The sequence below is a fragment of the Falco rusticolus genome, chromosome 6 (genome assembly GCF_015220075.1).
Source record: "Falco rusticolus isolate bFalRus1 chromosome 6, bFalRus1.pri, whole genome shotgun sequence".
Lineage (NCBI taxonomy): Eukaryota > Metazoa > Chordata > Aves > Falconiformes > Falconidae > Falco > Falco rusticolus.
This window is the reverse complement of record NC_051192.1, coordinates 72,924,944-73,055,462: the sequence shown is the minus strand read 5'-3', so window position 1 is coordinate 73,055,462 and position 130,519 is coordinate 72,924,944. Positions and strand designations below refer to the sequence as shown.

General features: G+C 38.5%; 1 protein-coding gene across 2 annotated transcripts; it reads left to right on the top strand.

Annotated features, from left to right (window-relative positions):
- Positions 1 to 58,964: 58,964 nt before the first annotated feature.
- Positions 58,965 to 120,981, top strand: BMP5 (bone morphogenetic protein 5). 2 transcript variants are annotated; one of them, XM_037392629.1, is made up of 8 exons: positions 58,965 to 59,182; positions 59,786 to 60,153; positions 86,952 to 87,144; positions 93,154 to 93,302; positions 103,713 to 103,910; positions 113,016 to 113,092; positions 114,911 to 115,021; positions 118,648 to 120,981. In XM_037392629.1, exons 2-8 carry the CDS (start codon positions 59,904 to 59,906, stop codon positions 118,795 to 118,797), a joined length of 1,128 nt encoding a protein of 375 aa, XP_037248526.1. In that variant the 5' UTR covers positions 58,965 to 59,182; positions 59,786 to 59,903; the 3' UTR covers positions 118,798 to 120,981. The 2 variants fall into 2 exon arrangements, with proteins under 2 accessions (XP_037248526.1, XP_037248525.1); XM_037392628.1 differs by having other exon boundaries at positions 58,965 to 60,153.
- The last annotated feature ends 9,538 nt before the right edge of the window (positions 120,982 to 130,519 follow it).

The window sequence follows — 130,519 nt, the reverse complement described above, 5'->3', positions numbered from 1 at the left end:
CTGCACATGGTGAGAATCGTGAGAGATCAGTTCCCAGCAGATTGAGGGGTGTTGCTGTCGAATGTAATGCAGCTGAACTAAGTTCACAGCTATGGTGGAAAAAGGGAGAAAGCAGTAAACTGGTAAATAGGTGTCAGAACAAAGCATTTCAGGATGTTAAAAGCTTATGAAAACAAAGAACGACTCTGAGACAAGACTACGCATGGAGAATTTTGATGCATACTTGGCTTATGACAGGTTTGTCTTCAACAAGTGTTCTCTTTGTGGAAGAGTTAGTTTTCACTGGAGTTGTTAGAAAACTACTTGACCTTACAGACTAATAAACGGTCTGTAATAAATATACATATTTAGACCTTACAGCTAATAAATGGTGGCTGTCTTTCTGCCTGCCTGTGGACTTTGTATAGAGTATTTTATGTATACATGCAGCTGGAACAGTATAGGCTGTCTATCTGTGGGAGTGCTGTGCAGCCATCTAGCCAGGAAAAAATATCTTGTGTATGTCCTGCTGACCAGAATCAACTGGAGAAAGAAATAAGCAAAGCCTTCTCCTCTCCTCTCCTCGTTACATGTGGCATAGGAATATGATTAGAGAAGAAGCATTGTGATATAAAAGAACTGATACCTAGATCATCTCTTTCAGAGATTAACTCAGCTTTTAAGCAGAGTAGAAGGCAGTAGGGACAATGTTAAAATGAGAGGCAAACTCCACTTAAATTATAAATTTTATACAGTTAATACTGTTACAGTGTGATGTCTAAGAAAATGGAGATACAGTTTGCATTTGGGGTTGGGGTTTTTTTTGCTTTTTACAATTTGAAAACCAGATGGTATCTGTATGGTGATCTCCTGCAAAGCGTAATCCATAGAATTTTCATTATTTTTATCGGCTTTCTCTCTCTTCCCTTCTGTTCTCCTCCCCCAGGTCACATCCATGGCCTATCTACTTTGGCACACATATAATTTGCCCATTCATGGGATCCCTACAATATATTTTTTCATTAATGTGATAGGTACTTCTACTTGTTCTGGTTTTTTCCTATATCTGCAAATGAGTTTTTTTTAATCTCACTTTCTTTAAGCTGTGTATTGTCTGTGTCTTTACCCATGTTTTCCTTCCCTTTCAGTCTGCCGCTGTGCTTGCAATGCTCCTGTGAATAGGAGGTACAACAGCCAAGTATCTCCTTGGGCCTTGAGGTATGAATGAGTTACTTGAAGATGCGCAGGCTGTGGCATGGCTGTTGAGATCTGCGTGCATATACCATTACTGCTACTGATCGTTCTCCCTGTGACTCATCGGGTTGCTGAGTTGCGTGAGAGGGAGAGGACTACTTGGAAGAGGTGACAGGTGCTGAACTTATCTGCTAGCAAGAAGCACTCACACGTCCAGTGTTGTAGGGGATCTTTAACTGTGTGGTGGGAAGGAACTCTGAGGTATTGACAGGGGAAATCACCTTTCTGGGAGCACTGCTCCTTTCCACTTTGCAGCTGTTACCAGAGCTGGAAAAATCTGGTAGTAAAAATAGTTACTCTCAGGAATAAAATTCTTGCCTGTCTTCCTAGATTGTGCATACAGAAGCAGCTCAAAACCTTTACTGTGTATCCCTTCCTTTACTGCTTAAAAATTGAGGCTGTTTCTTTTATTAAACAGGTTAGTTGGCTAAAGAGGTAACTAGGTGCCATTTAATGGATTGTGATGTATAAAACGTCTCTTTATCCCTTCACATCTAAAGACTTTGACTTGCCTATCTAGTGTAACAAAACAGATTGTGCAAAGGGCTGTAGTTGCCCTCTATAAATATGATGGGGTAAACAATAGGGAGGGGAAAAAATATTTACATCAAAGGGCAACGTTACCATACAAGCAGTTGGGTATAATCTGACCACAGGTAATTGCAATGGAAAGTAAATGGAGAATGACAACAGCTTTTCATCTGTGAGGCAGAAAACCCTATGGCAGCCACCAGCTCCACATATACAACTGTTCTTGTGATAACACTGCTTATGGATCCACAAATGCCTGCAACAAACCCAGGACTGTATGTCATGTTCCTACTAATTCCTTGTAGCTCTTTGAATAAGTCCTGTGGTTACATATACAAATACTTCTACTGCTTTTCTCCAGAACTTGCACATTTTGTTCTGTATGTGTAGAATTTCTTCTACTAATATTTGTTAACCCAGCTGTACCAAAGTGAACACCCAACAGAGGTAGGCAAATATTTTTGAGTGAAACATTTTTTTTTTGGTTTGTTCAAATAAGATCTGTTGTCAAAATGGAAACTGAATGGGAAGGTCTTCACCAGTTGAATGAAGAGCGGTGGTGTTCCTTTGTGTGTGTGTGAGTGCCAGCAACTCCCAGCTGTGTGGGAACTGAGTTCTCATGTAAGTTGTTGAAATGGCTGGTGATATTCAGCTGGTGCAAGGTCTTCTCTGCTTCTCCATGCCAGTTCCTGTAGCACTGATGAGGCTGCAGTAGAAAAAGGTTGGTGCTTTCAACTTGTGAACATGTCATCCTGAAAATGAAACGATTTGGTTTTGAAATATTACATCTCTGTGAAATTAAAAACATTTTCCACACAATTCTATTCTTAAGTTCTGCTGCTTTTAAAAAAAATCTTTAGGAGTATAATCCTAAAATGCTGTTATTTCTGGTTATGCAGATGCCTTGCATATGATATGGATTATCTAAGAGACAGTGGGGTGGTGGTTCCTTTTCTTATCCTCAAATTAAAAAGTCACTGTGTCAAGCTACTCAAAAGGAGAGGTTATTACCATGGGAATGATAGATAACCTGAGTGGAGGTTCCAGGTTAGAGAATTCTATAGGTCAAGCTTAGTAGTTTGTTCTAATTCTGAAATGCCTTGGAAGGAGAAACTTTCATTCTGTCTGGAGAGTGCTCTGTTATACATCGATGGAGGTGATATGAACATCTATTTCTTGCAAGATTATGCAATGTATGCATTAGCGGTATTTACAAACCATTGACTTAAGGAAGTCAAGCAGGAAAATCTTAACATCAGTTCCAAACTCTTCAAAATTGAGAAGAACATTTTCTCAGTGTTATAGCAATTCCTTATATTTACTCTATCTGGTGTGCCCATAAGCCAAGTAAAGAAACACTGTGTTTGGAAGAAGTAAAATTTTAATTTCCAGTAAAAAAATTGGATTCTGCAGAACTTTATACATACATAACAAAATGTTCCTCCATCTAAATGCTTAAAACAAATGTTTAAACAAACTTTCATCTGGTAAAGTGCCCTGAGAGCCCTGGGCACTAGGTGTTGGCAAGTGGAAATTCATTTTTATAGCAAATATACTAATGGAATTATTTTATAGCTATAGGAGGTGTACCAGCATATCACTGATGGTCAGTAATCTCGTTTGCCATTGTGGATCATCAAAAGACAGACATGTGCTTGTGCACTTTGGCATATTGATTTCAGACAACCTTTTCTGCTAATTTGCCTTGTACATATAATAGCAAGGGGATATTTCCTTCACTTTCCCCCTGCCCCAGTTCTTCAGGGTCTTTCTGGAGTCACTTGCCTTAAGACTGTGGCAGAAATTCCAAGTTAAATGAAGGATTTCTCTACTTTCACATCTGCATTACAAGTAGGGTTGGTGGATCTCTCTTCTCTGTCAGCCTTAACTTCGGTTTTGCAATTCTTGTGTGTGTGGAGCACACCAGCCCGGCCTCCAGGATGTCTTTCACATCCATTTAGATTCAGAAAGCCATGTAAACCATGACCCACCTGAGGCTCAATTCACTTACCCACATACAATGCCTATATGGGTGTGGTATATGGCTGGCGTGCCGATACCTGAATCTTGGCCAGTGTGCAGCTTGTGCGAGAAGCTGGAATAAGGTCTTCTGTCACTGAGATATTTCAGATATGTGAGCCCTCAGAAGTTACTTCTGTTGTGGTTTAACCCTGGCTGGCGCCTAAGCACCATGCAGCTGCTCACTCACTCTCCCCACAGTGGGGTAGCCGAGATGATCAGAAGAGTAAAAGTGAGAAAACTCATGAGTTGGAATAAAGACAGTTTAATAGGTAAAGCAAAAGCCACACACGCAAGCAAAGCAAACCAAGGAATTCATTCACCGCTTCCCACTGGCCGGCAGGTGTTCAGCCAGCCCCAGGAAAGCCGGGCTCCAGCACATGTAGCGGTTACTGGGGAAGACAAATGACATCACTTCGAATGTTTCCCCCTTCCTTCTTTTTCCCCCAGCTTATATACTCAGCATGACATCATTTGATATGGCATACCCCTTCGGCTCATTCAGGTCACCTGTCCTGGCTGTGTCCCCTCCCCATTCCCGTGCCCCTCCAGCCCTCTCGCTGGCAGGGCCTGAGAAACTGAAAAGCCCTTGACTTAGTATAAACATCACCCAGCAACACCCAAAACCATCAGTGTGCTGTCAGCATTGCTCTCTCACCAAATCCAAACCACAGCACTGCACCAGCTGCTAAGAGGAAAATTAACTCTGTCCCAGCTGAAACCAGGACAGCTCCCTTTCCTTATTTTCATTATTGCTTACCAGTCAGACCACTGAGTTGGTGAACCACATGTGTACAGGCAAGTAGATGAGTAAACTCCTAGGGACTATTAGACCTGGAAGTACTTGTAGGCTTCAAACTAGACGTAAGTGCTTTACTTATTTGTGGCTTTCTAAGTAGCAGAATAAATATTGCCAAGAGCTGTACATAGGAAGCAGTGTTTAATAACAGCTTTGTCAAACTTACAAACTTCTGTGCTGGGGTAAAATTAATGTAGTCTTCACTAACAAATTATATCCTACCCATATATAGGCCTTTCTTTATGTAAAAATGTTTAATTACAGATATAGCTGAGATATCATATTTTGCATGAAAAGATATTTGTTTTCAAAATATCAATTTAGACAGTGCAGCTCAGTCCAAGGTCCTTTTCTAAAGGGAAAGAAAGAAAAACCAACAAACCTAACATCCTGAACTTCTGGTCAATATGGAGGTTACTTAGATTAGTAACAGAAAAATAAATAATTCTGAAAATGAAGCATTTTCAAATGCTTCCAACTTTTACAGAGGTAATAATTGTGACCTAGGACATGAGGAGCTGATCTCATATACTCATTTGTTAACTGTTAATGTAAACTTTTACTGGTTTGTTTGTTTGGTTTTTTTTTTTTTATTGGTTGGTTTTGTTTGGGTTTTTTTTCCCAAATTTTGCTTTGAAACAACAACTGGGACAAAATTATTCAAACTTTTATGAGGAAAAAGCAGTCACTGTCATATTCCTAGTGAACCAAACCACATGGTGCTTAATAACAGGATTTCAGTGGTAAAGAACTATAAATTCATCAGACCTCGGTGGGGTTCCAGACAAGGTTTCTGAAACAAGTATTGAATTGGGGAATACAAAAGAAACAAACAATTTTGGGAATGCCTCCACCTTTAACCATCTTTTACTTCTTACCATACTTACGTGCTAACTTTTAAAGAAAAATAACATCTTGTACGTTAGAATGAAGAATCAAAAAAATAATTGAAAAAAAGAACTTAGAAAATTGGAAATACATTTTCTGCTGGAAGCACTGGTTTTGGGATTTTGTGAAGAATTTTGTTCATAAACTGCTGACATTGTGTTTGACAAGTTACTCAAAACTAAAGGACTGAATTTGCTTTACCACAACATTTCTAAAACAAAGGAAAACATTCCAATGCAGCCATTAGTACTACATTTTAATGCCATCTTTTTTTACTTTCTCATTCTGCCTTAGCCTTAATGTTGCAGACCAATAGTCACAGCAAAAGAAAAAAAATGGGATGGTTAAGTAAGTGTGATTAGTGATTTAGTTGTCTGAAGGAGCTGCAAATTTGTTTGATGACATTACTACATAAAGCTAGGAACAACTTTCTAAAGAACCATTTTCCATGCAAGACAGAGGTGAGATCTTTCCCCTTCTCCCAACAGTGCTCACAATCTGATTGTGGGAGAAATTTCTTCATAATCTAACACGTGATATTCTGTTCTACAATATGTTCAGAAAACATTTAATTCAAGAGACTTTGGTACCATGAAGAGCACTTGTACACACTGCCTAAAAATGTTATTTGACAAGATGGACCTCATGTCTGTCTCCTCTTTACTGTGCTTGAGGTAGTGAACGAATAGCTCAGCTTCAACTCTATTAAAAGTTCACCTTTTTGTGAATATTCAGTGAACTATGTGCTTTGCTGTGAAATTTACTTCTCAAACTCTTTATGATAATCGAAGTTCAGTCCTGCACAGAAGTCAAAGACAGTATTTTGTGTTTGTGCTTTATCTAAGTGTTCATTTCATTCAGGAGAGAAACCACATGCAGCTCATTAATTTAAAGTGCAAACATTTCTGAGCGGTTCAGCAATGTTCATTCAGATCTAAAAAGTATATATTCAGTGCTGGTATGAATGACCAAGTTCTCTCGGCAGTTCTCTCTGCAGTATCTTTCTCATTTGAAACCTTCTTTAACACAAGATGATGATCCAATCAATGCACGCAAAATCATGTGAGCTGAAACACAGTAGCAATTTATCATTCCGTGTTGTTTAGGAGGTCTGAGTGTATCCTTTCATATTAAAAAATAAACCAGAATTTGGAGAGGAAAAGCATAGGCTAAAAGCTATTCAGAAGCAGCAGAGCTCCAAGTGTTTCCAGAGTTACAGCTAGAGGAATACTGCAGGCATAGTTCCCGTGTTCCTCATTAGAACAAGTGTCTGTTCATTAAGGAAAGAGTAAGTTCAGGTCTGTAAGGATACTTGCCTTTCTGGATGAAGCTGTTGTGCTGGTTTTCTAACTGTTTTTTCTTCAAATTAGGGGAGGGCACAAATCAATAACCAGGTATTTCCTAATTCTTTAGAATAAGAATCGATCTTTTCATGCTGAGAGCAAATGTACAAATCTCAGTCCTTAATTAGTGAATCAGATGCTTTAACTAAAACAAAGCAGGGGTTGGCTTTAATTTTGGAGACAGACTTCTTCCAGACTGACTGAAGACAAGGCTGGAACTTCCTCTCATCATGATACTGAGCACTCAGGAAAACAGCAGCACCGAAAATTCTCTGGACTCACTGACCACGCCGTTCTGAGAGTGCGTATAATTGCTCAGGGAGCTGACATGAAGTGGTTTAAGGGGTGGAAGGGAACTGAGCCAGATCCAGAATAGCCAGTGGCCTCTACAGCTGCCTTCAGAGCCCTGGGTGAGGTACCTGAATTTCCTGAACTAGTAAATATCTGTTGAGAATGAGCTGAGAAGGATAGGTTTAGGAAGGCATCAGCCTTGGATTCTGCCCTGGAGGCATCTCACTCAGTGCTGAGGAGAGGAACAAAGCATCCATCCTGTTAGCCACATCTGAAGTTAGGCATGTGAAGATTTTCTCTTCGTGCATACCAATGTGATTGTGATTTCCCTTTCCTATAAAGTGGGCTAGCTTTGAAATCATTCATCCAAAATATCGGTGAGATAATATGGTTCCTGCTTGAGACTGAAGGGTTCAATTGGGTTGCAAGGAGCAGAAGGGAGAGCGTTACCGTCCAGCCCAGGCTATGGGCTGCCCAGAGCTGTGTGTGGGAAAGTGGAAAGCATACTCTTGCTCCCAGAGAAGTTTACACACGTTTGAATGTTCATTGTGTACAGAAATGGGTTTTGAAAAAAGACCTGATGGCAGTAGTTGCTGAGTTTCTCTGCTTTGCCGGTGCGAGAGGGCTCCTGACATGTCCTCTGCCGCTACTGCCCTGCTCCCTGGAGCCTGCTGAGTCCTTCTGGGCTGAGCCTGCTACCTTCTTATCCCCACACACAACCAGAATCTGACCTGAGAGCACATGTCGTCAAGGCAGGGAGTTTCTGTCCCCATCCTGGGGCAGAGTGGGGAGCTGTGGGGGCATGTGCTCTCACAGAGGCACCAGAGGTGCTTGGAGGCAGCTGGGCCAGGCACTGATGCTGCTGCAGGGCCAACAAGGCAGTTTTGTGTCAAAACCTTCTTCTTGGTATGCCCACACAAGGACGGTGAAGGTAGGGCTTGAACTTGAGCAGCAGACCAGCTTCACATCTGCTTTTAAGAAGCAGTATCACCACTGTCCAAATGCCTGGGTAACTTCAAGGGAGAAGGTGCGGCAGCGCCGGGGCTGGGCTGCTCCTGTGGCAGGCAGGGGCTGGCTAAGGGGGATTTCAGGATTGTGGGCTTCAGCTGAAACATTCAATTAGTTTTGTGGGTTTGGCCAGTTCCAGCCCTGGGCCTGGGCCTCAATGAGCTGAAGTACTATACATATAAAAGACAAAAGCCTCCACCCAAAGTTTGTAACTGTCCTGCTATAAAATTCCTCCTATGGTTCCATCCTGAAGGACTATTAAATTGTTATGTTTCCTCTGGTTCACAACCTGGTATGTCTTTTCATTCCTGAAAAATCAAACAAAGCTTTTAAAAAAGATAAAGAAAAGGTGGAGGAAAAAAGCCAACAAGGCAGATAAACCCATTACAATCAAACAAATAAAATGCATATGTGTATTCAATCAGGAGATATTTAAAAAGGCAGTTAGAAGGCCCAAAGACCTATTTTCTGCTTCAGCAAAAATTTTTGTTAAATAAGATAGCACAAAAAACTGGCTGAGAAATTACATAGATAAATACTTAATTATTACTTATCATTTAATTATGAGACAATCTACAAGAAATCAATCTACAAAACAGTTGGGTTTAGTAGTTGGATGGGGTTGCTATTTTCTCTCTCTCCCTCCAACTCCCCCCCCCCTTTTTCTTCCCACTCCCCCTTTTTTTTGTCTTCCCCCCCCCCCCTTTTTTTTTTTGGCAAAACAGGAGACATATAATAATGAAACACATAATTTCTATGATGGAAACTGCAGAGTGTTTTACTTGTATCTGATTTCTCACTCAGCTGTTTCATTCCCTCATCCATCTTCCAGATTTCCTCCAGACTGGATATGGATTCCTCACTGAACTTATCTTTTCTAAAATCTGTGAGTTAAATTGCTCAACTTTTCCATAATCTTCATGATTTTGTAGATCATTACCACGTTCTTCCTCAGAGATCTCTTTTTCAGGTACTAATCTACTTAATGGTCTTTTGTACTGGAGTCTTTCCACATCATCCTTCTTGCCTTCCTCCCTGAGCTTTTCCTATTTGTGTGACATCCCAAAAGGCATGATGTCATAGCATGATCTAGTGTTTTATGTTTTCTGTATTATGTTTACCATTTTCTGATGTATTTTCTTCTTTTATTTTAGTAATTCCAAATTATATTTGACTTTTGACTGTGGCTGAGTGTGAATATATTTCGAATATATTCACAAATATATTCAAAATAACTCTGAGGTCTTTGAGAAGTAAGAAATTCACACACCTTCCTGTATCTGTGCTTAGAATCCCGCCCCCCCCCCCCCCCCCCCCCCCCCCCCCCCCCGCATACATTGTGTTTCACTTACTGGATAGTGGCTTTCATCTTCAGGCAATTTAATGATCAACCTTACCTGCATTCTTATTAATTTTTGATTGTCTTTCCCTGGTGTTATATTTACAGTTTTAATATTTTCCCATCTGGTTGAAAGTTGATTTAATGATTTAAACTGTTCTCTTACTTTAAGTATTTTTATTTTTTTCTGCTATTTTTCTATAAATATTTTTTTCTTTTGCTAAGATCTAACTTGGTGTTTGAAATGTCTCCATCATACCTGCAAACTTTTTTAAGCATTTATTTTATATTTTTTAATGAGTCCTCCTGTTTAATTGTTCTCCTTAAGAAAGTTAAAGTAGAAGGAGGTGTGGGGGAAGAAGAGAGGGATTTTTCCATTCTACAAGGATGCTGAATATACATTGTGCTTGTTACATTTTTCTGTAGCTGCATTTTTATTTTTGCCCTGTTAATTACCCAGGAAACTTCACAGTTATTTTTTATGGATTTTCTGATTTTGGCAGTCACATAGTCGTAACTTGTTTTGCTTGAAATTTCATATTTTTTCTATTTCCTCCCCAAAACATGCTTTAAGTCCTAGAAACTTGTTGAAAGCATGAAAATAGTAAACAAGATTTTCTCCTCGGAGTACTTTGAGACTTCTGGGTTACACAGTCCACATGTACAATAAAGTATTAATGTTAGCATCCAAGTCAAATGCATTGTGTCTCAGAGAACATCTTTAAACAATAAACCTTTCATATTTCTTCTGTATTTTAATGTGCAGCATGTAATACCTTAAATAATATATTTAAGGCATGTCAGTTTTATCTCTAAATATAAGCAGTTTTCTCTGGGCTTTGAAGATATGCCTAATAATATTCTGATGCAGGGGAAAAAGGGAAATACAGTAAGATACAAGAAATATAAAGTATTCTTCAATGACTTCAAAGTTGAAGGAATTCCACTGAAAGCAGCAGAAGATGTATTTCTATGCTCTAAAAAGGGTCATAAGTGTGAGATATGAGTGTGCATGTGTAAAATCAGAAAGGTGACGATTCAAATAGATTTAAAATTATTAAGAGACAAAAAAGAAAACTTAGGTTAATAGAAAGTTTGAGTAAAACTAGATGTTTTATTATGATTCTTATTACCATGAATGTTAATAAGAGTATGGGACATGAAAGGAGAAAGGTTGGCTAGTGAATATTTAGATAAATTAATATAGCATGATATGACACTATAGAGTTTACTTAGGGAACAAGGTGAAGCCATTTCTGAATCATTGCACTGTTCTTGGGGAACTCATGGAGGGCTAGGGAACCCTTGAGAAATGGCAAAAGGTAAAGAAATTACATTTAACATGGAAGGAAAAGTAGTTTTGTGGGGGACCTATTTTCTGAGAAAATAGTAAATTGATAAAAATGCAAATCATTGCTTGTCAAGAAAACGTCTTCTCAAACAATTTCAATATCCTTCCTTGATAGAGCAAGTACTCCAGGAAGCAGGAAACAGCATTTATGATGCAACTTGTCTTATGTAGGATTTTGGTCTGCCCCACAGCGGACTGTCACGAACAAGTATGCATTAGGAAGTATGGCTGGCTCTGGGGTGGATACAAAACTGTACAAAGACCTGTAGTCAAAATGTTTCTGGTAGCTGGATTTTAAGGTGGCATATCGGTGAGGTGAAACCAGCCTCCCCTGGGGACAGTGCCCTTCTAAATTTTCATGTGTGACCTGTACTTGGCACTGGAGGAAAACAAGATGTTTGCAGAAGGCAGCCAACTGGCACAGATTAAGGAAAACATGACTGCAATTCACGTTAGCATTGCTAAATTGCAAGAATAGTCTGAAAACAGTAGCACGAGTGATGACTTGGTAACTTCATGGTTGCTTTCTAGCTTCTTATCCTTGACTCGGTTCTGCCTGTTTTAGGAATCCGATATAAGAGATCAATCATTCTTTTTTGTATCCAAGAATTGCTCATTACACTTCAATCAATTCTCCTCTGTGTGAAATTCATCTGACCATATCTAGAAATAAACATTGCAGATATTTTTATCTGAACTTGTAATCCATGGTCAGGAGAGAAAAATAGGCTGTGATTTTTTTCTCTTTTTAAAGTAAATGTCCAAATTAGGCTTGATTAAATCCTTTCTAAAAGTTTATTTTCATTTACTGAATACTAAGGGTTACTATGTTGGGAACAGCATCTACATTGGAGGTATATTAAAAACAGGAGAGATGAATCCTTCTCTCTGGCTGAATCTGTACTAGAAAGAGAAGCTCTACCAGTGAATAATTTTGTGTCAGGGAATTTCTGGAAAACTCCCTGGCATGATGACTGATTTTCTCTCAAATAATTGCCAGGTACAGTTCAGAAGTGAAAACACTCAAGACTTTCTCACTAAGCCCTGAAGATGTAGGCACAATGGTTTAGATGCCAAGCGACTTTGTCAGATAGCCAACTCCATACCGGTTGACCTTGCTGCCTGGGGAATTTGCTAACTCGTTTGACTGTAAAAGTTAATAAATCATTAGTTTACTAGTACAGCAGTGTTAATATCCCCTTTCTGTTTTAGAGTTCCCATTAGTACCAGTTCTTGTGCTTTGAATACTTACACTGAATGCCCTCACAAAAGCTTTTTTCCACTTCTTACTCTTTTACGTGTCTATGGACAACCACTGTTATCCTTACCAAGAGTGTGGCCACTATTTCCCTCTACCCTAAATCCTACATATAGCCATGATTTACAGGTAACATCTAAATCTTCTCCTTACTGTATTTTAGTTCTGAACAGTGAAATCTTTGTGAAAGCTGTACCCAATAAATCTCTGTTATTCAGATCAGGTCATAACTTTGATGATATGAAGGTTTACAGGTTTTGCTAACACTTTTCTTTAGGATGAAGCCATGTAAGGTGTTTAGCAACTTGACAAGTGACTCTTTTGGCTTCTGAAAAGATACCTGGAATTTCAATGAAAGCCTCTCCAAAGACAGACATGTGAAAAGGTAGGTCTTTCTCTTTCAGTTTCAGCAGGACTTTAAAGAAAGTTTCAGGATCTTTGTCATGTTCCCACCTGTGAGGCCAGGCAATGTGTAAAGGTCTTTGCTGATCGTGTGGTCCACTCAGGATATTAGAGAGGTTAAAAGTCACATGTTGCTTATCTTCTTCTTGACAAGGATTTGCACTTTCTGATATGTCAGACATGTTCCATCTCTCTGGTGCTGTTAATGGGGAAGGCAGCCCCTTGTGCTGTGTGGTATAAAGTCCAGGCTGGGCTTCACAAAGTCCAGGCTCACGATGTGTGTTTCTGTTTTTCATTAAAGTACTTTTTTTTTTTTTTTTTTTCCTGGTTCTCATGCCACCTTAAACGATAATCCTCAATGACTCAAATTTCTTCAAGACTTTCAGATGACTGTATCCAAAAAGTTTCTTTCCTTTCTTTTTTGGGTGTCATGCCATCTCTATGCAGCAGTCTCTTTTCAGCATAGAAAAGGAAGACAAAGTGCTACCAGAATAGGTATGCACATAAACAGGGTATATTTTCTGTTTCCTTTGCTGTTTTTCTTTTGTCCTTCTATCCTGAAAGCATGTGTATACATCGTATTATCCAAAAGAGGTCAGTCATGTCTAGCTTTTTCATCCACATGAAAGAATTGAGCAGAATCTCATCTGAGCCTCTGACTCTAGTCCTTTCTGATCTGCTCACTTTTAGTCCCAAAGAAACCATCAGTGCACATGTGGGTTAGTAATGTGGTGTAGTCTGTGATTCAGATGAACCATGGCAGCTTTTCTGTAGCGGGTTTGGAGCCCTCTGCAGTGGCACTTTGATAACTCACAAGTCAGCAGATCCATTCTTCCAGCTTCCTCAGCACTGAGTCCCAGAAGAGCTGCTCTTTGAAATGTATAAGCAGCACTACAAAGAAGCAGCAGAGTCCTTAGGACATTTAGGACCAATATAGCAATCTGTTATTGGCCTTGGCTGCTGGGGCTAAGCAAGCAGCTCCTGTCCAAGGAGCAGCCACATTCTTTCTCTCTTGGTGAAGTAGCTTCAGAGTCCCTAGGTGACTTTGAGTTTTCATGCTTCTAGATCATCTTCTTCATGAAATATTTGTTTCTCATGTTTCAACCTTCCCACTTCCTTTTCAAACGTTCCTGCTCTTCTTGAGAGTGTCTACTAACAACAGCTCTTGTAATGGACTTTTTCATTTTCTTTTCCTTCCTGACTTTCAGTGAATGTAAGACCCAGTCTTTAAAAAAATCCTGATCAGTGCATGCTCATAATTATTTGAATCCCTGTTTGCACACAGCTTTCACAGAAGGAATGGAAGATCTGCCAAGGGCATGCCTGCTATGAAAGATTGAGGACGCATAATTTTTGTCCTTGCATATTATTGTGATTGTCATTTTCCTGTTCTGTGACTTTGCCAGGAAACTCCTCTGCAGCTACTTCTTCATGTTCCTTTGGAAAAAACATGGTGTTCTTTAGGTGGCTTAGAGAGGCAAATGCTCATTGGAGCCTAGAGTATGTTCCTACAAGACACTGATTATGGAAATGCATACAAATAACAGGTTGTTATAAAAGGATCTCTCCTTTGGAGTTTTAGTGAATGTTAGTAGCTAGGATCTCTTTGCAGAACAGAGAAATATAGAATAGTTCAGATTAGAAAGGACCTCTGGAAGTCATCTGCTCTCTCTACTCAAAAAAGGGCAAAGAAAGGCCAACTTTGAAGTAAAGATCAAGCTGCTAATCCAGAAGATCAGCACTTTTATTAGTGCCTAGTTACAGACAATGCCTCCTATTTCATGTGATGGCAGAAGTTATTACTTTCTATTAATCTTCTGTACCCAAAAAGTATATTTTTATGTATGTTTTATAGATCCAGATTCCTGTCATTTAATGGAGACTGCAATACTGGATATGTTAAAGGCATGATGTAGAAGGGACGAGAAACCAAAGCAGAGAAGATGCCCAGGAGCAACAGACAAGAGCAGGAACAGAAAAGCTGAGTTATTGTTATAAAACCACTCATCACCAGTGCACCAATCAAGGCAGAAGTCATGGAGACAATAGATTGGAAAAGGTTCCCTTTATTGACATTTTGCATTGTTACAGGGTGCACTTCCTTCATACAAATCTAATTTCCTAGCTGTGGTATTCTTGAGGCAGGGGAGAGAAGAGGATAATAGGAAGGGCTAGACGGAGCCTAGCCCTGGGCAAGTAGTAAATAAACTAGAATGATTCCATACACACCACACATTCCTGGACAAAATGTGCATCAAAACAGCCTTGGGGTATGCAATCCACCAGAAATGTACAATTTGTAAGCTTGTACAAACTCATTTGGAGCATGTTCATGTTTGATGCTGGTTGATCCAGTTATGCTTTTGGTTGCATTGAATTCTGTACAGTTAGTTCCCCTCTACCTTAGCTTTGTTGTTGTCAGATCAGGACACGAAATACATGAAAATATAGTGGATACTCAGCTTTACTTCTGAAACTAATAGCTACTGTTGTCCAAACCAATAGCTAGTTTCCTAATAGTAAAACTGTTTCCTGGTGACATGACAGCAAAAATTTTTGGGTTTCTTTTGATACCTTTAATTATTAACCAAAGTGAATCCTAACTATTTTGCAAGAATTTACATTGTAGTGTAGTTCCATCTTGGAAATTCCAAATGAACCATGAAGGAACAAGGCAATGTCATAAGTCTATGAAAATTAAAAGGACATCTCAGAACACCATTATATTCATCCAAGTCCTCAAAACTTGTAAATAACCTTACTCATCAGAATTGGTTTATTAGCTATCACATTGAAGATTATTTTATTGCCGTATTCTAATCTTTCCTACTTTTCCTCTTTTTTTTTTTTTTTCTTGTTCAAATAAGTTGGGGGCAAAACAAACTAGAAAGTTGCTTAGCATATGTTCTTCCAAGCACTTAGAATTGCCAGGAACTGTCTAATTTCTAGCCAAATTATTTGTAGTTTGCTGAGTTGGAAAAAAGTACATGTAGCTGACACAAAATTAAGCAGCTCCTGTGCACAGCTGATCTTTGGGGATCTGTACTTGAAAACTCTAAGCTAATAGAACTACCACATGTGCTGGCTACCAAAATGCATCTTGTTACTTGCTACGGTCATTGCCTATGGAAACTTACTTTTCTGCCTAATGTTAAAGCGTAACACTTCTTTCTGTAAACATGGTAAGGAGAACTGGAAATTTCCTTACTAAGGCACATAATTATAACCTTGGGCTGTATTTTGACATGATGTGCTCTAAGTTCACATACACGGTCTTTTTTAAACATGTAATTATAAATATACTAAATATAAATATAGTAGTTGAAATACTAGCAATACACAGCAAAGTCTGTTTCTTTGATTTTTTTGGTGGTCTCTAATGTGTCAGTATTTCATAAATGTCATCTTTGAGTAAAACTTGCTTTTAAAGAAAATTATTTGGATGATGCAATCCATAATGATATAGATAACTTGTCAGATCCTTACTACCAGAGAGAAAAATACAGACAATAATTTTGGAAGCTGATTATGTGGAATTAGGCAGAGAAGTACAAAGGTCATTACTGCTTTTGAGGAGCATTAAAGGAACATAGCTTTTTCCTCTTGAATTCTGAACTAACAGGAAAACTGGAACTAAGAGGAAAACTGGAACTCTTCACTATTCAAGTCATGGTGCTCCAGGGAACACATGATCATTACTATACATCTTGTATTGTCTTTTATCTAATTCAATTTATGTTTAACATTACCAAGTCAAAATGGCAGTCACTCAGTTTTTACTTTTCATTCATTTAAATAACAAGCAGACAAGAACATAAGTAATGCCATACTGAATCAGATAACTTGTCCATCATGCCTGCTATTTTGTGCCTTGCGGTGACCAGTAGCAGACACTTAATACAAATTTAAAAGAAACAGAGTATGCTTTACCTGTTCACTTCCCTGGAATGAGTTCTTCGTTTATGACAATCAGCAATTATAAACATTTTCTGAACTGTGGGTTCTCATCTGGACTGTCATGCTATGTAGTCTCTGATGGATCTATTCTCCATGATAATTTTTTAATGCCTTTTGGAACCTTTTGGACTTCTGACCTCTACAACATCCTGTGATAGTGAGTTCTCAATTTAATTTTGCATGAGATTTAATTCTGTGTGAAAAGTGACTTCCTTTGTTTGTTTTAAACTTTCTGCCTGCTAAATAAATTGGGTACTCGCTGATTATTATAGTAAGGAAAACAGTGAACTCTATTCAGTTTCTCCACATATTTCATATTTTTATAGACTTCTAGCACATCTCCCTTTTCTTTATCTCTGTGCAAACTGAAGACACTATGTCATCTCTTCTTGTGTTAAACTGACTTCCTATCTTTGTTCAAAGCTGTGCAACATGTCATGATGGGACGGTGAAGATGATGACGCCCTTTATGATAATAACACATGCTAAATGACTGTGACTCCACCCCTTTTCTAAATTAGTGGGACTTTTGGCCAGCCAGTCTTCTGACTACTGGGCTGTTTTAAAGTGAATCTCTGCTTACATATATATACTTTTCTCAAAATATCCCCACCCAGGCCATTTCCATTAGTGCATGACTTCAACTTCAGAGATTCTGGTTAGATTTCCACTCTGGAATTACTCTGTCATGTTTACTTTTCTCTCATCCATCTAAAATCGGTGTGCTCATCTATGATTCTTTTCTAATCTAAGAATTAAAAAATGCCGTTTAATTGCTAGATACTCTAGACACCATCTGACCCAGTCACTACTAAAGCTACACTATGTCTTCATGACCTGCTTAATAGGTTAGTAATGCAAGCACCTGATTAACACCTACATAAGATGTGATTTCCATGTCCAAGTCACCTGATTTGCAGCAGGCAGCTGCTTTGGGCTTTGCTGTCACTCAGAGGCATGTGCAGAAGTAGTTGTGGGAACTGACAGAACCAGAACTTCTATTAAAAGTGCTGTGCACAGAGAATTAACTCAGATTCCAGATGTGCTGTGTTTTCTTGTCATTCCAAAAATGGTACTTTCAATTGTAACCAAAATAATCACAACTGCAACAAACCCTATTTTTATCATATGAACGCTTTTACTCTGTTTTGAATAAACAATACATTTTATGATAACATTCAGCAATCCTTTTCCATTAATATTTTCCAGTTGTATACAAGTTACAGTCGGTTATAGAAAGCAAGTATGGTGCGGGGGCAGTCACTGTCTCGGTGGCATTAAAACACACTGACAACTTGTCAATGTGAACGTCTCTGGGCTTTGGCTTTTGTTACAGTCTCAGGCCAGGTTCCCTAGGTTTTGCCAATCTTTTGGTGATTCTTGGTCTTGTTCCGTCAAGCTGGGGCCAAGTTTTAAGTACTCTGGAAACTGGATTTGGTTCAAACCTTAGAATAATTTATAGTTTGGGACAATGTTTATTTAAGACTTATTTTGAGTCAGCCAAAATCTGGTGGATTTCTGTATTTTTCTGGTTTTATATCCTATTTGAATGGATCTATGTAACTGGAATCTGAAGCTGATAAATGCATATGCTTATGGGGAAAAAAAAAAGAAAAAGAATCTTAGGTTAAGTAAAAGTACTAGCTGGTTTTGCCTATTTCCATGAAGCAAAGAGTGAAATGAGTAATTTGCTTCCATTCTACACTGTAAAATTAACAAGGTTCACGGATCCATTGCAGTATAACTGTTTTCTGGCAAACTGAGATGAACTGATGTCCTAATAAGATCACACTGTGATCTTAAATTGTTCTGTGTCTATAGGGGCAAACATATGTATTGTACACCTACCCTGTCAGTATGAATCGCTCCATGATCCTCCTACTTTATCTAGAAATAATGTAGCACAGATGCTAGAAAACATCTGAGATCTATTTTGGAGTGGAACATGTAGTTCTCTCACACACAACATTTGGAATGGTTTACCTCTTGCATGTTAAAATGTTTTGCCCTCAGAGAGAGGTCACATAGACCAGCAAAAGAGAGTTTGACTGAAGGCCTATATCTGAGCAAGGGTCTGCAGTTGCAGAAGTTTGCAATATTGTCACCTATGAGTATGTTGCTGGGTGACTTTGCACTGGAGGTTTTCAGCTTGTCCTGAAAACAGTTTTCTGAAATAACAAACAGACCCCAGAAGTCTGAAATGTAGTCTGTGTAAAAGTCTGTGATGTGCCTTGTGGGAGATGGAGGGGCTGGGATGTGAGCAGGCACTAGGACCTTTGGAGCTGGGGCCAGCACACACTAAAGGGTGCTGCTAGTGTAAAGAGAAGACATCAGCTGGTCCAAAGGACACATGAAGAATCATGAAGATAGTATAGATGTAAGTGATAACTCAATTCTTGTCTGCCAGTTTAAGTCAGTTTGCAAAGATCAAAAAGACAGCACAGTTTAATTAGGAAACAGACCTAAGACAATGGGAATGTCTCAAGAATTTTTTTTATGCAAACTTTATCTCTCAGTTGGCTTTGTAAGTTGCGTGCAAAAGCGTTGTTTTCTGAGATGTAGATGCAATATTTATTTGGTGATATTGTAAAACTGATGTTGATCAGTGGCTTTTGCAAGAATCATTACAGCAGGGGTCCTCAAACCTTTTAAACAGGGGGCCGGCGCGCAGATAAAGTAGCAGGCAGTCATCTGCGGCTGCTTGGTTTCCCCCCCCAACCCCCGGCGGGGGGGGCGGGGGGTTCTGTCAATACTGGGGGCCACACTGAGGACCCTGGGGGGCCGTATCCAGCCTGTGGGCCGTAGTTCAAGGACCCCTGCATTACAGCGTGTGATACTAACAGCTGCTTTATTTTAAACAGATAATCACAGGTCTGTTTCTTTGAAAATATGTTATATAATGGGATTTTGAGGCTTTGGGATTATAATTAATAAATAATTTCAATCGATATTCTATAATATTTCTTTAAAGTCAATTTTTGAGATGAAAGCTAAAAAAAAGATAATTCAAGCACAGTTTAAATGAACTATTACAATATTTTAAAATAATGATTTCCTTATAAAAGGGACATAAACTTTTAGAAGCCTAAAATTCAATAGCATTTAAACTTATTAAGGCAAATTTTGAAAGAGGTTTACAGTTGCACACAGGGGCACATATAGATTTGAATATTTGTATGGCATCCCATCAGGCTGAAAAATTTTGTAATTTACATTTTTTCCCCATTAGTAGAGACGACTTTACCTTCTATTCACATATTGACACCCAAACTGTACATTAGATACCTTTTTCTTAACTGGGCCCTCAGTAATTACCTGAAGATTTCTTCAGGGTGCAACTAAAATGTACTGTAATCATTGAAGGCATTACTGCTGTTTTATGTGAGCATAGAGACTACTTGGGTAAAATTTAATATGTGGCTAGGTAAACCCAGCAATGAGAGAAGTTTTCTCTTCTCTAGAACACAGTTTACAAAATCAGCTCTGCTGAAATTATCTTTCAGGTTCAGCACTAATATGCTGGAAAGTACAGGTGGCTAGTGTTCCAGTTTTTCTCCAGCATGTGTCTCAGCAATGTCAGTATTAAATGAATGGTACTTATGATAAGATTACCTATTTATGATAATGTTACTTACTTAAACTTTACTTGACATTTGTTCTTTGTAATTCAGAATTCTTTAAATGCATTATTTATTCCGAAAGGAAGAGTAGTCCCTCTGTTTCCAAGACCATACAATGACTTTAGCATATCCTAAATGGCACTAGGTGACTATGTGAGGACAAGTGAATTGAACCATTTCTATTAGTGAAATGAATGAAAATGTTTTGCTTTATTTTAGAGATATGCCTTATTTGAGGAAAAGAATCCCATAAAATGTGATTAAACCTCATATTTTTTTGACTGAAATATTTTATTCCCGTGTCTTCATCTACAGTCTTAGCATAAGCCCCTGGAAAATAATTAAGCTGCTATCCTTCAAAGACTTATCAAAAGGAAGCCTTCAGCTCACAGTGTACACACAGTAGTCTCAGCCTTATTGCCTCATCCAAAGTCAGCAGAGTACAGTTGTTGCTATTTTCTAATCTGCTCTTTCCTAATCAGGAAGTTTCTTGGGGAGAAAAGCTGTGGGAAACTGATGGGAAGCTCATCTAGAGTCCTAGGCAATCTGCCCTAGTGTTACTACCTAGGCAGTTCAGTTGATATATTTCATCCCCAGGCATATTAAAGCAGCTGGAAAGATTCCAGTAGACTCCAATGGGCTTACATCGGGCTGTTATATGATTGCTGGAGAACTGGAAATTGATGGGCTTTTACTTTAAGTAAAAATTCTTTTGAAATGAATATAAAGTGATAGGGGAGTGTCTTTGCAGATACTCATCTTTGTGACATATGTGTGGTTTCCTCTAAGCCCTATCATTGCTGAATATTAAAGAGTGAATACACTTGAGGTTTAATCAAATATTTCCTTCTGAGTCTGGCAGGGATGTAAGTTTTGCAGTCTAAAAGTGCAAGGAAGCTGGTACTTGCATGAGATCGCAGCTGTCTGCTTTGTGCACATGCAGTGATACACTCACTGAGCCCTCCAGGCACTGGAAGGGTTATTTTCCTAAAATAGATTTAGTATTGCATTTTCACGAAAAGTGTTTCCTTTGTATTGACAAGTTGATTGTCTGACATAGACAACTGCAGATGTAATCGTTTACTTTGCAAAAAAACCCAAAAAACAACAACCAAAACCAAACCACCAACTCCCCAACCCCCCACCCCCCCTCCCAATTATCATCTCAAGCAAGTTTTAGCATTCTGTATTCCCTGAATGTCAGGTTTGTATCCAGACTCCTCACCTCTCTGTGTCTGAAGCCATGAACTAGTGCAGACTTCCCTGTGGCCAGCTGGGAATACCTCACAACATGTAAATGGTATGTGATAAACAATTATACACTCTTCATTTTCCCCAGGGTGTTCTGAGCCTTCGCAATTAAACATATAAACTCCCTTATTGAACTCAGTGAGACTACAAGCAAAAGCTTTAGGATTGAAAAATTTTTAGTAACTTTTGTCTTCCGGGCTTTCTCATTGATTTATTTCTGTTTATAAGGTACTGTAAGTTGGGTGGTATATAAAACACCTCTGATGTAGTATTAAAAGATGAAATTGTGGTTTTGGACTATTACTGGCTAGAAATTTTCGGATTCAGAAAATAAATACACTGAAGTCAGAGTCAATCCAAAAAGCAATCCTATAGGCATGCTTGTTTCCCAGCCAAGCATTGTAGGCTTTTTATACTGAAGTTTTGTGTTCGGGTTTAGAGTTTCCCCAATGGGCAATAACTCCTAACAAGACAGATTTTTATTCTATCTTTTATAGACTTCCTAGCTCTCTCAGGAATGCCATGAAGATGTTTTCTGGATAAAAGGTTAAGTCATGAACCAGTGTTGACTTTTTCAAATGGTTTTGTCTGTAGTGGTCTGCCATATATACTGTGTAACACACAAAGGGTTAATACAATTTTATATCATGTGTGCTGACTATAAGGAATCAGTATTGACATTCATACATGCTTATTTCTATCAGAAAGTACTTCAGTTATGGCCATTGTCTCCTATTAGTTTTCTTTCCTTTTTGCCAAGAAGCAAGATTTTTTCAAATTAATCACTAATTTTTTTTCCAACATTATTATTTTGTTTAGTTAAATTTTGAGGCCCTTTTAATAATCTGGAAGGAAATCTTGGCAAGAAACAACACAAATCTTGAATTAGTTGTCTGAGTCCATTTTTACACTCTTTTAAAAAGAACAAGGAAATATTCCCAAGGAGTTCAAAGAGAGGGAGTAGAACATTTGGGGCAGATGTGACTTTATGGCATGTGACTGCAAATGAATAGTAACACAAAATGTACATTTTGATTATCAAATGTAAACAATTTTGTTTCTTATTGTTTTTAAGGGTGTTTTTTCTCCTTGCTTTATTTCATGGCATGTGTTGATTGCATCGCAGCAGCTGGATTGACTCTGGGTTTTGGATTATTTAGGGTTATATGACCTTAAATCTGTGTTGACTGTTAAGTATTCATTACATGCTTCACTACAGCTTTCATTCAGTTGCAATTTTTTTAATAGGTTATACAGTATTTATAAATTATAATAGCACATAGCTTTGCAAACGGAGTTTTAATGCAATTGGATCTCCCATATATTTGTGTCTTGGGTAGATATTTAATAAAAGCTGAGCTGGTGCTGCAGCTTTGAGGCATTAAAAAAATCTGTCTTTTGTTGACCTGCCTATTTCCACCAACTTCATGAGTTCTTTGTCAAATTTCGTTAACTTTTGGTCACCTTGAGATCAAAAGTTTGTGGGTAGGACTGACAGTATATCATAGAAGATTGACTTCTCCCCTCAAAAATATATCCAGACAAAAGAATAACACAGTACTGAGCCTTATCTTGCTGTTATATGTCCCTTCCTTTCTCTTCAGTTTTTGGCAATCAATGGCTTAGGGATTTCCTGAGTTAGATGCAGCATCTGGACCATCATATTTTAATAGCCACTGGTGGACTCTTTCTTCATGAATTTGTCTAATCTCTTCTTTAACTCCATTTATGCTTTTGGCCTTTACAACATCCTGTGGCAATGAGTTCCAAAATGTAATTACGTGTTGTGTGAAAAAGTACTTCCTTTGGTTGGTTCTTAAATACTTGTTATGGGCAAAGTACATTCTCTGCTGAGTGATAACACTGATTTCTTCACTGCACTGGGAAGCAATCACACCCTGGACAATAGGTGTTCCCAGCAGTAGGCCAATGTGGTTATATGTGGACATCAGTGACAAGAGTGACAGGAGACAAGAGAAGTGTGTAGTGGCCCCTAGTTTATTTGACTTTGTTCTGTCGTGAGACTATATGTAAGAACATTATACCCTTAAATCGGAGCTGCACTGTTGGGTCATTTATTGATGATGTTTAACAAAGTGGACAAGTGTTTATTGTAGGCTCTTCCTCTTCCCTTACTTTGCAAAGGCACCGAAATATAAACTCTAATTTACCATACATGGTTAGATGCAAGTTTCCATTGCTCTGTTTAACAATGTACAGTTAATATATTATGCACTAAACACTTGTGCTTGCAACACAGAAACAACCCACATGGTGTACTTAATGTGTCACAGACTTCAGGGTCATTTTTTTTTCTGGCCAAGAGCTCAGAACTAGCAGCTGCATCTTGGGATGTCATTGTCAAACCATACCCCCAAGCATCAGGATCAATACTTCTGTTACTAACAATGTTTTATTTTGTAATAAAACTTTTCCTAGATAAGCTCATCTAATTGGAATTGCTGATTGCTTAGAACTTAGACTTTTTACTTATGCAGCAATATAAGGATATAGGGAAATGTAACCCAACATTAATAAACAAATCAGTGCCTGAAATGTAGGAAAAAATGTGACCAGCTAGATCCTCTTACTCATGTCAGCAATATCCCCCCCAAATTAGGACAAATACAGTTTTTCAGTGGTTTTTTTTCCTGTACCACCTTGAGATAATTGGATGATAACAAGTTTTTTGTTGTTTAAGCTTACATTTGCAGAGCAATTCTACACATATTTAAGAGAAAGATTCAAAACCTAATGTTATTGTGGCAGTAGATGAGGGTCACTCTTCTTACTTGTAAAGGAAAATGAGATATTGCTTTACGTGGTGGTGAAGAAGACTGTGATTGCTAACCAGTGAAAATATCTTGAGCCGAAGTCATGAAAATGCAATATAGTCTCTATTACTAGCATATGTTTTGAGGGGGGACATATGGCTCATTCTGTGATGTCAAATTGTAAGCATATCCCTAAGGCAGGGGTCAGTCTCTGTATTCCCACATATAGGAAACCATAAGAGAAAAAATATTCAAAGAGAAGCTTAAATTTGACTCCTATGCCAAAGGGAGACACTTTTTATAGGAGGTAATCCATTTTTTTCTATTCAGAATTACCCTTTGGAGGTTCCTGTTTCTCTCTGTTGGCTGTATACATATGTTAGCAAAACAAAGCTATTTGCTTGAAGTTTGGTAATGTGAATTTCCTCCCTGCAAGTCTCACTTCAGGGGAGTGTTGTGAACTCTTTTGCAGGTGCTAAGGGAACTCAGAATAGCATAGAAATGAAAGGGAGGGAAATTACAGCATTCACACGGATTGTGGGATTCAGTTAATGAGGAATTTCACTTCCTTCTAGATGTTTTTCAAGCACCTGAACCTATTGCCGTGATTTACGTAAACTTAGGAGGTCAGAGTGCAATAACTTCAGTCAGTACCATTTAACTCAAATTTCGCAAAATCATTTCCAGTGAAATGTTTTCTTCTTTTGCTTCAAAGGAGACTAGCAATTTACTTGTTGGTAAAACATTCAACAATAAAGTCAGTTGTTTACAGCCTGGCTTATACCAGGGGCTCTAGAACTGTGCTTACAAATCTTCTCCTTTAAAACACAGTGGCCAGAGGAATAAGAATAGATGAGCTACAGCTCATGGTGTGGTACAGTGTAGTCTTCAAATAATTTTCTAAAATTTACTGGGAAAGTAAAAGGCTTTTTCAGTGTTAAATATATAACATCATTTTTCTTGAATATCTGATTTCTGAAATAAATAAAACCTTGTTACTTGATTAGGAAATGTTACATTGTTCGATCTAAATGGAAGTTGCTGAGTGCCATTTTCCAGAATTGTCACTGCATTCATAGGTCTGTTCATTTACCTCATGGTAAAAAATTTCACTCTAGTATTAAAATAATGTATTTTAATAAACAGTGTTTTCTTTTTTTGCAGACTGTATCTGATTACTATAAGCTGCAGTAAATTGCAGATGATGGTGATTTCTTTGGTACAAAATAGTTACCCGATTACCATCTGCTATAAAATGAAGATATGGGCTGGTTCTACCTGTTCTACAGAGTTGCCATTTGGGAGGACCTGGTAAAAAAGGCCCATATTCTCAAGAGTGACTAATAACCTTTCATAACTGGTTTCAGATCCTTAAAAGGATCAACTTGCAGTGGGAGGAGTGGGTAACTGCCCAAAATTTCTGAAAATCAGGTTACTTTATGATTCTATGCATTGGTTATTCACAGAGTTTACCTGAGCCATGAGCCACTGTAATAATGGCAACCCACAAGTTTATTTGCCAGAGTATTTTGCTATTTTTGAAAAAGCCTACTCTCTGAGAAGAGTTAAATGGGGGAAGCCTGAGGGTAAAAAGTGAAATTCAAAAAGGAATAATGTTATAGCAAGTATAAACCTGTCAATCTTAGCTTTCTGAATGTCATTCAGCAATTTCTTCAGTTATTCCTCAGTACTTCAAAAGAGATGGTCAAACTATTAAAAATCCTCATGCAATTAAAATGTGACCCTATCTATGCAGGCACAGCTGAGCATTTTAATCAGCTGCCAGCATTTTAAAGCAGGTTCCCAGGCAGGTTTTGCTGTTGAAGTTAAGCTCTCTCCCTTCATGGTCAGACCGTTACAAGTATGCCAGTGGGTTAGATTAAGACTCAGGAATGCCCTACCAACAGCTGCAAAAGATAGGCGTAATCAAAATATACTGCATGCTATGCATTATTTTCATGTCAATATACTTGTAGCATTGGCTATACCTGTTAGGGCTAGATCAGGGGTCCTCAAACTATGGCCTGTGGGCCAGATACAGCCCCCCAGGGTCCTCAATCCGGCCCCCGGTATTTACAGAACCCCCCCGCCCCCCCGCCCCCGCCGCGGGTTGGGGGGGAAACCAAGCAGCCGCAGATGACTGCCTGCCACTTCATCCACATGTCGGCCCCCTGCTTAAAAAGTTTGAGGACCCCCAGGCTAGATCAAAAAAATTATCAGGTCAGAAATGTTGCAGAATTAGAGGAAAACATCATTGGTTTGGGCTCTGGCTCTTTTATGTAAGTGATCAAATGTTATTTTGGACTGCTACCAGTATATAAGGGCATAGGAGTTAGAGCTGGGTTAAAGATAAATAAATAAATGATGATAAATAAATATTACAATGCATATTGTCCCATTAAAATCAAATCAAATCTATGAACATTTTAACTTGTTATTTTGTGAAAACAGAAGCTGCACTTACCTTAAGACTTGGTAGATTTCTGATTGCACATCTAAAACCTATAATGTATCCAAAATCTCTTAAAAATTTTGCAGCATAGAAGGAAGGGTATGTATAGCTAACAACTTAAAAATATTTAGCTTTTAAATAAAAACCAAGAAATCCCAGTATGAGGAAGAGTAGAGAGGGTGAATAACACGGGGGGTTTCTTGGAAAATATTTGTAAGTGTTCAGGACGGGCTTAAAACTTCTAGCCATATCGACAACTATGTATATATTAGCTGCAAACAGTATCTAGTTTCCACTGTCCAGGTGCATAGGACTTATTTTGTAAATGCATTTTTAGGCCAATAATTGCAAGATATAATTTCTCATATCAATGAAACCCAAGATGATATTTTGAGAGAGAAAAATTAAGAAAAAACCAAATATCATATTTGTTAATATATGTTAAAAATTGAGGAAAAAGAACATGCTTTTGAAAATGTAAGATTTTGTTTGGGGGTTTGGGGTTTTTTTGTTTTGTTTTTAAATAGTGAATATATTTGTGTATAGCTTTTAATTTTAAAGGTATGTGTGTTGTTTTGTGGGGTTTTTTTGTTTGGTTTGGTTTGTTTTTTTGTAAATTGTTGCTCCTACAAATGTGTCATGACCTAAGATAAGTTCATCATGACCTTAACAGTAGTTCCTGGTATGGAATGGACCCTTGGAATGGGCTATTTTTGAAAGGAACATGAGTTTACAGACATAATCAATACTGACTTAGTTTAGTCTCAAAATACTTACATTTGAAGGGTACCTGATGTATTCTGAAAGGTACTTTTCATTCTTAGCAGATTTTTTTTGCCATTATTTTATTTGCTGTAGTTTAACGTGACCTAGAACTATTTCACATAGAGAGAAAGAACTGCTGAGATCCCACCCTTGCAACCTGTTGCAGCATCCCTCGACTGACTTGTACTCTGCCAAAAGGCTCCTGAGGAGTAAGGGGGTTTGGTTCAGCAGCACCTAAAGGCATGTCAGGAGCAAGACAGCTTGTAAACTGTGCGGGCACCCTGAAACAAAATAGGCAGTTAACCAAAACAGGTGGTGTACAGCTCCGTGTATGTACTGCTTTGGGAAGGAGATCAGCCACTGAATCAAAACCATCACTCATATAGCTTGTCTTTTCTATATTTAGACACTTTCAAACTAATTGTAAATAGCTAGGCACTTCAGTTGCTGGTGAGATTTTAATTTTCTGGACTTTTTGTGGTGCTAGCGGTGGTTCTTCATTATATGTTCTTCCAAGTGAGTGAAAGGTTCACAGTTCTCTGCAATGGATTTAACTACCTGATTTATTTATTTTTTCCTCTCTATAGCCATGACCATTTACTTTTGGGTTCTACATATTTCTTGGGGGTTTTGTGAAAGAGGTAAGTATACACTCTTAGATAAATAAGAGACACCGATTACAACTGAAGCAGTTTCAGAAGGAAATTCATATCACGTAAAATCTTCAGAGAGCTTCAGGAGGCCTTTCCTATCTTGTTCCATAGAGTACAGAGATACTCTGCTCCTAAATTCAAGCACACACTCATGATTTTGGTTTCAAAAGTTAAGACAAATAAATGAGGCCTACTGTTTTCCATTGCATTCTTAAGTAGATAAAGAATTTTTGGACACTGTGTCCTGCAAAGGCTTTCTTTGTAGAAAAGGTGTATTTTTAGGTGGACTTGAAATAACCAGAGAGCAATGCATCCTGCAGGAAGCAGATGTAGAAGTAAAACCAGTACTACTTCTGTATAAATTAGGAAGAAAATAAGACCTGCATTTCTTCAATGAAAGCGTGGAATGTGCTATGACTCAGGATGACACTTGGGACACAAGATGCACTGAGCAGTGATCCCCTAAGGAAAAAGCAGAAATTCTGTTTTCTTCTGGAATGGGACTCTGATATGGGGCAGGTTTCAAATCTGTGGCAAGTGGGGCTACAGTCTAGCTCTGTTTGGAGCTGATAAAAGGTGGCAGACAGGAACCTGCAATAGCACTGAGAGCTGTTGTGATAAGCAGAATTTTTACTGGCTTCCAGCTGTGTGACTAAGATGGAGCCTTTGGAGGAGACGTTAGGAAACTTCCCAGCTATCACTGTAGAAAGCTGAGATCTGATCAAAACCCTGGAAGAAAGTTTGGATCCATGCTGAATATGTGATGACACATATATCCCTGCTACTGAGAGACAAAGATCACATGAACTGTAAGGGAATGTCTGTGTCTGGAGATGGTGAAACTTCAGCTGCTGGAACAAACATTTGTTTGGATTTGTCTCTATGGGGAACAGTGTAGTTCTCATTACGATGATTGAAGCTGTGTTTCACTTTTCTTCTGCACTGGAAGAACAAGGCTAAAACAAGGCTGCATTGAGATGAAGAAAGGAATTTCTGTGAGAAACAGTTTTAGTTATATTGGAGGTATTATAAACACTTAGATTATTTTTAGGCTTAAGTTTCTATTTCTAGGATTGTAAAACACATGATCACCACACAAAGTTTATGTCAGTGTGGTTTAGCTGTTAGCTGTGTTACTGCTGAGAAGAAAAATTGAAGAAATACATTCAAGACTTTTTCTTTTTTTTACATAGAAGAAGATTTTTAGGGTTTCACATGTGCCTAGACTAATTCTTCTGTTGAATGTTGCTAGGCTCCTTTCTTTGACTTTTTAGAGATTACAGGGTTGACTGTTATTGGATGAACCGATGTAGACTTGCTGACTTGCAGCTGAACTTGCTTTTTTACTACATTTTTTTGTTCTGACCATCCTTTTCATTAGGCTGTTTTAGAGAGTCTGAAAAAAGTGCCCACAACACAACTACTCATATAAATCTGAAATTTTACGTAAGCAATGGGAGTATATAATACTGAAAATTGACCTTTAAAAATGGAAGTTGAAATCCTACCCTGTTGAAAAGAAGGTCTTTCAGAGTTTCAGGTGGAGAGCCAGATTGGTTCATCAGAGCAGTTGGATCAGTATCTTCTGGTTGGAAATGAGATCAGTTGGTCTCATTTCCAGTGACAGGTTCATCAGTACAGTACTCTGAAATAAACAGCAATGATCTCCATGAAACAGTTAATTCAGCCATTTTTAGGAATATATTGCCATCTGGTGTACAAAATTTTGAATCTCTGTCTTTACTATTTCAAGTCTAACAACCTTGAGCAGAAAATCTTCCATCATGTGACAGTAACTGCCAGGACTCAACCTATTGACCCCAATGAACTAAAACCTACTGTACCTTTCAATGCAAGTGTGTTGTAAAGGTTTTCTGAACATTTGTGAGTTCACACAATGGAAATAATAAATCTAAACTGTTACAGCGACTACTTACATTTAGGGGCTCTTGGTTCACTGTGTGACTGAAATATCTCATTTTATCTCTAAGCTAAGAGAGGAAAGTGAATGTAATGCTACAAAAATAAATTGTGCTTATATTAGTACGACAGGCATAGCAACTCTGTGTTTGTATTAGCTCTTTAGAATAGGTCTTTGGCCCTTTTGTAAGGGTTGATCAATGGTGATCATGGTATTATGAAAGCCTGTAAAACTGGCTCCTCAAATACTACATTTGTCATGTGGTAGGCATCATACAATGATTTTCCTGCTAAAAATACAGGCAACATAGGGGGGAAAAAAGATGGCTTGCTAAATGCATACATTTTTCTGAAGTGTAAACAAAAACCTAAAGTGTCTTAAAAGCAAACAAAAAAACCACACCACTGCCTGCAACCCAGTCTACACCCTACCCCCAATTACATTCAGTCTGATGAGAAATGGAGCAGTCCTTATTTCAAATTTAATTTTGGTTCTGAACTTCTGTGTAAAGAATTTTTGAAATTATTCTAATTAAGTTTTTCAAAGTTGCTTTTTTTTTTTTTTAATAGAGGATTTCTAGTTTGGATAAATTTTAGGTAAACTAGTAGAGTGACTTTCTGGCAATGGCAGTATACTTGCTGCTCTGTGCCTCTAAAATGTCTAGTACAATGGGATCTAAGTCGCCTTGGTCACAAAGGACTGCCATTCTAATAAACATGTTAAATACTAATCTTTCTTATCTTGGGTTTCTGAGAAACTCTTTTTCTCTTCTCATGGAATCTGAGGAACAAACACATGAGGTTACTGGGTTAGGCTCTAGTCCTTCTAACAATGAACTTTGATTTGTTTAATTCATCTGTCAGGATTTGTTTGGCTTTACATAATTACTTCCAGGCTTATCTGTGATAACTTAATGGCTTACTTTTGTTGTGACCTTTTTGGTAAGGTTGTATATATATAAAAAAATGCACTGATTGCTTAAGAGGATGTGGGCAGTATTATAAAAGACATTTGTTTGATTAAATGGCAATTAAAAAGAGAATGTAATTAAAAATACAGTTGTGACCAGCTCTTGTTCAGTATGACTTGTGGAGCTTAAAGGCCGGTCTATGCTACTGCTTATAGTGGTTATTACTATTTATTACATGTATGCTAGAGTAAGCACTGCACAAATAAAAACCCTACTAAATAGTTATTGCAATCCCTTTACAAAAAAAATTGTTGTCTAAAGTTAACTTCTAGTGAATTGCATTTTAAAACCCCTCCCATTTTTTGTCCTGAAGTTTTTTGCTGCAGTCAGGTTGAAACTCACAGTAGAAAGCTGACCCTTAAAAAAGACAGTAATTTTCATCACAGAGAAACATTTTGGTACAAGCTGCAGAAAGCTAGAGTCACTTTGATTTTTCTACATTCTGTTTTGGAATAATGAATACTTCAAGGGAAGCTATTGCCTGCTGTCTATGAGAATACAGAGATATGGTTGCACAAGTGTGGGAAGACAGTGAACATTCATGCCTCGTAATGAAAGAGGAAAAAATCCCTAGATCCCCATCTCACTGTGACAGCTTTATCTTATCCCTATTAAACTATGCTTTGCACCTGATTGATCGTGAGTCAGAAAAATAAGGAGAAAAAAAACCCCAAACATGCTACAAATTCTAGGGTTGTTTAATTATAAATGTAAGTAAGAACATGCTAAAGCTGTCTGATTAGGCAAAACAATCAAAAAAAACCCAAAGTCAGCTTCAAGATCAAGTGTAGACCTTTATTCCTGCTTCCTCATCAGGATGATTTGCAACATTATCTCTAGTTCTGTGATCACATTATAATTTTTAAACAAGACAGTAATCTGTGTTTTTCCAATATATCCATGCAATCATAGCAAGTTAATCAAGGGATAAACTGATGCATTTTGTTTTCGCACTGAACTGCCTTTTCATCTGTGACAGAGGCTAGGGCTGGAAGCCATGAAGTCTTGCTTTCTGTTTCTACCCTTTTCCGGTTGGTCAGTTGTAATAAATTTTAAAAATTATGTTATACATTTATAATTTATATTATGAAGTTTCACAGTGTATCAGACATGATTGCAACATTTATATATAACAATGGCCTCAGGGGCACAGAAAATTGAAATCACGCGTCCATCCAGAATTTGGTTGCATAAATCGAAAAAAATTCCAGATCTTGGAATAAACTAGTTGGTTTTATTCTTTTCAGTCTTTTTTTTTTTTTTTTTTTTTGGTAATTACTTTGCTCCTACATAGTTTCAAGGGGGAAAATGTTTTTAATCTACCCACATCATTACATTACCTGTGATTAATGGCTATTTCTGCTTCTCTGTCAAAGTTTCACAATCAGCCTTGAATGGCAAAGTAGTTCAGTTTATTTGTGTTTGGATTTTCATCCAAACAAAAGAATCTGAGTCAGATAATATTAAAAAGAAAATAATACGATTTTTTTCTGCAGACTTAATGCTAAACTTGGATTCCCTTTTGTGTTTTGCTAGTAGAGTTAGCTGTAAACTCATCTTGGTCTATGTTTTTAAAGAACTTTAATATTGCAGTGCTGTCCTAATCAGCTGTGCTTGTGCCAGACCTAGATCTCTCCTCATCTATATTTCTTCTTCTGGAGCTAAAATCCTAATTCAGGCCAGCTGCTTAGGTAGCTAATTTCTAGGTTTTTTTTTTCAGCCAGTGAAAAATAGCAAATAATAGTAAACACTCGCTGAGGTTGTGGAAGATTGGCAATTGAGTCTCTGCTCTAAATCAAGCGTGAGCTGTACCAGCTGTAGCAGGTATTCACACACCAGACGAATCTCCCAGATATTTCTGCGCTGACCTTTGGCTGCAAGTATGCTCTGAACAAGTCTGTAGGTTTGAGCTCCACTAACAAATTGGGTGTTTTCTATAATGTTACATCTGTAAATGACAGTAACTGTAAATTGCTTGAGAAGCTCCTTAGTGGAAAGCGTACCTTCCTGTGTGACTTGAGAGGACAGCAGCTTGGAGACCTAAGCTAATGCAACTTTGGCCGCCCCTTCCTTTTTCTCCTGCTCATTTTCTGTTAATAGAAATATATGATGTGAAGTTCAGATGTGAATATAGAACTCTCTTCTTTCCATTTGGCATGCGGGGCAGTTGACTAATCCTCATCCGAATGTTAACTGCTAGCTTTTGATGCTAACCAAAGCCATCTTCTGTGTGCATCCCGTGAATCCGCTTGCCCTCCAGCCCTACCTGGCCACCTGAAACAGGATTGCTCCTGGAGCATCTGTGGCATATACAGGAATGTAAAGACAGAAGTTCAGAAATGGGAGTTTCAGGAGTTTTTCTTGTGATGTTTCAGGATTAGAGAGTTCTCAAGATGGCCATGGGGGCGAGGGCTGGATACTGCTTTCACACTCAAGACAGATATTTTATCACCCACTTCAATGAGCATATTTGATTTTGTTGTTTTTTACATTTGTTTGCTAGATTTAGTGTAAATGTTTAGACCATTGTGTCACTTGATAAAAGGTGGGTTTGAGCCAGGCAGCAACAGTAAATAAATATTTCTCTGTTGCTTTTAGTTACTAGGGTTCCCGTGGAGGAAAAACAAATAATGCAACAAACACATGTGTGATTAACCTTACTCTAGTATGAATTTTATTTCTACTATTGTAAATAATCTTCCAGTGCAGGATGTAAGATTTCCTTTACTGTTGCTTCCAATATTATAAAAAACAACTCATTAAAACCTAGATTAATGTTAATCAGCTACTCTGGCCTCCAAGCTGTACAGGGTGCAGGCACCCTGTGCTGGCGGGGGCTGCAGGGCCCTGTGAGGGGCGGCCAGGGCTGCCCCGGGCCAGTTCCAGCCAGTTCCAGCCGGCTCCAGCCCACCCCCACAGGGCATGACCAGCCCCAGGGCTGTGGTGGGGCTTCAGGGAAAGCCTCTGTAAGAAAGGGCAAAACCACTGGGGGACACATAGTGGGAGAGGAGGAGGCAGAGGGAGCCAAGAAAGGAACAACAGAGGGAACATCAAGGTCAGAGAAATAGGAGGTGCCCCATGGCAGAGCAGGCACACCCCCAGAGGGGCTGCAGCCCATGGAGGACACAAGCTGGAGCACAGGAAAAGTGAGAGAAGGAAGGAGCAGCAGAGAGGAACCACTATGCACTGACGCCCGTCCCCTGTGCCACCTGTCACCTCACCAAGTGGGCTGAGCATGATCTGTGGCAAAAGCAAGGAGGGAAGTGACTGGAGGCAAGGAGAGAAGTAGAGACCAGATGTGGGGGCGGAGAAGTGTTGATTTTAATTGATAATATATCAAGTTCTTCAGGTTGAATCTGTTTTGCCCGTGACAGTGCCTGTTAAGTGATCTCCCCATTTTCATCTCAACCCATGAACTTTCTCTCTCCCATTTATCCCGTTTTCTCCCTGGTCCCACTGGTGAGAAGAGAATGAGCAAGTGGCTGTGTGAGAGCTTAGCTGACAGCCGGGCCAACCCACCACACAAACCCCTTCCTCATGGCTGTTACTGTGACACCAGGGTACGTTACACCTTGATCCTGAAGGTGAGTCCTTGTGGCCAGGATCTGGCCCACTTCGGATGTCAGTGAGGGCTTTCAGAGAAGTAACGCCTACCTAGTTGGTGGCTTGAGGGTAAAATGTCTGGTTTGGATAGGCCTGAACTGTGATTTTTTTTTCATATTCTGATGCAGATCAGAATGACCTCTTCTCTGCTGAATTGAGGGCTCCTGAATCTAGTGTTTGTTGGCCTTTCTCTGTGCCACAGTTGTGGATTTAAGCTGTAATTTCCTTTATTGATTGACTATGGGAATGTGGAAGACTGTTGCAGGAGCTCTCTTGGTTTCCTGTCACTTTCGTCCAACAAAAGTGCCCAGTACAGCTTTCCAAGGTGTACTTCAAGGTCACTATTGTGACTGCATCTGTAAATACAGTAATATATTGCATCTTAGGACTGATTTGTTTATGTGAGGTATTAAATTCCTTTGAAGCCCAGCTAAGAGGAAAACTAATGGTCAGCTATGGTACTATTATCATGTCTTCTGGCTTTGTTTGGACTAAGTGCTGTAAAATTCTCATCTCATTATGTACTGGAGTGAAATTTTTTAAGCTGGGAATCCTGAATGTAATAATCTACAAGTAAGTGGGAGGATTTGTGAAAGCACTGTACCATTGTTTAAAAGAGGTTTTAACCAGCGTATAGGTACACTGTCTTTTAGTCCTCTGCATTTTGCAAACCTTCTTAGGCTGTACCCTGAAACTGAAACATTGCTTTGGATTCCTCCTTCATATTTCCTGATATTATAGCATTTTGGTCTTTTGTATGTACCTGATATGCTTAACTTTAAATATACCCTGAAGTACCTCAAGAGATAAAGTTATGGTATTAAACACATCCAATGTTTAAACACTTCATTCATAGACTCCAATATGAACGAATTTTTTTCTAGATAAATACTTATATTAAAGAAGATTTCAGAAGGGAACCTGTTTTGTTGTTAACTACATAACAATTACAATTGTTTTTCCAATCAGTGCAAATATTTTTTATCTTTTCAGAGCAGTGGGGAAGAACCTTGCCCGAAGGCAGCCTATGAGACATTTTGCCCACTAGATGGCAGAAGATACTTTGGACCAGAATATTTACACAAAAATTACTATTACTGCGCCTAAATACTGGGGTTTGCCCACAACTGCAGAGATTTTATTTATTAGAAGTATATCTTGTCATACATTATCCAAAGTTCTTTGAATATATAGCCCCAGAGCCTCTGCAAATAAATGTTAAAATTAAATCACACAGGTTTGATTACAAAATTCTCATTAACTTATGTGGCATTGAAATCATATGTCAGTTATAAACATTTCTACATGAGGTTAATACATAGAAGAATCTACTTATCCAAAAGAAGCTGAAAAGGTGCAATGAAAGTGACTTAAATACTATAATTGTATTTCCATTATAATGTGTATCATGTTTTGAGACTATATATGTAATGTACTATATGCATTTTAAGTGCTTTATCTAAGGTAGCACATTGAGTTGCTATATGGCAAGCTTTTTTACCCAGTAACAGTTCTCACTAACATTTTCATGGCTGTTCATGTGGTTTTGGTACAACACTGTGACACAGCAGTAATTCATGTTTTGCCAGCTCCTCCTAGAGCATTCGCAATTCCAGAAGCTGGAATCTTCACTGAATAATGCAACAAGTATGTAGTGCACATAGGTAGAAGTCTCCCTCTCTCTAGCATATGCACATGTATGTAAATATGTATCTATGCTTTGACTTATTTTTCTCTAAGTGCTTCTCTGATCATCAGGCAAGTGCCACAGTTGCTAATGCCATTGTTTACTGTGACTGTTTTCCATACAAGTTTTGCTTCAATAACATCTGCAGGCTGGAAGCACTGAAAAAACCAGCTACCTCTCATGCTGAGAATGATAGAATATATTCTGAAACATTTAGTGGAAAGTAAAAGGGTGTCAAAGACCTTAACTGCAGCAAAACTTACTCTATTGTTTTATATGCACAGAACAAATGATCTGAGTATCAGCAGAAAGTTTCCAAACAGGAAAACACTTGGGCCTCAGTCAGTTTGCTTTAATTAGCTGACACTTAGTTAACTTGTCCTTGTAACTTAAAATATTTCCCTGCTATTATGTAAATTGCATGTTGTTGATACTAATAGAATCACCCGTACTTTTAATATTGCCAGATCTAACCCCCATTTTTCAGCTTCTTACAATTTTCTGAACTGTAACACTTCAGGGTAATATTTCATGTCCTGGCTGTGCCTCAGGCTGAACGTTTTGGAAAATTTTGGCTGAGAAGACTTAGCCTTTTCCAAGAAAGCCTAGGGAAAATGAGTTAGTTATTCCATGTTAAAAAAAAAAAACAAAAACATTCTGGGATCTTTTCTTTGAATGACTCTTGCTGTCTGGTGCTCTGAAGTTAGGATTTGAAATTACACTGAGGAGGAATGAGTAAGAAAAGGCAATTTAGTCAGAATATGACCTTTGTTACTCATGGGAAAATCGGTTACAGGCCTTTGCAAAATTGTTCCTTGCACGTAAGCAGTATAATCTCCCTTGGTTTTTGTGGTGAACGTCTCCAGAGAGCATACTTATGTACCACAGGTCTGCCAGAGCAGGCATGCAGCATCCCCACAGCATGAATGAGAATTCTGCCTTCTATCACTACTGCCATGTGCATCTGGTTGGTCCATGTGATGTTTCACAGGTGACTGAGCGTACACCAGTCCACGGGACTGTGACCTGAGATAGGAAAAGAGCAGGCTGGATTCATCACTGCCCATTTCAGATGTCTGCATCTATGTCAGCCACCGCATGCTGCTCCCTGTATAAGCTTTCTTAGGCAAAATATACATGTCTCTTTTAAACTGCTGCTGCCAGTGGATGAGGTAACCTAGGTCAGATAAATATAAATGTATTTTTATTATTATTACTATCATTATTATTATTGTTATTTTTTTCTAGTCTGGATGAATCTGATCTGATGACTCCAGTGAGAGAATTGGATATGCAGTTTTGGAGGAGGAAGCTGGGGCTGGCTGAGCATTAAGAAGGTGCATATTCTCAGCATAAATTAGTTTCATTTAGCTTGTTTTGCTTGACAAATGAGACTTCCTAACAGAACCCGAAGGCACCTCTGTACTTTTGACATCAGGCACGGTCCCCAGAGTACCTCCTGCAGCTTAGTGACAATCTTATCCCCCGGTTCCTCAAAAATGAATTTTGCTTGGACTATGCTGGTCCACCTTGAATAAGAATTAGCTGTTTAAGAACTCCTAAACTAACACAAATGTTTACGAATGGAAGTCTCTTTTCTTCTGTTAAGATAAAATGAAAGAAAACAGTTAACAAAAGACAGGACAGTGATATGCTATTGGAATTTAACTAAGCTGTTCTCTCTCCTTGTTGTGAGCCTTAGGAAGGAGAATGTGTTCTTGTGAGAACTGTCTCATGCAGAATGAAGCCTGAGAAAGCTACTCTAACACTACCACAAAATTGCTAGTTTTTTACCTTGCATAAGGAAGAACAAAACAAAATGTTTTTCCAAAGGACACCCTTCCCTCTATTGTATGGCTTGAAGTCCCTTGTATTACTTTATACTACTGAAACGATGTGCTGATACAAGCAAATTATTTTGCAACTTATTAGAAGTTGCCCTTCATTTTGGATTTTTTTTAACGCTCTCATTTCTTCAACCTTTTATTGGGCAGAAAATATAAACATTGTTAAACTTGTTTCCCTTGTTTTAAATGATGTCTCTTTTGTAGAAGCAATATGCCGTCAGTTAACAATATTTCTTGAGTTCAACCTTGCCTTCTCAGCTAGCATTTTCAGATCTACTATTTCACAAATCATATATCTAAAGAAACAATTATTATATCAATATCTTAATGGCACTGTAGAAATCAACTTGTCCACAACAGTTCATAGAGACCAATCAGGCTAAATAAACATATTTTATTCCAAAATTGGAAGGAGATTCTCCGGGCAGTATGAACTGCTTCCCTCTACACTGCTTTAGGGGACTGTTCCAGTGGGGTCTATCACACAAAATGGTATCATGGTCTAGAAATATCCTTTCTTGTACATGAGAAATTGTTTTTATATATATATATATATATATATATATATATATATATATATATATCTCCAAAAGAATTTTGTTGAAATGATTGCCTAGATGATTTTTTTCTACTTTTCTATTGCTTAACATAAAACAGAAGGAAAGTGTTAAACAAAGGGAAGTTCCTTCTGTGAAATAGCTGCTTCTGATGACATTTCCAACTGATCTGAGGCCTGCTAGAGTTTTGGGCAGGTTAGGGTAGCCAGTAATGCTGCTTTGAGGATGTGGTTCTAAACAGGTTTTAATGCTCTCACTGATACCATATAAATATTCCAAGAAGACTTACACTTGAAACCATTTAAAAAATCAACTATGTCATTTGGGGGTAGATTTGGGTCTATATTCCCTTTGTTGTTGCTGTAAAAGATAACACAGCACTCCTTTAAATATATGTTTCCTGTCTCCCATAAAAATCTTGGCTCTTAGTTTGCTTTCATGTTAGCAGAAGAGATTGGTTCCAAATGACATCAAGAAACAAAGAAGCTCAGTAAATTAAGGTGCCTAGAAAAATCAAATAAAATCAAATAAATCCAATATAATGGATTGTTTGGTCTTGATAGTGAAACAAAACAAACAAAAACAACATCTCATGTCTGCTAAAATTTCAGTAGAGTGTTGGAATGGAGGTCAGAGCTTCCTCGATATGAAAAGGAATCCTGTTACGGGGATAAGTAATCAACCACCTGGGAGAATATAAAACTAAAATGAGAGGTGTCCACGGAGACGCAGCAGTGCTGCCAAGTTAAAGATTTAAATCCAAATAAAATATTACAGTAGTCTCAGGTGATAGCATCCATAGAAGTTTGGACCTCATTAGGGGAATTGAAAAGCTTAGAGCTGTTTCCAGTAATAACACTCAATTTAGTTGGTTAAATTAAAGCCAAACTAATCTCCTTTCCATGAAGTGTTTGAGCAACTTGTAGAAAACTCCCCCATCAGTTTTCTTGTAGGAGAGAGAAGTCTCATATAAATAGCACTGCAAGACTGAGCTCAAACTCTTTGCACCAACCTGGCAATTCCCATTTACACTTTGGTCTAGTCATATCTCTTCATGTATTAAACAAATCTAAGACCTCGCTGTTTTATCCTTCATCAGATCCTATAAAATGAAACTTCTGGAGAGTGTTTGAGTTCATGAGTGTCAGCTTTACACTCATAAAGAAAGTGGTGAGTTCATGATTTCAACAGAAGTTGATGGAATTTGGTTTGAAGGAACTGCAGTTGAGTTTTCCTTTTCATGTGGAGTCCTCGGTGTTTTTTCATGTAGTCCTCAACTGCTTATAAAGATTCTTAGGAAACATTTAACTAGCCAGAGTTAAAATGAAAAGATGACTTCAAAGGAACTGTTGAAGTAAGGAACAAAACATGTTCCATATATTAGAAATCCGTATTACACTGAATATTAACCAAACTAAGCAAAATTATCCTTCTTCGTAGGAGGAAGGAATACCACATACAGAAAATGACTCTGTACAAGTGTATGTGAATATCCTCCAGCAAAGCCTTTTCAAAGAACCATGCTTACAACATGTCAGTTAAATTATAAAGTCCAGTGTTTATTGGTGATTAAACTTAATCAGTGTCCATCTCGGTCTTGGTCTAGCCAGCCTTGAACAGTACTATTTCCTCTCACCCTTTTGAGTTTTCCACAACACTTCTGAAACAAGTGTCAATGGTACAGCAAATTTGTTTTTCCAGTTCTTCTTGGCATTTTTGGATATATATACAGCCAGACTGAATAAATTGTCTGTGTTTAGATTTACCAAGTATTTTACTCTGACTAAAATTAGACAGATACAGCAAATGTGAGCTTGATATAATAAATTGAAAGTTGTGGACACCATGAGGGAAAAATTACTTTGTTTTTTATACAGAATTTTAGTAAATGCGTAGAAATAAATCTTGAGAAATATGACACGTCTGTTGGCTTTTGTTGTTACTTACTGTGTTCTACAACTTATCCTGGATCCAATAAAGTACTTAAGAGGAATTGGCCTCAGTGAATTTCAGCATGTGTTTAAAGGTTAGCATATGCTGGAGGGCTTTACTGAACTGGACATCTTGCTGTGTCTTGTGATTTATCACGCTTTTATTATACTGTCTAAGCTTCTCATGCTTGTCACCTTTGCTTTCACAGTTTAGATAATTTCTTACTTTAAAAATTCTCTTTGTTCTTGATAAGTAGTGTAATATTTCCCTTTTCAAAGCAAGAGATGTCCCATGGAAGCTGTGTGCAGCAGGGATGAGAAAAAAAAAAGATGAGAAGATCAATCAGAACTGTTGAGTCAACAGGACAAAAATCAAGAAACTCTTTATCTTCCAAGGTAAGAAGGTATTTTACTACAAACTGTCTCAAACCTTCAGTGTGCTGCCACTATCATGTGAAATACTGTCCAGTGTGGTCCATTTGAAACCTATTGGGTGGCTTTGGAAACGTGTAAAATGTGCTCAGGGATGAAAACAGAGTTCCACAAACATGCAGAAATTAAGACATTGCACATTAGGCATCCAGATCCCCACAGGACTCTTCTTGGGCAAGTTATGTCTGCTTTACATAGGAGGAATAGGTTACATGAACATAACATGGATACTTCAGACTGATCTGTCCAAGACACTGCTACTCTGCATTCCTCTACAGAATCCACACGTCACAAAGTTTAGCTAGACTATGGTTGTTAATGATGACAAAGATGTTGACTTTAGGTGGCAAAACTTCAGCTTCACGTGTCAGTCTTGCAGTTATGGTCATGTAGTCATGGAACTCATTACTGTGATTTCTGAAAAAAAGTTTCTACCTTAGTCATAGATGGTCAACTGAACTGTGAAATTGTGGAATATGGGTTGGACTTAGCATCCTGGGGTGTGACAGGAGCAGAAAGGCTCATTCCTGTGCCATGGATATTTCTTTGCTGACCTGCCCAGGTAGAGCATGACCAAGAAATTGCTAGTAATGCCAGAAGTCTTCAGTAACCTACACGTGTCTAAAATATATTATTAAAAATGTCTTAAAGCTTGAAAAATTGTAGAGAATAAATAGTCTCGTTTAAAAATAAAAATAGTAAAAAATTACGCTAGAAAGTTCAAAGGTTAAGCTGATATTTCATGTCAGCTATACCCTGCTTTTTGCAATAGGTGAGGTCATTTACCCTCTTTAAAGTACCTTGTGTTAATCTATGTTACATAACACAGTCTTAAAGACACAATGATGCTCACTTCATGCTGTGTTGTTGATTTAGTGGGATGTTGTTTAGTCAGTACTCTCTTCCTTCCCATGCCTTTTTCTTCTCCTTATTAAAAGTCCCTTTTTGCCCTTTGCTAAGTCCACTGATACACAAAGCATAGTACCATGAGGTAATTAAAAAAATCCTTTTTCTAAAAAGCAGTTGACCCAAAAGTCTTCCTCAACACTTTATTCTACATAATTAATATTACAATTAAGCTGTACTTATTTAAAAACCACCCTACAAAGAACCCAAGCTAGCACTTCTTGTTGAGACAAAATCCACTGGAAGTTGTGCTGTTGAAAGGAATGCACACTTGGACCCCAAATAATCACAGAATTATGTGATTTCATTTTATTCAGTGCTCCTGAAATTGCTAGTTGAAGAAATTAGATTATAGGAATGAATCATGTGCTTATTGAATACAGCACATTTGTGAAACTAATTTCTTATTTATGCTTTATTCCTATTGTATTGAGAGATTGAGAGTCTAGAGAGTTTTGGTGTGTTTTGTGTTTTTTTTTTTTTTTTTTTTTTAATAACCATGTATAGCTCTCTTAAACTGTGAGAGTCTCTTTGGAATATAAGCCTGTTTATTTTATTGTGCTCTGTTTAGTTATTCTAAAAAAAAAAAAAAAAGTTACAGACACATAATTGTAGCCATCTGTTGTGTTTTAAGTCCAATCTAGCCAAAAAGTCAAAAAAGTCATGGCAACAACTTATAAAAACAATGGCAATAATATGAACTCACTATGGTTACTGGTGAACCTTTATTTCTCCCCTCAAATGAAGTAAGTTTCCTCAGAGAATTATTTTAATGTTTGATTTATTTCTTTATTAAATTTGCCCACAGTATGACCAGCTTCTCTATCAAGATTGTCATATAGCTGTCTCCTTGATAGTAAATCTGTGTTTCTCTAAAAAGGTGAGTTCTGTTATCACACAAAACCAAGCTCTAAGGAAAACCCCAGTGCCTGCCATTACTCTAGCACAAACCAGCAAGCAGGATTAAGACTGTTTAAGAAAATTTATTAGTGGGGCTGAATAGTATTTATCATATATTATATTTAACCCATACTCTGACAGATTTTAAATTCATGATTTATAGATTTTAGATATTTGATGTATTTGGTTTAATAATTCTCTGAGATATTTTGTAAATAGTTTCCTTAATTAATTTCATCAAAATGTCAGTGACTTTTATGAGGGTGTTAATTTTCAGTATTATCCTGTCTTCTAGACATATCCAGTTTGTAAATGTACCACAGTTATTTTAACCAAGAGTGATGAATTGATACTTGTACTGTGAAGCAATAAATGGCACACATGTTGACAATGACTTCTAGATGTATTAGATAAAGTCAGATAGATGTTTTCTGCTACTGCAGATTGTTGACATGGTACATTTCATTAGTTCCCATCTCTCCGTATTTATGGAAGAATCACATGATAGAAAGCCATGCACGACTGTCATAATCATTCCCACACCTATCTCCTGTTAAACAGAAAAGCTGAAGAGAGTTCGGGGAGCACTGCTGTCCTTTCAGGAGAATTACAGAGCACAGAATTCTAGTGGCTTGTAATTTCTTGAGAAAGGTGAGGATGCCCGAGGCATGAAATGTATCACAGCTACACCGGTTTCTCTCTTTTGACTATGTAAAGCCTAGCCTTACGGCGATCGTAATTTGGAGCCTCATGCAGTGCTTGCCATTAGGCAGGATGGGTATGACCCCAGGCCACCTCTAAAGAGATAGCCGTCCAATGACAAGAATCACATTTCCCCCAGTTGGTGAAGCAATGGGCTTTGCTGTCTGTCCTACAAAGTTCTCTGATAGTCACCAACAGCAAACTGGGTTGTTTCTGTAAAGTCAGATTGGGCACTGACGTGGAGAAGTTAAGACAAAAAGTAACAGAGATCAGTGTCCAGTTGTTTAAGCCACCTCCATGAGAAATAAGAGGAGATGTAAGTAATGGGCAATGTTTGTAGATCGTTTTATCTAGCTAGTAATAATCTAAATGTAATGGCAGGTATTTCACACTGCTGTAAATGGGAGGTGAAATAAGAAAGGTGAATGATGGTGTCTGTAAATTTCATTCACAAGTATAAATGTAATGTAAAAGCCAACTGCAATTTTTTCCCTTCTCACTTGCTGGGTTAATTAAGATTGTGTGTGGAAGTCCTTGCTTTTACTCTTGGTTCTTTTGATCAGTATGTCTAGTGAGCGCGGGAGTGAACACACTTTCACTAGTATCTGCCTCATATTACCAGTAAAAGTGATGGTGGGGATTGCTTTTACAGGTTATTGCTAACTTTTTTTTCAATGGTGTACAAAAATTATCAGCTTGTACCCTAAAGATGACCTATTTACAGAGGGATAGTAACCAAAAAGCTTTGGGCCAAAATATCAACTGTGATATTTTCTTTTCTGAGAAACACTGAACAATTATTTACACAGTCAGACTTTCCCTGTATTTTCTTGATATATAATGAAATACCTTCTATACAATATCAGCTTCTCATGTAGGCATCCTTGGAGTTCCTCCCCTTTTTTGCTCTGCTACTTTTGCTTTTAACAGACTTCTGATTGTCTCCCATTTGAAGTAATTTTCCAAGTATTTATCATTATTTCTTGTTTGTGCATGCATTTGTGCAACTAGAAGTGTCTGTAGCCACTGTCTTTCGAGTCTTAATGCCTGAAGCTATCTGGTGTGATACATTCCTTTTATCAAACAACTCAGTAACTAAAAATCAACTTACTTTTGTATCATCCATACAAAGCACTTATTTCTTTAGTGTATCATTGTACAAATCTTTCTCAAGCTTCTTGTATTGTTTCATTAGAAGCAGATCAATGTGTAAAAGTAGGGTATACCCATGGTTCAGAAGGCAAAAGGTGTGTGTGGCTGTGAAAAAGAAGCTGTGCCAGACTGGAGGCTGATCAGTAGCGCTATCGGTAACCTCACTTGGTCATCACCCACCGGAGCTAGGACTGTGTTAGGCAACTGCAAGGGCTGCTGATTTTCTGGATACGGTGTCATCCACAGCAAGTAAGAGAAATAGTTTTAGAAAAAGGAAAGACTTCTGGACATTCTCAGTATGGAGCTCAAGAAGCTGAAATACTAATGACACCAATTTAAATGCAGGTGGGATGGTTTGGGATGACTTAAAACCAAGGTTATTATTTAAAAAAATGAGTACTCCTGAAGATCAGAAACTTAAGTTTCTAATCAGAGATCTCATCTGTTAAACAGGTGGTTGTAAAAACCATTTGAAAAGTATTAGCAGGATCAAAATATCGCAGTTGTTTGTTGCAGTGCTTGGAATGTCAGTTCGCTCTAAACCTCTCTCCCATTTAATCTCTTTCAGTCTCTGGTTCATATTAATCTGGGCTAATGGTGCAAACATTCTGGGTGTGATGCAACAAGGCATAAAAGCTTGTTCATAATTTGAAGTATCTGAGTCATCCTTTTAACTGATAAGGATATGATTAAGTGCTCTGCTGGAATGGGGCCAGAGTACATTTTACTGCTAGCTAGAATCGGTTTGCTCGCGCACTGTAACACACACACCTTTGAATCTTGCTCCATCCCTATGCAGGCTGGAGTTGGTACATTGTGGACCATGTAGATTGTGAGAGCATTAAACAGAAAGAGTTCAAATCATCCTCCAGTGCCACACACAAAAAAGAAAAAAAAAAGTCATGATATATGAGTGAATAAAGAAACCAGGCCCATTTCCACAGTTTGCATGAAGGGAAAATCTCCCACTGACTTAATTAGGTGCACTGCCTGTCTAAAGCCTGCATGATTTGGCCAATGTTTGCTGTCATTCCAGTGTTATGACAGAAGTCACCAGAACAATTCCAGCTGAGAAGTAGTCATGCTCCATACTTCATTTGGAGAACAAATGGAGGATGACTGCAAAACCTGCACACAGACTGATGATAGCTAATGATATCACATAACCCTGTTGCTCAGCTCCTGTTGAGCTCTCAGATTTAATGACCCTTCTATTTACACAATGACATGAGACAGAAAAGGTTTCCGGTCAGGTACACAAAATAAAGCTTTTGCTTTTAGCTCTCATACATTTTGTATAGGAAGTTCTGTTTTGACAAATCCCATAAAAATAGTATTTTATTTCCAATTAAAACCCTTAATCTTTTATTCTACTTATATTTTTCCTGTTATTGATATCTGGTGGCAGAGTTTTAGTTTCATTAGTTTCCTATTTGCATATTATTCTTGTGAAACTGACCTAATTGTGGTTTCTAGCAAACACTCCTCATAGCATTTTTGGTTATCGCTCTTTTCTTCTTGAGTAGCCTACATCTTGACTATAACTCAAGTTCATGTTACAAGACACTTCAAGAGGAAAAGCTCTTGGTTTTAAAGGACTTCTGTGTCTGTAGCTGTTCTCTTCTTGACTGTAGAAGCCAGAATTATCCTCTTTTATTTGTTTTATCTGCCACACCTTTTTTGTACATTTTATTTCTGAAATATACCTTCCTTTTCACATTTTTTTCTGTTTTTAGAAGGACTTATTAACTTCCTTTGTATATCACAAAATAACAAATTGCTGCAGTCAAATACATACTGCTAGGAGATGGACTCTACTGGTTTCTGCTTTCACCTTTGTAGGCATCCTTTTTTGGGAATTAGAAAAAGGCCCAAACCCCCCAAAACATGTGGAATTGATAAACTTGTTGTCAAGGCAATCAGTCTAGTCAGTTTGGATAAAGGACTCAGATGATGGGGCTAGTGTTTTCTTTCTTTTTCATTGTCACACACAGCCTGTTTGTTGGTCCCTCTCATTTCCTGTGTGATGAAATATTGCTTGAGCGCTTTGGAGGATCAGATAAAGAGGTGTTTCAGCATACAGCCAAGCAGAGAAAAATTGTGGAACTGAACCTACAGTGGCACTTACTGCAATAATTCTTCATTATCAGTCCTCAAATCTACTGGCTTTTCTAAATCTTCACAGTTACATCCCACCCTGCTTTCTTGCTTTCACCTCCGCAACCCTGCTCAGGCTGTGCTAGGTGCCTCTCCCTGAGGGTGCTCCTTCCCTTATGTAGCATCAGCTGACTGGAACTGGCTTGAAATCTCACCTTAAAAGTTTCTCTCTTTCTTGTGATTAAAAGCAGAATGCAAGTCAGCATTTAGAAAATTATCCACCACTGTGTCAATTGGATTTGGCTGTTCATAGGGACCTCCTTGGACCTTGGCTACATGTGGGCATCCTAGGCTCAGACTTCAGCCTTTCCAGTTGTCCCATAGGCTATTGCTTGTTCACCAGTTTTTCTGCCTGAGCATTGTCACTGAAGCATATTTTCCAGCCTTTTTTCCTCACAAATTTGAAATCAATATTACCTAATAAATAGCTGGTGAAGAGTAATATTTGAGATTTTCAAAACCTCAAATATAGATATTTGAAAAAGGTCTGTGATCCAATTTCTGTGCAATTTCTATCAATTTCCTTGCTGTGTATTTCTGCCTTAAATTCCTCTTCACTTTGCCTTTGTTCTCCAAAGACAGAAAATAAAAACAAATACTGTATTTCCATTTTCATTCAGCTGTTTGGTCATAATTACAGCTCTTTGGTAATGTTAATCTAATAGCGTTTCAGGACCCCCTCAAACAAATCAAAAATTTTTTTTTTTTTTTTCCCACCAAAAATCATGCAGCGGTAGATTATCTCCTGTGCTCTTTTCCCTGTCTCTATTTGGAAGATCCAAAGGCAGCAAAGACTTGTTGAAGGTCCTCCTGGCAGGAGGCAAACTCCTGTAGGAGGAAGCAGGGAGAAATCTGCTGGTAAGGTTGACTCCTTTATCTCTTTTCTTAGCCTGAGAGTATGTTGGAGGGAAGAAAGGAAGTGACATACTTAACTTCAATAGTCTCTCTGGTTGGTAGATATTCCTGGGGGAAAATGACTGAATAGTTTTTGTTAGAACAGCATCATTCTAAGGCCAGAGAGAAAGAAAGGGGCTGTGAGCAATGTTTTTAGCTGAGTCTTTACTGTACCCAGTGCCAGTCAGGCTCAGAAAAACAAAATAATTATGAGAAACATACTCTTCAATTCATCTTCTGTTTTTCAGTTAAAAATGTTAAACATTTCTATTGATCTTGTGTCTATGCCTGTGTGGTACTACTATTACAGCATGTTAAACTACACGTGCTGGTGTGACTTACTTAATTTAGTGCATTTCCAGGTCCTTCTCTGAATACCTGATTGCCACCAGAGTTTTCCTGTGAAAATTAGATACCCAGCACTTGGGGACTGTATATGTAACGAGCTGATATTGTTTGTCACTGTTGGCTGTGGGAGAAGACACACTGCAGCAACACAAAGAACATCTGAATCAAGAAGCAAAGGTAAACCCCAAAAACTGATGGAGGGTGTTTGTAGCAGCAACTGCTGTGGTGGGAAAGGGCAAGGGGGAGGTGGGTGGGCGGAGTGTGGCCAGCAGCAGGAAGGGTGGTGGCAGTGTCCCATGCAGCACTGTCCTGCATCTACCTGGCCCTTACCCCACCACTGGCAAGCAGCTGGAGGGTCTCGGGCTGCTGCCTGCCGTGGTTTTCATTGCAGTGACATATAACAAAAGGAACTTGTGTGCAAGCAGTTAATACGACTCCGTGTCCCGGTACTGAAATTCTGCATAGTGTCTCAGCAGAGATGCCATACCATGGGGGCTGTGGTGATGCCCTGGTCAGGGCAGCCTAGAGAAGATCTAAATGTTTCGGAGTCCCTGAGTAACAAGCACCTGCCTAGGGCATTAGGAGGGTATAGCCAAAGAATGTGCTTTATTATGGAAGGCCTGTGTGGTACAGATTAAGGCAGATGACACAGATGCTGTGGTATTATACTTCTCAGAGACCTAAACTATAAACCTTTTCTGGTCGCAGATGAGAGGAACAAAAGTCTCCTTTAAAAAACATAGAACAACTGAAGTCACCAAAAGACAGTTAATAATGACCTATAAAATGCATGCAATCTTCCAGTCAACAATATAAAAGGTATTTAAAATATTTAACAAAGAAAGACTACTAGAGGCAAGAGTCTCTTTTACAAGAGTGTCCTGGCAAGAGGGGCAGCATTACAGTCAATTATTACAAACAAAATCCAGGTTTCTTAATTAAAATACAAAATACTGGCTCTGCTGTTTAGCCTGTAATAAGTTATGTCTTGAGAAGACTATAATTACGCTGGCGCCTGCTAGTGCCTCCATAGTTAAGTCTGTCACCATTTCCATTATAAACCTCATTTTTAAGCAATTTATAATGTAGCCATAAAAAATAATTTTAGATTGAAACTTGGCAAAGAAATCCTTAGACCAAAAAGTTTTGTTTCTTATTTTTTAATACAAATAATCTGTTTGGTCATCTTTATGTTTTTTTAGAAGAGCACTAAACAAGCCAGAAATTTTATGGCTTTGAAGCTTTCTAGCCATCCTGCAGTATAAACATATTTTCTTTTTCTTTTTTTCATCTGCATCAAGAGGAACCTTCATTACTTGGAAGCAGAGGATTTTAGTTCTTCAAAGATCCATAAATACAGGAAAACAAACTTCATGATTCTTCACGAGAATACTGAAAACCGATTAACTTTGAATTACAATGAAGAAAGGAGAACAAATAGAAATGAGTTAACCTTGGGCCTCAGAATAAATCATCGCAAAATATTTCTGCCATGAGACTGACCTCAGCTTTTCATCCCCCTTCTCATGCCAGAGGAAGATGTGGCCAGGGCTGGAGGCAGGTGTCTCAAAGATGGATATCAAAGCTAAGGTGGAAGTTTTCCTGGCAGCCTATTACGTATGATTCTAGCAATTCTCACAGGAGCATACATAAAATACCTGCCTGAAAGTCATAGAAAATTGTCATTTACTTGTCCCAGTGCGCATTTTATCACCAAAGGGTGATAAAGGGGAGACAATGAGCAGAGAAAATATTGGGCATCTCCTCTGAGAAATCACTATGAGAAGGTACGCCTGCGTGCTTGGAGTAGGTGGAAATAAGGTACACCTATTGACCACTATTGATATAACAACTGACTAAACTAAAGAGGTTCCCTGAGTATCATCCCAACCTAAGCTATAATGAGCAAACTCCAGTTTATTTTTATGTTTTAATGCTGAGTTTCTAGAGAGGCAGATACTTTTTCATGAGTAGCACTGAACAACAAATAGTAAAACCTATGAAAATATCATTGTGAATCCTCTTCCCAAAGGAAAAGACTGTTCTGCAGTCCCAGTCTGCATCTGTAGCTGTCTTATAATTTACATGGCTTAGCTACAATTCCTCCAGGAAATACCATTTGTTCCAAATTACAGATCTGAATCCTAAGGAAGGAGCACTGAAGGTAGTAAAGCTAAAAAAGCAAAAATCAAGTACTGCTTATGTGTCTCTATCATGTTTAGATTACAGTGCAGTTTCAGATGCAAAGTAGATCATGCTCTTCTTGCCTAAACCTGCTTCACACGGGACATGGATTACTGTATTTAATATTATTCAGATCATATTTTCAGAGCTTTGGCTACTTAAAATAAAGTTTAGCAGCTGAAGTGATCTTTCAACGTACAGATTTTAGTGCAAAGTAGGTATATAACCTCCAATATTTCAGTTTTTCTCAACCACCTTAAAAAAGCTCTGAGGGAAACAAATAGGTTTTCTAGGCCAGCAGCATAAGCTGGTTTTCAGCTTTATTCCTTTGCTTTTCCAGCTTAACAAATTCTGGCTTGAACAGTCTGTTGTAGTAAATTTTGGAAACAATTACCCATTGTTGATTAAATAAATTTCATCAGCTGTGGCCAACTGTAATCATTTTGCAAGATAAAGGCATTACATGCTAGAAGGGAGCATGGTCTAATGCAAGAAATTCTGGAAACCAGTATTTTATTTCAAAGGCTTTTCTTAACTGTGTTATGGCCATTGCTACCACACTGCTACTGCGTGTTGGCTAATTGAATAGACCCAACTCTGCAGAGTTTAAATGGTTTCCCTGATGTGTTCACACACTTGCATGTCTCACTGAACTTGGTTGCTACCTTCTTTAGGGTTCTTACAATGATCATTTAGTACAAATACACAGGGTCTAAATAATGTCCTTTCTGACTGAGCTAGTGTGGGAACAGTGCCAGGAGAACACTGTTTCCTAATATTACGGACAATTCACAAAAACCCTGGTATTGTGCTGTTGATTGTTAGCTGCCTCTGATGTTGTCAGGTTTTCTAAAAATGCCATTTTAGTGAAAACCTTACAGCATTTTGCGGCTGGATTGTTGCCAGTTCCACAGTTGGGCCTAACGTTCCTCCCTGATGGATCCCCACACCTGAAAAAGTCTATGTCAGAGGGGTCAGCAGAACTTCTACCTTGGACTTCTGGAGAACAGACTTTGGCCTGTTTAGGAGCCTGGTTGACAGAGTCCCTTGGGAGACAGTCCTGAAGGGCAAAGAAGTCCAGGAAAGCAGGATATGATTTGAGAAGGAAATTTTAAAGGTGCAGGAGGAGGCCACCCTCATGTGACGAAAGACAAGCTGGCGCGGAAGAAGACTGGCCTGAACAGAGAGCTTTGGCTGGAACTCAGGGAAAAAAGGAGAGTCAATGAACTTTGGAAGAAGGGGCAGGCCACTCAGGAGGACCACAAGAATGCCATGAAGTTCTGCCGTGCTAAAATTAGAAGGGCCAAAGCCCAACTAGAATTTAATCTGGCTACCACTGTAAAAGACAAGAAAAAATGTTTCTAGAAATACATTGGCAACAGCAAGAGGGCTAAGGAGACTCTCCATCCTTTATTGGATGCAGGGGGAAACATAGAGACAAAGGACAAGGAAAAGGTTGAGGTACTTAATGCCTTCTTTGCCTCAGTCTCTAATAGCAAGACCAGTTGTCCCCCAGGTACCCAGCCCCCTGAGCTGGAAGACAGGGACAGGGAACAGAATGAAGCCCCCATAATCCAAGGGGAGATGGTCCGAAACCTGCTACACCACTTAGACACACACAAGTCCGTGGGGCTGGATGGGATCCACCCAAGGGTACCGAGGGAGCTGGCGGACGTGTTCACCGAGCCACTTGCGATCATTCATCAGCCGTCCTGGCTGACCGGGGAGGTCCCAGCTGAGTGGCAGTTAGCCAGCGTGATGCCCATTGACAAGAGGGGCCAGAAGGGGGATCCAGGGAACTACAGGCCTGTCGGCCTGAACTCAGTGCTGGGGAAGGTTACGGAGCAGATCATCCTGAGTGCCATCACACAGCACATGCAGGACAACCGGCAGGTAAGGCCCAGTCAGCATGGGTTTAGGAAAGGCAGGTCCTGCTTGACTAACCTGACCTCCTTGTATGACAAGGTGACCCACTTAGCAGATGAGGGAAAGACTGTGGATGTTGCCTACCTAGACTTTAGTAAAGCCTTTGACACCGTTTTCCACAGCGTTCTCCTGGAGAAACTGGCTGCTCACACTTGGGTGGACGTACTGTTTGCTGGGTAAAACATTGGCTGGATGGCCAAGCCCACGAATGGAGTGCTGGGGAATGGACTTACATCCAATTTGCCAGCTGGTCGCAAGTGGTGTTTGCCAGGGCTCAGCACTGGGACCAGTTCTGTTTAATATCTCTTTCAAAGATCTGGATGAGGGCATGGAGTGCACCCGCAGTAAGTCTGCAATGACACCAAGTTTGGGCAGGAGTGTTGATATCTTCTTGAGGGCAGGAAGGCTCTGCAGTGGCATCTGGACAAGCTGGACCGATGGGCAGAGGCCAGCTGTAGGAGGTTCAAGAAGGCTCAGTGCTGGGCCCTGCGCTTGGGTCACAATAAGCCCACACAGCGCTACAGGCCCAGGGAAGAGCGGCTGGGAAGCTGCCGGGTGGAAAAGGACATGGGGCTGTTTGTCAACAGCCAACTGAACGTGAGCCAGCAGTGTGCCCAGGTGGCCCAGGCAGCCAAGAGCACCCTGGCTGGTATCAGAAAGAGCGTGGGCAGCGCGACTAGGGAAGTGATCGTCCCCCTCTCCTCAGCACTGGTGGGGCTGCACCTCAAATCCTGTGTTCAGCTTTGGGCCCCTCACTACAAGAAAGACGTCAAGGTGCTGGAGGGTGTCCAGAGAAGGGCAGTGGAGCTGGTGAAGGGTCTGGAGCACAAGTCCTGTGAGGAACAGCTGAGGGAATGGGGGTTGTTTAGTCTGGAGAAAAGGAGGCTCAAGGAGGACCTTGTCACTCTCTACAACTGCCTGAAAGCACGAGGTGGGTGTTGGTCTCTTCTCCCAAGTAACAAGTGACAGGACAAGAGGAAACGACCTGGAATTGTGCCAGGGGAGGTTTAGACTGAATATTAAGAAGAATTTCTTCAGTGAAAGGGTGGTCAAGCATTGCAACAGGCTGCCCAGGGAAGTGGAGTCACCACTCCTGTAGCCATTTAAAAGACATGTAGATGTGGCACCGGACATGGTTTATTGGTGGACTGGCGGTGCTAGGTTCATGTTTGGACCTGATGATTTTAAAGGTCTTTCCCAACATAAATGATTCTATGATTCTATGTAGAAAGATCAGTTAGCATACGGTGATGATTTTCGGGTATGCATAGTCTAGCAGTGGTCCCATGCATATGTCTTTCACAATCCTCCTGCAACAGCAAGATCTGACTGGTCTCTCAAGGACTGAGTGATTCATGGAGCGCTCACTTAATTGCAAGTACTGGAGCAGCAGCTCCTCTGTTACTGCCTGACATGCCAGTTGATCACTTACAAAATGGGAAACTTTGCTAAGCAAAGGAATTAATTTTAAAAGAAGACAATAACATCTGTCCACAGATGTGTGCAAAAGGGAAAGAAGAAATGTGAAAAGAAAGATGATGGGGGAATAAGGTTTAAAGTTTAAAAAGCTGAAAAGAAAGTCCATGTGGGATCAGAGGCAGCACATTCAAGTGGTAGACTAAATATGGAGACATGTAAAGGGAGGAATATAATAAAGAAGGGGAGCATGCTTATAAAACAAAGCACAGGAAAAAGGTATGAAGTGCCCAAAACTAATTGTTACAGAGATTGAGAGACTGCTGCATCATCCAATTGCCAGTAGAGGTGCTAAAGCCAAGGCTATAGAGCAAAATGCTCAAAGGAAGAAATAATTTCTATATTTAGATGGGTAGAGTACTTCATGACATGAACAATATTGCAATGTAGCTACCTAGATGCATCCGTTTAGGAATGAATTTTATACGTATCTGTAGTTGAAAACAAAAAGACCACTAGCAAGAGGCAGAAAAGGTTTCCTGAAAAGTGTTGGGGCCAGCCTAGGAACACCACAAAACCCTTATGGCTGTGCTGCAGCGTAAGAACAAGGAAACCAGCAGGTACCAAGCTGCAGCTGGGGCACAATAAAACCCCTCTACAAGCTGAGCCAAGAATAATCTTCTTTAAAAGTGCTCTGCTTTGCTACTTAAAAATGTTGCTCTTGTCCAAGTGTTTTGTATTTGCCTCAGTGCAGTTTCTTTTTATTTTCTTTTTTTTTTGTTTTGTTTTGTTGCTGTTGGTTTTTAACTAATTAGAGGTTTATTGCAAACCAAAGGGGATTTCTGGGAGCTCTTTGGGTTTTTAAATTATGCAAATGACAGCACTCTGATGTTGGATCATATTCTTTGTATATTGTGTGGTTCACATATTCTGAAGGGGGTGTGTGGAACAGGTTTTTCTTTTTTTTTTTTTTTTTTTCCCCTAGTCCTTGAACACAGTAAGTGTAAAAAAAGTCTTCAGGTGGATTCTGAAATTATTTTACTTCATTTTCTTAATGTTAATGTTAAAGAAGAATATATTTTTAATGCTACAGACCATTTTGTGCTGATAGCTTTACAACTTTGTGCATGGAGTATGAATAGAACAAACTTCACAGATGATTATACTTAAAGCTGGAGGTCTTTCTGTAAATTTTAAACAAAGTGTTCTATTAAATGGCATCTATAAAATGCTTGATGACTTACCTCCTAGGCTGATTTGTGATTTTGCCTGAGCTTTTGAAATCTCGGATGAAAAACTTTTGCTACAGGAAACTGGTTGATAACTGAAGAAAGAGCACTATAACACAGAAGTATTGAACATTTCCACATAGTAAGTATTATTTTGCAATGCATTCCTCTGCCTGCAGCATAAAATGGAAGTATTCTCTCTATGTAATGCTTAATGATCCCCAGGGATATGTGTAAAGCATATAGATGTCAGGTAAAGCCCCAGTGGTTATCCTAAAATTCCTCCGTGTCTGAGGAGTACCCTTAACTTTGTAGCTCAGGACAGCTATCTTTCTGTCCTGTTATGAAGTTAAATAAAGTAATAACATTGAACAAATATTCCGTTCCAAAAAATGGTAGTGTTTCTGCCCCTGGAATGATTCCTGTCTGTCAATCAGCAAACACTATAAGATTATTTGGGATAAAAGGAGTTTATATCAATATGCAACATTTACAAATATCGTATTTGATTTATGTCTTAACTGCCATTTTCTGCAGGCAATTTACCAATTTTCACACTCTGTCCATTACAAATGGAATTCCCTTTGCATTAGTAGACATATCTTTCAATGATACAGAAAAGTATGTGTTTGTTTCTTATGTTTGCAGGGTAAGAATACAACTGTTACATAACATCCAACTTCATAAAATAAAAAAATCCAAGTGACAGATGTCATACATGTTTTGTTGATTGGACATTTGGAACACATGAATATATGCATACTTATGTCCAAAGGCTCAAATGTATACCTCATGCAATCCCATACAATTGTAAATCTGACTTGGATATAGGTAGTATAACAGGTACGCATAACTATGGTGTCTGTGTAATGTTTCTGACCCAGGAAGAGTCCAGATGACTTGCTTTCATTTTGCTGCAGAATCTGTAGCTTTAACCTCAAATGATTTTCCTTCTTTCATGAAATATTTTCATAAAAATTATTCTCCATGTACATTTTGCAGCAATAACCTCGCAGAGAGACAACAAGGACAGACTTAAACATTTTTAATGCTGGATCATTTGTTTATGCATAATATTGATCTGAATGCCAAATTTAGCTGGTCTTCAGGAGGGTAAGAGCCAGCAGGATTATTCAGCATGCATGTACAGGGTTCAGATTTAGACTGCAGGTATCTTGGAGACAGTCTGCACTTTATTTTGTCAGAGAATTACAGAGAACCATTGCGATGGGAAATAGTGCTCAGCTGATGCGATATTGAGAACGCAGAGGGATTCTGCATTCAGTAACTATCCACCGATTTTATGTATCTTTTTATGGGCATCGCACGCTCAATGATTGCAGTGACTCACTGGGTAGTTACAATGTTTTTCACCATTGCAGTGTTATGATCCATTGGAATCTGAGAGTGGCAAGACCTGGGTTCCTGGATTTCATTACTTCCATTATGATATTTACTCTAACATTATTTAGGTTAGTACAAATTTAATGAGCTCTGAATTCACTCATCATGTACATATATGCCACATTGTTTAAAGAAATTCATGAAACTGTTTCCTATCTCAAGCTGCCAGGGGTGCCTGGATGGTGCTTTGCTGCTATCCTGTCTCTGAGACCCTGCTCTCCAGGTGCTCCGCTGGTTACATGCTCCTCTGTCAGATACCTATCCCAAATGGGACCTCACTTCAGGAGTCATCTTAGTTTATCTTTTATTTTTAAAGGACTGGATAAAGGCTGGTCAGGTGTTTCCTTACGTTGCTTTCAGGCTCAGTGGGGAAGAAAGAAGGTCTATCTGTATGTAAGTTTTATATTTCAAGATTTCAGTTTTAGACTGAGGGTAAAACTGGAATCTCTGGGGCATCTTGTTCAAACCCCTGTTTTTGGTTTTCGGTCAATACTTTATATTGACCTCAACTGTTATTTAGATTTGAGTGCATCTAAAAATGGTGTTAACATGACATTTCCTATAAGTTTCAATATTATGCAACCAGCTAGGGATAATTTCTGTTGTAAAACTTGAAAACTAGAACTCAGCTGACTTGGAAACTTAACCCTAACCTAAACAACATCAGATATCTGTGCCAATGTATTTTTACATATTATCAAATAATGTATCTTGACATGATGAAATTGTATGTGTTATTTTTTCTTTACAAGTAAGTTGATCCATATTGGAAGTATGAAATGGGACCTTATAGCTATTACAGATCTCTTTCATTTATTTCACAAAGGCTTGCATATTATAGAGCTGGCTATCTCTCCCATGTGTGAGATATCCATGTTAACAATGTTTATGGAATACAGGTTTATTGCAAAATGACACTTTATTTTTACTTTTTTTTTATTCTAGTCAAGGACATTTGGTGCCTTAGTGGAAGGTAGGTTAATGTAAAATAAATCCTTTGTATTTAGGTTACATGTTTGGTTGTGGCTCCGTCCGAAAAGAACAGGACCTGTTTTCATTAAACGTACGATTACTAGTTTATGTATTTTCTTACTCAGTTTCTGTCTGGAAAAGTGTTCACTACATAAAAGCATCCTCAAACTTGAGGGCATTTTTGGCTTTTTGAATGGGAAAAAATTAACTAAATGTGGAACTCCAAACACTCTAGTGGGATAATATAGGAAGTTTCTTTTGCTGGACATACTGATGGGCTGAGGACTTAAATCCTCTGAGCAATCAATCCACTGGCTTTTATGAATGCTTAGGGAAAAAAAGGAAATATATTGCTGGAAAAGTCAAATAAACCTTGTTGCAGGATATGTGATGGCCAAATTAAAAAAAGACATATGTATGGTAAAGTCTTAGGTATCATTGCAACTGTTTGAGCAAGACAAGTGAAAGCAAAACAAAAGCAAGAAATAATACTTTTCTTGTAACATGGATTTTGAGGGCAAACCTCAATGACGAGAGAAAACGTATTCTGATTCTGACTGCTCTTCTGCTGAGAACAATAGGGTTTTTACTAAAGAGCTTCATAACTAATTTTAATGTTAATTCAGCAGGTCTATTATGAGATAAATCCTTCCTTGGGAGAAGCATTGCCCATTACGTGTGCTGATTTATGAGAGAGCATCAGCTATATTTTAATCATAGCTGGACTAGACTGTACAGACTAGGACTCACAATATATAAGAAAAGCTCATTTGTGCTTAATATGCTAGATAAATTGTTCCTGGCTTCTTAGGGTGTGACTATATTTGCTGTCACACTCCCAAGTTTACTCAAGAACTGTGTGATTTGCTGAGTAGGTGCTAGTCATGTAAAGGGAAAACCCAACGGGATGCATTTTATATACCTGGTTTTTTTTCTCAGTGTCATGTATTAACCTTTTTTGTCCTTTTCTTTTCCCCTTCATCAAAGGAAAGTCTCCTCAAGGCCAAATGCAAATTATAGGAGTGGGGAAAACGACCGCCAATAATCTGAGCAATATGAAATTTAACACTGTGATTTTGTTTTAGTGAGAGGAAAACACCAGTTGCTGGCTGTCAAAAAATTCTAAGCTGAACCTTAACTTCATGGGCAGCAGCTATAAAATCTATTTAATACTTCTTAATTCTTCAGTTAAGCTGTTTCTTTCTCCAGTTAATAATAGGCTGTGGGATTAAATCTTAGTTTTTGATATTTACTGGGAAATGTAGTATAGCGATTTGTGAGTCAAAATGTACTTTGAATAAATTACCATTGCAAATTACAGTTTATGAACGTTGTGATTATAACCATAATTACACCATTGGCTATGCATAACTTGAAATCTTGCTTGCTGAATAAATTTGTTTTCATTCAGACTGCATTCCCAACATTTTTAGAAAAGAGTGAATCAAGCCTTATTGACAAAATTTCCTATGGAGTTTATTAAAAAGGTCACCTTTGTTTGCTAAACTTACCTAAAATATAAACATTTCTTGAATTAATGAGATGCTATTTTAGTCTGTTAAGAGAGTTTCCTATCCAAGTTTACTAAACCATAGACTCGTAAGGAGACTCACAAGAGCTTCCACATTACGCCATGCCTTTAGCTATCTGCATATCCTAAAAACGTTAAAGTTAAAACTGATTCTGCAAGCTGTTAGGAAAAAACCACCCGATAGGCACAATTAGGTATATTACTGTAAACTGGGGGGGGGGGGGGGGGGGGGGAAGGTTTAAAGCTCTGTCTGGCAAGAGAAGGGTTAAGGACTTTTTTGCTATACCCGTTTCAAATTACAATGAGAAGCCTCTTCTTTCCCAGCAGGGTTGTGCTTACATTAGTCTTTAGATCTCTCTTGAAGAGAGCTGTTATATTTGTGCCTGCTAGAGTTGGAAATAACAGTTCAGAAGCTGAAAAGGGTTGAATGGATTTACAGAAGGGTTTTTTTGCGAGTAAATTCATGGCAACACATTAATTTGATTAGTACATGCTTTAGAATTACTTTACACTCAAGCGATTCAAAAGATGTTAAAGTTATCACCAGGCTGCTGGACAAATATGTGTTACACCACCAAGGTACAGATCAAGACAAATCTGTGACTCAGGATTTTATCTTGGGAAGAGCGCAAGGTGTACGAAGAACTCAGAATAACGAGGGAAGATAACTCTGGGAACTACAATGTGTCAGAAGAACAGCTCTTGCTAATACAGCTCCCCACCAAAGACCTGGTTATCTAAGGTTTATATAGGAATGCCTAGGTCAACTGACAAAATACTGGTCTTCTGCTCCATAAATGCAGAAAAAACGATAACAACAGTGGAAAATTGGAAATCTGAATTTCAGCTTTCTTAGAAATAACTGCAACCTGACACATTCCATAATATTTAAACAGGGTGGGGGGAGAGAAATCACCAAAGATGTTACGTTTAGAGATGACATTGACATGAAGAATAGGTAAATTTTGTTTTTCAGCCACTGGGAAAGCAGACCTCATAGGAACTCAGAACAAGTAGGAGAAAAGATTTTTTAGATTTTTTTTCCTTGTTCTTTTTCTTTTCAAAGATGAACCTAACTGCGCTCAAAGCTTTTGTGGGCTTGCTCTGGAATTGCTGGGTTCTGGTGGGTCACGCACAGGGAGGTTTAGGAGACAATCATGTCCATTCAAGTTTTATTTACAGGAGGCTGCGGAACCATGAGAGAAGGGAGATTCAGAGAGAGATTCTCTCTATCCTGGGTTTACCTCACAGACCCAGGCCATTTTCACCAGGAAAGCAGGCTTCTTCTGCACCCCTCTTCATGCTGGACCTGTATAATGCCATGACAAATGAAGAGGATACTGAGGAGCTGGAGTATTCACTAAAGGGATCAATGGCAGGGGAAAGCAGAGGGATACGGAAAGGATACCCTGCCTCTCCAAATGGATATTCACGGAGAATACAATTATCTCGCATGACCCCCCTGACTACACAGAATCCTCCCTTAGCCAGCCTGCACGACACCAACTTTCTGAATGATGCTGACATGGTCATGAGCTTTGTCAATTTAGGTACGTGGAAATTTTTTTTCGTTTTTGCTCTATTTGACAAACTGTTAACCTGATCTTGCAAGGGGCAAACCTTTCGGCCGGACCATAACCTGCTCTGAAATGGCAGGATTGGGCCCAGGCTGCTGTGCCACTGGTAAAAGAAAAGTTGTACTGATGGTAAATAGCTACGTTGTAGGTGGCCAAGGAAAAAGATTTTTCTCACTGTTTATATAAAGTCAGTTTCTATAACTCCCCTCTGCTGGCTTCTGTTTTCTTTCTTTCATTGATGTAATGAAAATTCTAGCCTTAGGCCAACTAACTCCTTTTTTTTTTTTTTTTTTTTTAAATCTTAAAAAATCAAACACTTATGCCTATTGCTTGGTTATTTCCCTCACTGTTTTGCTTAAAGCTCAGACATGAACAAATATCAGTTGTTAATATTTTAAAGCCTACAAAGTTATGAGAAGGGAAAAGTTAAGCAATTTCCACCCCCCTACCCCCCCAAAAAAAAATAAAAAATAAAAAATACTTCTTAGGTTATTTGTGGGGGGTTTTTTTCTGTTGGTAAGAGTCAGAGTTTTATTATCCTTACAGCTGGATGGCTGGATTTTAAATAATCTGTTGCTGTTTCTTTGTTATTTCTATTTAATAACCACAGACTGTGTTTTATTATACTGCCATGGTGCTCAGAGTCTGCACTGGTTCTTATTTTCTGTGTCATAAATAAATTAAATAACAAGTAGAGTATTAAACACCAGAAACATGCAAGCAAAGAATGCTTTTGAAAATGATATCAATTCAGACACAAAACCTGATAAAAATAAATTATATTGGCTTCTGAGTATAATAAACATTCTTACCAGTTACATTGTGGTTAAAAAAGCAGTTACAGATTTCTTTAATAGAAGGCAACTTAAATCTCATTAAGAAAGCTTCAAATAATTCATGAAATGTATTTACTATTTTTATAAGTATTTGAAATGTTGCAGGACTCATAAAGTTAGTTAAAAAAACCTGTCTTGTTTGATCTAAATAGCAAGAGATATAATTGAAAATTTGAACTTTCTCAATAAGCTAGTATGAAATCTGATGAACTCTTGCTTTTAAGGATAATACTTTCTGTAGAAACTTTTTAAACAACAGCACGCGTTCCAAAATACCTTCAGATTATCACATACGTTCTGTACCTTTTATGTCTACCAGGTCTTTAATCCTTTCTGCAGGATTAAATGTTTCCAAATGCTAAAATCCTCAACAACTTGAATTTCTAGGAAATGAAACCCTAGACTTTAGCTGTCATAATAATAAAATTATTTTTCATTAATTATGTGGCAGATAAGGAAGTGTTCAATTCTGAGATCTTTTTCCTTAAGAGTAACATATGTCCATAACTCTACAATACATTTGCCTGTTACTCTTGCCCCTGAAACAGCAGATTAGAAAAAACGGAAATCTCAGTTTTTTGAAAATGTGCTCTTCATCCCAAAGAAAGTGTCATATTATCTGGGTATTACTTTTAAGTTATCATCGCATGCCTCAATTTACCCAGAGTATCTGGAGTCAGCTGAATTTAAAATGGGAATGTTATAAAGGAAAATAAGAAATGCTCTGATCTCCTAAGTCAGTACCTTGATCCTGCAAAAATTTTCCTCGTGCGTCCTGAGAAATACCCTCAGTAAATATGTCGCAGACCATTTAATCAGTGACCCTGAGGACTATTTACATGGGACCTAGCCTTTGATTTCATGAAACATCTTTGATTTCAAAAGGACTTCTTGCAGTGCATGAGTAGAAGTCTTTGAAGGCTCAGTATCAGATATGTCCTAGCCTGATCCTGCTGCACTTCCCCGGACAAAAACCCTCTCTGGAAGAATGCAGGTTTCCACTGAGTGTCTTGTCTTGGCTGAGAAGTTTCTAATATTTGTCTCATTTTGTTGGGAAGCCTAAGAATGTAATTCTGAGAAGCTAAAGCATATCTTATGTTTCTAAACTGTGAGAACTGGGGATGAGATGCTTTATTTTTCTAGTGATTATGATTAATAGACACCATTAACTTCCAAAAAAATACTGTGTAAATACCAGGATTTTTTTTGCCTCTGTAAAACTAAAATGTGTCTCAGCACTAAGTGAGTCTAAATCCTAATTCACTTTAAATGCCCTTCCATACATGTTGGATATTGTGGTTTATCACACATTCCACCATGTAACATGTGTAAGAAATATTGATGACCAATATAGATTAGCTTCAACATTTTTATTAAACAATCCTATGTTTCAGTATAATTAACATAAAAATGAAATAAATCATGGAAATAGGTAACCATTTTATATGATTTATGCAGTATGAGATTGTGACAGATGAGGGCAAGCTCTTTTAATGTACAATGGGGAAAAATATGCAGTGATAAGTGAATGCTAACACTGTACCTTAAAATCAATAAATGCTGATGCAGCACAGTAATAACTCAACTGGTTTTAGATGTGAAGCCTCAGTCAACTTGCATCAAATTAATCTGCTCTGGAAATAGTAGTCACCGTGTTCATACTTGCACACCATTAATTACATAAGGTATAATTATAAAGCTTTATTAATCATCATGATATTTTAAATTGAAACTTCTGTATATAGATGTAGCCAGTTATAATAATTTAAGGCACATATATTAAAACAAGAAATATGTAGCTGAGTTGTTGGATAGGAATTATTAAGCATAAGAATGAGAAGACTGAATGAGATTAAAAAGGAAAGTTAAAAAAGATTCAAGGACGAATAATTTTACATCAAAGAATAAAAACTGAAATTTATATGCTAATTTAGATAAAAATCAACCTGTAAGAGTTGCAAATACCTCACTTTCAAAAACAAATTCAAAAAATAATCATCAAGAGAATGCCAACTGTAATTCTGTCAAGCAACCAGGGAGGAAAACAAGACTGAATTTACTTCTGAAGTTAAAATTGTAAACACCTGCTCTTTATACTGGAATTTATACCAGAATTTTCATCTCTTTCTTTCTTGAATGATACAACAAGACAGAGACTATGTCTTGTCCTGTATTTTATGTAAGACTGTGTGCATTGGCAGCTCTCCATAAATATCGATGAGTGTAACAGAAGAGTTAACTGGGGTTGGTCCGGCAGTCAAAGAATAAATCCTTCAATAAATACACTGAGGTTTTCAAAGATCTGCTTATACCACCTACAAGTTCAGGACTTTGTTTTCCTCACTGGGTGTTTTTTTTTTTTTATCCTGTTGTTATATTTTATTATATTGTTGCAAAGCCCTGGCTGTTTAGAGTTCTGGCATCTTCTTTTTGGCCAGTCTCCCAAAATGACATATATAGGATACCCTGTTCCTCAGAGAACAGACGAATAACACTCATATAGTCCCACTCACTTTTCTGCTCACTCAAAATTTGGTTAGGGAAGGACTTTGTTAAGATGAATGTTAGTGTTCCCACTCTTCACCTTTCACCAAAACAGAGGGATTGAACAAAAAATACGTACATGACTGAGGCTTGGAGAAACAGAAGCACTTTTATAAACTTCATTTAAACATTTCTAGGACTGAATTTTCCATTAGCACAAAAGTCATCATCAAATCCAGTACATTTAAGTGTTTCTTCTCATGCTATTCAAATGGCTTGTACTTTCATTTATTTACAACATACCTGTAAATTATTCTCTAAACAGATTACTGCATTTGCTAAGCAGTTCTGTTTTCTTTCTCAATATTTTCCTATGAATTGTTATGAACTTCCTATAACACAGGATAAATATATACAAGTTTTGTGGTTTTCTGTCATGTTTTCTTTCTTAACATATAAAATTAATTTCACTAACTCAAATGTGAAAATCACTAGTAAACTTGTGACCCTGACCTACACATTCTGATTTTTAAAAGGATTAAATATGACGGAGAATTTTAAAGTAACCAATATACCCCATAAGGACAACTTTTCTCTTTCACACACAATATGGTTCTGCAATTTAATTATAATAATCCTCAAACCACACATGCTGTGATCAGTTCTTAAATCAGACCTTTTGCTGGTTTGAGGCACAGACGACTGTTCATATTTCTCCAGCTTCTCTACACAAAGTTTGTACACTATCTTGAAGATTATGTTCTTCTTTAAAACCTGAATCACTAAGGAAATACATAAATTCACAAGATTTACAGCCCATTGTGTCCATCGGAGAATGCTAACATGGCAGAAACTTTAAGAAACCTACAGTACATCGATCCACACCGAATACCTGTACAAATATAGTTTTGTTACACACAAAAAAGAAAGAATTCCTAACTGCAATCAGACCTTGAGCGTATATAGTAGCTATTTTCTTAAATTAAAATAATTCAGTTTCTACAACTTTCCACTAACAGCTAACATATCATCAGTGAGGGATATGGAGTGCTAAGCTATAAAATGCCAGGAGCTGTGGAAGGGGAGCTAGGTTTGAAGGATACACACAGAAAGGCCTTAGGATCATTAACTTTTCTCCTCAAAGCTTAGGAATGAGTACACTTTCTTTCTTTTCCACTGAATTTCAGATGTTGCTGTCTTAATTTTAACCTTACATGAATTTCCTTGGCTGTGGTACAGTTTTAGTCTGTAAAATGCAGGCTTCTAATGAAAATATTGACACAGCCTTAACTGAAGTGCAGAAATAGTGCTATTATCTTGCCTTGAACAGGGGGATGCTATTACAGAGATAAAATGTGTTAAATAACAAATAGGCCTCATGCCTTTAATTGTGGAATTGGATCAATACTGAGAAAAAATGAGAAAATATTGGTGAAGATTTTTTGAATGGCAACCCAAAGTCAATAAGATGGATTTTTTCAGTCTTTTACATATAATTTAAAGCAAATTAGATCAAATGGTTCTTCTTTAATCTTCACCCAAAGTAGACCTCATTTGGCATCTTGAAATCCTAAGATTTTTTTCCCTTAATAAAATTTTCATCACCAAATCAGTAAGCTGAACTAACTTGTTGTGACCTAGGTACACAATCAGGCAATAGAAATAACTATTAATTATGAAATAATTTTCTATGATAAAATTAAATATTAAGACAGCTTTTTTGCAATATATGTTTATTTATTTCAAAAACAAAAGGACTTTACCCATGGGATGTCTTTCCGTAAAAATTCTCACCCATCCTTACGATTCATTAGGCAGTTTTAAACAATTTTTGTGCGATGACAGAGTGTGTTGTTAGGGATTGTTTTTGATTTTGAGCAAGAAATATTCTCCATATTCCGTTTTGGAATTACACTACATTTGTTGTTTTATATTGAAATATATTACATTTCCTTTGAAATCTCTCATGTTACATGAACCTTATGAACTGTGTAGCTCTACCTCAAAATAGGTTTGTGTGTGATCCATAAATATCATCTAACAAAATAATGTTTTTATAACTGTCAATTAATTTTTTTGCCAAAGTTAACACTTTAAATCCAAGTAAATTATTGTGTCTACCCAGCCAAAAAAATGTCAAGCTCTCCATTAACTGGGGTATAAAACTGTCTGACTTTCCTTGCCGACAGATTTGAAAGAAATTGCAGATAATTGAAGAGAAACTGATTTAGCAGATGGTTAGACGTGCATGGTGAAAAGCTATATATATATATGTGTGTGTGTATATGGATGGATATATAAAAATATATATTATTAATAATATTTTTCCCATTGGGAAGAACGGCTGACCGAGTTCCGCTTCTTCTTTAGAAAGTGCTCCTTTCCAGACTAAACACAGACTTTGGGTGGGGTTGTCGTGATTGTATGTATTGTACAGTGCATATTTTCCCAGGAAAACACAATCTTGAAGTAACTGGCTAGCCATGAAAAAGAAAGAGGGAGGCTTGTGGAGATGCCTTTGTGTGGAGGGTAGTAGGGGAGGAATCCGCCTGCCATGGAGTGGATGGAGAGCCTCTTGGTTCTTCTCTGAAACTCCGGTTTTTAGATAACAGGACAACTTTGGCACATACGTGATCTCCCACACTTATTGCTCCTGTTATTATTTTCTCTGAATGTTAAATTATGCAAAGAATGTTACCATGGCTACCTGCCTACTTACTGCCTGAGTTATGGAGGTAATTACAACATGGGCAGTTCCTTTCTCTTCTCTTTTTAGCCACGGTGGTTCCTTTCAGCTTGCTTTCATAGGCCCGCTAACTAATAGAGTTTTGCAGAAAATTGATTGATTACAGTCTGATCATTCTAGGTGTTGTCTGGTGTTTCTACATAGCTGAGAATGAACAGTTTATGAAGTGCCAATTGCAGCCTCCAGCTAAAGAAAGGCTCCCCAGGGCTTCAGGAGAGCTCTGGCTGCTACCAGACTTTATAATTATTTCCCACACTTTTCCCCATCCTCTCCTGTTTTTCCTTTTCCTTGTCTCTAACCCCCACCGCCTAGGCAAGGTCATTGAACTTTAGTTTTATGTCAGTGGCATTTGGCTGCAGAAGGGATTAAAGGCCAAGAAGTGGGGAGACTGGGAGACAGTGCAGGAGATGAGGAGGGAAGGAGTGAGAGCAGGCATGAGAGAAAAATGGCAAAGCACAGGCCAAAATTTACAGGGAGAACAGCCCTCTTCTTGGAAGGCAACGGCCAATGTGCAGGGCTGGACACAGATCTGCTGGGCATGGGAAAGGCTGACAACAGAGAAATAGCCTTTGCAGGAACTGGTATTACTGGGACAGTTAGTCCTGCTCCTTTGTGCCTCACATGGAACTTGATGTTGTAGCACTCGGAACATTTCCCATACCAGAGGAGTTACAAAAGTGGAGGGAAGTTCATCATGGTAGGGAGAAGAAGGTGCATGCCGACAGAAGAAAGGGCAAAAAAAATGCTAAAGTTAGATAATGTGCAAATGAAAGAGAAAGTGAGTCCACATACAAGTTTCTTCTCCAGTGAGCCTTGCAGGTGAAGGGAGCAGTTTTCTCCTCAATCCCTCATGGCACAGCAGCTACCTCAACCTCCCCAGGCACTTGGCTCCCCAGGCAAAATTTTTTGTCCTCACAAACTGAAATGCAGCTCTCCCCACCCTTCACTATGTGTGTGCAGGGAGTACACAGACGGGCTACTAACATTTGCAGCCATAAATAATGTAGAAGCTAGCTTTTAAAAACCGCAGGTTAAAGGATGAGGGTTGCCATGACGCACACAGAGAGGTTGAGATCAGAGGAGCAGCTAAAAGGGGTCGGGAGAAACAATGAATCCCCTTGTTCTGAGTCATATTTATGAGTGCTCCATTGCACCTAAAGTTCATATTTTATTGGCTAGGCCATGGGGTTTCCCCATTTGCTCATCTCTTAAAATAACACCCCTGGTTAAAATTTCCTATAAAACACAGAAATGCTACAGCAGGCAAAACTTGTCAACCCTGACAACTACATTATTTAAGATTGTGGGTGGGGTACACCAAGAAGGAGCTGGTTTGTGTTTTGTACCAAATATGAATTTGTTTCTATACAAATAAATGACTGTACAACAAGTAGAAAAGGAGAGTTTTACAGATCAGCTCTCCACTCAGAAACTTCCTGCTATTATTGAGAGATGCTGCAAAAGGTGAATCTAAACGTTTATTTCCCAACTCTTTTGGAGCAACTGATCCAGTGCAATAGATTGAGAACTTGGCTTTATCAACCACTATTATACAACTCAGCGGCATGTGCACCTTACCAGAATGTGGCTTGACTCTTTTTCCCACTGTAATTCAGGGCAAACAGACAATTATTAATGAGTCAGAGCCCAGAAAACTAATCAGGACAGCTAGTGCTGATACACAATATATAACCATAGCTGACAAACAGTGGCTAGGCAGAAGCAAATTTCCATCTAACTCTCCTTTTTGGAGAAGAATCAGAAGGAGGTAGGAATTTGAATAGCTGAAATTTCTTTTAGGTTTATCTTTATCTGACTTAGCAATATTACCCATTCAGACCCCATGACAACCTGACGATCTTTTCCAGATTCAGTGATTCTGTGATTCTATCCCGTTGTAGACAGTGTCTGTCAAATGAAATTATTGTTGCTCTCATTTCATGTATTTGACTGTAGTCAAATTAATGAAGCTATGTTCATATTATCTGGAAAAGCTGTACCCCTAATCCAGAGTAATTATTATAATTGAATAACAATTTGTTTAGGCATATCCATTTAAAACATCCCTTTTTGAAAAGTGAGGGGGAAATATAAGTAGGTATTCAACTATAAGGTACTGTAAAATCATTTCAGAAAGACACTGCTCTGGACTCATGATATGGATGGCATCAGTTTTGGAGGTAGAGGTGTTAAATTCTGTCCTGGCAAACCTAGACTACAGAATGGGAAAGAGCAAGGACACTGAATGGTTTGTGAGTCTGATTTTGGAGCTGCGGGAAGATGGCACCTGATGGCACCTGGTGCCTGTAGCCTTGGGATTCTAGTGGCAGGGTCTGCAAAATCTTTAGATGAGACAAAGAGTGGGAGAACAGTAGTGTGGATGATAAAGCCAGGGAAGCAAAAGCAAAGCCAGCATACAACCCCATGACAGCTGTAGTCTTTTGGTGATTTATGATGGCTGAGATTCAGCAGGAGCATAGCTTTGAGAAGGTTGTTCCCAAGGTTACCTCAGCTGGGGTATCTGTCAATAATGACAAGTCATAACATGCTAGTGATCCCAGAGGTTAATCTACTATTCCTGACCAGGTTACCTTGCTGCCTTGTACATAAAATGGATGCAAATATTTTGCAGTGGGTGTGTCCCTGCCCCAGCTTATTCCAAACCTGAAAGTCAGAGAGTGAAATCTCTGAGCAGCTGAATAGGAAAAACCTGAAAAACCTCAGCTAGAGAATGGGAACAGCGTGCTTCTGTTTTCCAGTCCATAGAGTGAGGATGGGCAAATAATTCTGTGTTCATTTTCACTTCTGTGTACTCTCGTTCATTGACCTTGCAGAGTTTTGGAATAGCTTTCATCTTGTGATGCCTCTTTTTACTCTGGCTGTGTGCTCTGTAAAAGACCTTGCTCCTTGCAACACCTTGCGTTTCCTCATGGTGATATCAAGCGTTATTTTAGAAAGCGCTAAAAAAAGCCCTTTTATAAGGGCAAAAAGTCTACTTACTGTTCTTAAAACAGTTTTACAGAATAATGAAAAAGAAACACTGGAATTAAAGCACCAAAACAGAGATTTCAGATCTAGTGCAATGGAGACATGATGTGTGGCTAATTTAGTTCTTAATCTCAGAATACAGATTTGTGCCCCTCTGAGGCATGTGTGCATGCCTATAAGTCTGTGTGCACGGCTTTGTGTATGTAATATAGAAAGCATGTAAATCTCTTCAGTTTTAGTCATTGGGATTTTTTCCCCCTTAAATCATAATATTCTTTCCCATCAACACTATGTGGCTTTAGCAGCACTGACCTTTCAAGCTGCCTGTTTGGGCCAGTGTTTATCAGATGACCGTTTGACCTCCTTGTTAATTGTACTTAATTACATCCTGTTGTAACGTTTTGAAATAAGGAGGAGAGTTTATGGATCTGCTCCAAAGAGCTGAAGACTAAAACGGCAGCAGAATTCAGTGGTATGAGGTGCTGAGTAATGTCGTAGCTAGGTCAATAAGAGCTGTGCCTTGTCTAATTGATTGTAAAATTGGATCCTTAAACTGTTCCTTATCCATTTAGGATCCTTGGTACTTCTGAGAATAAAATCACAAAATTTTCTTTGTGCTGAGAGGGCAGAATCCTCTCTGATTCTTGGCTTGGAGCTTTCTCCAAAAAGATCAAGGGAGGAGTGAGAGACCGATCAACAGTACTGCAAGGCTGAAGTTCACATATGATATAAAAAAGATAAGCCTCTGTTGCCACAAGTGATCTCTCTGTGGTTTTCCAAAACTTCAGAGGTCCTTACGCTTCCCTAGAACTGCCAGTTCCCATGAGCTTTTTGAGACTTGTGTAATGTTTGCTGTGAGATTTTTCCTGTGCATTGATGATTTATGGGCACATCTGAGGTTTCACTAAAGAGCAGCAATTATTCCCTGTAGTTGCAGAAAAACAAAACCAAAAACAAATCAACATCCAAAACCAGATGCTGTTCTTGAAAATAGGCATTCTAAAGACCCAGAAAGCAACTCTGAACACTTCTTATATAGCTGATGGCTTTTGAAACACATTGGGTTGACCATATTGCTTCTCCTCTCACTAAAGACAATATATATACACACATGCATATGCTTGCTCTACTGTTGTTGTTTCATAGCTCACTTTCCACAAACTTATAAACAAGTTTATAGTAAACTTGATTTCCAAAAATTAATGAAGAAATAAAGGAATAGAAGCTATAAAACAATTAATACCACGTGGACATCTAGTCCTAAGACTTTAAGGATCACAAGGCAAAAGAATATACTTTCAATTTTATTTTATTAAAACACTGTTAGTGTTTTAGACTTACTGGAGAATGAAGTGCCGTGAAGAATTAATTGTCTGTAGTAGTAAACTACACATAATTATTGCATTATTGTAAATGCTTTATCATCCAGCATGAGTCATATTCAAGTTACTTGTGCTGTGAGACTCTAGGCTGACACAGTACTGCCCATGATTATCACCATGAACTGAACGGTATTGTTGGTAAGGCTAAAAGTCTGTACTAAGTCTTTCAGGTAGCAAAGGTTAAACTTAAGAGTTCAACTACAAACAATTGCATTTGCATAGCTAAATGTTTTTTTAAATGTTGATTTAAGTTACAAGCTTATATGGTTAAAAAGAAAACAGAATTTGCTGAATATCGTCCTAATGTATTAAAAGATCATAAAGTTTAAATCATCTTTGGTGTAAAGCAATAGTAAGTGTAACTGAAATCATACAATTAAATATGATGACTTTCAGGGTGGGTTGGTTTACTTTTCAGAATTTTGAGGAATTCGTGTAATGTGACACAACATAGTATTGTTTATCAAAGTAGTTTAAAATTATGTATGATTTCAGAATAATGTTTTCTTTTCTTTGATTCCTTGGGGTGCTCCTTTATTAATGTCACCTTATAGCTATCAACTATCTGTCTTCAAAAAGTAATATTTTTTAATCACTTCTTAAACTATTAAATTAATAATCATGTTTATTGAGGCTGTATATTGTAATGAGAACACACTTATAAGGAGATTATATATATATTATAATATAGCATATATATTAAGTATATATAGTTTAAATAATATTTTATGAAATGTATATGTATGTGCGTATATATGTTTATACATATGGTAATGGAAAATCCAGAGGCGGTTTATGCTATGGACTGAATACCAAGTAGATCAAGTCCATGTCGCAATTCACTGGGTCAGAACAGAGGGAGTAATGCAATTAAAATTAACAATATATTGCCCTCGGTTTGCTTTCCCAGTAGTTGTGTTTTGCTTTCTCCATATTTGTATGTAGAGTGCTCTCATCAAAATGGGAATGCAAGCAAGCCCCCAAAAGAAGAGACTGTGATGCCTGCAGTTTTGGGGATGAGCAACAGGTGGTTCTAAATGGCTTGAAAAAGAAAAGCAGGCCTATCACCAAAGATTAGGGCAGTAGTCACTTCTAACCCTAGTAGAAACAAAGGTTTACTGCAAACATCTGCAAAGGTAAAGGCTGATCAGATGCTGTAAAATGCATGCCAAACATTGTTAATGGTGGTGTACCAAAAAGACTGCATTTGAAATAAAAGCACTATGTTAGTGGTCAGTTCCCACTCCCTGCTCGTTCTTACCCTCTGCTCAGAAATACACCCAAATTTTGTGTGAGACACATCAGCTTAGCTATTAGGAGTGGAGAGAAGCCAGTATTATAACATATAATCCAAGCTTCATGAGATCATCCTTGCTGTTCTCGAGTGTGTTACACCTATAGATACCTCTACAATGGTATTGTGTTTGTAAGTAACTTGGCGAGGAATATGAGAAATGCAGTCCCAGGTGGAACAACAGTGAAAATACAGGATCCTGGACAACCAGCTCTAGGTGGCCCTCCCTGAGCAGGCTGATTGGAGCAGATGACCTCCTGAGGTCCCGTCCAACCTCAGCCATTCTGTGACTCTGATAGAGTGGTTGCAGAGATGGGGGATGGGATCTTATTCTTATGCATTGACACCAATCATCAATCATTCTTAATTTTTTTTTGAGTGGAGTGGTGATCTTACTCAGACAATTGTTGGATGAACAATTCTGTATGCTCAAACTGTCATGCTTTTTCTTTCTACTTTGGAAATTATTTTCTTGCTTTTTATGTAATTTTGAAACTCCAGCATCTCTCTCCCTTGGGGTGTCTGAAGTAACCTACTCTGAGGGATCACCACCTATTGTCACGTTACCCAGAGATAATCTCAGCTTTTTCATGGCACAGATGTTTTCTGTGAAGATAGTTTTTCCTTTCCTCTGGCAGTGCAGGTATAATGCTGGATGGCCAACACAGAGGTCTTTTAATTCACTAACAGTCAGTGAGTTTCTCCCCTGAAAGAGGGTTGAAATGTTCATTAACTTTGGTAAGATTTAAGTTTCTTTCAGGAAAAAAAAAATAATCCCGGTGGTGTTTCCTTCTTGTTGAGGGCACTTATTCCATATGGGGGATTACATGTGGGTGAAATAATCTCTCACTGTGAGAATAAATCATGATCAGATTAGGTTACCAGAACTGCAGAAGAGAGGGTGCAGTCTGAATCAGTGTAACGAGCTATTAAAATCACAGCCAGCTCCCAAACTGGCTGTTAAACCTTCTGCCTGGAAGTGCCACTCCTCACCACTGCTGCCCAGTATCCTGGCTGCTCTTCCTCCTCATCTTCCTCCTGATTGCTCCTGGGTGTGATGTCTGGGAGGCCCAGTCCCTGCAGTGCTTCTGGCCCCATAACTGTTTCTCAGCACCACTGCTCGGGCTCTCTTAGGTGGGTCTTTGGTGTTGGCCAATAGCAAGCATGATCAGGGCAAGCCTTCAAAATGAGGGCTAACAATTTATTCAAGATGAAATTCCATTCTCTTTACATTCTTAATTTTTTAGGTCAGACTCAGTACAGCGATTAGTCCAGTATACATTTGTGCACGCAAAGTATAAATCTGAGGATCTGAATTCATTTGAGCCATGCTGCCATACCAGCTAAGTGCATGGCCTGTGATCAGCTATTTTTCTAAAAGTATTTAATATCCCATCTATAATACAGCATATAAACATAATTTTTAATTTATTAATATGTAATAAAGCATTTTTATACTCTCTAAATGAGATGTTCTTGAAGGTTTCCTTCTTCATCACCGTTACAGCTGGACGGTATTTTATGGAATGTTTGGTCAGTGTTAATGGGTATAGGTAACATTAAAATACGCAGATGTGAGGACATGGTAGGCAGAAAACAGTTCCTATCTAGTCATATCCAGTTTGGCACGCAGATACAACTTTCATAGAAGCTATTCCAAAAAATTTCACGGTGGAAAATGGGTAGCACTTATTAGACATCCATGTGTGAACGGTAAATGGTGGAGTGACTTGCCATCTCTGGGTGGAAGTGAGCAGAGGGTTAACATCAGCAGGAACTAAGGAGATGTGGGAAGATAGAGTGGGCTTTAATGTTTAGCTTTTACTCCCCTGCCAGTTGCCCTATGATGATATATGCCCTTTCACCCTCCTCAGAAGTTATGTTCCATCTGTATACTTTTACAGTGTCAAAACAGTTAGAGCTTACACCTATTTTCTGACCATTGGATCCCAGAGGTATAACTTTTGTTCCTGTTCAGTTGCAGCTGAACCCAAGAGGGATCTTTTTCTCTGTCATTTGTTAACCTTGAGGTTGTGTTGGTCTGACATCCTGACTTTCACACACAGTCAGAAACCTGGGAATAATTGTTAGTTTTCTTTGTGATGATCTGTGATTAGAGAAAAACAAAATTAAATATGAGAAAAAATGAAAGCCTATTGACAGATGGTATCAAAATGTACCGGCTTTGCCAAAGCCCAGGCAAAATAGACATCACTGAAAATGTAAACAAAATTAACAGCCTCAGGCATGGTGGTATAAGGATTAGCTAATTTATCTATGCATTAGCTCAGAACTACATAATACAGTGATCTTTTCTCTGATCTGTTCTATTCTTTCAAGTAAAGATTTATTTATCACTGATTAAAATTAACACAACCAAAAATCCAGTAGATACGTATTTTTAACATAGGTATGTGTGATTGGAGTGCCTTTGTAATACAGTGTGACTTAAAACAATTAAGAAATCACAGGGTCCTTACTACATTCAAAATAGGAAACTGAATGTGATTTTTCCTTCATCGCCTCCTCCCAGACCCTTGGCTGCCATGCTTCTCTCTTTTGGCATATGTTACTACTGACAGTACAAAATAGGTCCAAATAAGACGTATTACTGTTAATCCTAGAAGCTGTGACCAGCTGCACTTTCAACTGCAAAATTTATGGATGAAGATTCAGCTGAGATTCATTCTACCACTGTTAGTAGAATTAAAAAGCACATATATGCAGTGTACCTTTTGTTCTGCTTCATGGTACAGCTGAAAAACTGAAGTGAAAGGTTCCATTTGGGAGGCTGAAGTATACAGGGCACTATACTATCAAAATCAGAAGAAAAATTAGATTTCAAGGAATGACTTCGTCAACTTACTTTTATATTAGAATTATGATAATACCCAGACTTAGACTCTCATAATTCTGTCCACTTCCAAAACTCAATTTCTTTATTCTGGTTAGTCACTCCTCCTCTTGCATTGGTCAGGATCAAACTAGCATAAGACAAACAGGGTGTTGCTTTTCCGCTTATTCTGTATCCAACAACTGAAAGCCTTCCAGCATTTAAGTATTATTGGAGCAGCTGCAGCATAGAATCGTTTTGACTTGTTGGGCAAGTGCCTTTGACTTGGAAGAAGACTAAATTGATGAATAACGTATGTTTACCAATGAAATTTTCAACAAAACATTGGCTATTGAATGAAGATCAGCAATTCTATTAAACCACCTATTTTATCCCATATTTTAGTGTAAAGTAACAAGAAGGCATCATAGGTAACCTCACAGTGTACAGAACACCAGGGAGATTGTGTGTGAGAAAGCCAAGCACAGTTACGCCTTTTTGGTCAATGCATATCTTTAGGTCTGTGCATACAACAGCTGCTGGAAGGCACTGTTGCATGGTTCCCGGGAACTCTTTCCTGCTCAGGGTGAATGCTGGAAGCTTTTAATAACTAATTGAGCTCCAATTCTTAAAATAATTAATGAAAAAAATTATCTTTTAACATATTCACTTAGATACTGCCAGGTTTTTGTGACTTCTATTATTTGCCCAGTTGCTGCCTACCACTTACTAAAGTTGCATACACTGAATGTACATTTTGAGGGGATTATAAAGTGGAAATCATATAATTTCAAAGTGTACCATAAAAATAATTCCATGTTTCAAACTATTTTGACTTTTTCAAATGTAGGTACTGTTAATTGATAAGAATGTATCAGATCGTATTGACTACAAAAACAAACTTAAGAAATTAACATTTAAATAATAAAACAGTTCTTTCCTGGTCATTCTCAAATGATGTAATATTCAATTGTTGTGTAAGATACATGAATATTCTAACTTTTTTTTTTATAAAGTATGGGATATTGAAATATATTTCTTCTATGAAGGATAAAGAAAGAAAATGATATGTGCTTGAAAAAAGTCCAGACAATGTATTATTGTTTTTTTAATTTTTAGATATGGTTTTCCTTTTCATTCTTGCTTTAGATTCTGTTGCAGTTACTTAAGGGTTTTTTTCATTAACTGTATCTTGACTTGAATTACTTCACAATTCATACAGTTCAGTAAATCTGTGCAGTTATGGAAGGGATGTTCTACCATTAAAAGTCTGGATTCAATAAACAATAGGTGATTTTTTGTTTATTGAAACTGCCACTAACTGCACAGTATTTTATTAAACAATTTTCACTGCTCCTGATTTAGTTAAGCAACATAGCCAAATGCTGCTCATTGATGTCAGCAGCTGACCTGAAAATAGAGATTTTAGTGAAATAACTCTAAATTTACAGCTGTGTAACTTGCATCAGAACATGACCTATCAAGTTTCAGCTTTGGGTTCTAGTAAGTATATTTTATGTAAAAGCAATTTACATCATTCTTTCAAAACCACATCTGTTAATCTATAATTACTTTAAATATAACCAGTCTAATAATAATAAATACAGAGAAATTCAAATATATAGTAGTGCAATAAAGCAGTTATTAACAAACAGATCTGTTGCAATTAAGTTTCTGCAGATTTGCCCTCCCTAGTTAAGTAAAACTCCCATTGATTATGGAAATAGTTTTGCTGCAGGTGGAAGGGGATCAGAACTTGGATTAAGTTTCTAACAATTAGTTTCATATTTAAAATAGGATACATGTGGAATGTAACTTTTGGGACACCTATTTTCATTGTCATCCTACATCTTTGATTTAGGGAATCACAGAATGTTAGAATCATTTATGTTGGGAAAGACCTTTAAGATCATCAGGTCCAAACATGAACCTAGCACTAAACCATGTCCGGTGCCACATCTACATGTCTTTTAAATGGCTACAGGAGTGGTGACTCCACTTCCCTGGGCAGCCTGTTGCAATGCTTGACCACCCTTTCACTGAAGAAATTCTTCTTAATATTCAGTCTAAACCTCCCCTGGCACAATTCCAGGTCGTTTCCTCTTGTCCTGTCACTTGTTACTTGGGAGAAGAGACCAACACCCACCTCGTGCTTTCAGGCAGTTGTAGAGAGTGACAAGGTCCTCCTTGAGCCTCCTTTTCTCCAGACTAAACAACCCCCATTCCCTCAGCTGTTCCTCACAGGACTTGTGCTCCAGACCCTTCACCAGCTCCACTGCCCTTCTCTGGACACCCTCCAGCACCTTGACGTCTTTCTTGTACTGAGGGGCCCAAAGCTGAACACAGGATTTGAGGTGCAGCCCCACCAGTGCTGAGGAAAGGGGGACGATCACTTCCCTAGTCGCGCTGCCCACGCTCTTTCTGATACCAGCCAGGGTGCTCTTGGCTGCCTGGGCCACCTGGGCACACTGCTGGCTCACGTTCAGTTGGCTGTTGACAAACAGCCCCATGTCCTTTTCCACCCAGCAGCTTCCCAGCCGCTCTTCCCTGGGCCTGTAGCGCTGTGTGGGCTTATTGTGACCCAAGCGCAGGGCCCAGCACTGAGCCTTCTTGAACCTCCTACAGCTGGCCTCTGCCCATCGGTCCAGCTTGTCCAGATGCCACTGCAGAGCCTTCCTGCCCTCAAGAAGATATCAACACTCCTGCCCAAACTTGGTGTCATTGCAGACTTACTGCGGGTGCACTCCATGCCCTCATCCAGATCTTTGAAAGAGATATTAAACAGAACTGGTCCCAGTGCTGAGCCCTGGCAAACACCACTTGCGACCAGCTGGCAAACTGGATGTAAGTCCATTCCCCAGCACTCCATTCGTGGGCTCGGCCATCCAGTCAATGTTTTACCCAGCAAACAGTACGTCCACCCAAGTGTGAGCAGCCAGTTTCTCCAGGAGAACGCTGTGGAAAACGGTGTCAAAGGCTTTACTAAAGTCTAGGTAGGCAACATCCACAGTCTTTCCCTCATCTGCTAAGTGGGTCACCTTGTCATACAAGGAGGTCAGGTTAGTCAAGCAGGACCTGCCTTTCCTAAACCCATGCTGACTGGGCCTTACCTGCCGGTTGTCCTGCATGTGCTTTGTGATGGCACTCAGGATGATCTGCTCCGTAACCTTCCCCAGCACTGAGCTCAGGCCGACAGGCCTGTAGTTCCCTGGATCCCCCTTCTGGCCCCTCTTGTCAATGGGCATCACGCTGGCTAACTGCCACTCAGCTGGGACCTCCCCGGTCAGCCAGGACGGCTGATGAATGATCGCAAGTCGCTCGGTGAACACGTCCGCCAGCTCCCTCGGTACCCTTGGGTGGATCCCATCCAGCCCCATGGACTTGTGTGTGTCTAAGTGGTGTAGCAGGTTTCGGACCATCTCCCCTTGGATTATGGGGGCTTCATTCTGTTCCCTGTCCCTGTCTTCCAGCTCAGGGGGCTGGGTACCTGGAGGACAACTGGTCTTGCTATTAGAGACTGAGGCAAAGAAGGCATTAAGTACCTCAACCTTTTCCTTGTCCTTTGTCTCTATGTTTCCCCTGCATCCAATAAAGGATGGAGAGTCTCCTTAGCCCTCCTGCTGTTGCCAATGTATTTCTAGAAACATTTTTTCTTGTCTTTTACAGTGGTAGCCAGATTAAATTCTAGTTGGGCTTTGGCCCTTCTAATTTTAGCACGGCAGAACTTCATGGCATTCTTGTGGTCCTCCTGAGTGGCCTGCCCCTTCTTCCAAAGTTCATTGACTCTCCTTTTTTCCCTGAGTTCCAGCCAAAGCTCTCTGTTCAGGCCAGTCTTCTTCCGCGCCAGCTTGTCTTTCGTCACATGAGGGTGGCCTCCTCCTGCACCTTTAAAATTTCCTTCTCAAAGCATATCCAGCTTTCCTGGACTTCTTTGCCCTTCAGGACTGTCTCCCAAGGGACTCTGTCAACCAGGCTCCTAAACAGGCCAAAGTCTGTTCTCCAGAAGTCCAAGGTAGAACGCCTGCTGACCCCTCTTCTTACTTGTCCAGGAATCAAAAATTCTATCAATTTATGATCGCTCTGCTCAAGACAACCTCCAACCATCACATCATGCATAGGTACTTCTCTGTTCACAAACAACAGGTCCATCAGGGGGCCTTCCCAATTTGTCCCACTCATCAGCTGTGTCAGGAAGCTCCCTTCCACACACTGCAGGAACCTCCTAGACTGTTTCCCCTCTGCTGTATTGTATTTCCAGCATAGGTCTGGTAAGTTGAAGTTCCCTACAAGAAGAAAGGCTAATGATTATGAGATTTTTCCCATATCCTTATAGAGTATTTTATCTGCCTCTTCATTCTGGTTGTGTGGTCTGTAACAGTCTCCCACCATGATATCTGCATTGTTCTCCTTCCCCTTGATTCTCACCTATAAACAATTCACCCTACTGTCACCATAATTAAGTTCTAGACAATCAAAACTCTTCCTTACAGGGCTACCCCACCACCTCTCCTTCCTTGCCTTTTGAGGAGTTTATAACCATCCATTGCAGCACTTCAGTTGTGCCAGTCATCCCACCATGTTTCCATGATGGCAACTTTTTCACAGTCTTCCTGCTGCACAACGGCTTCCAGCTCCTCCTGTTTTCTACCCATGTTGCGTGTACTGGTGTAGGTGCACTTCACTTGGGTTATTGATTTCACCACCTTTTTGGGGGAGAAGCTCTAATTCCTATGTGACCATTCTTGGGTGCTTCTGTGGTTTCTGACACATTAGTAACATTTGTGTCTTTACTGCTGCATGGATCTGCTTCTCCTAGCACTGTTAAGACAGCAGACCGAAGGGCCTTGCCAGTACATTGTCCCTCAAACATTGGCATGCTGCTCCCAGGCTTATTTGTAGCAAGCCTGTTTTTCTCCCTTTCCCCCTTCAAATCTAGTTTAAAGCCCTTTCAATAAGCCCTGCTAACTCCTGTGCAAGACGCTTTTCCCCCTTTGAGGCAGGAGTACCCCATCTGTTGCCAGCAGGCCTGGTGTTGTGTAGACCAAGCCATGATAAAAAAACCCCAAAATTCTGCCATTGGCACCAGGCTCAGAGCCAGGTATCGATCTGCTGGCTCTTCCTGTTTCCTCCCTCATCATTCCCTGCAACTGGAAGGATAGAGGAGAACATCACTTGCGCTCCTGATCCTTTAACCAGCCATCTCAAGGCCTTGAAGACTCTTTGGAGTCTCTGCAGACTTCTTGTTGCACCTTCATTGCTGCCTACCTGAAAAATCAATGATGGACAATAACCTGAGGGCTGTAGGATGGTAGGAAGCCCCAGGGAGGCAGCAGACTGCCCTGAGAAGTGGGTCCAGCCTGCACACGGGGCCTTCTGTTCCCTTCAGCAGGAGTCTCCGATGGCAATGACCCGTCTTTTTTACCTCACGGAAGCAGTTTTGACCCAGGGCATTGGCCGACTTAGCCTGGGCGACACCTCCATGCTAGGTGAACCACCCTCCTTGTTACTGCTCGGTGCCACCTGCCAAGCTGTGCGAGGGGACCTGGGGCGGTGGGGTGGCCACAGAGGGGACACACTTGCTGTGCCAGTCAGGAACTTGTCCCCATTGCCCCCTGTCCCCTACGTCACTGCATTCAGCCAGGCAGAGAGAGGATAGGGAATCCCCCCCGTCACGCATCTGTCTGCCCATTGGGGCTGTCTCGGGAAGGCAGGGTGTGATCCCAGTAGTGTCTCTCTCTCTCTGGCTCCCTGACCCTGGTGCTCCCCAGCCCCCTCCCCCCTCCCCAGAGCGCTGCCACTGAGCAGAGCATCCCCTCTGCCCGGGTGCAGCTCCCACGGGAGCGCTCGCTGCCGCCGGTCGGCACTGGGGTCAGAGCAGGGCACCGCCTGCGGCCCTGCACCTGGGTGGCAGCGGGTTCCCACCGGAGCTCTGTCTGGCACCTGTGTCAGTCGTGGTGGGCACTGAGCTGAGAGAGGCCATGGCTTTCTGCCACATCCTTATACATCTGCTCTTGAGCTTTGAGTATGGGCTGATCCATTTTGATTGGAGACGAGTTCCCAAAAGATCTCAGTTCCAAAACTAAATTCTGAACATCCCCAAGACACGTGGACAGACATAACTGAGGCCTGTGCAATGTGTTTTCCTACCTCAGCATGGGAAGGGAGATGGAGAGGGAAATGAAGGGTTATTAAGCATCTATCAGCCACTTTCCCTTACTACTGCCTACAGAATATGCATGGGGGCACTGGCCTTCCCTCACTCTGCTGAAAATTGGTTAAAAGAAATGCAGAAGACTTAGTATTAAAAGGAGAACAAGCTGGTGGGCGTATAACTGAAGCTTTGTAGCTAAAACACTCAGATGAATGATTATCTAGTCCATGCCTAATGTCAAACAAATTAAAAAATCAGATGTGGGAGAAAAAACTTAATTCATTCTCATTTTGAGTCCCAACCTATGTATTTCTTCTGTGCAAGGGCCTGGGATGTCCCACATCTGGGCTGTTCAGCACCCTGGCTGTTAGGCTGAAAGCAGCTGATAGGGACTGAAATGCCCTTTGATGGACCAAGGGCTATCTCTTAGTCCTATTCTCTGGAGCTTCAGATGACTAAAGGGGAAATGTAGATAAACACCTCTGCTCTTCTTACTGGCTGGTGCAAGACAGTTGACCCTTAACAAACAGAAGTGTCTCTCCATTGACTATATCAGGCAGCTGTCTCTGGTGTCTGAAACAATCCTTTAAGGACAGATGACTATTTTTATCAATTTCAATGTTCAACTCAAAATAGATTTCCTGAGTCTAGACCAGGATTCCTACCATTCCATAGAACAGATTAAACCTATTAATGCAGTAGTGCTTAGACAAGTGTATAAATTGTCTATTTTTTTTTTTTTTTTAATAATCACTTTGGAAAAGTATTTTGGACTTTAAAAACCTGCCTGATTTAGAATCTTTTTTTTTTTTTAAAAGACTGTAGTCCTTATTCAAAGGCCAATGTGCAGAATGAAAAATCTGTAATTTATTTCAACAAACTTTGAATTAGCTTTTGATTTTTAGGACTTCCAGAGTAAAAAGATGAAAGATATACTTGCTGAGATAAGCTTAATCTAAGTTTCTAAAGTTAATATTAATTTCCTACCACGTAAAGGACTAAACAAAGCTACAAACTTTAAAATATATTTATTTAAATATGTTATCTGGTCTCCTCAGCTGAGAATGATGTTCTGATGGATGTCCTCCTTAACCTCTCTCTGCTGCATTTCATTAAAATATTTACAAATAGCATAGCTGTTTTGGTTGGGTTGGTTTTTTTTTTACCAAAAAAAAAAAAATATCCTGCATTCTTCCCTAGGATCACATCTTTTCTCCTCTCCACATGCCCTACAAAAATGCTTGTTGCCATATTTGTAAGAAGTGAGTCACTTTAAATAGCTTAATCTTGGAAGAGAGAACATGTTTCTAGAATTTGAATGCTGGAGAGAAGAGCAAGAATGAGGTAAACAGCTATTTGATGTCTGTCTTTTCACAGTAGCACAATAGCTAATTCCTAGGGCCTCTGACCTTTTAGTGTCCTGTAACAGAGTACTTGCATTAATCTGTTGCTTATCTGTCACCTACCACATTTGATATTTCCAGCCTCTGCTTTCAATTATCAGTCATTAGAGGCAGCACTGAGTAATTTCAGGAGAAAACGCCTGGAACCTTTGACCTGTTTTTGTCAGATAACCACAAGTGTTCACTGTAGATAAACTATCATTTCATTATATTCAAGATGTAAATGAGTGTCGTTTGTAGTGTATCAGCTTACTGTAACCTTTACCACCTTAAAATGATTAAAACTGACCAGTTTACTTAGTGCTTATACAAAGAATTCAGAGTCAAACAACGAAATTCAGTGAGATTAGTGTAAATGGCCCCTTATACTTACCAACTGTCTGTAAGACCCTCTGTTTTGCCTTGGCATGTATATCTAGTAGTTAAACAGTGACATTGACTAGTGAGGTTTCACTCTTTGTGAATCTAGTCGAGATCTTCCATTGAAAAATCAGCTTATTACAACATATCTTTGGTTTGTTCCGTGGTTTGCCAAAGAAGTTTTCACTTTCCCTATGTGTCACCACATACCAACCTCTTCAGGAAAAGTAAAGCACATGTCAGTGGGGAGCTAATCACTAATGAAAGAGCACGTCTCATAGTCCCTCATGCACTATGACCTAAACCCATTGCTAGCACTTTTTACATTTTTTAAGCTTAGTCAATGGTTAATCAGACATTTATAGCTGCATTGGTAAAATACCGATTACTTATTATACTGTCCATCCGTACATGTGCTTTGTGTGTTATTTTTTTCCCAGAAGGCAAATACTTTTGTTAATGAAAATTAATACATAGTATTTTCTCCTGATGTAAAAGATGACCCTTTTTCCCAAGTATCTTTTTGGTGTAAATTTGTCTTCTTGCTTCTTAGAGTTGGGCTTAGTGTTAATACAGTATGAATATTTCATCAGTTTGCCACATGGGTGGAAAATATCTTTCTTTCCCATCTTACACACAGGTGTTTGTGATATTCCCCTGAGCCATGATTTGTCTGATGTAATCGTAGTGGTACATCTATTAGTTTCAGGTGGTATAAAAAAAATATTTTTATAAGTCTATGCTAAGAATTCTGATCAATGAGAGCAAATGAAGAATTTTGTTGTAATCAGCATTGACCCTAACATTCTAGTTACTTTTACTTAGAAAGATTATATTCCTCCAATGGTTAAAAAAGGACTTCCTGATTTTCTGGTCAACTGGTTTTTAGATGCTGTGATCGGTCCCACGGAGATGCATTTTGGCAGATGAACCAAGCAGAGCTGGAATGACATGAGAACGCTCTGGAACAACTGCATGCTCAAAGATCTTAACCTGTACTTTTTGGGCTGCCAGTGTTGAAAAGCTTTCACATGTGAAATAAAAATATTTGAGACAAGGTGCCCCCCTGCACTCATGCCTTTTCAGCAGGACAAAGGAGCTGAGAGATACCCTACTGAGCATTCATGGTCTTCCCTGACAAGGCATTTATTAAATGCAGAAGGGATCAAGACTTGTGTATTATTTTCAGTATTAAAATACTCAATATCATTAAATAACATTTTGCTTTTATAACTTGGCTATCATTCTAGCCATTAGTCATTATTGCAACATCACCATCGCTACTTTTTTTTATGGTCTACTATATAATGCAAGATCTTAACTTGTCTAAATTTGTAAAATTTGTTTTTACATTTTGTACATTGGCCAACAGAAATTTGCAATTTGAGATTCTGGCTTCATTACGGAGAGTGAGACCTCCCTGGGCTGGGGTTTTTCAGTGTCCGGTGCCTGTTTCCTGCAACCCTTCATTTCTGCAGGCTGTTGCTACTCCCAAGTCCTGGCCTGTCTGTAAAAACTGTCTTTATCCAAGGAATTTTTGAACTTGTGTTCCGTTCAGATGGCGGTGCTGTCTTGTTGAGGTTTAACCTTGGATATACATGGAAACACAGATAAGTGCTATCTATGTGAGCTGTAAAATTAATTTCAGGCCCATCAGGAAGCTATCAGTATGCTTTTAGTAGTTGTGACTGGTTCTGAGAGAGCCCCACTGCTGGTATTGCAGACAGTTCTGACCAAACTATAATATATAGGGAGAAAACTGCTGTTTCCAAACTAATATTACTAATTAGAGGGTACTTGTAAGAAACTAGACAAAAGGAAACCTCAAATCCAAATAAAAATGAAACAAGCCAGGAGCACTGGCATTTAAACCTTTTATTTGACATCCATTTCTCCAATACTTACACATGGTGAGTAGGGCTTAGTTACCCATGCATGCTCGTAAATACCTGTTGAATAAATACTAACCAGAGATATCAGAAAGGATTGCTACATTATATGTCTGCCTTTAGTATATTTCTCATTTGAAGAGTATTGACGTATCTGCTCCATGTCAGTGTCAAAATGCTCAGTTATAACCTTGGAAACTTGCAGTGACTCTGTACTAGAAAAAGTCCTCCCCAGTTCAGTGCATTTGCATATGCTAATCTCTGCCAAGTTCTCTCTGAAATGAAAAGCTTTACATGGACATTAAAAAAAAATAAAAAACAACCCCCAAACCTCAAGTCAGATCTCTGTATATCTCTCACATTTTAGAACTGGGCAGTGAAGCTGCTAAATAGACTGTATCCTGTTTCTCTTCAGTAGCAGCCCATTCATCTTCAGGTTCAGACCAGCCAGGTTACATGTTTCTGCCTCTTTTCTGCTTTACTTTTTCTACATAGTGTATGACGGCAAACCCATGTAAGCTAAATACACGCTTGAGCCAAGTAAACCTCACAGTTAGCAGACAATTTTCCTTTTGTCAACCACGAGAAAGTTCATTTTCACTGAAGATAAAGTGTTCCTATAGCCTATATATTTTATTTTGGTAGATTTTAAGGCAACATAGATTTGTACATTTTTAAAAAATATATGCTAATGAAAATGATAGTTTACATTTTTGAAAGCATGAAAAGGGAAATACACTGTAAAGGGCTAGCTACAGGGCTACAGGTGACTTAACTAGTAACTACTGCTCTAAAAAGAATTTAAATACTTTTCCTTCAATGGCTCTAACTTTAATACGGCCATAACTGCACCTTTATAAGGCAAGCCCAAAGTGTATTTTTTTAATACATTTCTATTTTGTAAGACCACATATACATTATAATAATACACACGTGCAGGTTTATAGATAAATATATATATATATATTTAAACACAGATATGAACATATGCATGTTGTGTATGTAGACAAAATTGCTTGAGTGTACACACATACCTAAACATATAAGTGTAAATATATATTGGAATAACTTACACATTTTATTATTTATACATGTAACGGTGATCTAAATATGCACTTTTTCAGAACTGACATTGTTCTTCTCTCAGATCTGAGGACCGTTAATACTAAAATGTAATAAAAGAGTAGGAGTTACAGGAGGGGACATTCAGCATAGCTGGATGCAGTCATAAATGTTTAGCTGATTATCCAAACAGCATCCCAGTTCTGAGTGTTTTAGGCTTTACCACCATCAGTACAAACAAAGCACCTATCTCACAAAGAAGGTAAAACTTCTCCAGAAGTGAGACATTCTCTCTTCTCATAGAGCACAGTTTCTTCAGAGATCAATGACACATTGCACTTTGTGGCCATGGAAACCATGGATCATTTTGCTTTCCACATCCATAAAATTTGAAGTATTACTTCCATACAATGGTCATCAGCCAGTACTGTGGCCTGTAGGTTCCACTGCCATATCAAAACACATATTCCATTGCAAAAGTCACTCCTAACTTGGTCAGAACTGCAGCAGACAATGGAATTAACCCCAAATCAGTTGTAAAACTCAAATAAATTAAAATTGTCTGCTTACTGGCCCTTATAATTCTGTGTGATCCTGAATCAAGCAATTATGAGGTTAACTTTTTTATTTTAAATGGTGGCAGTATCAAAAGCAGTGGGAGCTGCACCTGCCCACCCCTGCAGGTCTGAGGAGACTTCTTCAAGCCAGGAGTGTGCTCCCTTTGCTGCTGGGGTGCCAGAACCACTCGGCCCTGATTCACAGCTCCTGCTTCTGACCACTGGCAAGATGACACTTATGCCATTAGAGTACAACATGTGTTAATTTATATGATGTAACTGCTTCTTAAATATATAGTTGTCACAGTGTACTTTAGTACCACTTCAGAATTTATTACATTGAGCGGAAATGAGCAGCATTCCTCTCACCTGCCTGGTTATTAGCTGCAATTAGTGTTTTCCAAAGGTATCTATGACTCTGACATACTACTGATGTGCTTATGGCTACGCTGAAGTCCTAAATCCTTTCGCAGCTTTTAGTTTGTCCATATTTCTTGCTACTTTACAACATGTCCCCTTTCAGCTTTTTTTGATATTCTTTCCACTCCAGCTTCTGGAATTTGTATAAAAGCCATCGAGTTTTTTTTTTTTTTTCTTTTGAACTGAAGACACTGGGCTGATGGAATTTCCTTTAACTGGAAGCATGTCTGGGCTTGTGGTTTTATTATTTGCACAGTTTTATATTGTCCTGTTTGTTTACTTCCAAGCACAGGGAACACTCTATTAATCATGGGAAATGGGCACTCATTTCGCCTCTCTATTTACATTCAACTCTTTTTCTTACAGTTGAAAGGGACAAGGACTTCTCCCACCAGCGAAGGCACTACAAAGAGTTTCGCTTTGACCTTACTCAGATCCCACATGGAGAGGCAGTGACAGCAGCTGAATTCCGGATATACAAAGATCGAAGCAACAGCCGCTTTGAGAATGAAACCATTCAGATTAGCATATATCAGATCATCAAGGAGTATCCAAACAGGTACCTTATTGGCATGAACGTATCACATGCCGAATACTGTCTCATGTTTCTGTCTTAAGTAGGGAGACAATAACCGATCATAAGCATACCCTCGGCAAGGCATCACTGCTATCACGGGGGCTTGTGCAATATTAATTCCTAGGCAATGACAACAAACACCGAGCAAGAATAAAACTTATCTTCAATGTAATTTATTCCAGGTTTATGGAGAGTTCCATGTCCAACCTCACCAAATGATCTGCCCATGCTCTGAGAGGGTGAGGGTTCATGTTCTCAGTGAGCAAATGGTGGAGTTGTATGCACTGTCTAAGCATCTGGATTTGGGGAATGCACCATTTGCTGACACTGAGGTACTACAAGCCAAGATTTGCTTAGCTCCTTAAAGGCAAATAGATTGTTCAACTTTGTTTATGTTTGAAGGAGCATGGATTTTTTTCATGTGTTTTAATATTCTGCAGAATGTAATTAAAAGATAAAATCATGCACTAACATTAAGATGACATATGCACACTTAAGACATGCTGATCATCATAGCTGAAAATTAAAACAAATCATAGAATCACAGAATCACTTAGGTTGGAAAAGATCTTTAAGATTGTTGAGTCCAACTGTAAAACTAACACTGCCAAGTCCACCACTAAACCATGTCCCTAAGTGCCACATATGATGTTACACATGAACAAATCTGTGTGTGACATACTTCCAAGACTACAAGACCTAAGTAAACAACAAGATTTCACCAGGCAAAGTAGGTGAATACCTGAAAATTCCCATTGAAATGGAAAAGTAGCAATTCCAAGATGCTTCTGAAAAAAGCTACATACACCCAAATTTGGTTAAAATTAAAATTAAATTAGTTTATGTCTTTGCTCAGAAAAGTGGGGGAAGAAAGTTTTGTTTTGAGATAAACAAAAACTCTTCCTCATCTTGGAACATTTCTATCCCGGGCATGTTTAGCAAAAGCAAAGAAAATGGCAACCTAAACCTGCAGAGTGTTCTGGAGGAAAAAAATGCCCCATCACCAGTTAGCTTGAAGGTTGAGATGGGATTCAAATATCTTTCCTGCCCACAGAAGCCTGAGCTTGTACCTTCCAGGTGAGATCTCTGAACATGAAGTTACAAAATATTTTTGGCTATAAACAGGCAGTCATTTTATATGAATGGAGCAGTATCAACAAGAGGGTGAGCACTTTCCAGGATACCTTCTGCATTCTTAGTAAATGTGGGGACAAACAAAGCAGTGCAGGATTTTTTTTTTTTGCCTCTATCGTCAGCATGCAAAAAATCTTTTGACATAGGTTCTAAAAGATAATTCTTGGAGGAAGGAACAAAACAAGAAGGAATAAAACATATCTTTGTAAAGAGGTCAAGGCTAGGGTGGTGAAAGCTCTTCACCTGAAAACTCAACAGAGGTGGTATTTTTTTGATAATTAATAGAGAAAGTTAGTTTTTCTAATCCATTGAATGTTTTATTTTGGGGTTTTTGTTTGTTTGGGTGTTTTAAATGTTTTGCCAGTAGGTAATTTCTATTCTATTTTAGAGAAAGCAAAACTATTTACTACTCTGAAGCAAGATTGCAATTTAATATGATCTGACTTGTTAAAATGACACTTGTCTCTGTGAAGCCATTAAAGAAAAATCTTGATTTCTTTCAATACATAAACATAAATCTATAAACATTTTATATTTCTATTTATAAACATAAAACCCCCATATCCTCTAATGAAAGCATGACGCCACAAAGGAGGTCATGCAACACTATGCCACCCATCTGATTTCACCAGTATAACTACAGAAACTTCAGATGCAGGCCAAGTGTTTCCCTTCTATTGTAGAATTTGCCAGTCTCTACTTACTTATGAAGCAAATAGCAGCAAATGCCTCAGCGGGACAGGATGGGAGAAGACCACAAGGTCTTCACTGTTCAAATTATAAACAAGGAACTTTTCCCACAAGCTTCCTGATACCTCTGATACCTCCAGACAAGCTTCTTGATACCTCTCTCCTTTTTTTTTTCTTCTATTTTTTTTTCTCTCTTTTTTTTTTTTTCAATAAAGCCACAACTTTTTCTTTGGAGCCCAGACTTCATTAGTGTTATTCTTGACTTTGTCAGCTCAGGTTTGTCCTGCGTACGTGAATGTGAGGGTGAGAGAAATGTGAGGGTGATGAGACATGGGAGCAGGTTCCCCAGAGAAATTGTGGCTGCCCCATCCCTGGAAGTGTTCAAGGCCAAGCTGGACAAGGCTTTGAGCAACTTGATCTAGTGGAAGGTGTCCCTGCCTTATGGCAGGGGAATCAGAACTAGATGGTCTTTAAGGTCCCTTCCAACCCAAACCATTCAATGATTCTAGGATTCTGTAGTGTTCCACACTCCTTACTAGTGCCTTCCCACAGCAAAATGACTGGGTTTGACCCTGATCTTTCACCCTTCCTTGCTTTAAACAGGAAACATGGATGTCTAACAGCGCTCTGCAATCCCAAATATAGTCCTGCTATGCTTTCAGGCAAGGAGTGGTCAGGGTTTAGGGTTTCTGAGCTGCAGGCTAAGGATTATGTTGTAGTCTTGGGCATTTTTCTGTCTCTGTGGCAGCGTGGCTGCTGAAGTGTGTGTGTATTGAAATCACTTCAAGTTTGCTGAAATTACAGTCTTTGGGACTGAAGTTTTCTACTTGTTCTAAGGAAGCACGTAAAACATAGCCCGTGGCAAGGCAAACTTTCCTACACAGCCCTGCCAATGTATTCCTACCTGGATCTTTTCTCATGATGGAAGTAATGTAGTGCAACAGGCTAAATCCTTGTTCATGATCTGCTGGCAGCTAGCCACTAATTTAACTAAACCCTAAGGATTCTTCCCGTATTAGGGAATCCTCAAGTGGCATTAAGATACTAAAGCAGCTTTCTGGAATGAGGCGAGAGGTGAAGCAGTGTTATGGGGATGGCCTATTACATAGTAATCGATTTGATCAGGTCGAAAACTTTGCTGGGTTTCAAGGAACATATAGATGTTTTATTCCACCTTTAGTTCCTTAAGTGACCCAGGAGATGTGGAGCTTCTTAGACATTCTGCCTGCAGCCTCTTTGTTGAAATTCTGGACTGTGGTAGCATTTCTGCTGTAGACAACTGGCCATTTGGGACCAGACTGAGATCACTAAACTTAAACAGCCTCCATAAAGGTAAAGCCAATCAGCTGTATTCTGCCTGAATGTTGCATTTCAGGCTATTTACGACATAATACCTTACTTTTTTATTATGTGTTGTGGACTATTTTTTAAATAGAAATATTTTTTAAAATTAAAGCCAAAATTTGCAGCTGTTTTTCATTTTAAGTGTGATCATTTTTTTTTCTTTTCACAGCATAAAAGAGAATTTTTAAATCAAAACTGTCACAAAATGTGATGAGAAGTTTGAATGAATGACACCAGCTAATGAGGGAATCCTACTGCTAAAGTTCTCACTGCCTTCTCAGGGGTCGGGTTTTTACCCTACATTTGTATCAACTGTGAAAAAAGTTGGATTTTTTTCTGATAAATACTTTGAATTTCTGTAGCAAATTTCTTTTATGTGGGCTAAATCATTAGCATTGGTCCAAGAGACATTTTCTTTATTCTGTTCTATGTTTTTAAGAATCAATTCTTGTTTTCTTTAGATACCCACAACTAATTATTATTTCATTTGCTGAGTTAATGTGTAGCAATCTGCCTCTTTGAGTCTATATACCTTAATCAGATCATTTTGCTTGTAGGAAGGTAAACAACAAGATTGATATATCAATGCCAAAGACATTTGGGTGTGAGTTTCTGCTGCAGTACAACTAATAAAGTCACACTGAGGAGAGATCCACAGGGGAAGTTTGTCCTTTATAGGAATTTCTGGACTGTACCGTTAGTAGTGCCCCATTCTAATTTGGCACGTCAAACTGTGCAACCTGAATTCTGAGTACATTTAGTATCAGTCCCAGCAAAGTTTGGAGCTGAAACAATCTATATGGGAAAACAATTATGTATTCTAGGGGGAGACAAGACAAATATGAAATTAGAGCACTGTGATATTGTAATATTCTATATTCCAAACAATTTTACATTTTTCTATTAAATGTACAGAATGATGCAACAAATATTTATAAATAATGATCTTCAAATCTGTCACATTCAGAATTAAATCTTCCAGCTTTAAAGTTCTGATAAAACTGCTTATTAGAGAAAGAAGTCGGCATTTAAGACTCCAGGGAGTACTATTTTTGAGCTTGTGGTACGTCATTGATTTGTTCAGTGCTAGTACAGTAGGTCAGGCTTTTTTGAATTGTAAGACTGTTTTCATGTTAGCTCCAGAAGGAGAACGTATGTTTTCTCCTTGTGCAGTCATTAGTACAGTTCTACTATAATGGAAGTAATAAGAGCCCAGCAAAAGATTATTCTTTAACAGAAGAAAAAAACGTAACTTGAAAGAAAGCACTTTCAAATTTCTTTAAAAAAAAACCACAAAAAACAAACAAACAAACAAAAACCACAAAACCCCAACAACCCTCCTTTATCATTTCTGAGCTCTTTAACTTGAATCTGCAGATATTTCTCACTTGTAAGTAAACACATGCTTGTCATAGCTCATTTGGTCTTAGTTTCCTGAGTGTTGAATGACCACATTTTCAAGAGCTACACAAGATGGTTTTTTTCAGTATAAGACCTTCTAGGTGTATTTACAGTGTTTTGTCTAGATAAGACAACAACTCACTATCATGTCATTGCAATTAAGCAACATAAGACTACACTGATGGGACCACTGTATTTTTAAATCAACATTTTATACACAAAGACTATTACTGCTGTCTGTCGTACCTCTTTAAGTATATATTCATGCTGTCTGTAAGGTAACAATAAGATTCCAAGGTTTGTGTAAGCCAAGCCTGTCATTAGTTGACTTGGACAGTCAAAATATAGAATAAAATATTTTTTCTTGTATATTATTGTTTTGATTACTATTTACGGCAGAAAAGAGATTTCTGTAACTATAGATTTAGGTTTAAAAGGCTAAATGGTGAAAACAATTTTTAGTAATTCATGCTGCTTTGTAGAAACATGTCAAATGAAACTGATGAGAGTTACTATTTACAGCAGAAAAGAGATTTCTGTAACTATAGATTTAGGTTTAAAAGGCTAAATGGTGAAAACAATTTTTAGTAATTCATGCTGCTTTGTAGAAACATGTCAAATGAAACTGATGAGATTTAAGTATCTTGGGTTTAGTCTGGTCATCATAGTAAGTTATTTGTAATACAGATGTGGTTCTGGAACCAATTGTGTCAGGAGATATGTGAAAACAGAACAAATACATGATCCATGCTAAACATTTAGTAACGTGATTATACTAACTCCCCTGAGCAGACCTTCTGAATTACTGGAAGATTTCATGGGAACAAATTTGAGAATATACCAGGGAACTGAGGGTTAAAATGTAATAATTACATTATTTAATCTTTATATAATTTCTACTTTGATATAGAGACTTATTTTCTAAACATCTGTACTAATATGAAAATGTTCAAACTGACATTCATGTTTTCTTATATGATATAGCTGCTGTCATATGTTATTAATAACAGATTTTTTTAGAAATGCTATGCCTTTGAATTTTGGTTGAAAATGGAACGTGATTTTGACATTTTTTTCTTTTACATTGAATGGTTTATAAAAGTTAATCTTCCCGAGACATTTTAGTGCTGAAAGATGAATTCTTTATTTTGTGCATTTTTATCAGGAAGCTGGATTTTTCAGATTTTCCAGAGCTGTAGTTTTTAGATGTTAAGACCATTTCAGAAAAGTCTCTTGGGAAATACCTGTATTATATTTAACAATTACATGTTGGCTACAGCACATGCTGTACTGTGTTGTGATCAGGATATGTCAAAGGATTATTCATCTGGACTCCAGGAAGTTATTGTCAGCAAGGAAATTAAGGGCAAAAAAATAAAAATAATATTTGAATGCCTTAACTCTCTATTTTCTTTAACTTAGGGATGCAGACTTGTTCCTGTTAGACACAAGAAAGGCTCAAGCATCTGATGTGGGCTGGTTTGTGTTTGACATTACTGTGACCAGCAATCACTGGGTGATTAATCCACAGAACAATCTGGGCTTGCAACTCTGCGCTGAAACTGGGGACGGTAAGATAATAACTGTAGATTAAAATTCATCTGTGCTCGTCAGCTCTTCCTAGGAATCTTTTCTGGACAGGTGTTTTTTTGACTTGACTTGTTGACAATTCTCTGAGAGTTTAGAAGCAAAGAATACAAGTCTTATCTTGCCACAGCTATAGTCTGTAAACTTTCTATTATTCTTAATTCTGTAGAATATGGCAATTATAAAGCCAACTGAATCAAATTAAACAAATTTGGGGATAAAAGCTTCTACATACAAAATGGAGTTCCATTTTAATGTTCTCCCACTGATGATTACATTCAGGAAACTCAAGCATATTTGCAGAATTTTTGTTTTAGAAAGTTTCTAAAGAACTTTATACCATGGAGGAAGGTATTAAAAAACCTCAGGACAGTTCAGGATGTGTCTCATAGCCTTTGGTACTGATGTTCAAGAAAACTTCACAAAAGGGTAATGTGGCAATTAGTTTTCTATATTTTTTTTAAAATATATTGAAATTGTTTAAAATTTTGCAATATTGAAAATTTTAATTAGTTGAAAATTAGAAAGAACAGTCAGAGCTGTGGGGGTTTTGGTATAAATTTACTGGGCCACTACATTATTCACAGCTATGCTTTTCATTAAAAAGTGAAAATGCATCTCAATGCAAAATAATATTTTTAGAAGAAATGTTCTTTACTTAGACTTCTTTAAAACTAATAAAAAGAGACTTATATACTGTTTTTTCTGTGATGGTTCACTTAATCCATCCTACTTTACAAGCAAACTTTCAGATTTAGCTCTTTCTTGTCAAAAAGCTTTTTATGTCAGAGGTCAAGGGTTCTATGATGCCAGTTAATCTAAACCTTAGCTGACATAATGTTAATGAGTAGCAGAAGAAACCCTGGTGTAAGGATTAATATTTTTTTCTCCTTTCTTTGTTCTGGCTAGATTTTCTCATTGTTTTTGATCTGAATTCTCCCTCAGGCTCAGCTGGGCTGTGAACAAAGCCTCTCATACTTTTTCACCAAGTGTTCTGGCTGCCAGAGAGTTATGCAAAAACTGTCCTCCTTTAGGCATGATGCTTGAAAAGGGAGTTGGCAGGCTGAACCAGAGCAGACGACTATTTCACCTAATATTGCCTATATGGTTGGAGTACAGTCAGTGGAAAAGGGAGGCAGCAATGCAAAGTAGACCACGTTTTTATTGCATTCAACCAGTCTTCAAAGGCACCACACCTGAACTCGGGCTGTATGAGGAGTGGCTCTTTTAGATGGCCTGGTTTTGTGAAGCCATTTTTAAGGCCTTAAAATTCTGGGGAGGTGACACCTCCGTCAGGCATCCAAATTAGGTGGACTGGCTTCTGGCCAGCTTTCCTGCTCCAGAATAAACTCCATCCTTGACTTTTTTTCCAGGAGTTTCAAATACAGAAATTCTTGAAAATTAAATATCCATGAAAGGCATTCATTAAGAAGCCCTGGAACCAGCAATTTGTTGGTTCTAGCCTCAAAATTTTATCTGTTCAGTAAACAGCAGGAAAGTTTGTATGGGTAAAAGGAAACCTTTAGGTTAATACACTGAAGAAATTGTAAAATAATAGTTTATGTAAATATTTCCCCTGTCATACTCCCAAGATCAGAAAGGTGATAGGTAATTTTCTATTTTCAATTCCAAAGCCACAAGCAGCTTTACCTTCTGCACCTCACTTATTTGAATTTCTCAACACAGCTGCTTGAGTGAGGAGGGAATTCCCCTCTTCTCTCACTTTCTGTTCCCTTTTCAGTTTATTCATGCAAAAAGAGTGCCCTTCTAGGGACTAAAGTTTTCAAAACTGTAGGGAAGACCTGTGCTACACCACTTCAGCTTAGTATAAGGAAAACCATCCTTTCATGCACTTACAATTTTGCTCTTAAGGCTTTGATTATTTTTATTGGGTTGCTGTTACTTCTGGAAGCTATTAGAAACACCAGCAGTTGAATGACACGTTTGTGTACAGATGGAACATGAATTTTTATACATGACTCAGTGTATAGTGGACTCAGTTTGTAACCCAGAGAACCCCACCCACCTTCCCTCCAACCAGTTTTCTATGAAACCTCAGAGACTGGTTTAAATCAACCAGAAAACCTTCTCCTGGCACAAGTGAACTTTAGGTTATACAGGTCTCCATGTCTCCAGCTGTCTATTGAGTTTACGGGAGGTAGAGGAGTTCTGTCCCATAACTGGAGAGACATTTATGATAAGACCTGATCCATTAACCTTTCTATTGCAACAGACCATTAAACTAAATGGGATTCTGTTAAATCAGAGGATCCCTGTTTGAGGTATTCAGGTGCTGCACTGGGGCCATGGATAATCACATCTGTAAATACACACTAATTTTTAGATTTATTCATACAGCACCTTTAAAATGGGATGCCAATAATTACTGAGACTCTGGAGTGCTACTATATTGTTATGATTAACATTAAGAGTAACCTTTCTTGCAGTTATCTTTCAGTGACTTTTTAGGCAATTACTTGTGTAGTTATATTTCTCTGGTGATCTCTGAAGATGGTGCATAAATAATAATAAAGTCTACATGAGGAATAAAAAAAATGTAACTATTTAATATAACAGTGTGATAAAAACAACTTTGGAAGAATGTCTGGTTGTTGTAATTCACATTTTTCTCCCTTTGAAAATTCTGAAAAAGTACAAAAAGCCACATGACATTGGAATGTTTTCTTTTTTTCTTTAAGACAGTATTTGGTATCATACATCTCATTTTAGCATGAAATGTGGACTTTTACTCTTAATGGGACATTTTATTTTGAACAGTAAGAATAAAGGTTTGCATGACACATATGGAAGCTGTCAACATATAATGCACTGTTTCCCTGGGGCTGTGGTAAATTAAGGATCAGGTTTTTTTGATTCTCTTTTTAAATGTCTCCTCAACATTCTGCAGCACCCCTTTTGGCTGATTCCCTCCTTCTGACACCAAAATTCTCTGTGGTGTTTAAAATGAGAGGTGATCATTTTCACACTGATGGTAGTGTAGGTGTTAGATGAATTGCAGCATAAAATTAATGTAGATGCAGAAACATTACAAAAAGCTCCATGCAATGTTTTTCCTGTATATATACCATATGTCTCCTTAAAATGTTCCAGTGAATCAGCACCTTTGTATTAACATATAATATTTATATAATTGCAAGTTAGCAACGGTTTGAACATCACTTTTACTAGAGGAGTATAAATAGCTGCAAGGGTATTCCTTTTTCTGTTTATATCATTGCTGAAGAGAATCTAGTGCTGTCTACAGTAAATGGGTGAGGGAGATAACATGTAATGATGACTATTGATCCACAGAATAAAACAGATTCCAAACATACAACTGTCAATACAACATCCTAGGTAGCCTCCACATCCATGTAGTTTTGTGCCTTTTCTTAGACTGCTGCAGCTCTCAGTTATTTTCCATCCACTTGCACATCAGAGTGGAAGAAACTGGTGGTAACTTTGAAAAGCCCAAGCTGATTAACGTGATTTCTGCTACCACACAGTCCTGTGGAAGGTGTTTTGGGGCTTTCCTGCTGTTTGAGGTGGGCAGGCAGTAGGAATTCTCAGATCCCCAGCTCTGACTCTTACTTCAGGTATTTTTTTTTCCTCAGAGCAAAGGGAAACTTGAAATAAATAGGTTCCTTGATCGAAGTGAACCCTGGGGAAGGCCAATTCACTCTCCAGCACATATTTGTGTACACTCTGACATGTGTGCTCTGGAAGGGGGTTTGGTGTTTCAAACCTACATGCTGCAGAAAAGATTGGTGAGGTCCTTCTCCATCAATGATTGGGGAAGCATTAAGAGAAACACTTTCTTTTTTAGTCTCTCCTCCTTTCAGCTTGGGCCTTACAAGGTCCCTTTTTCCTACAAAGCCTTCAGAGAGGTAGCATGGACACATTCTCTATGTTACATGGGGTGACTAGCTTGCTTTCAACCCCTAGCAACCTGACAGCATCCTGGCTTCTCCAGGGAGTTGGCTGCATACTTGACACTGGCCTTGGCCTCACCTTTAGAAAACTAAATGTTATCAATCTCATCCCAAGGTTGCCCTCCATCAACCTTGGCACCTAACTTACATGACGCTGGTAGCCATTAGGTACTCTGGAGGATGCTGCTGGCTTGTTACATTTAAGTCTCTTGGTGGATCTGGTATTTACAAGGCAAAGTATCAGAAGTGAGTTCACCTCCATTAGTGTCCTTACAGTGGGGGAATTTAGGATATATATATTTATATTGATGTATATATATGGACTTTGGCAGGCAATAGCTCTGCCTAAATTCTGAGCCATCTGGAAGCCATATAGCCATGTTAGCACAGCACTGAACCCGAGCTAATATATCCTGCCCCTCAGCAGGTTTTATTAGCTTGGGCTCAAGCACTGCCTAAGTACAGCTACATGAGTTCTGGTTCAGAGCTGACTTTGGCCAAAGTTACACTAGTAAATTAAATGTGCTCAGGAATACTGTGGTGTGAAATGAGCTGGAGGGATGACTTTCTCAGTCTCCAAAACAGGGTAACCCCATGGCAGCTGCCCCTCTGGGAGAGGTCCCTGCAGCACTGCCTTGGGTGCTGGGGACTCTGCGGTGGAGCTGGCATAGAGTGTAAGTTCATGAGGGGCACCCTCCCACCCTGAGCAGAGCAGATGATCCAGCTCCAGCATCTGGGAGTGCTCCTGGGCACTCTTTAATTTTCTCAGATAGGTGTAACCCCTGTTTCCAGCTGGGTCAGAAATACAGTCAGCGTTTTCTTGTGTCTGCTTGTAGCATGAACATACCCTTTGTTAGTAAGGGCACACTTACTTTAAGCAGGAGGGTTAAGGAGCTGAGATGGGCTCCTGCCCCTTCACCTGCCACCACTGCATACTGGTGCATACTTGTCCTAGCTATACAGCTATGCAACTCCCCCCGCATCCTGCTCCCCGATATAGACCGATATTTTAGAGATAATGGCATTTGTCTTCCATTTGATTCAGAAGGCTTTTATACATTTTATTCTTTGGTGGATGACCAATTAGTTTAATCTCTTCTTGTTTTACTGTCTTCCCAAATACATTTTAACTGTGCAGAAAAGCCCTAGGACTCCCACAGAACATTCACAGTTTAAGCACATTAAATTGAAAGGATAAATTAAGTACTTAGCAAGCATATTTGTGTATGATTACAACTAATTTTCTGTGTAAGCACACACGGTACTGCCACACTATACAGCATACCATGCTTCCTAACATGTTCCCAAGTGCTTTCTTCAAGAGTTTTATGAATACTAAAATCACCACAAAAAGATACTCAAAGTGCCTTCAACTAAACTGATTAAAAGCAACGAAATGTAAGATTTTAAAAACAAAAGCTGAATTTTTAGTTTTGACTAAAGATGTGAAGCCTAGGAAATGCAGAGCAGATCACCCAAGATGATCCATTTTTCAGAACCCTTTAAAGCCTCCAGGGATCAGAAGAGTTAATAAAACACATGAAGTCTGTTTCAAAAGGATATTTTATGTTGATGCAGATAAATGTGTCCACCAAAGGAAAAGTCTGCATAACAGTTTATATAGATGATACAACAGAGACAGTATAAAATACTTCAGAGTGTGTAGGATGTCTTATATATAGACCATCACACTTGTGTTAGGTATTCTCTTCTTGTTGGTTTTTTTTTGGTTTGTTTGGGTTTTTTTTTAGTGAGCCTTCATTTATGCTTTTGTAGCCAAACTCTGCCTCAGTTCTTTTGTTTCTGTGAAGTCCCATTGCTCTCAAGAGGACTTTCAGGCATGAGAAACCACAGAAGTTTCTATCTAATTTTGAAAACTACTTTGTGAGCTTTCAGACTCAGAGCGTCAGGACAGTTTTTGCTCAAATATTAAATATTATTCAACCTTGCATACTCAGGATCTTTCTCCAAAAGGGCTTTCTGAATCCTTATTTCAGATATCACTCCCCACAAGCAGGAAACCATAGGTGTGGCATCAGAAATTTTTTTTCCCAGCAAACTAGAAATGAATTCTCAGCATCACTGAAGTTTTTACTTTGATCTACAAATATATAACATTATTACCAAAATAACTACTGTGACCTAGCAGTAGTGGTTAATCTGCAAAAAGTGTTTTGTGGCTTGTTGAACACTTTTGAAAGTAAATAAGTGCTTGTTTTTCATAACAAAATGAGTGGTTTGCTGCACTTCGATGACTCAGGACAAAATAATGGATCTTGGAATCACTCATTGTCCTGTGTTGCCAGTGTAAATCTGGCCAAGATGCATAATGGCTGAAAGCTCTTGCAAAATTGGTGTCTGCTCAATGCGTTACATAAAATATATACTGCCTGAGGAGAGACAGCCAAGTCACAAATCTTACCACTGTCATTGGCATCCATGCTGGCTATCTCAGAACAAGTCAGCTTTCTGAATGTCATGAAAAACGAGGCTATGTCTCCAGGTCAGGACTGTGAGACATACTGTTACTGAAAACTTGAAGGGATTCTTGCATTTCCATTTGGAGCAGCTGGGGGGAGGAAATGAACTTTTAAGATGGACCTTGATCAGTTAATGAAAAAAATTGTATGCTATGACTGCATGTGACAGCAGAAAAGCAGACATAGTGACACAACAAACAGCTCTGCAGCTATCACCCTGACTGTTAATTCCTATTTTGTAGGTTAAAAAAAAAAAAAAAAAAAAAAAAAAAAGAACAAAATCATCAGGATTGTTGAGGTAGGACATTTTTATAAGCTGAACTTCACAGTTATTTTTGCAGCAGCAATTCCTTTATTACAAGGGGACAGAACACGAAAAGGCAAATAATATTCATTCAGTTCAGTCAGTCAAACCAGCACTTCCATACAAGCTCTTATGCAAACTGCTAAGGGCACTTCGCTATCAAACAGAATAAAAGCCAAAAAAAGTTTAAATGCCAAGTCAAACAAATACATCTTGCCAAAGACTCAAAATCATATGAATAAGGACTCAGGAGTTCAGCAGATTTGGAACATAATGCTTTAAGTCTTAGTCTCCAAATATACCTGTCAATATGGAGAAGAGATAATAAATTATCATAGCAGAACTAAGAAACACATGTCCGCATGTGAAGATTACAAAGGCTCTGGACTGCCCCTGCACAGAGTAAGGCTGTCTGTTTTGCTTATTTGGTTTTTATAGGTGTAGGGGCAATTGCACCGGCCAGGTTCAGTGGAGCAAGCACTAGCTGACTGCTGGTTTTTTGCACTTTCTTCTTGTTTTCTTCTAAAATCTAAAGAAAAGTCTCTGAAATCCTCAGAATTAAAGATATGACGGAAGGATAAAAACAAACCCACTTTTCAGAATGCTTGCCCAGATTCAGTCTTGTTCAGAGATACTCAAGAGAAGCAGAGACACACACCTTGCTGTTTTGGTTTTACCAGTTTCATGCGGGTGAAGCTCCCAGGGAAGGTGTAGTTAAGCAGGTCAGCCTGAGTCATTCAGCTGATTTTAGAAAATACTGTTCTAATATACCAGTATGGAACAACTGTGTGCTGGAGAGGCCTGGATTTTCAGTTGTCATGGAAACCAAGAGTTTTCTAAATGCTTACAAGAAATGATAGACTAAAACTACTTACTAACTGAAGCCCACGAGTATTTCTTGCTGCAAAGGCCAATTTAGGTTAGGGTAAGATTTTTCTTACTGTATTCTGAAATCCACACTGTGGACAAAGGTGAGGACTACCTAATGAGACCACAGCACATGGATGGAGCTACTGCTGTGGCAGAAAGCTTGATGCATTTCAGAGGCCAAATACTTTGAAATGCCTCCTGTTCAGGAAGGGGCAAAGCTTTGTCCTCTTAGACTGTAGGAAATCTCCCACACGTGCACTTTTTTTTTTTTTTTTAATAAAGGATAATAGAAGCTCTGTAAATGCAAACTTTCTTTCATACAGAAGGAACCTAAAATGGAGACAACATATGTGGTTTGAATTTCCAAACAAAACAGTTCAGAGATAGTCCTCAGAAGAAATGCAGCGTCTCAAGGGCAGTGTATATTTTGATTGCTTAGTCTTCTGAAAGTTGCAGTTAAACTAAGGTATATGATAAACCAAGACAGGAAAGTTTAATGATGAACCCACAGAAGTCAATAAAAGTTTTCCTGTTGACTGCGCTAGAAGCAGATCCAGTGCATATACCATTCATGAATTGAACAAATGGGTCCGAAAAATCAGGTTGGGTGCTTGAAAGATCAAACAAATACAGGAATAAAGTCACCTAAGCTGTTTCTGTGTGTAAAAAGGCTGTGGGTTACAGCATTAATTTTTTATAGTATATCTCTATACCCTGAATAACTAAATAAGCCTTAACTTGTGGAATCTTAATAGCCATCTCATTGCTGAAGTCTAAAGGAAATCCAGAGGAAACTTAATAATATTAAAAGTTATTTTAAAGGGAGTTCACATTGGTTTGAAGGATATTTTGCTTCTCACACAATATCCACCATTGTAAATTCAGAGGACCTAGATTTAAATTCAGAAAACCTCCACACGTCTTTACAGCCCTCAGTATATACAATTAATAGTATTCTTAAAATGTCTACCAGTAAGGTATTAATCTTTTACAGATAAAATTAAAATTCGGAAAGTCATTGGAAGAAAAAATAAAGAAAAAAAGTAAAAATATTCCCTCTAGAAATGAAGGGAAACTTGGAACTTTGTGGTAAGAGACTGGTTTGTCCATGTTGCAATGAATAGAGAAAAGTCTGTACAGTTTTTCATATCTGACTTGCAACAGAAGATTGAAACACATAGAAATTAATGTTACTGAATTATTTAATAGTAACTCAAACACATGAAAAGAAGAATTAAAGAAACACAAGTCTAAAAAGGCATTTAAAATGAAATCAGAAGCTTCAACAAATATATTTTTCCCTTGCAGTCAAAAAAGTAATTATCAAAATTGTTCAGAATATGTTGCCAATTACTCTGCTCCATAACTGCTAACTTTCTCAGTTCTTCTCTTGCCTTTGCTGGGCTCTCTGTCACTGGAAACATCTTAAACCAATTTAAAGTGCTACACCTGAATAAACATGTTGTAAAAGTGTTTATGTATTGAAGTGGGTCAGTTCAAGGTATGGTATTTGGCTGGAACTTCTAATTTCTCTTTTTACTGCAAAAGGGCTGCCAGAAGGAGGAAGTCTGAGCTGAATTAATACATTTGTTACCGTGGAAGTAGAATGGAAACTACTTTAACCACAAATCAAACTGCCTCTTTCATTTACGCCAGTGATAGAGTTTTTATAAGAAATATAGACTCTGGCATACAGCCACTGTAAGTTTGTGTTTGAAAAGGAAACCTATATGCTTATTTCTATAAGGTTTACTCTTATGCTTATTTGCAAGTTCTTTTTCAGGATGATTAAGTTAACAGTATTATACATTTGTGAGGCAGATGCTCCTTTGTCGCCTGGGTAGCAAACTTTTCCAGTCGGTTTAGAAGAATCCCCAGGCGCCCTGATGCTGCACAGCTCACATGGTGCCTATGCCCGTACCCTCCTGTTTAAAGGACCTCTGTGTCCCCCACCCAGCACAGCTGCACAGCTTCACATGACACTGTCTCATTTTCTGACGGTTGAAGGGCTCTGCATAATACACGTATGCACAAAAGTGTTTATGCTGCCAAAATAAATTCTGTTAAGAGCAAGGGTTTATTTGCTAAAATGTCACTGATGCAGTTTCAGTGACTTGTTTTGCTTTCTTTTCTTTTAGTGAGGTTTAGATCCTATAATATAGTGAGGTTACCACACAGCTCTGACTGAACAAATATTTTAAAGAAATATGCACATCCCCTGGGAACAGAACCAGCGTCAATAATGTACATATTTCAAACTCTGTTCTCTTGAATGACTGAATGCCTTCCTATCTTTACTAGTGAACGAACATCAGTTTGAGTAACACCGCACAATATTTATTTTTAAAGCAGAAGTGTATTTATTATCTACACCTCTAATTGCTACCGATCCACTTTGGGGATATAAGGTTCCACATCTCACACTCAAGTGATGCAAAAATTAGCTGACTGCATTACATTATCCTTTCTGTAGTCTATAGACTTTAGTGGGGCTCATTTATTTTTCCGTTCTATAGATGTGTACCTAAGACTGAATTAAAATATATGTGTAATGAATAAATTATATAGTGCACAGAGACTGAAATTTTATTCAATGACAAACTACCTGTAAAGCTGTTGAAACTTTTGTAAATTGATGAATTTTTTGTCTTTTAAGTTCTGTTTAACAAAATGCATTTAGGATTCTTAATCACATAAATTCAGGGTTATGGGCAAAATCCTTGCCATGCTTCAGTCAGCAGTTGAACTCCACGGCTTCAGGAGGGGCAGAAGTTCACCTTTTAACATACAATTCCCATTACTTTATAGGTCGAAGTATCAATGTTAAATCTGCTGGCCTAATTGGAAGACATGGGCCTCAGTCAAAGCAACCATTCATGGTTGCATTCTTCAAGGCAAGTGAAGTGCTTTTCCGTTCTGTCCGAGCAGCCAATAATAAAAGGAAAAATCAGAACCGCAACAAATCCAGTAGTCATCCGGAGTCTTCTAGGATGCCAAGTGTTGGGGGTAAGATGAAGCTATGATTTACTAGCCTGTTTATCAGACTTATGGGCACCTGCTCGAGCGCAGTAGTCACAGCAAGATTTGCTCACTGTCTGAACTGTCAGAAGCTGTGTTCCCCCTCCATTTCTACCTGCCCCTCTAGCTTTGTTTAAACCTCTTATGTTATGTTGGCCCTCAGTATGATCTACCTTCCGTGAGTCAGGTCACTTATATGTATCGTGGGCTCCTGGAGGGTGAAATGACCAAGCAGCTTTGGAAAGGCTGTATCTGAGCTTGAAGCTAGTCCTACATAGAAGGCAACTGGATGAGGTCTTTGCTATGCATGACAAAAGAGTAGAGAGAGTAGAGGCAAGGGTTACGCACCAGCTGCTTGTCTAGGAAGCCTCAGCAAAAGGTAGTGTTTGAACTCTTATTTAACTGCCTATCAGCTGAAGAAGCCAAAATGTAACACAAAAAAATTGAATATTGGAAATGAGGAAGCTTGACCAATCTGTGAAAGCCTAAACTGTTTGTGAGTTCAGATCAGCTGATGTGTACTGATGTAAATACACTGCGTTTCCTTGAATGGAGTGAATTCCATCCCTTATTTACCTGAAAGGTACTGACAATAGTGCATGTGAAAATGTTAGTCCCATTAGAGCCTGGAATAAATTTTGCTCCAGTTCTTTCCTGAGGTGCTCATTTCAGCTCGAGGCACAAAGTCACTTCCTAAATATTGTCACTTTTGAACAAAAATTTCTATTTTTCAGGGACAGGGTGTGCAATTGTATCTTTCTAAAAGCATGGCAGATCTAGTACCAGCACAGCAAAATCTCAATATAGATGCTATTCTTAAGCCACATGGATGTCTACAAGTAAGAAAATTAGTAATTAGTGGAAAGTATTCAGCTCTGGAGTGGAACTCATCTGTTTGAGGAGAACTGTTATGAGCATTAAGCATTACTTATACCTATCTCAGAACCTTGACAGCAGCAGATTAGAGACCTTTAATGGATAAGCCTTTCCCTGATCTTATGCACAAGGATGAAATTTTTCCTTAAAAACTACAGACTGCTATTGAGTTGCTAAAGAAATAAAAAAAAATTAATAACTTACCTTTCTAAATTTATTTAAAGTTTACCTGGTAATCTACTGGAATAAAATCCCATTTTAAGGTTAAAAGTCAGTATCAGAACCTATCTGGAAAAAAAAAAAAAAAAAAAAAAAGGGGGTTTAATGGGTTAATCCACAGCAGTAATTATTACTGCTTCAGTCGTGGGCTCATTTTTATTTGTATATGATGTACAGGTAGAAAAAATACTGCGCTATTTCTCTAGTTTCCATTGAGGACCTGAAACACAGTTCTTGAAGCAGATGACTTGAAGCTGCACGTGTTCCCTCTGCGGACACTAGCCTTTGAAAAGCCCCTGACATTTGTTAAGGCACCAGGTTTCTCTGTTTACAACAGGGTTTTGTTTGGGTTTTTTTCTGACTATTGTAAATTTTTTTACTATTCTGTATGACAATACAAAAAAGCTCATCTGCATAATTAACTTCTAACTTCTTATTTGTCAGTATTGCAGGGGAGCAGTTATAAATAAATAATGAAAGAATTCTAAAACTGGACAATTTCAGGGTTTTATAAGTTAAAAAAAAAATCACATATCCATAGCAGAACAGCATTTTTTAAATCAGTCATTATTTATATTGAGTAAATGTTCTATCTTCATTAACTTTTTAAAGTTCTTCAGATTTTTTTGAAATAATGCAAGTTAAAAATTTATTTGCCATCTTGTAATTTAGATGTAGCAAGCGTGCTCATCAGTTAAGCTTGCTCACTGGTGCTTGCTCTAAATGCATTTACTTCAGTAGATGAATTGAATCTGTGTTTTGTTTAATTCTAGTAAAAGCAGCATATTTTTTTCTGTAGAAACTATTCCTTCTATTTTACTGGTACTATATGATGCACCTCCCTATTTTCATAAAAGGGCTTTGGACTGAATAACACAACATGAGCATTTTCTTGTGGGTTTTGTTTGTTTGTGTTGCTTTGTTTTTTAAATACAGTCAAACATGATCTGTGCAACTGCATTAACTCCAAAATACAATCTTTTACCTGAAGGGTAAGTAATATTTTCTCTGCACAAAAAATATTTTTAAAAAGATTTTTCATGTTTCCTGGAAAATGACTGCTATTTTTGAGAATCACATTATTTTGGGAGAAGGGGAAATCATCTTTGGGAGAAGGGGAAATCATCTAAGTACACGGTACACACAACATAAATACCGTACTTTCAGACTGAAACCTATCTTTCTAGTCCATGAGGAAATGAGAATTGAAAAGATTTGTTAAGCCTTCGTGATTATAGCAGGAAAGCTGAGCACAAGCTCCCTGCTGGTTTATACTGGGGAAAAACTCAAACTTACACACTAGCAAATTGCATCAGCGTGAGAATTACCTCAGGAAGAGCTGTCTGTATGTCTCAAAACTGGTCAGTCTCATCTGTGCATGCAGTCATGCTCTAGAGCTGTTGTAAAACAAGAAAAATCAGAACATCTCTCGTGAAATGTGCGTTATGAAACAAATTTTCTCCTAACCTCTTTCAGCCCCCAGTCTCCGTTCCCCAGTCTCCGTAAGTGTAGAGGTACATCTCTACATATGTTGACCCATGCCAGATCTCCATCAAAAAAGACTATAGTTCAAGAACACCATGCTTTTAAAACAAAATTAGGTTAAGAAGCATTTGCACATGCAGTTGCATTAAAGGCAGGGATGTTGACCTCTGACTGGGCATGGAGGAAGCAAGATGTGAGCAGGCTAGAACAGGTGGTAAAGCTGAAGGCAGATATGTAACCACAGCCTCACACAGCAATATCCTCTGAAGCAAAACTGCTTGGAGCAGTAGCTTCTGCACCGTGACAGATTTGCTTCCATGCTCTTGCTTTGCAGTTTGCCTCAATAGTCTCCATATCACAAATGAACAAACTCCTTTTATTTAGATATCATTAATGATCAGTGATGGGACTTTTCACACTGTGTTTCAAAACACTTTTTAATAACTATTGCAACAATACTCATTAAAATCTGCAGATGAGCACACTGATGGCTACAAAGGCAATGTGCAGGTTCTATCCAGATTCTCCAGTGTGCAAAAAAGGCATAGAGAACACATTCTTGTTTCCCAGATCTTTGCATCTTTGCAGAACACAGTCCTTCCATGAGAAGAACCTGTTATCAAGGAATAGCTATGCACTTTTCCGCCTGTTCACCAACCCAGAAAATGGAGCATATGCTGCATCCCTGCAGGCTTGTGGGAGAAGGCTGATTCTCCTTGTTCTCTACAGCTTCCAATAATAAGCAGTGCTTTAAAATTATAATTCTTCTCTTCATGTTTAAACCACAGAAAAACCCAAAGAATTCTGCCCATCATCTTCCTCATGGCACGCTGTCAACAGACGATATTAAATTCTCATTCACCCCTTGATGCAGGACAGCGATGACATAAATGACACAGTGATGGGCAAATGTCACTGTGTGATGTAGGTTCTTGTTTTTAAGCTTGTTCCATACTCTTGTATCTACAGCATCGAAGTCAGACACTGACAGTGAAAAATGCTCATCTACATAACCAGAGGTTATGTAGCCAGACCCTGATAGGTATGCTGTCATTTCTGTTTCACAGGCTTTGATTACACTTCTCTCTGTAAGTCAATCCCAACTTTATTACAGTCATGCCTTCCTTTTCTCCTTGCTTTTTTCTTCTTCCTTTTCTGTTTGTTTTCCCCAGCTCTTTTCCTTTTCTTTTTTTTTCTTTTTCTCCTTCCCTTTGCCCTTGCCTTTTTTCATCTTAATTTTGCCTCTTGCCTTTTTTTCTTTTGCCTTGTTTCTGAGTTCTTGGACCTTGAGAAATTAGCTTTATTGTATTCTCAGCATGTCAAAAGGAAAGCCTCACTAGGCGACTCAGTTCTTCCCTTCCAATGGACAACACATGTTTTTAATTATTCATGAAGTTATACACAAACACAGCATCAAGAAAATAAAATCTATATGTGTCAGTTATTATAACAGCTGGGCAGTTGTTGACAGATTTGAGGTCAGCATCCCTGTGTTGCTAAGAACTTCAAGAGAAGATGACCTCAACGCAGTATAAAGACAGACACAATTAAAATTAGCATTCAGAGTCCACCTGCCTGCTATGCACAGATGATTGAACTGTTTATTACTCACCCAGTTGTATTTTTGTCAAACTATAGATAAAAGGAAAAATAAAGAAAACAAATCAAGAAAAGGCAATGTGTTCCCAAAGTACATCACATAATTCTTCCTTAAAACAAAGTCTGGCTAAATTTATTTTTTTTAGCATCTTCTAAAAGGAGTTACAATGTAATTGGGCACTAGAGGATGTCCACATTTAAATACTGAATAGCCACTTACACCAGGAAGGTCAGAAACAAAGCTACATAATTTTTGTTCATAATCCAATGAGATAAAATGCTTAAATACAGTGAGAAAACAATACTTAATTCTAAATTTCCTGCATTTTGTTGGCTGGTGTCACACTAATTAATTAAAAACACAGAACTTTGTGATAGTATATATAGGCCTATCTATATGTATTTATGTCCCTTGGGGAAAAAAAACCCAACAACACACAACCAAAAACAAACAAACCAAAGAAACTAATTAAATTTCTTACAGATTTTCTTGCCCTCCTTCCACAGCTCTTTCTGCTATGTAGGGGTTTGGGCCCCAACTGCAGTCCCTGAATAGCTGAGGAACAATGTTTTCTTAGTCACAATAGCCTACGTGTTTGATTCTTGACAGAATAAGCATATGGGTCTTGAAGCTACAGTATATGAAATTGAATCCTTGGCACCAGATCTTATTATAAATGTCACATTTGATACTTACATGAAATGTTACATTACACACAACATTTGCCTTATATGAAAGATAGAATTTGAGGAAGGAATACAGACTTGCCTGAGTCTCATTTTCCTCATAGGTGTATGGATTAGATGGTTTGCAAATATATGTCTACATATGAAACACAGATTATCTTATCAGGCGTTCTGGTGTGACTTCTCATCCACCACTGGTTAACCTACATTGAAATAATTCAGAGTATCCAGACAATGAAGACATCTATGCAATGACTTACATATTCATTATTCAGCCTTTCTCCTTTAACTGTAGGGACTTCTGTTACATTCTGGTGCTAAAACTTCTGTACACATTCTTAAATATGAGAATGTCATGACTGAGAGGAAACTGACAAAAGCAAAATCTTCAGAGTTCTTTTGTTTGCCTGCTTGGGTGTTATCTAAAACCAGATTGTGACTTTCCTGACTTTCTCATATTCATATCTTTCCCACATTTTTCAGTCACAGGTTTCTTTGCAGTGACTTGGATTCTGTATGACTGAATTTTAAACTCCCACTAACAGATGAAACAGAAAAGCTCAATATTTGTCTCCTATGAGCACTGATATTAATCAAAATCAATATACAAATCCCTGTGAAGAGTGATCGACGAAACACAGTTCAATGTTTTTTAAGTTCAAGTTCCTTTATTTTTCACTCCCTTCACCTTACTTCTAATGTACATGCAGAACATACTAGATTATTAGTAATAACTCAGCACAAAGTATGACTTAGAGTGTTTGCTTATATTAAAGGCATACAGATTTTTGAAAATTCATGTCTTAGGATGTCCTGCCTTGCTTCCACTAGCTGCTCCAAAAAGACACAGGACTCCCATAGGATGTGGGTGTATATATTGACTCTACATGCCCTGGGGTAACTGAGAGTACCTGAGCTGCTAGCAGGTAACTAATTAGCTGTGGAGAACCTTTAATGACTGTCATTGAGAATCAGTTCATGAACGGCTAGGAAAATACCATATGAAAGAAAGCAGTATTCATCTTTAAAAAGGAATGAGGATTTGAGGTATTATAGCTTAGAAAAACTATCTTCACATCTCTGGTGGCACTAGAACAAGTTATTTAGTATTGAAAATTGATATATCTTGACTTGTGCACAGCTTTTGACACAGTTTCAGCAGAGATATTTGGGCTCAGGTATATTCAACAGAAAGTAGGTACATAGCCTGTTTAACAAAAAAACAAAAACAAAAACAAAAAAACCCAAACCAAACCCAAACCAAACAACAGAAAAAGCATATTCAAAAAACATGTTACCAATAAGAGTAAAAATTGGGTGGCTGTTTTGAATGATGTCTCACTAAGTCTCTTCTGGATCTGATTCAGTTCAACATTTTATTGGTAATTTGGATGATTGATCATTACTCCCAGATCTGGTATCCTCTGTGAACTTGCAGAGAGCACACTGTTCTATTGTCCAGGTTACTAACAAAGACATTAATCAGTACTGGCACCAGTACTGATTCTTCAGGGACATCACTAGTAACCAGCTGCCAGCTGGACTTTGCACCACAGCCCTTTAAGCCCAGCAGCCCAGCCAAGTTTCCACCCGTTATATTCTTTAGCTATCCAAACCATATTTGACCAACTGTCTCTAAGAGTACTATGGAAACCATATCAAAAACCTTCTTAAAAGCAAAGTGAACACACCCAGTGCTCTTCAAAAGCCCAGAAAGCTAGTTAGGTCACCCCAGAAAACAATCAGGTTGGTTAGGCACAGTTTGAACTAGTAAATTGGTGCTGATTCTTCCCAAACACCTTGTTCTTCATGTACCTAGACACAACTTCCAGCAGAATTTGCTCCACAGACTTCCCAGAAACTGTGGTTAAGCTCATTGCTCTTCTTAAAGATGGGTGTGACATTTTCCATTTTTTAATCATCAGAAATATCCTCTCGTCACAATGAACACTCAAAAATGGCAGGAAATGACTTTGCAGTTATGTTGGTCAGCTCATTCCCCACCTTGAAATTCAGCCCTTTTGCTCACATGGACTCGTGTATCTTCAGTTTGCTTAAGTGGATCCTGACTCTATCACTGTGGTTAGAGCTTCAGTCACTAGGCTCAGGGACTTGAAAGTCCTGAGGGTAAATCTTGCCAGTAAAAAACAAAACAAAGAAGTCATTGAGTACCTTAACCTGTTCTGAGTCCTTGTCACTAGGTCCTCTGCCCTACTGAATAGGGAATCTGTATTTTTCTTAGTGTTTCTTTTTGCTATGAATATACCTATAGAAGTCCTTCTTGTTGACCTTCACACCCCTCACAAGTTTCAACTCCAGCTAAGCTTTGTCTTTCCTAACATCCATCCCTGCCTGTTCAGGCAATGTGTTTATATTATTTCTGTGTAGCTCATCACGATTCCACATTGATTTCACTTCCTATTTGAATTTTAACTCAGTCAAAAGCTTCCTATTCAGCCACAGTGGCTTTGTGCCGTACTTGCTTGACCTGAACATGAAAGTGGACTTACTTACCTTGTGCTTCTCTCAGAGGTTGTCCTGAGAGATCAGCCAGCTTCCTGGTCTCCTTCACCCTCCAGGCTAGCCTGTGATGAGATCAAGTGAAGAAGATCTCTGAACAAGTTGAAATCTGTTCTCTGAATCCCAGGTTTGCAATGCTGTTGTTGATCTTGGTAGTCTCTCAGAACCTTTTAACTCTACCATATCATGGTTCCTGCATCCCCATCATGTTGCAGTTTTCATCACCTTCCTTACCCCCAACCTGTTCTTTATTCACTGATTTGCATAAATGGAACATAATCCTAATGTGACTAGGCTGGAGTACCTAAAAAAAGGATCTGAAAGTGATCATTTGACAGTGTAGTTTTGCTGAAAAATTCCTGGTCTGGGATATACTGCTAGAAAATAATCCAGAAATTGTGGGAAACCTTCTATTTCACACTGTGTTCCATTTTGGCCGTCATATCTTCAGAAAGACACACAGAAACCGAAGAAAACCCAGGGAAGCAAAGATAGTATAGAATAGGATAGCTGTCAAGGAGCAGTTGGTAAATTTGCAGAAAAGCACCTTTAGGCCAGCTATTTGGAAGAGTTTTCTGCAAGGATAGTGAAGCACTACAACAGTTCATCTCACAGACTGTAGAACTCCCTTCCTTTCATTTTATGTGAAAAAGGCTTCGCTCTTAATTTTTCAATAGAGACCTTCCCATCCGAAGTTCAAGTCTTTTAATGTCAAAAAAACTTCCTAAAAAAATAATTCTATTCCTGAAAATGAAGATTTGTTACTTTTTTCAGTGTCTGGTTTGTTTTTTGTTTGTTTTGTTGTGAATTTCAGCCGACATTGGGGTTTATTGTTGTTCTGCCAGAATGGTTATTTTGGTCCAAAAAAGCCACTTTGAGCACTCTTGAAATGGACCAGAGGACACAGCCTGCCCTCCCTGCTCCATCACATGCATCACTGATGGCACTATAAACCAACTCTGGGGTGCTGATGTGGTGAAGGCATGCCCCTTCCTTTCCTGTTACTCAGGGACAGTAAGGAACATGTACTAGATTTTTTCCAGGATTAAAATTGTCCTGGGAGGGATGTATCGAAGGTTCTCTGTGTCTTCCTATCCTTCCACATCTCTGACAGTACAGAAATGATCAGGCCTTTAAAAAGCATCCTTTAGTCTACTTGTTTACGTTAGTATTACCAACTAAAGATCGTTAAGTGGTGAACACTTCCAGAAAATATGGTAAAAAATGAAGGAGTATAATATGTGCTAATGCTTAAATAACAGAATTTTGGAAATTCTTTGTTTCAGGACAATTTTTATCATTGCTAACTTATGTTTTGAATTGGGCTATTTTCTTTACCTGGCAGTTAAACTTGTGCCAACATACAGATGACTTCCCCATGTCTTGGATCAGGCTGTCACTTGTTCTCCTTTGATTACATGCGTACATATTATCAGAGTTGTTACCTAGCTAGCCAGCAAACAGATACCTAGTAAACCTGTTTCCTTTAATGCTAACTGCATCATTTCATGTGTGTACACAAATTGTATGAGGCTGACACTGCTGATTCTGCATTTCCAAGTTTACGCTGCCTTTACAACTAACCCTAGGAATATAAATGACAGTATGCTTGTTCCATTCCTTTGTACAGTTTGCTCAGGAGCTTCAAAATAGCTAAAACTTGTTGGTTCTAGCAATGCTTCTAAACAAAATTTTTTTCCCCTGTAGATTATAACACGAGCGAGCAAAAGCAAGCATGTAAGAAACATGAACTTTACGTGAGTTTCCGAGACTTAGGATGGCAGGTATGATTATAAATGCTGCTTCCCATCAGTTCAAATTGGGACAATCTGCTTTACAGACACCCATTATTTACAGTCTATTTTCTTCATGGTAATTGGTATTTCACTGATGAGAGACAGATTCTTTAAATGCATTTTGTAATTAAACCCTATCACTATCTCTTTACCTTTTTTGGTTGCTGTTCTTTCAGAGTTTGCATACATTACTGGCTTTACAATCTGGATTCATTCACATAAAGATAAATCTGAACTATTACTCAAAATATGAACAGATTTGCAGTAGATGAAACCAAAATACTCAGGCTGAGCAATTAACTTCTGAAATTTGCATTTGAAGTCTCCCTGGTTCAGTGCTGTCTACTGCAGGTCAGAGAGATTTCACTGGGGTAGGATCTGTAGGGAACTACAGCTTGGATCAGTGCTCATTGTTCTTTATAACACCATAGCTAAGTTTATATCATTTCTGGGGAAAACTCATCCTGCTATACAGTAACAAAAAAAAAGTACTTACAGTAAAAGGTTGTAAAGAGGCAGGGCATTATGAGAAAAGAAAATAGAGATCAATCTAGGTTTTTTTTCCAGAAAGCAAGGAGCTCTCTATAAAGAAAGAACAAGAAGGCCATCAGCAACCTATAACCTAGACATATTGCATATGTAGGTAAGAACTGAGAGATGGCTGTGCATTTCACATTTCTCTGAATTATTTTAAAACAATTCTCCAGGAGCAGAACAAGTCTATGAGGAGAAAAAGTGTGCTATCTCTTTAGTGCCAGTTCATCCTTTACATAGCTAGCTCAGATTCCCATATGCCCTCATTACTCTGCCTGGTATTTTGTAGTATATTTGTACTCACAGCAGCCTGAAGAAGTAGGTTGAGACTGTTTACCCAAGTCTGCAGAGCATAATAACACTGTCCACGGCCACAGAGCAGGCTTGTGGGATTGGGTTGAATGCAAGCTATGGAACAAATGAGTCATTATCTCTCTGTACATCACAGAATTTTCCAGGTATCAACAGTTTTTTCAGTTTTTGAAACAGTAATTCTGATATACCCCAAGATGTGCAAGGGTCTCAGATCAGTCATTCAAGGTGGCCATAGAGAAAAGAATGATTTTTTTTTTTTCCCAAAAAAAATACTTGCAGAATCCAAAGTTTCATTTGGAAATCCAAAGCTACACTGTACAATATTTGACCAGCAAAACTCAGAGTGAAATGAGATAAAAAGAAACAAAACCCAAGAAGTAGGTACTTAATCCTCTCTGCCTTTCCCACAGCACCTCCATTACCTTTGCCTGCCAAAGGAGGAATTCAGCAAACTAAACACATAGCTTTCATTAACATTTAAAATATTTTCCCTCTTTTCCCCATCCTGTGTTGCTAGAAATACTCAAAATTCATGATTCAGCGACATTCCAATGGGTAATCTCTAGCAACCTTCAGTCTCACGCAACAATACAATTAATGGTATTGAGTATGGTGAAGAAAGAGGATGCATTTTAACTACCGTTTTTTGCACCATGAAGTGCTTCAGATTTTTGATCTGGGAAGAAAAGTATTCTGATTAATGTATTTGGACCTTTAATCCCCCTTGTAGCCTCATTAGTTGGTATTCACTACAGATTTCTAAGTTTAACTTACATTTCATCTGAATTTTGCATGAAGAAAGCAAATACTTATTTTTTTGTCAAAAAAAAAAATTAACATGCCACATCCTGAGGTTCATTTTGTCCTTGGACAAATCTTAGTTAGTTTAATATAGTTTTAAATTCTATGAGTGAGAAAAAATAAATAATTGAGTGGGTTTATTTCTTCTTGTTTTAGGATTGGATTATTGCGCCAGAAGGCTATGCTGCGTTTTACTGTGATGGAGAGTGTTCTTTCCCCCTCAATGCCCACATGAATGCAACAAACCACGCCATTGTTCAGACTCTGGTATGCCTCTGCTGATGTTGTAGTTGCCTGTTTGCAGTTGTGTCTGGGCATGGGGACTGTCTCCTCTCGTCTGTTTGATTATTTATGCATAAATTATAACCCATTTCAAAGACATGCTTTGATGATTATGCTAGAAAGAGGATGAACTGTCCAGAGTGATCTGTGTGGAAGGTGTTTCTCTTCCATTTCAAATGTAGTAACACATGAGAAGACTGTGTCATAATACTGGAGAATTGTGTAGACAAGAAACAAAGGGGCCCCCTGGTCCCACTTCCAAGAGGTTTTTTCAGCTTATTGAAACTCTGTGTTAACATCTACATGCTATACCTTCCAGAAATGTTGACACTTGGCCAGTCTGTGGACCTCTGTTGTCAACTGCTGGCAGAGATACTTATAGTGTAATTTAATGTGAAGTTTTGCAAGCAGATGCATTTGCATGTAAGAAACTTGTGTTCAGCCATGCCTGGCTAACAAATGCAATTTTTAAATGTGTGTTTGAATCTGTTGCTCTGCCTGGTACATGTAAAAGGAGATTTGCAGCCAGCTTTCTGCCTCTGCTAGCTCTTACGTTAGACCTGTGCATCAACTGGAGCAGCCAAAAAGATGATAGTTGAAGCAGCTGGCTAGGAAAACCTACAGAATTCAAGACCTTTAGAATACGCCTAAATGTAATGCTGAAAATCTGATGTCTGGTCATGAATTTTCACATATGCCAGCTGAAGAACTGGCTCTGAACAGCACCAGTATTAGCAGAATGATTAAGAAGAGAAATGAGAGATAATATACAAGGAGAGAGTGGGAACACAAAATCAGAACAGGAAAGGGTTGCCATCCTTAATTTGTTTCTGGAAAGGTCAAGGCACTCAACTGCAATTAGTTAAACATGGGTTTAAGGTTCCCTCTGATTTAAACTGATGATTGGAAAGTATCCTGACCATCTGACAATGATGATGAGTCTGTCCATGGTTGGCAATCTTTTTCTTTGATTTTGACAGAAAGAAATCTGGGCCTGAAAAATCTTTCCCTTTCAGGAATGAGTGCAGCTACTACCCTCTTGGGGATCTCCCCACCTCCAAACCAACCCCCCCCACCAAAAGTCCCAGAAACAAACAAACAAACAAACAAACAAACAAACAAAACAAAACAAATAGTTTTATTTCTTTCTGATAGAAAACAAATTGTGTGTCTTAAAATGACAAGTATTTCGACATGAAAGAGTCAGTTTTAAAACCTCACCATGCGCTGAGACCTTTTCCTATACATTCAAATTTTCATGTATGCACCTTCTCCAAGTCCAGCCACCAATGCAACATTATTCCTCTATACCAGAATTCGAGTCAGCAAGATTTACAAAAAGCAGGGGAAATGTCAGAGGCTGAAAATAAATAGAAGCGTGGTAAGGGGTTCAGGTGAAAGGGAACAGCAAATGCCAGTTGGCAAGGAACCGAGCAACGTGCCTAGGAGACGAGGAACAGCATATATGCAGTACTGAGCTGAAAAGAAATAGGTCAGCAAAAGAATAGTTTAGCATTATGCAAACATTGCCCAGAAAAGTTGCCAATATCAGTGAGATCCCCAGGTTAGAGTTTCCCCCTGCAATTATTAACTGTTAAAGAAGAAGTGGCCCAGTGCTACCTTCTCTTGTGTGTCTATACTTTACAAAAAAGGGTCATTTCCCATTGTTAAGAAGTTTGTTTAGGTTTTCCTATTTTTTAAATTGTATACTTAAATTTTCCCCCTTTTTATGGCCTTTTTGGAATTGTGTGCCTCCCTCTGCATGTACTATATATGCATACAGTTGTGCAGCCAAAAAGCATGAGGCTAATTAAATTTTAACTGCACATAAATTAGATGAGATAACAGTAGTTGAATGCTTTCTGGTTTAAATTATACGAAATTCAGATTTACACAAGGTGTGCACATGGGGATGGCTTGGGAAACAATTATTCATACACCCCACCCTAATCCAAATGTAATCATCTCCCAGCCATACTGATTACACCATTCTAAAAAAGCCCACTCTTTGGGTTGGGAAGTGATTGTTCCTTGGTACCCCTCCAAACTTTACTAACTTTTTTTTTCTTTCTTTTGTAACAAGAATAGCAGAAATGCTGGGCCAGTACCTCTCTCTCTCTTCTTTTTCTGAGACTGAACTTAGGCAGACAGACAATATAGGTGCATATAAATACCAGACAGACTGCATTTAATGAATGATATAAACTTTCCTCTCCTCCCTCACTTCCCAGCACTCTCAGAACAGGTGCTGGAGTAGCACTGACCTCTTGGTCCTGCAAGTCAGTGGATCAACAGGTTGACTCGCACTGACTTTCAGGCTCACTCTTGAAAATGCTGTGAGCGTTACTGTCATGTGGGGCTAGCAGGTCCATGGAGCTCCCAGCCGGGGTGGCAGAGGCTGGTGGGACCAGGAGTTATGGCAGGGCAAACATCTGCCTAGAGAAGGCACAGTCATTCTTTCCTCCAGTGCTTTGCTATTCATTTGTTAAACTGTTTTTAAATGTGTGTCTAAACCATTACTAAACTGCTACTTCAGGATTTATTATTGCTCATTTCAAAAGACCTTCTCATGGTAACAGTTATGTAAAAATCGTTTCCTGATAGACTGTTCTCTGTTGTCTGGCAAAGGCTCTGGGCTTATATCACTGCAAGACAGATGGCTCTAACAGATTTACAAAGACTTAACATACAAATGAAACCTATTACTGCTGAAGTTTTCATCCATGCCTTAATAATCTCTTGCCCTCTCTATTACAACTCCCTTTATTCTGTCCTCCCCAGTTTCCAAGTCTTCGGCATGTGTAGAATATTACATCCAACCTTCTTTCAAGTACAAAGAACTTGTATTTCCCCCATTTTCAGATATTTCCACTAGATCTTGTTCACTCTGGGATACTGTTCAAAACCCTTTTCCTTCTTTTTAACCTTTCATTGATATATTTCAGCCTAGTGAACATAAAGCCGCCTCTGCCTCAGTCCTTTCCCCAAACCTTCTGTCCAGCTGGCACCCAGATTACGAATTAATTTTGACTTCAGTGGAAGTAGAATTGGATACACGGATACCTAGATAAGACTTTAAAATGCACTCATGCTGTCTGAGAACGCACATCTTACCATTTCACAGGCTGAAAACAATTTCAGTATGAGCCTTTGCCTGCACAGCCTTTGCTGTCTGCAGCAGACTTTCCCCCACACTGAGACCCTGACACAGGAAAGCATTTCAGCACGTGCTGGGGTCCCGGTGAGACCTGGGACTTGAGCCTGTGCTTCATTTTAAGCACTGTCCTCAGCAGAGATGGTACTGACAACACGTTTAAGTGTTTTCCTGAGCAGCTGCCTAACTCCAACTCTTTTCTAAATTTCATCTGAAAACCAACTTTGTGTCTTGGCTGCTCCTCCTCATTTATCTCCCCATCTTCTATTATTGTATAACTCTGCCTGAGCAATTGAAATCAGAGCAACATTCTGGAGGTAAGCTCTGCTTTAAAGTTGCTAACTGGGGAAAATCTGTAACCACAGCCCTCTCTGAACTGCAAAGACATGTTTTGCACTGATGTTGTCCTTGTACCTTGCTGTTTGATATATGAGCTATGTATTTATCTGTCTTTCAGGTTCACTTGATGTTCCCTGATCATGTACCAAAGCCATGCTGTGCACCAACAAAACTGAATGCAATCTCTGTGCTCTACTTTGATGACAGTTCCAATGTTATTTTAAAAAAATACAGGAATATGGTCGTGCGTTCATGTGGCTGCCACTAGAATAAAAAAATAATCTAAAGCAGAGGGGTTTATTCAGAATTATAATAAAGTCAAGATATAAGCCTTGCTGATGACAAGGCAGGCCTAAATTTATTCCATTTCATGTCATCTCTCATTTAAATGTACAGTATAATGTATATAGTAGCTCTTATTTATTTAAAAGTATATCGTTTCTTCTGTATGAGCAAAATTTCAGAACCATTTATTTTATGGGTCACCTCACTATGCAGTAGAACTTCACAAACTAATTTTTCAGTTGACCATACTGGAATCTATTTAATTTCATTTCACTACTTTAAACTAAAGACCTTGTATAGATTTTTTTTTAAAGGTAGAAAGTCCAGAACTTCTGTAACAGCTTCGTATTGTTAAAGAAACTAAAATACATTTGGTCATATTGTGCCAATGGAAACTGTGGCGGGGTATTTATTTAGAAAAAGGCACAGAAAAAAAACTAAACAAAACTGCTTGACTAAACGTGTTTTTTCTTTTAGAAGTTGTGCTCCATTAGAAAAAGTGAAATATTGAACAGTGCTTAAGTAAATAAATAGTAGATAGAAAACAGAAGTGAAAAGATTGCACATAATTGTCATAACTATTTTCTTTAACAAGATGAGTGTAACTGGAGGAGTATGTTACTTCTTGGCTTGTGAGCTGCAGTTTGCAAGAGGCTCAAAGCTACAGGAATTCTATGGAGACACTCTCGCCTCTATGACTTTCCAAGTTAACACTAGAAATTGAACTACAACATTCTTACCTCAAATCATATCAGTCTATTACCTATTACACTGCTCTGGCAAATATCTTTATAATAACAGCACAAGGTAAAAATCAAACAAAAAACCCACACAACCTTCCCATTATATACACAAATTAATGTATACACAAAATATACAGAGGACAGGGTATGGAAGGGCTTTGCTTTATTTAGCTCCCACTTTTTGGATGTGTTTTCTGAGCCTGCGAGGGAAGGCATGGGGGAGGTAGCAGTTGCCACCTGCTTAATCAAAAATCTTGTCCCTGATGGTTGTTTTCAGGCAATGAAAAACACCTTTCATAATGAGCCATTGGGTAATTTGCAGCCTACTTGCCAACCCATCTGCTTTTCTATCAGGTGGAGATTGGTTTAAATCATGAGGCTTAAGATGGGATATCTTTCCTTTTTTTTAGCATTAACTATCGTAACTGTAATAATTCTTAAAACCATATACATAATTTTTAATCTCCCTAAATTTTTGGCCTCATATGAAATCCTGCGGTTGTGAATTGAACAACTAATTCCAGATTATCATTCTCAGCACCAATACCCATATGTTTATTTTGAATTAACCACATGTAATGTCTTTGGACATCCCTTTGTTTCAGTGTTATGAAAATGGGAAAATACAAACTCTGTTTTCTCTTTATTACGTGGCTGATTACAATATATGCTTTTATCATGAGTTGCCTTGATTCAAAATGCTTCACTTAAACAGTTCTCAGAGAGTTGTTAAAAAATGAATAGTTATTAAAAAATGAACATATCAATTTCTCCTTAGACAATCTATTCATGTAAACTCTGACTTCTCCGGTTATTTAAAACATATTTCATAAAACTCAGATTATTACAGACTGATAAAATCAGCGTGTGTGTGTGACTGTGTGTATGCATGTGAATGTGCAACTATCGTTTTTTGCAGAAACTAATTTATTTTATTTTGCTATTGGAGTAATACATAAATCCTTTTAATGCATACAGGTGGTTTTTTTTAAATAACAGTCCTGATTTCAGTCTTGGGACCTCTTTCCCCCAATACAGCCGTTCCATTTTACACTTCCATCTCTATTTTATACTGACATTACCTACATATCTACATTTAGCTGCAGTTCATGCACAAGGGTGTATAGCAAAATCCAATGTCTCCAAATGAATTACCATTGCGGAACAGTGAGATTCCTGGGTTGTCTTCAAAAAATTTAATGGTTTCGGTATAAAATGGGTAGGTGGATATGCTTTTTTGAACTCAATTTATTCTATATGGAATCTGATAGAAACTACATTTTGGGTACATTAAGTAATATATTTTTAAATAATGGTGTACCATTTTGAGAATAAGAAACTGAAGATTATTGTTATATTGTTCTTTAAAATATGCTGTTGTAATATATTCCTATATTTTGAGACATAATAAACCTGTAATACTATTTTATTTTGCTGTGATTTTGCTTTTGAGACACGTGACAAAATGACACTGACGTCATATATTCTTTTAAAGGTAAAAGCATGAGATCACCAATAATTATGGATAGATTTTGTTGCAGTTCATTTCTTAGTACAGACGTTTTGCAAAATTACTTTTGTACTGTTACTTAACTGCAGCTGGTGAACCATCTACACTATTAATAAAAATCACGCCTTCAAATCATACCACCAAATGCTAATACTCTACTCAACATATACTAGAAAGGAGAAATGGTTTTAAAAAATCTCCATAAATCCCTAACTGGTCATTTCTCTGTTTGAAAGGAAGGATAGTGACACCACACCTTCTGCATGCTATGGATAAGCGTATATATGTGTATTTTCAGGTAAACTTGTTCAGGTAAGCCCTTCTCCAGTAGTACCTAAGGCAAGGCTTTTTGAGTTTTAGCTTGGTCCTGTCAAATACCTGTTATTTGATATATATTTATACATAATATATGCATATATATATATAAATAGAATGTGTATGTAATTATATTACATTATAATATTAAATATATACTCATTTCTACAGATACATGCATTTCTATAGTTAAGAAGACCATTCCATTATCATTTAGAAGAAAAGAGCTTTGCTCTTTTTAAAGTTCTTTAAGCTTTCTACATCCTTAACAACTGAGAAGAGTCTAAAGGGCTGAAAACCAGAAAAACAAAAGCAGCTCTGTACAGAATTAATGTTACATTATGGGTCAGAGCTATGGGTCTTTAACTTACTCATGTTAATACCATTGCTACACATTCTGGGCCAAAATCAAATGTTTACAGGATATTACTAGTGACCACTTCTATGCCTCAGGAGTACTCGCCCAGTGGAAGTCAAAGCTGAGAGATGAACAGTATTGCAGTAGTGATTTTATTTCCCTTTAGAAGCACATTGTTCTCCGAGTGTGACTCTGATGTCCAAGACAAGGTGGACTCTGCCTGACTGAAGTATGGAGCATTTATAAATTCTCTGATGTGCTAAGCTGTGAACCCACATAACAGTCTCCTTCAGTTAGACCACTTGATGTGTCTCTCTCCTTTATCCAGATGCCCATTTTCACAAAGTATTTATAGGGTCAAGTTTTTTCTGATTTTGCCCAAAGGTTTCAATTTCATTATATATATATCAATTTCAATAATAATAAGGGAGCAGGGGGGGCTGACACTTGCTGATAGTCAGAAACATGCTTGCTTGGATTGTATTGGCCCTTTTTTGGTTTTTTTTTGGTACAAGATCAAGCTAAAACTTGAATTCATATAAAGCAGTCTGGTAGTTGACAACACAGCAATACATCCAATCAGTACAAAACTCAGCTAGAAACATCTTGGACAGACATTGGCATGGATGTCTTTAAGCAAAAAGGATGATCCTTCCTTGTTCTGTTGTCACCCGTCTGAAAGGCTGTCCTGACCACACGACTTTTACAAACCCATGACTCTCCCTTCTGCAGTGGCCTGTTTAAGCTTTTAGGTAAACGGGCATTTATGTCGAGTGATTAGGTAGGTAATATAAATGGAGCCATATGAGGAGCTCAGGTATCTTCAAGAATAAGAAACCAGTCCTTCATAGCTGCACAGGAAAGCACAGCTGTTTATTTTGCATATTGGCACCTACAGAACAGTAAAGTCTTTATATTATGATAGGAGTCAACTGTCAGACAATTTGGGGCCTCATTTCATTAAATGGTATATACATGAGTGCTGTGAGTTACATCTATACTGTAGACACCCAAACTGGGACTTTCATTAGGGACAACGTAGAGAAATTGCTCTTTTGGACTGCAATCCACCTATGTCTCTCCAAAGACTACAAAGCGGGTTTAGGGCAGTGGCTTTGCTATAGACCTTGTCTGAGCAATTGTAGTCAATGACAATCCCTGACACCTTTAAAGTAACGTTATGATGTTGAAAAATTTTTATTGGGATGTTTAATTGGAATGTGAAGCTTTGAGAAATCTTTTGTTATGATGGGATGTCAGACACTTCCATTTTGGAATATAATTCTCTTTACTATTTACTTGGAAAAGGTTGGATTGCTGACTGTGTATTTCTTCTGTTCTGCTTTTGTTGTCAGCTCCTCTTCTGAAACAGTTTCATGGTAAACTGACTTTGACTCAAAGACAGATAAAAAAGTGGTTTAGGCTTGTACTCATAAGATTCTGAATTGTTTCACCAATAACCAAAGGATTTTAATAACCAGGACTTTATAATTACATTCTTTGCAATCTCTACGAACTTTCCTGCTCACACATTCAGCTGTGCATAGGCAGAAACTGACATGTGGTGCCTGAATGATGAACAAGCCACATGTGAATTATACAGATTTATCTTTTACTATCTCATCTGCAGTCACAGAACTTGCAAACTGTGATTTACAATGTGTTACTAAATTCTTACTCACATGGCTTGAGCAAGAGATTGATTAAAAACAAAAGAATAGTCAACTAAAAATACAACAAAAAACAGTGAGAGGAGGTTTTCTTGCCATCTTAATTCAAATAAATCAGCACCAAACGTGGTACATGGGGGATCGGGAATCTCATGTGAATTAACTGAGCCTTTTGTATTCTGTTTTCCATATTTACAGCACATGACACAGACACTTCTCCTGACTGCTATATTTCCAGCTAAATACTTTTTGTTCTGTTCCTCCACTTTTTTGCTTCCAGATGGGCACCATCAATTATTATTATTAATATGAATGAAGGTATTTTCATTGCTTTAGCAGATGTTCATGTTTTCAGAAGAAGTATGTGTTATTAGTATTGCTACTTCACAGGTACATAGAAGTGGAGAGGCTTGCCTAAGAGAAGAGCAGATGAGAAGCAGTATAGGGAAGACAGCCAGACCTCCAGCATCCCAGTGCTCTAACCCCTATCCCACACCCTTGGTGGAGTAATGCATACACTTGACACTCCTGTCCCTGCAGCTCATAACTTTAAAGGATGATGGGCAATCTTAGGCGGTACTTGGAGCTCTATTTTGCATTTACCAAGTACTTTTCTAGTTTCGTAATTGTGGAAATCTGGGCAGTGCCTGATAAAACTGGGGCATGTGCAGAGTGGTTTGTACCTTTCCTGTGTTGGGGTGGTTGTATTTTAAAGCTACTTCTAGGGAACCAGCTAAGATGCCCTGGAAACAGATCTTGGATCACCTTTTCAACAGCATTGTAAATCTACACCAGTAGAGTTGAAGGCAGCGATGCATCCCTCCCTTTTCCTCCTTGCATTTTCCTCCTGCTCAGTGGGAAGTTCAGCGGTGTGTTAAGACTGAGACTGTGTTACTATGTGTGTAGCAGGGGATCTGAGGGTGGATGTTGGCTGGAGATATGAAAGCGATATATATTTTCTAAGGAACAACTCTCTCAGAGAGTAATATTGAAGCAGAGACATGGGAGCAGGACCCTCTCTGTATAACTTGTTCTGGTCTCTTCTGGGTCTCCAACTGTGAACAGAAATATTTGTAAAAATAAGAAAGCTTTTTAATTAAATTGCGAGGATAAAACTTAGAGGGGTCTCCTTCTGGCACCTCTGCCCCTCATAAGTCCTGCTACAAAGAAATCCAGGCTCAAACCCAGAGCAACTCAACTGCATGGAGACCAAAAGTTGGATGAGACGTGGTAGAGGAGCACGGTACATATATCAAACTCACTAAACTGATCTAATTGGAAAACAAAGTTTTTCATGCCTGATTATTTTCTTGGTTGTTCAGCTGCCTCATATTAACTTGCCACAAGAAAGTGTGTTCCCTTTTATCCAGGCCAATTACACATCCACCACTGGGATTCCTTTTCAAAACTAGTGTTTCTCCTTTAACCTCTGCAACGGCTCTTTTCAGACTTCTCTGCATGTTATCTGTTTTATTATTCAAGACTAACAGCTCCCACAGGGAATGCTCTTTCCTAGACTGTGCTGCAGGGATGGAACAAAGACAAGACCTGCCAAGTCTTGTTTAATTGGGATGTGAATCTTTGAGAAATCTTTTTGCTCACTTTTTCTTTCTCTTTCACATGCATTTGGGATTTTTCTTGGTTTGCTATCTTGGTACGAGTTCTTGTGGTTAAAGATAAGTAAGTGCATAGGGTTCCACGAAACCTTCCTGTGAAAAGTATTTGTGCATTTAGCAAGAAACAAAACATCGTAATTGGTTCCCTCTTTCAAAATGGAATTGGTATAGCTAGCAAAAAACTTGCATTCCCCTCAAGGAAACAGCGTTTAGCAAACTACTGAGCCTGGTTATATTTCATGTTTTGAAATCTGTTAGTTTAGTTGAAATAGTTGCTAATTAGCAGGACCTACATTGCTTTCCTCAGGATATACATCCAAGTACCAGATTTTTATTCTCAGATACGTTGGTGTAAATACAAAATCTATCAAAATTAACAGTGCCCTTGAAATACTTGTAAACATATTTCTGATTCTTTCTGTTTATCTGAATTGGACAGTGAGGTAATGAGAAAGTTATTCATGCCAGAATACAATTAACTGCTTAATTCTCAAATTTCTTCTCCTTATAATCAAGCCCTTATGCTTTTGCTTTTTCCTGTCACCCACCTACAACAAAAAAACGGTTAAAGGTCACAGCTTAAAATTCTGAGGAAAGATTTTCATGCTTCAGAATGGAATTGAATGTGGAAAATCCCAAACATCATTTAGATGTTTAAAAAAATATCATCAAAAAAGTTTTTAAAAAGATCATCGCTGCTCTGCAGAGCCCCCAGCAGTGCCGTGGAAGTGGCCGCTGGGGCAGGACAGCCTGGGCCATGTCCGAGCCTCGCAGAAGCCCCAGCCTGGCAGGGGCTGCAGCCGCGAGGAGACAACGTACCCCGATGAGGAGCCAGCGGCTCTGGGGACTGTGACTTCCCACATTTGTGGAAAGGAGCCTGGAAGCTGCAGGGTTCCCTTCTCTGACACAGTCCAGACATGAGGGCTGCCCGGGAGCTCTGCATCTCTGTATTCAAGGCAGGGAAACAGGAGAGGTGTCTCGCAGAACAGTGCACGGTGGAGCCCGCTGAAAATGCCTGCATTTAATCAGAAAAGTGCTCAAAGATACGGCTCTATTTCAATGACAGAAAAGCATTCATTGGGAAATTCCCACACTGGCTAAAATTTCTCCTGACATTTCTGAGTGAAGCTTCACTGACATTTTCACAGAGGTTTGCTCATTTTTGGCAGGAAAGAATTTGACCCCTCTCTTCAATCATGTTACACCCCATTTCCACTGACTGTCTCTAAGTCTTTTACCATTCTCTTAGTTTTTCCCATGATGTAAATACACACTGCAGTAGAAGCAGTAGTGCTCCTCCGGATTTACTCTAGAACAACTAAGTAGTGTTGCAAAATGCTTCCTACAACATTTTCCTCTCACTCCTCTAAAACTTTCCCCTTAACTGACCTCTGCTGTTGAAAAAGCTGTAAGAAATGAGCCAAATAATAATTGTCAAGGCAGGAATCAGGTGACACACATGTATTTACATTTTTTGAATTAGGCAACAAAATGTAATACTCAGCTATTGTACACTCTCCTTCCAGTGATTACTTCCAAAGCACTGGCCCATCAACCTTCCAGGACAGCAGTTTGCTTCAGCGTTCAAGCAATGTCAGGTTAATCAAGCTGTTTCAGCTCACAACTACGATTTTTGCAATGTTTTAAACAGAATGCTCCACTAGAATTTTACACAGTACAGTAATGTCCTTCAGAAGTGCAGCCAGGAGCAGTAACCTCTCCATTAACATACCTGGATCATGATGAGGATACCTGTCCATAGCTGTATTTTCAGTATGTAAATGTACATTCTTTATACTCTAGATATTAAAAATGATACTATGGCTTTTCTAGTGAGGAAGAGAACTCTGTCAGATGGTAAAACCCATCTGTGGTGTTTCCTGCTTAATGGTTCTGCTTTTTTCTCTATAATGTGGTTTCCACCATTGCCCAAAGCCTCCAGAATCCATCTCACTCATCACATCAATTACTGCAATTAACTTTCCTGTGGACTACTCTAATCTCAGCATTTCTAAACACCCATTTGCTATGTGGGTAATTACTGTGCTTATTTACATGCAACCAGATGTTTTGGTAATTATATTCTTGTTTGCTCTTTTTCCCACCAACATCAGCTTTTTCTCCTTCACAGTCACCCTTTAATCTTTTTACATTGCAGAAAATGCAGTATACTCTTTATGAAAATTTGGGCAACATCCATTTTTTCCTCTAGGAAGAGAAAATTAAGTGTTTCTACGGCTAACCCTATGTGACACAGAACAGCAGTTCTGTGTAGATACTTGAGCTAAGCCTGCTCCAGAGGCAGTGCAATGGTATTACTGCGATTTCCAGGTTGTTTGCAATACCAGCAGCAATTCAGTCAGAACCTGTACCTTGACATGGAAAGATGCTGTATGTGGGGAGAAATACCTAGAAACATTGTTGATCATTCGAGGGTCTCTGAAGGTAAGGTCAAAATGAGTTTGCAAAAGTCTGTGAATCACAATTTGAAGCGTATGCTTTTCTGTGTATTTCCCTTTTGATGTAAACAGTGCAAGTAAGCCAAGCTGTCGAATCAAAGGGTCTTCCAGTGAGTGCATTTCTGTAAGGTGTGCTCAGTGAGACGCTGAGCATCAGCTTGCATTGAAATCAATTTTCAATTTACACTTGGGGGTTTACTTTCTCTTGAGCCTGACTTGTATACTTTGGTTTCCTGTAGAGCCCCAGCTGCCTTAGAAGTTCTAATAGCACCATCTTCTGACTAACGTCCTGTCAGGAGTACTTCTGAGTAGTTTTATCTTTGGTTCATTGCATCTCTGAGGGTCCTACTTTTGCAAAAAAGGTGACAGCTCTCCTGCTGCATGCAGTCCTCCAAAAAGGCAGTGAAGTGGTTAACCATGGTAGATACTGAGCAGTACAATCATCTGTGAGGAGCTGCGAATTCCTTCGCATTGGCAGCCTGATGTTGAAATGTACACACATTTCCAATGAAAACGCTGAGAGAATTAAATGAAAATAGAAAATGTTCCGCTGACATTTCTGATGCTGGCTCAGTTTTATATGAATAAGAGCCACTGACAGCACTTGTCTTCTCAACCTCTTCCAAGGTCAAGACTGTATGTTAGATATTTTGAAGAGTTTACTACAGTATAAATACTGTCCAGCTAGTAAAGTTTTAACCTTATATAACCTTTGTTTTGTTATGCACAAAGATATAAATCTACAAAATGGTTGGAGGTATTTTCCCAGAGGAGTCCATTTGAATAATATTAATATCACATCTACTTTAACTCTTGGCTATATTCTAGTACATACGGGTCTTTTCTTTCCATTTTAGCCAGGACAGTAAAGAAAAACCAGTAGTGACTGGCAGCTGACTATCAAAACTATTTAGTCAATTAATTGTGGAAAGGCTGTGGATTGATATTTGGAGTCACGTATCCAGTTCATTTCATATAAATTATTAAAACTCAAGGTACAGTTTCAAGGGCACAAAACCAGAGGCGTGTGTTACATTTATACAAGAGAAAGAGAAGGGCTCAGAAGTTCTGGATTGTTTCCCTGCTTCTGTCACTGGTTCACTATGAAACTTTGGGAACCAAATATTCCATATCTTGTTGTATTTGTTACGCATTTAGTGAAATTAATTAGATTTTGTCAGACTTTTTGACATTCAACTCTGTTGAGCAGAGCAGAAATAGTGCTATTTTTGGCATTAGATATTGTTGGTTTATTTCTGAATTCTAGTCTACCATACACTTCTTCTTTGTGATAGGTCAAAAATTTACAAAAATACGTTTACCTCATTCAGTTCTCATTTGTAATACAGTAAGAGCATTTATTAATATCACAGAAGAATTAAGAGGATAAATACCTTAATAATAATGAGGTACTCAGATACATCCACAGTCGTCTAAATGCCCATATGTTATTTGTTTATATGCACCATCTGATATATTTCCCCATTAGGATATTGTACGCGTTACTCACCTGGGCTCTTCTCATTTTTTTTTCTCCAATATGCTCACTTGAATTCAAGGTAATAGTCTGTTCCATCCTAAAGAACTCATTTAGTCATTACCAAAAGAGGTTATTTGCTCAGTCTATCCATTTTTTTTTGTTGTTGTTGTTAATTCCTTCCAAGTGACTGTCCTGGTTTTGGTTGGGATTGAGTTAATTTTCTTTTCAGTAGCTGGTACAGTGCTGTGTTTTGGGTTTAGTGTGAGAACAATGGTGATAACACATTGATGTTGATAACACACTGATGTTTTCAGTTGTTGCTAAGCAATGTTTATACTGATTCAAGGACTTTTCAGTTTCTCAGCCCCATCAGCAAGAGAGCTAGAGGGGCACAAGAAACTGGGAGGGGACACAGCCAGTACAGCTGACCCAAACTAGCCAAAGGGGTATGCCATGCCACAGAACGTCATGCTCAGTATAAAAATACGTGTGTGTGTGTGTGTGTGTGTTGGCTGGGGTCTGGGGATCGCAGCTCAGGGACTGGCTGGGCATCAGTCAGCAGGCGGTGAGCAGTTGAATCATGCATCACTTGGGTTTTTTTTCTTTTGAATTGTATTCCTCTTTCCCTCTCCTTTTCATTACAATTATTGTTGTTGTTATTAGTATTATTATAATATTTCATTTTATTTCAATTATTTCAAATTTCAAATAAGTGTTCTTATCTCAACTCAACAAGTTTCACCTTTTTCCCCGATTCTCACCCCCATCCCACCAGCTGAGGGGGGGTAGTGAGTGAGCAGCTGCGTGGTGCTTAGTTACAGCTGGGGTTAAACCACAACAGTGACTTTCTCCAGTCTCTGAAATATTAATGTTCTTGTTCTCTGAATTTTATACATGTGAAAAAGTCTGAGAAACATAATGTGCAGAGCTGATGGCTCACTGGAACTGAGAGGAATTTTCACTAATTAGTAACATGTGGGATGATTCATTGCATTGTAGAACCCTTTACAGAGGTTTACATGCTAATGCAAGGTGCAAGGCAGTAGAGAACTGGAATAAATGCCTAAATATACATTGCTGTTGTGTTGGTCTTCATTTCCCTGATGACTTTGATCTATGAATGAATAAGCCAGGCAGAAGTACAGTTGGTTATAGTAAAATTCTTTACTGTATAGCTCATTTGGTCTATTCATTGTCTGTCACTAGGAACTGAAGGGTTTGGGGCTTACACACTGTCAGTGCCATCTACAATATGCCACTCTGGAAGCCTATCTCCTAAATCATGGTGAACTTGCTGGATCAGGATACTCACTACTACCATTTCTCCATTTATTTTCAGACCAAAAGAAAAGGTAGGTGTAACTGTAGACCTCATTTAAAGGTCACGAGAAAGAGAACTATCTTAAAATAGCTTGGAGCAAGAAGACTGTGCATTCAATTAAAATATTGGTGAGGTGATATCCCCCGATGGGTTTAGTTCTTGTTTTGGTTTCTAGCTATACATATTTGTTTCACCTCCTGCACAACAAATGGTAGGTTCAGAACATCCTGAGG

Coding starts and splice junctions, on each gene's coding strand:
- BMP5 (XM_037392628.1), top strand. CDS start 59,670: ATGAACCTAACTGCGCTCAAAGCTTTTGTGGGCTTGCTCTGGAATTGC. Junction 60,154..86,951: donor CATGAGCTTTGTCAATTTAG/GTACGTGGAAAT, acceptor TTTTTCTTACAG/TTGAAAGGGACAAGGACTTC. Junction 103,911..113,015: donor TAGGATGCCAAGTGTTGGGG/GTAAGATGAAGC, acceptor TTTCCCCTGTAG/ATTATAACACGAGCGAGCAA.